The 144,179-nt window shown below is 44.7% G+C and overlaps 2 protein-coding genes across 2 annotated transcripts; both read left to right on the forward strand.

Moving 5' to 3' along the window:
- Nucleotides 1–53,826: 53,826 nt before the first annotated feature.
- HK2 (hexokinase 2) lies at nucleotides 53,827–115,649 on the forward strand. Its single transcript, XM_042932812.1, has 18 exons — nucleotides 53,827–54,319; nucleotides 73,118–73,280; nucleotides 88,842–88,990; nucleotides 93,815–93,934; nucleotides 94,544–94,639; nucleotides 95,454–95,553; nucleotides 95,841–96,024; nucleotides 98,834–98,989; nucleotides 100,261–100,494; nucleotides 101,482–101,786; nucleotides 103,124–103,272; nucleotides 103,504–103,623; nucleotides 107,152–107,247; nucleotides 107,702–107,801; nucleotides 107,899–108,082; nucleotides 109,336–109,491; nucleotides 110,731–110,964; nucleotides 113,336–115,649. The coding sequence occupies exons 1-18, from the start codon at nucleotides 54,257–54,259 to the stop codon at nucleotides 113,478–113,480; spliced, it is 2,754 nt and encodes a 917-aa protein (XP_042788746.1). The 5' UTR covers nucleotides 53,827–54,256; the 3' UTR covers nucleotides 113,481–115,649.
- Nucleotides 115,650–138,272: 22,623 nt separating this feature from the next.
- On the forward strand, nucleotides 138,273–138,839 carry LOC122215066 (60S ribosomal protein L12-like). Its single transcript, XM_042930236.1, has one exon. It carries the CDS (start codon nucleotides 138,342–138,344, stop codon nucleotides 138,837–138,839), a length of 498 nt encoding a protein of 165 aa, XP_042786170.1. The 5' UTR covers nucleotides 138,273–138,341.
- Nucleotides 138,840–144,179: the final 5,340 nt, after the last annotated feature.

Here is a 144,179-nt window from a genome sequence, read left to right on the forward strand (position 1 = left end):
GAGTGTTTTTGATGTCTGGGTTGAGAGGCCAGGTTCTGTGCCAGTGCCCCTCATAGCTTTTTGACACTGGCTCATTGATTATGTTTTTCTGTTACCTGTGGAAGGAATAGGTTGTATCCTAAGTGTGTGGTCTGGGACTTGAAGCACATTTTCCATCACAGAAATGATGTTGCAAGTTAGTGATTTTCAAGTTAAAAATAACACTAACAAGTCATGAAGCTCTCCTCAAAAGAAATTGTTCCTCATTTACTCTCTTGCTTACCCTACCCTCTTCTCCTGCCTTACCCCCCACACCTAGCAGATCCTCAAGGGCCCCTAGAAGCTCAGATTTGAAATCATAGGTGAGCATTGGGCCCTTGTCCACCCTAGGAAGCCCAGTGAGCACCCAAAATAAAGGGCTCCTGTCATTGTAAACTGCCCAAAACTTGTCGGCGTAAGAAGTGCCTCTCAAGTCCTACCCTGCATGCATGGTGGGAACACGGCCAGAGGCAGCACAAGGGATCTTCAGGAATGAATTTCCATTTCTTCAGTGCTTCCTTTAGATGCATTCTTTTGTTTAATTCTCACAACAGCTCTAGAAATTAGTGCTACCTTTCACTGCCATTCTATAGATGAGGAAACTGAGCTCAGAGAGGCTATGGGATGTGCTGGGGTCCCACAGGCTGTAAATGGCAAAACCAGGACTCAACACTCACACTGTGAGGCCACACCACACTGTGAGGCCGAGGTAATTCAGGGTGGCTGGGTGGGCGTGGATTGCTCGTTTATAGCCATCTTATCACAGGGCTGGGCAGGTGGGGGAAAGGAAGGTGGCCCAAGAGGGCCAGTGTGGTTCCAGTATCTCTGTGGGTAGCACGTGGTGCTGAATGCTTGAGTGGAACACCCAAGGCACCAAGGCATGATAATGCTTTAAATGCACTTACCCTTTCTGAGCTACACTTTCTTCATCTATAAAATAAGGAAAATGATAAAAATTTACCCTAGAGGATGTTGGAGATTAAAAATAATGCATGTAGGGGGTGCCTGGGTGGCTTAGTTGGTTAAGTGTCTGACTTTGGCTCAGTCTCTTGGGTTGAAGCCCTTTCTCTCCCTCTGCTTTTCTCTCTGCTCCTCCCTAACTTGCTCTCTCTTTCTTAAATAAATAAATAAATAAAATTTGAAAATGCATGTAAAATGCTTGTGGCATTGATTGTGTGGCTTTGTTCCCAATCTGCCAAACCATCCCACCCAGCCTGGGAGGGTTCTCCTCTGGACTGTCATGTGTTCATGGGGTCAGGACATCCAGGTCCAGGGCAGATGGTGGGTACCTGAGAAGTCACATTTATCAGTGGCCCCATGTGAATAACTGTGGATAAGGCATTGCTGAGAAGTTGTGGGGGAAAGACCATCCAACATCTACTCTAGTGAGGGATGGCCAAGTGGTCAGATGTTTCTCAGGAAGGTCTGTAGTGTGGAGAGAAGCATGTTACCATGGAAGTCAAAACTCTTGGGTCCAAATCTTGGCTTTTTAAATTATTCACTGTGTTCATCAGTGTCCTCATCTGTTAGAAGCAGATGATGATGATGGTGGTGCTGATAGTGGTGAGGACTATGCCAATACTCATCTCCTTGGCTTGATGGAAGATTAAATGAATTGATTCAGTAAAAAAAAGAGCACATTGGAACCACACCCACATGTTGGATGTTATTATCATGCTTTTCCCCTTTGCTCTTTGTGTAGCTAGTGATAGAAGCCACAGGCCCTCCCACAAGAGTGCCCCTCACCCTTTTCTTTCTGTTTCTTAGCCATCAGATTTTCTACATCCCAGACCTGCTGAAGCACAAAGGCTGGGAAGGGGGCCAGCAGTGAGACACCATATTAAAGATAGCATTATTTTAAATGTCTCTGGACCACCTTAAAAAGAACTTTGGGTCATATATCTAATTCCCTTATAAATTCTAAAACAGAAAGTACTTTCTTTTTTTTTTTTAATATATGAAATTTATTGTCAAATTGGTTTCCATACAACACTCAGTGCACATCCCAAAAGATGCCCTTTTCAGTACCCATCACCCACCCTCCACTCCCTCCCACCCCCCATCAACCCTCAGTTGAAAGTACTTTCTTATAGTTGCCATTTATTATATCTGTTAGTGCAGAGTACTGCTCACCCATTCACTTGCCGTTCATTCCAGTGTCACCATTCAGCTCTTTGAAGTATTGATTTGTCACCTACCAGTTTATAGCGGTCCTTTGTGCATTAGGAAAGAACGGATCTGATTTTATTTTCGTATTGTTTTTAAAGTAAGTTTTTTGATGACATTTGGAAGCTTATACTTTAAAGAATTTGAGTGAGGTGGGAGAAATTTTCTCTAGCACTTTAAACGTGTCTGGAGTCCCTGTGATCTTCTCCCATACTAGCACCAAGAGAAGGGAAGGGTTTCCAGCATTTTTCTACTCTCACCATGCTTTAGACTCTGGGTGCGCCTGGGTGGCTCAGTGGGTTAAGCGTCTGACTCTTGATTTCAGCTCAGGTCATGATCTCATAGTTGTGTGCTGGAGCCCATGTGGGGCTCTGTGCTGACAACTCAGAGCCTGCTTGGGATTCTCTCTCTCTCCCCTGCTCTTCTCTCCATTCACACGCTCTCTCAAAATAAATAAATAAACTTATAAAAAATAGTCTCTAAGTGTAAAGGAATTATATCCCAGTTCCTGGAAGGTTTGCAGGATAGAGGCATGGCCCCAGTGATGCTCTTTGACTCATTTTAGGGTAATGACAGAAGTCCAGAAGTCATTTGGATATTCAAGGGAGAAGAATGTGGTTTGCTCAAATACTCCTGGCCGGGTTTGGCTTCAGTCCTGGACAAGATTCTAGACTAGATTATTTAAAATAAATAGTAGAAGTAGTCGTAGTCGTGGTAGTAGTAAAGTTTGGGAGACTGGGAAAGCAACAATCACTGACATTCAGCCTGAGATTTTTAAAAATAAAATATGTCAGCCTGACCTTTCTAGTTCCTTAATATTGTATCTATAATAAAATATCTATTAAGGAAATAGACACAAGGCCTAAGCATAATAAAGACTTAATCCATATCTGTTGACTGAACAAATGGAAGCTTTTGCAAGGCTTTTGATAAGGTCTTTCTGACCTCGTTGATAAAGTGGTGGCACAATGCAGACTGGACGTAAGGGCTATTGGCTGGGTTAGAATAACGCAGAAAATGCTATTCAAGCCAGCCTGGAGGCAGCGTTCTAATCTAGGCCATCACCCCCCTTGAAAGCTCTCCAGGACATGGATGCAACATAGAGAACAGGCTCTTTGACCCACACCAGGCAGGGCAACAAATGTGCTGAGGGATGGAATCCAGAGCAACAGACCGTACTTAGCAATTTTTAAAACCTCCTTTGCCACCACCCCATCCTTGAATATAAGCAATGCCTGCTCACTGTAGGCAATCTGAAAAATATAGGAAAGACTAAGGAAGAATGAAAAAAAGATTCATGATCTGCCTTCACCTAAATATAACCACTGCTAACATGTTACTGTATTTCTTTGCAGTGCTTGTTTAATGCATACAGATTTTAATCTGGATGAGTTCATCTTATACCCCCTTTTTACTTAAACTAAACTCTTTTAAGGTAGAGTTTGTAATAATATATATATTCATTCCAACATATATATATGTGTTGGCTCTGCATGTGTTCATAGTGGAAACAAATAATAGTAGCAAATATTAATATACTATTTTGCTAAGGCCCAGGTACTGTTCCAAGGGCTTTATATTTATGAACCTTTTTAATCCTTGCAATAATTCTATGAGGTGTTCTTATTACCCCCATTTTACAGATGAAGAAACTGAGGTATAGAGAGTTTGAGTAAGTTGGCTCAAATCACCCAAATACTATGTAGTGGAGGTAGGAATTTCTCTCTCTCCTGAGGTCTGTTTTGGTAGATTACACTTATTAAATGGTATTGGGATAATTGAATCGTCAATCTAGAAAAAAAAAAATGAGGTTGACTTTAGCTTCACACTTTACCTTAGTATAAGTTCCAGATGAGTCTGGGGTGCCTGGCTGGCTTGGTGGGTAGAGCACATGACTCTTAATATCAGGGTCCTGAGTTCAAACCCCATGTTGAGCATGGAGCCTACTTTAAATAAATAAGTTAATTAAAAATTCCAGATGAGTCAAAGACTTAAATATAAAAGATAAAATTGTAAATATTCAAAAACAGTGGTTCTCAGTGCTGGCTGAGTTTTAGCATCACCTGGGGTATTTATTTAAGAATTGCCAGTGTTTGGGCTTCACTCTAACTTTACCTCTCTGGAGGTAAAACCTAGACACAGCATTTTTTTTTTTAATGTTTATTTATTTTTGAGAGAGAGAGAGAGAGAGAAAGAGAGTGACTGGGGGATGGGAAGAGAGAGAGAGACAGACAGACAGAGAGAATCCTAAGCAGGTTCCATGCTGTGTACACAGAGCCTGACACCAGGCTGGAACCCACAAACTGCCAGATCATGACCTGAGCGGAAATCAAGAGTCTGATGTTTAACCAACTGAACCATCCAGGTGTCCCTAGACAGTGTTTTGAAAGCTCCCCTGGTGGTTGGAATGCAGCCAGGGTTGAGAAGGTATGACTAAATGTATAGATTAAAAAAAAATAGGGGTGCCTAGGTGGCTCAGTTGGTTAAGCGTCTAACTTCAGCTCAGGTCATGATCCCATAGCTCATGAGTTTGAGCCCCACGTCAGGCTCTGTGCTGACTGCTCAGAGCCTGGAGGCTGCTTCAGATTCTGTGTTTCCCTCTCTCCCTGCCCCTCCCCAACTCCTGCTCTGTCTCTCTCTCTCAAAAATAAATAAACATTAAAAAAATTTAAAAAAAATCCGGGAAAAAAGAGAAACTAGAAAGTTCTGAAAGAAAAATCTGATAAATTCAATAGTGGGGTGTTATTGTTTAATAGGTATGGTGTTTCAGTTTGAGAAGATGTAAAGTTCTGGAGATAGACGGTTGCACAACAATGTGAATGAGCTTAATGCCATTGAACTGTATGCTTTAAAATGGTTAAAATAACAAAATTTATGTTATATATATTTTACCACAATATAAAAATTGCATTACAAAAAACATTATGGGCACAATCAAAATATAAACCACAGATTGATAAGAATAAGGTAACCTATCATAAAAAGGGATTTACATGTAAGGAGTTTCTGCAAATCAATAAGAAAAAGAGCAAACCACTGTAAAAATGGGTAAAAGATATGAACAGTTTACAAGAAAGAAAATATAAGTGACTCTTAAACACATGAAAAAAGACCATTCTTACTAATTGTAAGAGAAAATAAAATTAAAACTACACTAAAATATCATTATCACTCAGATTGTAGAAGACAAAAAAAAAAGTTGGATAACTCAGTTGTTGGTAAGGGTCTTAGGAAAAAGTCACTCTTATTCCTTGCTGGTGGGAATAATATTATATAAAGTGGTATATCTACTATGGTGGGCCTGTTTTACAATATCAATCAAAATTCCCAGTGTGCACACACTTTGATCCCATAATTGCACACCTAGGAATTTATTCTATAGTAATATTCATATACCAGATGGCATGTGTACAATATAAACCACAATATTAGTTGAAAATAGCAGAAGATAGATCTAAACATCTGTCAATAGAAGACTTGTCAAATAAATTTTGATGTGTCCATTATGTGTACTTTGGAGTACTCTGTGGGGTATTAAAATAAGGCCAATCTATATATGCTAATATGGAATGATTGTTTCTGTGGAAACATCAAGTGTAAAACAAGAGAAGGGATATAAAACAGACATAATTCTATGCATGTAAGAGAATGGTAAGAAAGGTGGCTTCTAGGAAGAGGACTGGGATAGAAAGAAGATATTTTTCAGTGTGCTTTTTATTTTTTCAAGTTTATTTGTTTATTTTTAGAGAGAGAGAGAGAGAGAGGAAGAGCACTCCTTTAGAGAGGAGGCAGTGGGGTTGGGTAGAGAATTCCAAGCAGGATCTGCTGTCAGTGCAGAGCCCCATGCAGGGCTCGAACCCACAAACTAGGAGATCATGACCCGAACAGAGCCAAGATCAAGAGTTGGATGCTGATTGAGCCACCCAGGCACCCCTGTGTGCTTTTTAAATATTGATTTTAAAAACCTGTGAATGTTTAAACTCCCCGAAAGAATTTCTTCTTTTTTACATAAAGTTTAGTTTTCCTGGGGAGGGAAAGAGCAATACAAAATGGCATCTGGAAGGTTCAGAGGGTCAAGGATTTGTTATTATCTGCCCTGTGTTTTTATTTATTTTTATTTATTTATTTAAACAAAATTTTTTTACATTTATTTATTTTTGATAGAGAGAGACAGAGCACAAGTGGGGGAGGGGCAGAGAGAGAAGGACACACAGAATCTGAAGCAGGCTCCAGGCTCTGAGCTGTCAACACAAAGCCAGATGCAAGGCTCAAACTCACAAACCGTGAGATCATGACCTGAGCCAAAGTCAGATGCTTAACAGACTGAGCCACCCAGGCGCCCCTATTTATTTATTTTTAAATGGTTATTTATTTATTTTGAGAGAGAGAGAGAGAGAGAGTAAGCGAGAGAGGGAGAGGCAGAGAGGGGGCGGGAGAGAGAATCCCAAGCAGGTTCCGTGCTGTCCTTACAGAGCCCTGTGCAGGGCTCAATCTCAGAAACGGTGAGATCATGACCTGAGCCGAAATCAAGAGTTGGATGCTTAATTGACTGAACCACCCAGGCACCCCTACCCTGTGTTTTTAAATAGCTGAGGGAAGGCTTGACATGTTCATGTGACCAAGATAACATTGGCAGAAAAGAAACACTGCAAGGGACAGTTATCTAAGGAGTGAAATTGGGATCACGAGGGAGGCCCCCCACTTTGGGCAGGAGAAACGTATTGCACCTCCTTCCCAGAGATGGACAAGATAATGGGAGGATTGGTCCCTAAAGAGATGAAACCAGGGGCGTGGGGGTGGGGCTAGAGAGTTCTAGCCTCAGGGCCTCTATTTTCTCTGGAAAATATGAGATAAGTTATCTCCTGCTTCTGAGGGGCCCAGGGGCCTGAGGACAGTGATTAAAACTCAAAGTAGCTTTTGTGTGAAATCAAGTGAACATTGAGGAGGTGCAGGGGCTAACAGTGGGCAGATTTGAGGGCCCCATAGGCCACCAGTGATGGCAGTCTGAGTTTTCTCCAGCATTTTTCAGTGACCTGGGACACTGAGCAGAGGGCCAGTGGCAAATAAAGAAGGCAGATTGCGGGTGTCGGAGCAGATGAGGTCCGAGGCCCTGTGAGGAGAGGGTGAGCAATTGTATCTTGTGGCTGCCTCTTTGTCTTCCCAGTGACTGGGACCCCTTTCTGTCTCAGGGCAGGAGTCCCATCCCATCCAGTGCTCCTGGTCCCCAGGGCCCTAGAGGGTGCCCAATCATGGACACACCCACGGAATGTTTCCTTAATTATTCATTGGCCTTGCAGAAACCAAAACAAACAAATCCAGAGTCGTCATCACTTTCTTAAAGCTGTAAGGAGTCTTTTATCCTGAAAGGCATTATCCAGCTTATTTACCTCTCTTGTTTGCCAGACTCGTTTGCTGTTGTCAAATATGAAAACTACTCTCAAAGGAAGATATTTAATATATGAGTTTTTCAATATGCTCCAGGTTATGATTATGATGACAAATCATTTGCAGGACTCCAAGTATTTCCTCCCCTTTCCTAAAAACATTTTCATCACTAGTGTTCCAAACTCCACTCTCAGTGATCCACTGCCACACACCTCTCTCCCAAAGTGTGTGTGTGTGTGCGCGCGCGCGCGCCCCTGTTTTGAGGAGGAGTGGTATGGGAAGACGTTTCTCCAGAAAGAGGGGAGCACATGCCCCGCCCCCCAGGGAAGGGTAACACTTTGTTTCTATCTCCTTAGTACTGGTGGCTTGCAGTTCAGAGGGACCAGCAGACACTCGATGTGTGAAGAGTGAAGAGGCGAGACTCTTAGAAGCCATTTTGGAGATCATTGTGTGCCCTCCATAACTGGGGAGGGTCTACCCTTCCTCTCTCTGGGCTCTGCTGCATGCCCTGCTCTGGTTTTTTCTAACCTCAAAGAGCACAAGAGGTTGTTGAAGCCTCAGAGAAACTCTCCTTTGTTCGGCCATTCATCCAACAGTGTTTAAGCACCTGCTGCGTGTCAAGACCTGTGGTAGGAGGAGGAACGTAAAGTTGTCCAAGTTCTGCACCCCTCCCTAGATGGTCTGCAGACAGCGTGCCTTCAGCTCCCACTCGTTCAAGGTCCCATAAATGTCTGGTATATTATTATCTGGATACCAGGATTGAAATCTCACTTCTGAACCCTGAGTGAGCAAGGGACAAAAGTGCCCTCCAGGAACCTGACAGAGTGCACATGCCAGACAGCACGTAGCTGTTAGGGCAGGGATGGAGGCATTGCTATGGAAACTGCCCAGGCAGTCTTTCCACTGACAACCTCTAGGTGCCCTTTGTTGTGCCATTCATTCTAAGGAAACACATGCATAGCTGTCTCTCCTCATTTTTCTTATATCTAGGAAGCTATGGAGTTGAGGAGGGGTTGTTGGCAAATAAGGTGGGGAAATGTTGAATAGAGCCTGGGGAGGAAAAGAGCTGGTGGGTGGTGGGGCTCCCAGCAGACCAGTGGGGTGGTGGTTCATGCAGGTGTTCACAGTCTGTCACCATGACTGTTGCTGGCAAAGCCCCTCATAGCTGATCACATTGCACCACACCCACTGCCTGTGCCTCCCTCTGCCCCCACAGGCTGCATGGCATTTAAGGATGGGCGAGGAATGGCAGGATTGCTGTAATTAAGCATGGCTCAGTTTCCCTGAAGCCTGGAGCAAGGGTCTGGGGACTCGGTGGCAGTGCTCTACAGTTGAGAGAGCACTGGAACAGGAGTCAGCGTGCCTGGATTCTGGTCTTAATTCTGTCACAGTATGACTGCAGACAAGTCATTTTTACTCTTCTGGTCCGTGTCTGCTCATCTGGGAAATGGGAGGACTGGAATACAGTGACGATTCCCAAGTGCTGCCTCAGAATGATCTGAGATCTTAATTTAAAAACGCAGATTTCTAGGCTCTGTCCATGGATGCCTATTAAATATGTCTGGGGTGGGTCCTGGGAATCTGTATTAAGGTGAATTAATTTCATTTGAAGAGTCTGTTGATGTACTTGAGACAGTTACAGGCACCTTGCGAGCAGTCACAACAGACTGTGAATCACTCGATTAGATGAAATGTCAAGTACACTCAAATATTGCAGAGAATATACTAAGAGTATGTTATTTGATTAGTCCCAGGCCTTTATGGCAGTGATACTAGCTACCTCATATGTATTGCCTTTTAGTGCAAAAAAACCCCCCAAAAAACAAAAAAAACACCCAAATGGCCCTCTCTGAAACCCTCTTAGGTAGGCATAACTTCAGTGCTGTACTTTAGCACCAGGAATGGACAGGCATTCATATAGCCCCTCATGGGTGCCTGTCACCTACCAGCTGCCACACCAATGTTGCAAGATGTGTAGAGAGAAGCAAAGAATGGGATTCCTAATGCTTTCCTGAAACTTTCCTTCCTTGACTTTAGTAAATCCTGGTCTTCTCTGACTCTTCAATTTTTCATTTATTTATTCAACAAATATTGATTGAATGCATATATGCAGCCAGACTCTGTGTTGGGCACTGGGGCTACAATAAAGAAGAGTGTTATAGGCGAACTACAGTATGGTGTCATGAGTGCTATGAGGGTGCTATAGGAGTACTTAGGAGGGGTTCTCAACCCAGGCTGGCTCCATATATCTTCTTGCCCTTCTCCTGCTTCTAAGTATGGGCACCTCCAAATCTCAGTTATATGCAAACAGAATGGCATTTATTGGCCGAAGGATGGAGCAAAACAAAGTTGGCCACGACCAGCAGACTGGATGGATTGAGGAAAAGAAGATTTTCTTGACAGGAATAATCTCACAAGTTAGTGATGAGATGCTCAGAGTAGCAATCAATCAGCATCAAGAAGATCTGAATAGATCAGTTGAGATTATATCCTGGTAGGCAGGTGAAAATTAAACAGGTAGGTATGTATTCCATAAACTTGGCAGTGGTTGTGTGGACTCACTTTTAGGGTTCTAAGGCATACCTGTGGAGGTGACTTGTCCAGAGGAAGTGGGAAACTGAGCAGGGCACCCAGGCATGGACAAAGACATGGGGAGTGATTATGGGGGGAGGAGAAGCAGGGAGGTCAGTGAGAAATTGCCTGAAGATATTATATCTGTGTTGATATCTGAAGAATGAGTAAGAATCAACTACACAAAGAGAGGAGGAAATTATTCCAAGAGGATGGCATATATATTTTAATTCAAGTTAGTTAACATACAGTGTCTTGGTTTCAGGGTAGAACCCAGTGATTCATCTCTTGGATACGACACCTAGTGCTCATCCCACAAAGTGCCCTCCTTAATGCCCATCATCCATTTAACCCATGCCCCCAGTGACCACCCCTCTAGCAACGCTCAGTTTGTTCTCTGTATTCAAGAGTCTCTTATGGTTTGCTTCCCTCTCTGTTTTTGTCTTATGTAATTATATATTTTACTTCCACAAAGGTATATACCTAATAATGGATTATTTTTGCTTTAAACAGTCAATTGTCTTTTAAAAATTTAACAGATGATAGAAAAGTAGACTAAAAACATTTCCCCATTTAGTTACCATCTTTTATGCTCTTTATAACTTTCTGTAGACTTGAATTTTATTATGGTATAATATCCCTTCATCCTGAAGAACTTTCTTTAACATTCCTTATACGTGGATACAAATCAAAATCACAATGTGATACCACCTCACACCTATCAAAATGGCTAAAATTAACAATACAGGAAACAACAGACGTTTGCAAGGATGTGGAAAAAGAGGAACACTCTTACACAGTTGGTGGGAATGAAAACTGGTGAAGCCACACTGGAAAACAGTATGCAGCATTCCTCAAAAAGTTAAAAATAGAACCTCCCTATGACTCAGCAATTACACTACTAGGTATTTATCCAAAGGGCACAAAAATACTGATTTGAAAGGATACATGCACCCCAATGTTTATAACAGCTTTATCAACAATAAAAAAACTATGGAAAGAGCCCAAATGTCCATTGATGGATGAATGGATAAAGAAGTTGTGGTATATACACCTCACACCTGTCAGAATGGCTAAAATGAGAAACACAGGAAAAAGTAGATATTGGTGAGGATGTGGAGAAAGGGCAACTCTCTTACACTGTTAGTGGGAGTGCAAACTGGTGCAGCCACTCTGAAAAACAGTATGGAGGTTCCTCAAAAGTTAAAAATAGAACTACCCTATGACTCAGCAATTGCACTACTACATGTTTACCCAAAGGATACAAAAATACTGATTTGAAGGGACACATGCACCCTGATGATTATAGCAGCACTATCAACAACAGTCAAATCACGGAAAGAGCCCAAATGTCCATTGACAGATGAATGGATAAAGAAGATGTGATATATGCATTCAATGGAATATTACTCAGCCATCAAAAAGAATAAAATCTTGTCATATTGCAAGGACGTGGATGGAGCTGGAGTGTATTATGCTAAGTGAAATAAGTCAGTGAGAGAAAGACAAATACCATGATTTCAGTCATATGTGGAATTTAAGAAACAAAACAGATGAACATAGGGGAAGGGAAAAAGAAAGAGAGGGAAGCAAACATAAGAGACTTTTAACTATAGAGAACAAACTGAGGGTTGCTGGAGGGCAGGGGGTGGGGGATGGGCTAAATAGGTGGTGGGTATTAAGGAAGGCACTTGTGCTGAACACTGGGTGTTATATGTAAATGATGAATTACTAAATTCTACTCCTGAAACCAATATTACTCTATATGTTAATTAATTAGAATTTAAATAAAAATTTGAAAAAAATGAAGTAAAAAATATTTTCTCTTTCTTTGATTTTCAAAATTTAAATGGTAATGTACTTTTCTTTGTATTTGGCCTATGGAAGTGTTGCTGAACTTCTTAGATCTATAAATTCATATTTTCAATAATATTTGGAAACAATTTTGGTCTATATTTCTTTAAAGAACATTGTTTCTGCTCAATTCTCTCATCTCTTTCTGGGATTCCAGCCTTTGTGTTAGATTTCTTACCGTTTCACAAATCATTAAGGTTACTTTAACTTCTTTCAGTGTTTTTTCTCTTTGTGATTATTTAGTTTGGATAATTGTAATTGATCTATTGCTAAATTCACCAATATTTTCTTCTACATTGTCTAATCTCTTAATCTTATTCAATACATTTTTAAAACATTTAAGATATTACAGATTTTAGTTTTATAATCCCCACTTGTTTATTTTTTTTAGGATTTTTATACCTCTCATGAAACTTCCTATCCTTTCATTCATTTCATTCATCCAGAGGTGATTTAACATGTTTATGGTAGTTATTTTATTTTTATTTATTTTTAAAAAAATTTGTCTTAATGTTTTTATTTTTATTTTTGAGACAGAGAGAAAGCACAAGCTGGGGAGGGGAAGAGAGAGAGGGAGACAGGAACCTAAGTAGGCTCCATTCTGACAGCAGAGAGCCTGATGCGGGGCTCGAACTCACGAGCAATGAGATGATGACGCTTAGCTGACTGAGCCACCCAGGCACCCCTATGGTAGTTATTTTAAAATCTTGTCTGCTAATTTCAATATATGGATTGCCAATATGTCTGTTTTTATTGACTGTTTTCTCATTTTCTCTTGATTATGAGTTATAATTTCCTGCTTTTTCATAAGCCTAATAATTTTTTATTGTACATTCAATATTGTGGATGTTACATTGTGGAGACTCTGAGTTTAGCTATCTTACTCCAAACAGGGTTGAGTTTTGTTCTCGATGGCAATTAAATTGCTGGTGGATCATTTGGCTATAGCAGGGCTATTTTTCTCTTAATCCTAGGGTTTAGAATTCTTACTACTAAGATATGGCCTTTCTGGGGTTTCACTGGAAAACTAGGGACCTCTAAATTGGTGGTATTTAACTTCAGACTGTTGCCTCAGTATTAGACAGCTGTTGAAATCTCTGCATGGACTTTCAGGCTTTAAATTGTTGCTTTCTGTTGGATTTCTTGGATTCTTTCCCTGAACATGTCCAGTTCAGAGTCATCTAAGGGTTTGAGGGGGATTTGTACACAGATTTTGGGATTCCTCCTTTGTGACTCCTTCCTTTCCAAGATCTCCCTCCTTAAATGTCCAGCTGCTATGGTAGTCCCAAGCTCTGACCTCTGACTTTGCTAAGTAGGACTGATGCTTTCTGCTTGAGCTCTATTTCCATTCACCACACACACAATACTTAAGGAAAAGATTGAGTAAATACAGATCTAATCCTGTGTGTTTTCCTTCTTTGAAAGGTCAAATCCCCTCCAGTTTTTGCCTGTCAAAAACTGCTCTCTAGTGCCTTAAAACAATTAAAAAAATATTTTGTCTAGAGTCTTTATCAACAGGAGGATTAATCCCATATCCCAACATATCACTGGGATAGGGATTGATGGAAGGTAAGGTCATTCTCTGTATCTGTTTTAAAAAGTTTTGAATCCAGAGAAGATGTGATAAGAATGACTCAAATGACTTATTTGGGTCTGAGGGGAGTTTAAGAGCCAAATATAACATCTTCATAGAGCCAAGAATCAGCACTCAGAATTATACTAATGGAGACCAGTTAGGAGGCTGAGGTTTTTATGTGAGCATGTGTTGTTGAAGGCTCATTTTACAGGGGTGGCAATGGAAACAAGAGTGGAATAGGAAGGTTTAGCTGGGCAAGTGGACAGACTTGGGGTTTGATTGAATAAGGAGGATAAAGGAGGGGGAAGAGGCAGTGACGACCCCTCAGTGTTGATCTTGGAAGATAAAAGATGGCACAGCTCTTGAGAAAGGCAAGGAAATTGGGTGGAGGTGATGGTAGTACCTGTGAATAGTTCATATGGAAGAGACATTGTTGGGCTTAATAAGGGTAGAATGGTGGTCTCTTTGAGGGAGAAGTTGTAGAGAGAGACAAATGGAGATCCAGGGACTGGTCCTTGGAAAACACTGGCAAACACGGCAAACACATGGAAGGGTATTTCCATGAGAACTGGTTAAGTTCAAGAATAAAGGGGCTTAGACAGTGGTGAAGGCTCAGGAGCCCAAGTTGGAAGTGTGGCAAGGAAAAAGCACCATAGGCAAGCAGGTGGTCAGTGGTGACTTTGTAAGGATAGTTTCTGGAGGGTAGTGAGAACAGACAATATCACAGGAGGTTAAAGAGGGAGTGAACTTAATTACCTAACAACAACAACAACAACAACAACAACAACAACAACAACAAAAGTTCTTTGCCTTTAATACAGTCTTATTCCATCCTCCACTCTTCCAATCTCAGGTCAGACCCTTGGTTGCCTCTGGTTTTCCCAGAGACTGGTGGTTGCAGCTATTTTCGAGTGGCTTTTAATGGGAAGTTTCAGTCCTGTGGGGATTGACCACCCAGAAGAGGACTTGGCTCTAAGGAGGGAGGGATAAAGCACACTAGGTGAGGAGATTAGCCTTCTCCTGTTTGGAAGATAAATGCATCCTATCCCAGAATTTTAATTTGGGCTTTCCAAACATTTAGCTAAGATGTTGGATAACACATAATTGTACACCTGTCTTCCTTAAAGTGTTTGAACAAGTTTCTCCCAGGATCCAGATTGGCTGGAGACAAGGCAGAAGGGAGCCTTTGTTCCTTAAGCACCAATTTCCCTTTTACAGTCTTGGCACCAGCTTTTGGACCTGGTCTCAAGTGGGGTTAGCCTAGAGCTGGATGTGGACACAGCAGGCTCTGGACACTGCTTAGTGTACCCCTCTCAAACTGACAGACTAAAACATAAATTAACTGTGGAGGGAAGAAGAGTAGACAAGGATGAAGAGGAGGTGAGGGTGCTCCCTGGGGTCTAGTTTGATGAATGAGGAATCCATTAAGCAAGGTGGAGAATATAAGAGAAATAATGTGTTTGGGGGAGAAGATTTTGACCTCAGTTCTGAATTGTTTTTTGAAAGTCCTGTGAGATATCCAAGTGTTGTCCAATAGTCAGCAAGCTCAATGAGTCTAGGGTTCAGAAGAGAGTTCAACAATGGGGACAAAGAGTGAAGAGTATCTGGGGTATGGGACTTTGGGCATGGCACCACTGGATGCTTGGTGGATTTGTTCTAGTCTTTCCAAAGTTCTTCCCATGGATTAAGGTATGCTGCCCTAAAGAGACCTAGGTGGAGAACTATTCAGAACAAGACTTTCTAGCAGAGAATCAGGATACCTGGCTTCCAATTCCAGCTGCATTTTAACTCACTGTGTGACCTGAGGCAAAGAACTTGTTTCTGGGACTCAGTTTTCTCCGTGTAAGCTGAGGGGATTAGTTCTTGCCGTCTTCCTCCACTGGCACCTATGTTTCTATAGCAGTGTCTTAAAGTGGTTCTCCAGATGAGATAGGCTAGGAGGATTGGGGACACCTTGACAAGATACAGTCAGACCTCAGAGTCCTAGAAAGAAATTTGGAGCAGTATCCTTGAGGATCATAGAAGGGATAATCATTTTAATCAATTCACTGAGCATGCGCAAGGCACCAGGCACAGAGGAAAGCACTCTGTTTCCTTTGGGTTGTTTGATGCTCACAGTGCTCTCCTTCCAATTTTCAGATGAGAGGCTGAAGTCTTGAGAGGTGAGACTGTTCCCTGAGCTTATATGACTTACAGAGTGGAGGAGTCAGAACTCAAATCCGGGGCTCCCTAATTCCCTACTGATGTTCCTCAACAACAGGTGCAAATGAGTGCAAGGCTAAGAGAGGTAGTAGGGCAAAAGGGGGAATATGAGATAAAACCTTTCTTTTACTCTGAGGTCTGCAAGCATGTTTTGATGTTGTGCAGGTAACTAGTGATAACACTAACAAGATTTTTAAAAGTCTCCTCAAAGAAGTGCTCAGCAAATATTTAAAACAAAAATCCTTCTTAAAAAATATTCCAGTCTTTTTTAAGATAAAGGGAAGGGTCACTCAACCTAATTCCAGTATAATGACAGCTTCCAACTTCTAGGACCAATAGGGGTCCTGCCCCAATCCCTGTCCTTCCTCCAAACCAAGCACAAGACCGAGCACAGAAATTAGGGTGGGTCTGAGCTGGACCTGGGCAGGAAGGTGGTTAAATGCTCCAGCGGTGGGGTGTGGAGGGTTGGCTGAAGCATGGCAGGGTGGGGTGGTTGGTTTTACTGCATGAGGAACTAGGCAGGTCCTTGCAGAAATAAACACAAGATCCAGCACATAGAATGCACTTCATAAATGGTAGTTATTATTGCTACTTGCACGCTGTTATTTTTCAAAGCATTCTGCAGGCTGGAAATCCCAGACAATACAAAGGCTAGTGGGTGAGGATACAAATGGGTCTAGGACGGCAGGGACCACATCCATGGTGGCAGGGTAGGTGGGGGCGAGCGGGTACATTCACCACCATATCCATAGGGCCTAGCAAACTACCTAGCACATAGTAGGTGCTCAATAAATATTTATGGACTAAATGAATGAATAAATAAAATAAAGCCAAATCCATTTATCTCTGCAAAGATACAATACAGCGTGCTGGTTAATACACAGACCCAGAGCCAGACTGTTGGGGTTCCTGTCCTGGTACTGACAGGAGAGCTGGGAGAGCTTGGGCAAGCTACTTAACCACTCTGTACCTCAATTTTTTTTATCTGAAAAAAGGGGGATGATTATAAAACTAACTCCTTCAAATAGTTGTTGCGTAGCTTAGGTGAGTTAGCATCTGTGATGTGTCTAGAACAATCTCTGGTACATAGTGAGAGCTCGATGATGGCTTCCTATTATTATCATCTCTATGAGAAGCATTTGTCTTTTTTTGTTGTTGTTAGCATGTAATGGTTTCTATTTTATTTTATTTTTTTAAATTTACATCCAAATTAGCATATAGTGAAACAATGATTTCAGGAGTAGATCCTTAATTCCCCTTACCCATTTATCCCATGCCCCCTCCCACAACCCCTCCAGTAACCCTCAGTTTGTTCTCCATATTTATGAGTCTCTTCTGTTTTGTCCCCCTCCCTGTTTTTATATTATTTTGTTTCCCTTCCCTTATGTTCATCTGTTTTGTCTCTTAAAGTCCTTATATGAGTGAAGTCATATGATTTTTGTCTTTCTCTGACTAGTTTCAGTTAGCATAATACCCTCCAGTTCCATCCATGTAGTTGCAAAAGGCAAGATTTCATTCTTTTTGATTGCCGACTAATACTCCATTGTATATATATACCACATCTTTATCCATTCATCCATCGATGGACGTTTGGGTTTTTCCATACTTTGGCTATTGTTGATATTGCTGCTAAAACATTGGGGTGCATGCATCCCTTCGAAACAACACACCTGTATCCATTGATATCCAGTAGTGCAATTGCTGGGTTGTAGGGTAGTTCTATTTTTAGTTTTTTGAGGAACCTCCATACTGTTTTCCAGAGTGGCTGCACCAGTTTGCATTTCCACCAACCATGCAAAAGAGATCCTCTTTCTCCGCATCCTCGCCAACATCTGTTGTTGCCTGAATTGTTCATGTTAGCCATTCTGACAGGTGTAAGGGCGTATCTCATTGTGATTTTGATTTGTATTTCCCTGATGATGAGTGATGTTGAGCATTTTTTTAATGTGTTCTTGGCCATCTGGATGTCTTCTTTGGAGAAGTGTCTATTCATGTCTTTTGCCCATTTCTTCACTGGATTTTTGTTTTTTGGGTGTTGAGTTCGATAAGTTCTTTATAGATTTTGGATTCTAACTCTTTATCTGATATGTCGTTTGCAAATACTTTCTCCCATTCTGTCGGTTGCCTTTTAGTTTTGCTGATTGTTTCCTTCACTGTGCAGAAGCTTTTTATTTTGATGAGGTCCCAGTAGTTCATTTTTGCTTTTGTTTCCCTTGCCTCTGATGTGTTGAGTAAGAAGTTGCTGGGGCCAAGATCAAAGAGGTTTTTGCCTGCTTTCTCCTCAAGGATTTTGATGGCTTCCTGTCTTACATTGAGGTCTTTCATCCATTTTGAGTTTATTTTTGTGTATGGTGTAGGAAAGTGGTCCAGGTTCATTCTTCTGTATGTCACTGTCCAGTTTTTCCAGCACCACTTGCTGAAGAGACTATCTTTATTCCATTGGATATTCTTTCCTGCTTTGTCAAAGATTAGTTGGCCATATGTTTGTGGGCCCATTTCTGGTTTCTCTATTCTGTTCCATTGATCTGAGTGTCTGTTCTTGTGCCAGTACCATACTGTCTTGATGATTACAGCTTTGTAGTACAGCTTGAAGTCCGGGATTGTGATGCCTCCTGCTTTGGTTTTCTTTTTCAAGATTTCTTTGGATATTCGGGGTCTTTTCTGGTTCCATACAAATTTTAGAATTATTTGTTCTAGCTCTGTGAGGAATGCTGGTGTTTTGATATGGATTGCACTGACTATGTAGATTGCTTTGGGTACTGTTGACATTTTAACAATATTTGTTCTTCCTATCCAGGAGCATGGAATCTTTTTCCATTTTTTGGTGTCTTCTTCAATTTCTTTCATGAGATTTCTATAGTTTTCAGTGTATAGAATTTTCACCTCTTTGGTTAGATTTATTCCTAGGTATTTTATGGTTTTTGGTGCAATTGTAAATGGGATCGATTCCTTGATTTCCCTTTCTGTTGCTTCATTGGTGGTTTATAGGAATGCAACTGATTTCTGTGCATTGATTTTATATCCTGCAACTTTGCTGAATTCATGAGTGAGTTCTAGCAGGTTTTTGGTGGAATCTTTTGGGATTCCCATATAGAGTATCATGTCATGTGCGAAGAGTGAAAGTTTGACCTCCTCCTGGCCGATTGGGATGCTTTATTTCTTTGTGTTGTCTGATTGCAGAGGCTAAGACTTCCAATACTATGTTGAGTAACAGTGGCGAGAGTGGACATCCCTGTCTTGTTTCTAACCTTAGGGGGAAAGCTCTCAGTTTTCCCCCATTGAGGATGATATTAGTGTTGGGTCGTTCATATCTGGCTTTTATGATCTCGATGTATGCTCCTTCTATCCCTACTTTCCTGAGGGTTTTGATCAAGAAAGGATGCTGTATTTTGTCAAATGCTTTCTCTGCATCTGTTGAGAGGATCATATGGTGCTTGTCCTTTCCTTTACTGATGTGATGAATCACGTGAATTGTTTTGCAGATATTGAACCAGGCTTGCATCCCAGGTATAAGTCCCCTTGATGGTGGTGAATAATTTTTTTAATGTATTGCTGGATCTTGTTAGCTCATATCTTGTTGAGGATTTTTCCATCCATGTTAACCGGGGAAATTTGTCTATAGTTCTCCTTTTTAGTGGTGTCTCTGTCTGGTTTTGGAATCCAGGTAACGCTGGGTTCCTAGAAAGAGTGAAGTTTTCCTTCCATTTATATTTTGTGGAACAGCTTCAAGATTTTAGGTGTTAACTCTTCCTTCAATGTTTGGTAGAATTCCCCTGGAAAGCCATCTGGCCCTGGACTCTTGTTTTTTGGGGGAGATTTTTGTTTACTAATTTGATTTCCTTACTGGTTATAGGTCTGTTCAAATTTTCTATTTGTTCCTCTTTCAGTTTTGGTAATTTATATGTTTCTAGGAATTTGTCCATTTCCTCCAGATTGCCCATTTTATTGGCGTATAATTGCTCAGAATATTCTCTTATTGCTGTTTGTACTTATGCAGTGTTGGTTGTGATCTCTCCTCTTTTATTCTTGATTTTATTTGTTTGGGTCCTTTCCTCTTTCTTTTTGATAAAACTGGCTAGGGGTTTATCAATTTTGTTAATTCTTTCAAAGAACCAGCTTCTGGTTTCATTGATCTGTTCTACTGTTTTTTGTTGTTGTTGTTGTTTGTTTGTTTGTTTGTTTGTTTTGTTTTTGGTTTTGATAGCATTGATTTCTGCCCTAATCTTTATTATTTCCTGTTTTCTGCTGTTTTTCCATTTTATTTACTGTTCTCTTTCCACCTCTTTAAGGTGTAAGGTTAGGTTGTGTATCTGAGGTCTTTCTTCCTTCTTTAGGAAGGCCTAGATTGCTATATACTTCCCTCTTATGACTGCCTTTGCTATGTCCCAGAGGTTTTGGGTTGTGGTGTTATCATTTTCATTGCCTTCCATGTACTTTTTAATTTCCCCTTTAACTTCTTGGTTAGCCCATTCATTCTTTAGTAGGATGGTGTTCAGTCTCCAAGTATTTGTTACCTTTCCAAATTTTTTCTTGTGGTTGATTTCGAGTTTTATAGCGTTATGGTCTGAAAATATGCACAGTATGATCTCAATCTTTTTGTACTCGCTGAGGGCTGATTTGTGTCCCAGTATATGGTCTATTCTGGAGAATGTTCCATGTGCACTGGAGAAGAATGTATATTCTGCTGCTTTAGTATGAAATGTTCTGAATATATCTGTTAAGTCCATCTGGTCCAGTGTGTCATTCAAAGCCATTGTTTCTTTGTTGATATTCTGTTTTTTTTTTTTTTTTTTTTTTTTTTTTTTTTTTTTTTTTTTTTTTTTTTTTATTTTTGGGACAGAGAGAGACAGAGCATGAACGGGGGAGGGGCACAGAGAGAGGGAGACACAGAATCGGAAACAGGCTTCAGGCTCCGAGCCATCAGCCCAGAGCCCAACGCGGGGCTCGAACCCACGGACCGCGAGATCGTGACCTGGCTGAAGTCGGACGCTTAACCGACTGCGCCACCCAGGCGCCCCTGTTGATATTCTGTTTTGATGATCTGTCCATTGTTGTAAGTGGCGTGTTGAAGTCTCCTACCATTATGGTAGTACTATCAATGAGTTTCTTTATGTTTGTGATTAATTGATTTATATATCTGGGTTCTCACACATTTGGAGCATAACTGTTTACAATTGTTAGGTCTTCTTGGTGGATAGACCCCTTGATTATGATATAATGCCCTTCTACATCTCTTGATACAGTCTTTATTGTCAAGTCTAGATTGTCTGATGTAAGTATGGCTACTCTGGCTTTCTTTTGTTGACCATTAGCATGATAGATGGTTCTCCATCCCCTTAGTTTCAATCTGAAGGTGTCTTTAGGTCTAAAGTGGGTCTCTTGTAAACAGCATATAGATGGATCTTGTTTTCTTATCCATTCTGTTAACGTATGTGTTTTGATTGGAGCATTGAGCCCATTGACGTTTAGAGTGCATACTGAAAGATATGAATTTATTGCCATTATGTTGCTTGTAGAGTTGGAGTTTCTGGTGGTGTTCTCTGGTCCTTTCTAATCTTTGTTGCTTTTGGTATTTATTTATTTATTTATTTATTTATTTATTTATTTATTTTTTCATCTTTTCTCCCCTCAGAGAGTCCCCCTTAAAATTTCTTGCAGGGCTGGTTTAGTGGTCACAAACTCCTTTAATTTTTGTTTGTCTGGGATACTTTTTATCTCTCCTTCTATTTTGAACAACAGACTTGCTGGATAAAGAATTCTTGACTGCATATTTTTCTGATTCCGGACATCAAATATATCCCGCTACTCCTTTCTGGCCTGCCAAGTTTCTGTGGATAGGTTTGCTGCAAACCTGATCTGTGTTTCCTTGTAGGTTAAGGACTTTTTTTTCCTTGCTGCTTTCATGATTCTCTCCTTGCCTGAGTATTTCATGAATTTGACTATGATATGCCTTGTTGATGGTTTGTCCTCAATATCACTGATTCTCTGTTCTGCCTTATCCATCCTTGCCGCCACGGCATCCATCTGTGATTGAAGCTCAGTTATAGCATTTTTTATTTCATCCTGACTAGTTTTTACTTCTCTTACCTCCACAGAAAGGGATTCTAATCTATTTTGGGCTCCAGCTAGTATTCTTATTGTCGTGATTCTAAATTCTGGTTCAGACATCTTGCTTGTATCTGTGTTGGTTAAATCCCTGGCTGTCATTTCTTCGTGCTCTTTCTTTTGGGGTTAGTTCCTTCAAGTCATCATTTTGAGGGGGGAAAAGGAATTAATGAGGTAGAGAAAATTAAAATTAAAAAAAATTAAAATTAAAAAATATTAAAATTAAAAAATTAAAAACACACACAGAAAAAAAAATCTAATAAATGGTGGTCGATCCTGGGTGTGTTTTGGTCTGGGTGTTGAAAGTTGCTTGGTAGATTAGAGAAAAAAGTGGGGAAAAAAAGACAAAAAAGGATATCATTTGAAAATTTGAAAAAATGCATACACTGTAGTAGACTAAAATGAAATGATGGAAGTAAAATAGAATTTGAAAAAATATACACACTAGTAAAGAATATAGTAGAAAAAACTTAAGGAAAATATTTTTAATATAAATTAAAAATAAAAATGAGCTTTTCTCCTTCTGTATTCAAGAAAAAGAAAAGAAACGAAAATGAGTAAAAGAAAAAAAAGGAAATCATTTGAAAATTTGAAAAAATGAATACACTGTAGTGGATGAAAATAAAATGATGGAATTAAAATAGAATTTGAAAAAATTTACACAAAAGTAAAAAATTTGGTAAAAAATATTAAAGAAAAATATTTTTAATAAAAATTGAAAATAAAAATGAATTTTTTCTCTTTCTGCTGAATTCTGTGGTTCAGGTTGTGCAGATTGCTGTGTTAATCCTCAGATCAGTTTTTTAGGTGTGCAGGATGGTTTAGTGTTGGTCTGGCCATATTTCATGGATGGGAGACACATAAAAAACTTCCATGCTGTTCCGCCATCTTGGCTCCCTCCGAGAAGCATTTGTCTTTTTAAAACACTCTGAAAGCAGATGTATTTATTACTATGAATAGTCCCAAAGAATTAATCACTAATGACTGAATTCCAATATCTTTCAAAATATACAATAAAGGCATTGTTACCGAAGACCCCATTCAGCTGCTGTTTGCTGGGACTGAGAGGAGATTTGGGAATATTGCATCAGCAGGGTGGTTTTTAGTCTGAAACAGCAAGTGAAATCACTAACTTCTGTTTCCTTGAAAGGAAAAACTTGGGGGCTGGGCACACTACCTGTCTTGTGGGGGGCGGGGAGAAGGAAGTGGCTCAAAGTGACACACAGCAGACCCATGTCTAACACAGTCCACGCCTCCTGTTTTCCCGAAGCTTGAAAACTTTTCTCAGCACTGGAAATTTGCATAATTAGAAATTCTTTTGCAGACTGGGTCTAGAAACGAAGACGTTTTCAATTAATAACGGTGTCGCATGCAGCCAAGATCAGAAATTAGGAGTTTGGATAGAGAAGTGTTCTTTACTAACAGTTCTACGTGTAATGAAACATGTTCCATCATTTGTACTGGTCCGGGCTCAATCAGGGAAGTTGAACAGGGTGAAGATTGTGGAGTAAGGACCTTGGAGAAAGTAGGTCTTTTCCAATTGTGGGAGATACTGGGAGAGCACGAGCCTGGAAAGGGGATTTGAGGTATCACAGAATAGTTCCTAACCAGCCCTAGTGCTGGTAGATGAGCTGAAACTTGCAGGGAAATCTGGAGGCAGGGCACACCCCGAAGCTGGAGTTACCCCATGGTGGGGGCTGGTGTAGGAGTGTGTGGAAGGTAGAGGGTTCAGCGTGGTTATTGCTGTGCGGGTTTGAAGCAAGGTGCCTGGTGGTGGGAGGTGGCATCACTACTGGTCCACAGGACTGGCAATAGGGACAGAGAGCTACAAGAGAAGCTGGTCGCGGAGTGGGAAAGCCGCCTGTACCTTTGTGGGTATCTCTCACCTCTTCTAAGAGATGAGGCAATGGCTGCTGCTTCTGCCCCTGAGACCCATGACCAGATCGTCAGGAAATTTTGTGATACAGAGTTCCCAGCACACCCAGATTGATGACAGAACAATCAAGTACATGTGTCACCAAATGTTATTATTCTTTAGAGTTCCTTTTTCTTTCAATCATTCAAATGTGTAAAAATTCTTAGCTTGCCTATAGCTGTACAAAAACAGGAAGCAGTTGGGGTTTGACTCATGTGCCATGGTTTGCCGACTTCTGCTTCAGATGATCCTCCATAAAGAGTAATTTTTAACTGATTAAGAAAGTGAAAGGTGAAGGGTTTGAGGTTAGTTTGGAGAACACTAGCTATAACTGCTATACTGCTAACTATGATTCCCATAACAGAAAGCCTTCAAAGTCTCCGGCTTACCAGAAGTGTCTTTCTGCTACTGTACTGTCCAAGCAGGTGTTCCTAACGAGTGGGCGGCTCTCCTCCAAAGGGTGACTCAGGGACTTGAGCTCTATCCACTTGGTGGCTCCACTCCCAGGCAGCAGATGGGGGAAGACAAGAAGATGGTGCACTTCCTTCTCAACCACAACAGCCCAGAAGGGGCACACACAACTGGGCCACATTTAGACACAAAGGGTTGTATAGGAGAATGCTGACAAAGACAGTGGCTTTGTCATTTGTCTGGCAATGACGCTCTGTTGTGGAAGAGTGTGAGAGTCTGTGTTGGATTATTAGCAGACCCTGCCACATGGATGTTCTTGGGCAATATCTTGAGTGTAGATAGGGAAGCTGATTAAGGGTGATTCTGTGAGCCAAGCTGAGGACAGAGAGGACATTCTTCTATGAAATTTAAAGCTACTAATCAGGCCATATGCCTGCCATACAGGGGGAGCCAAGATTCCCCTCTGAGAAGTACCCGCCCAGGACAGGCTCCACATGTAGGTGGAGTAAGCTTCAATGTTCTTCACACAGATGCATGACTGTAACATATTTTGTCTGGAAAAGCTTCAAAGAGATGTGACCAATTGCCTAATATAGCATTAAAAAAACATCAACAAAGAACTCAGGGAACTTATAATAAGTAATGAAACCTCCTGTTGAATCTCCCAAAATACAGTCATCTTAAAATGTATTTCCAGGTAAATCAAGGATTTTCCACATTGGCACTCTTTACGTTTTGGGCCAGATAATTCTTTGTTGTGGGGGCTGTCCTGCTCACTGTGGATGTTAGTAGCTTCCCTGGTCTCTACATACTAGATGCCAGTAGCATCCTCTGCCCCTTTCCCCAACTGTGACAGCTAAAAATGTCTGGACATTGTCAAATGTCTCGGGGGGGTGGGGGTGGGGGCAAAATTGCCCTGGATTGAGAATCACTGAGTAACTGAATGATAGAACTTACTGAATACAATTATTGAAAATGAGCCAACTAAGTGTAGGAGTGCACATAAATGACAATGTTGATTCTGTTTGGGTCATGCTTTCTGACAATAATTAGGAATTGGGCTGATTTGGTAAGACCTCTCTTGGTAAAAGATCAGCAGCATAGACAAGAATTTGTTGCCTTCAATTCTCAGTAGCAGGAGGGCATTCAGCTACACATCCCAAAGTGGTTTTGTGTCAATAATTTAAAGTAAATAAAATAAAGGGTATGGAATTGGGGCTAAAATATGCCAGAATTAACTTGCTTGAAACTATCTTATACTCTATGAATTTGTTCCTACCAACTCTGACCCTGGAGGTGGCTTTAAGTCGCAGGTTCCAAATATATGAATACTGTTCAGAGCCCCTGACCTTTATGATTTTCTGGCTGCAATCTCAAAGGCCAAGATATGATTAATAAAGGCTGAAAGCTGAATCCATTTCTGAGTGCATGTGCTATAGAATGATGGAGACTGCACTTAGCCTCATAGCTGAAACAAAATAAAAATGGTTAGTTATCATTGTCATTATTATTATTATCATTATTGTGATAACAATGGCCAGTCACAGAGTGGCTTTGCCAAAAGCTTGCATGATGGATGTGTAGACTATCTCCCTCGTCTCGCCCTGCTCTTTCCCTGGCTCACCGAACTCCACCCCCTGGGCTTTGTCAAGCTCCCTCCAGTTTTACTGATTTGGCTTCAGGAGGTTTGAGGTGGGTCCAGGAACAGATACTTTTTTAGGGTCCCCCCATTGGTTCTGATGGGACCGACAGATCTGCAAGTTGTAAACACGAGTTGTGCTCGGCTCACACCTCACCTGGCTCCAAAGCCAGGTAACTGCTAAGTAAGGTAAAAAGCAGGTGCCCTTTGAAGCCAGGACTTTCTGTCCACGGATGGGGAGGCTGGCGTTAAGTAGCAACATGGGCTAAGGTTGGAGTTGTTGAGTGAGGGAGGCAGACGGGACATGCCCCGGAAAGGCAGAGTCTCTACTGGGCAAAGTGAAAAATGCAGTTTCCCCTCAGGACATCCCTCTCCTAATTGTGAGGGATGGGGTGAGCTCAAGGCACTGGCTCAGAGCCAGACACTCGGAGTAGGGAGTGGAGTCTCATGGGTGGGGGGTGGTTAGCACTTAAAGTAAAACTTTCCTGCTGTGAAAACACCTTGATAAGGCTGTTGTAGGGATTAAAGAGAGAGTTAATATATGTGAGGCTCTAAAGCTGTACCTTACACATAGTCAACTCTTTATGTGTGTCTTTTGGATTAAAATCCTTTGACCCATTTGACTCCCTCATTCCTTCTATAACCTTCTGGCATCACTGGTCCCCATCACAAACTCTCTTTCAGTTCCCTTTGGGGTTGCTTCCATCCATCCCCTGTTTCTTCTACTTCAGAACCTCCAACATTTGCTTGTACTGGGCCCTGGGAAGGCGCTGCCCCATCAGCCTCCCTCCAGTCTCCTGCTGCTTTAGTGGGGCTGGGGTGGAACCCGCTGCTGCTACTTGAGACCAGTGCATCTTGCACTTGCTTTTGGGCTTGAACTAGCCACGGACCTGGAGAGCCCAGTGGGCGAATGCATGTTAGTAATGAAAGCAGGACTTTAGTGACTAAAAAGCCATAGGCAGGGGAAAGAAGAAGAAAAGAAGGAAGGGAAGAAGGGATGAATTAGAAGTGTAGCTGAGGCTGTGGAAAAGGCTGGTGACAGTGGCAGAGATGCAGCGCTCAGAGGGCCTGGGAGCCAGCTCAGCCAGAGACTAAAGCAGGTCATTGCCACCCGATGTCCTCTGGGACCTTCTAGGGCATGTCAAAGGAAGCTCAAATGGGGGTCTAAGGTGGGTGGGGAGGAAACCCATTCTGCAGGGAGAATGATGAAAGATGTCCTAAGCTAGAAGGAGACCAAACACATAGTCACTGCTGCTCAGTGGGACCAAGAACCGTGTCTCACTCCTGACCTGGACACTTGTACTGCAGTGTGGTCTTGGAATTGGCACCTGGGAAGCTGTCAGCAGTGCAGAACCTCAGGCCTTGCTCAGACCTGCGGAATCACAAACTCTGGGGTGGGGCTCAGGAACCTGTTTTAACACACCCTCCGGTGACTCTGATGCTGCTCCTGTCTGAGAGCTTCTCAAACAGCAAGTGAGGTGTATAGAAATGTAGGGCCATCTCTCGACTTCATGATTCTTAACCAGCGTCTGATAGCAAAATACAGAAAGAACAGTTGGGGAATGAATGAGCTGTTGAACAAAAATTACTGTATGATTTATTCATTTATTTAGCAAATGGTTATCGGGTCAGGCATTCTTTTAGCACTGTGCCAATAACTGTGAACAAAATAGACAAAAGTTTTTGCCTTAATAGAGCTTACATTCTTGTAGGGGGACTTAATCATTAAGATGAGAAATAAAATATGTAGTATTTAAAAGATGAAATATGCTAAAGAGAAATAGAGAGCAGGGAAGAGAAATGGGCAGTATGTGGTGGGGGCAGTGAGAGCCTTTGCTATTTTAGACAAACTGGCCAAAGAAGGCCTAAGTGCAAAGGAGCACTTGAATAAAATCTTCCAGGAAGCAAGTGAGGAGCCATGCGTATACCTAGAGGAGGATCATTTCTGGCAGCAAGGAAACAGCAGGTACTATGTGTGCATGCGGAGGCGCTATCTGTGTGTCTGTCTGCTGGGAGGAGGCTGGGGGAAGGGAGCAGGGACATTTTATAAGTAGAACAGGGAGAAGAATGTATGACATTGTGACACCTGGACCCAAATCGCCTCGGGAGTGTTAAGGGCCTGCTGATAATCGGTTATCTTTAGCTCTGACTACCTTCATGACCATTTTTCCCCTGTGACTCCAAAGCCTCTCCCCTGTCACAAGCTTATCCTTTCTCCTTGGTCTGTAAAAATACTAATGAGAGTTGCTTAAATCTATTGCATGCTTTCTCAATGTCACACCCTTAGGATTATCCACAGTGTACAGATAAAGAAACAGGTTTCTTGCCTCAGATTACTCACTGAGTGGGGGGATGGCTTCCAGGCCTCCAGCTCCAGGGTCCCTGGGGCCAGATGGTCCCCATAATTTCCCACCACCCCTTGCTACCTGGTAGTTTAATCGTGACGACCTATCAAGGTGAGGAGGAAAATGGTGGGAAGGAGAGAGGGACTGGCAACAGGGCACAGAGGTGACAAGGAGATAGTGTCTTGAAGGTGAGGATTTTGACCTCCCTGCAGTCTCTGCAGTGGGGACAGTGGGGACAGAGTGGGGGAGGGTGCACTTCTACCAGAGAAGAAACTTCTAGAAGTGGCAGAGAGTGTGTCTGTTGTTGCCAAGAGACCACCCCAGGAAATGGTCGACCATGCTGTGGTCACAACTGTGAGACCTTGGTAGGAAATGTCACCGTGGAAGAGCAGATTCTGGAGCCAGAAGACCAGAATTTGTCTTTTTTTTTTTTTTTAAGTTTATTTATTTTGAGAGGAAGCAGAGAGAGAAGGAGAGAGAATCCCAAGACTCCATGCTCAGTGCAGAGCTGGATGCGGGTCTTGATCCCATGATCATGAGATCATGACCTGTGCCAAGGCAGATGCTTAACTGATGGAGCCACCCAGGCACCCCAGAATTTCAGTCTTGACTTCTGTTTGTTAAACCTTGAGCAAGTCACGAACTGTCTCAGCAAATCTTTAACCCAAATAAGACAACATATGCTGAAGTGTTTTGTAAAATGCCACACAAGAACAAGACATTATTGCAAAAATTGGCAGACCTTCATTTAGGAGGGCAATCCTTGTGAAGTGAGAGAATGTCTTATACCACCTTTCCTGAGGCAATGGTGCTACTGCTTATGCTTGAGCATTTACAAGCAGGCACTTGAGAGATTTATTTGTAAGATTTGCTCCAAAGTAACTTGCTGGCAACTCAATTTTGTTTTCTTACCAGACATACCCAAAGGTCTGTGGCAGTTATCTCTGGGTACAGAATTAAGTTGATTCTTACTGTATTTTTATATGGTTCTGCATCTTTTAATGTTTATTTATTTATTGTGAGAGAGAGTGAGTGAGCAGGGGAGGGGAAGAGAGAGGAAGAGAGAGAGAATCCCAAGCAGGCTCCACACTCTCAGCCTAGAGTCCATTGCAGGACTTGATCCCACAAACTGTGGGATCATGACCTGAACTGAAATCAAGAGTTGGACACTTAACTGACTGAGTTACCCAGGCGCCCCTGTATGGTTCTGCATTTTATAAAACACAGGCATAGACATCTGACATAGTGAAGAGGGTTTGGGTAACCAAAAGATGTCAGGTGTGGCTGGAAGGCAGGGTGTGTGGGGAAGTCATAGATGGGGCAGGAGCCTGATGATAAGAGACTGTGTTTGTAGAATCATTTTGCCAAAGGCCCTATACTGTTTTGCTCCCAGTTTAAAGCTGTCAGTCTCAAAGTGTGCTCCCCAGACCAGCAGCATTGACCTCACTTGGGAACTTGTTAGAAATGCAAATTCTTAGTCCCATCCCCCAGATATATTACATCAGAAACCCTGGGGATAGAGCCCAGCTCTGTTTTATTAACATGCCAGGTGATTTTGGTGCATGTTGAAGCCTGAAAACCACTGGTTTAAAGTGGTCCCAAGTTGGGACAAAGCTTTCTGCCCCCAGTGATCTAGCAAAAAAGACCCAATTTCTTTGATTATCGATTAGCCTCTTGTGCGGGTCCCCTGGGTTGGTTGTCTAAGCCCTAGAGAGGTGCTTTTCCTTGGCATGGCAGCAGTGAGGTGAGGACTTGGCTCTGAGTGATTAGTTAAGGTCTTATTTACCGTCAGAGAAGCATCTGGGAGGAACAGGTTCACAGTGCTTGCTTAAATGAGTTGCTTCTCTCTTTGAGTTAAAAAGATCTAGAAGTTACCCAAAAGAAGTCCTCCGAAGGCACTGGGTCATCTGGTTCTGAGGTGTTACATTGTGTTTCCTGATGGTTCTCCAGACTCTGTGGCTGTTCTCTGCTTGTTCCCATTATCCAAGGACGTAGCCTCCCACCTGGCCTCCCACAGAACAAGGAGGCCAGCAGTGTTTTGAAGTGCTGACTCACTCAGGGACAGTCCCAAACTTTGGACTCTCAGATCCCTCACCTGGAAGGCATCTCTGCTTCACCTATACCTACTTTACTCCCAAACTACCTGGTATTATAACCATCTCTGTATGTCTTGTCTTCCTTATAGTCTGGAGTGCTTAGCAAATAATAAAAAGCTCATTAAATAATACTATTATTATTTTTGCTATTATTTTGTATTAAATAGGAGGAGAAGAGGGGAAAAGCATCCCAGACAGAGGGAACAGGGTTGTAGGCTATATAGTTTTCAGATCTTGGTGCAAAGTGAGAATGTGAGGTCTGGCTAGGGAGCTGGGAAATCAGTCTTTCCTTCCCATGGGCTCACTGGCCCACCCCATGTTGATGGTGACCCCCTCCCCCCACTCCCAAGAGACTGTGATCTCTGCACAGGGCCACGTTTGAATCCTGGATCAAGGATAGGTGAGAGACCCCCACTGAGTTACCTGCCAAAACCCAGCCCAGGGCAGGGATGGCTGCTTCCATGTCCTGAAGGGATTATGCACCTGGGCTCTGGCCGAGGATGGAGGGCAATGGAGGAATGACTCAGTTGTCACCAGGCAGAGGGCAGCAGCTGCCATGGAGTGGGAAGGGGGATATCAGACTCCAGGGGCAGAGAGCAGGTGGTCAGAGAGGTGGGATCACACATGAACTGAGGCTCTAAGCCCCTGGCGTACTTTTCATTGCCTCGTTTGGCTTCCCTTATAAATTCAGAGACAATTAAAAAATTTAAGGCAGCACTTATAGAGCATTACACTCCAAGCACAGGACCCTCTGAGTGTGGAAACTTGTGTGACGACACTGGTCCATGTGCTCATGAAGACAGCCCTGGGGGCCAGAACATGTAAAGACATGGCATGTTAGAAGAACTGCAAAATGACACTTTGCAAGAAAACAGTAAGAGTTAATTCTGAGGTGAGGAGAGGTGGGCAGATAAGAACACAAAATTTAACAGGTAGGCAAAAGGAGAACTATAAAACTTTTATTTTCAAGTTAAAAGAGTTATATATAATTGATACAGAAAAATTTGAAACATGGGACTGGATTAGTTTCCTAGGGCAGTCATTACAAATTACCACAAACTGGGGAGCCTAAAGCAATAGAAATTTATTCTCATAGTTCAGGAAAGCCAGAAGTCTGAATTCAAGGTGTGGGAAGGTTTGGCTCCTTCTGGAGTCGCTGAGGAAGAAACTGTCCGATGCCTTTCGCCAAGCCTTCCCAAGTCTCCTTGTTGCCTGCAAGGCTTGGCTTTTGTTGGCTTGTAGATGTGTCACTCCAATCTCTCTGCCTCTATTTGCATGACCTTTGACTTTGTGTCTCTGTCTCTATCTCTTTGGCCTACCCTAAACCCAGGATGATTTCATCTCAAGATCCTTAACTATTTACATCTGCCAAGACCTTTTTTCCAAATAAGGTCTCATTCTGAGGTTTTGGATAGACACAAATTGGGGAGGCAGGCATTATTCAACTCGCCAAAGAATAAAATCTCCCATGCTTCTGCTACCTAAAGCTAACATTGGTGACTACTTTAGAGTATATCCTTCCAGTGCATTCTGTGTATACATTTAGTTTGTATATTTGTTTTGTTTAATGATGATCCGGTGTGCAGACTTTGCTGAGAGGAATTTTTAAGCAAGGAAGGTGATCTGCTCAGGTACAGTGGTGTGTTGGAGCAATTCATCCTGGCTCCCAAGAAAAGAATATGCCCATCTCGTCTCAATTTCCTTTTCAGTGAACTCATGTGGGTAGCTTGCAATCAGCCATGGTGGGAGTATTTATACTACAGAAATCAGGAAAAGGTACAAGTCAGGCCTTATTTATTTTTAAGAGAGCCAATTTACCAGTACATCAGTAGATTCTCACCTGTCAGAGTAAAGAGAAGAACATTCTAGGCAGGAATTATGAGAGACAAAGCAGGTAGGTATGGAGGCACTGGCTTGTTTGGGAAAGCCAATCCTCTGCTGTCCTACAGGGCTGACTAGTCAGTGGCAGGCACTGAGGCTGATGGAAGGATGGGTGGCTGCATTGAGATGGGCCTTGTGAGTCATGCAAAGGTACTGGGGATTGTATTCCAGGAAAACAATAACTGGTAGGAAACTAGTTGGTGGATGAGCATGCAGTGGGACTGGTGGCAGGAAGACTGGTTAGAAGATACCTATGAGAGTTCACAGAGCCTCACCAAGTCTTTGCTTGTGTGGGTCAAGACTATGTCCAACAGCATGATTTCTCTTTGGACTCGAGCCTAACTAGTCCAATCAAGCTTCAGATGTCTGTTAGACTCAGAATTCAAGTCCCATTCCAACATATCTCTGGAACCCTTAGTTATGGTAAACAAACCTCCTTATGGCCCAAATCTCTTTAAAAACAAACAAAAACCTTCCCATGCTTCCCTGATATCTGGTTCTTTCTGGAGAGCACTGGGCTGTTCATTGATCAATTCCCATTTAGGCGGTGGAGGCAGGTTGTCAGAATTCTTCTAGTGTTTTGCTGCTTTTGCCCCCAAATTTTCCTCTACCTTGTCTGGAACTCTCTGTCATTTGGCGAAGTACCAACCTGTTTTTCCTGCGTGCTCTGTGGATCTTCTGCCTAGTCCTCGAGGTCCTAGAAACTCAGGTCAGTGTTTTTGCCCAGTTCAAGTTCTGTGTCATCCTGGAAAACTTTAACTATGCAGTTGATCTACCCTATATCTGGACTCAAAGTTTCCTGATCTCATTATTGATTTAATAGATCTGTTTTAAATTTTGTATCTTACAGAGAATGTACTGTATTATCTGGCATTCCTGGGGGTATTTACCAGGAAGCAGAAGTTATCACTGTTCTTCAAACTCTTTCCTAACATAGCACTCCTCCATTGTCTCCTTTGTTTTTCAGAAACCAACTCTTTATTTATTTATTTTTATTAAAATTTAAAAAAAAATTTTAATTTACATCCAAGTTAGTTACCATATAGTGCAATAACGATTTCAGGAGTAGATTCCAGTGATTCATCCCCTATGTATAATACCCAGTCCTCATCCCGACGAGTGTCTTCCTTAATGCCCCTTACCCATTTAGCCAAGTCACCCATCAACAACCCCTCCAGCAACCCTCAGTTTGTTCTCTATACTTAAGAGTCTCTTATGTTTTGTAAACTTTTTATGTTTATTTATTTTTGAGAGAGACAGAGACAGAGACAGCACAAGCAGGGGAGGGGCAGAGAGAGAGGGAGACAAAGGATCTGAAGCAGGCTCTGCACTGACAGCAGGGAGCCTGAGGTGGGGCTTGAACTCATAAAGTTCAACATCATGACCTGAACCAAAGTCGGACACTTAACCAACCGAGCCACCCAGATGTCACTAAAAATTATTTAAAAGTAATCTGTGTTTCTAATGTGGGGCTCAAACTCACATTCCCAAGATCAAGAGTTGTGTGCTTTTCTGACTGAGCCAGCCAGGGGCTCCAGAAACCAACTCTTTTGAGGATCATGCCATCTGATTCTGCCACTTTGTCTCATCACTGACATTGGTGTGACCTGGGTAGTCACCCAGGGCTCCACACTCAGAAGAGTCCCACAATTGGTTTAATGCTCTACTGTTGCTATCTTGAAGCTTTGGTTTTTGTTTTTGTTTTTGTTTTTGTTTTAAGCAGGCTTTACATCCAATGTGGGTCTTGAACTCCCAACCCCGAGATCAAGAGTCACATGCTCTACTGAATGAGCTAGCCAGGCACCCCATCTTGAAATTCTTAATAATTTTGTCTTTGAACTTGTGTTTAGCAAGTGAAGTCCAATATGTGAACATGCAACGTGTGGGTCTGCCATTCCTCACTGCCCCATGTGTATTGCACTCATGGTGCCGCATAAAAAAGGAATTTGGGGGACACATGATGTGTGGGAGTTCTGTGAGACTTAAAATGAATACTAGGTAAGTCTTATTTCTGTGTCTGAATAAGTGGGATTTTTATAGCCCCACAGGCCACACTTCCTGTTACACTAGAACTTGCTTCAAATGCAGGAAGAAGGTACTTTAGGGAGCAAAAACAGTCAAGGACCCCTAATCATATCCTTTCTTATTGTATCAGCCAGCCACTTATTCTGCAAATGATGACGCAGAAGGAAAGGGAAAGATCAGGAGACCCACAGTTCCTTTTCTTTCCAGTCCTTCCTTACTCCTTGGGAAGACTAAGGTAGAGAATGTTGGTAGATTGATATGTACATTAAGAAGTAAAATAAAAATGGGTAAGTTACTTTTATTCTGGTAAGAATGTGTTTGTGGGAGGGTTTGTGTCAGGAAGGACGCATGGCAGAACAGGGAGAGCAATGAATACAAACTTAAGTAGTTTGGACCAGATTTTGTGGGTAGTGAGTCTTGATCAGAACAATGGTATGGTTAAAGCAAGCAAGCAAGCAAACAAACAAACAACTTCAGGTGATATGGGTGTGGGAACAGTGGCTCACATTAGGACATCTGAGGGTGGGGGAGGATTGGAGTAGGGCACTATCATGAAGGGCTTTGAGTGATAAGCTAAAGGTTTTAAGTGTTATCTTTTCAGCTAGCATTTTTTTCAAAAGGTTGTAAAGCAGTAGAACCCTTTTTACTAAAATAATCTTAGCAGAAGTCCAACATATCAAGCAGCCACAAGCAGCCACCAGGTTTGCCTGTCTTGGAAGCCACTGGTGGAGGTGACGGGGATCCAGACTGGAGGGGGAGAAGGCGGAAGAGCTGGGGTCAGGGTTAGAAAGAGATGATGAGGGGTGCCTGGGTGGCTCAGTTGGTTGAGCATCCAACTCTCAATTTCGGCTCAGGTCATGATCCCAGGGTTGTGGGATCAAGTCCTGAGTCAGGCTCTGCACTGAGCATGGAGCTTGCTTGAGATTCTCTCCCTCTCTGCCCCTCTCCCCTGCTTGCATGCACTCACATGTGCATGCTCTCTCTCTAAAAGAAAGAAAGAAAGAAAGAGAAAGAAAGAGAGAGAGATACTGGCTTATGGAGGAGGCAGCAGAGATGAAGGGAACAAGGTGGACTTGAAGAACTTAGCAGGGAGAGGCAATAGGCAGGGGAGGGGAGAACCCAACCTCAGCAGGATGGAGGAAAGAGGGGTTTTGGTGTGGTGGGATGAAGCTCTTGGCTGCCACCAGGGAGCAAGACTTAGAAAATATCTGGTCCAGCTGTGTGACCACTGTCACAGATAGTCATTCCTGCCTGTACCCCTAACTTTGTTCAGTGCTGGGACTTTTTTGACGAATTTGTGGAATAAACTTTCAAATTTAGAGTCTTATGAGAATTGTAATACTATGTTCATGCAGTCTGACAATCTGCAGAAGTAAAAGGATCCCTCCACTTGGGCTGTTGGGGAGTTGGAAGATCCAACTGGCCTTGAGTCCTATTACTACACCATGGGTGCCTGACTGTCAAGAATTGTGAAGGGTTTGAGATTTTACTTTACCTGCAAGCTAATAAGCCTGCCTCATGGATGCTGGCAGAAGACACAAGATTCCTGTGTCAGAGATAAAGCACAGCTTATTACTTATAGCAAGAGCAGTAACTCAAGTAACATCACTTTTGCATTTGTTCCTCAAACCTCAGTTTCCATAGGGTAATACATGAAAGGACCAGGTAATGCTTGCGCAGGTAGGGGACTACATTATAAGAGAGGAATCCCAAGTTTGGGGAACTTGAATATTTTATAACGGACCCTAAGCCTACCTGAACTTTGCCCTGAAGGGAGATGCTATCTTTATTACACCAAACAGTAAACAAACTTGCCAGTGCTCTAGAGGGAGACATTATCTCTGTCTTCCAAGGTGGTTTGCTATACCAACATCCTTGAAAAGATAGTCTAAAATAAAGTCAGGTAGTCCTCTGACCCCAAGATATGCAGAAATGCCAGAAAACTGTGGAGAGTTATTTCCTAAAATGACAAGGCTCTGATAATGGTGACCTGGAGGGATGACAACATCCCTTCACTCCCTAACCCTTTCCTCCTGGACACTATTAGGCAGTTGAAGAGAATAACCTTCCTTTAGGAAGGTTTAGGTTTAAAAGGTCCTTTTTTTTTTTAATTTTTTTAATGTTTATTTATTTTTGAGACTGAGAGAGACAGAGCGTGAAGGGGGAAGGGTCAGAGAGAGAGGGAGACACAGAATCCGAAGCAGGCTCCAGGCTCTGAGCTGTCAGCACCGACGCAGGGCTCAAACTCACAGACCGTGAGATCATGACCTGAGCTGAAGTCGGAAGCTCAACCGACTGAGCAACCCAGGTGCCCCTAAAAGGTCCTTCTAACCACCAGTCTTGTTCCTTTATAACCTAGCCAGACTGAAGATTCATACTTTGGCACTTTCAGATGAGGATGAATTGTGGCAATAGCCTGCAAGATGGGACCTGGAACTGTAGTTACTTCAAGCCAGTTCTCTATAGGGTATATCCTCAGCTCCTTCAGAGGCTGGAAGACTCAAACAGAGGCTGCATTTGTTGTAGTGGTTCAGGCCTGTACACTGAGGGAAACTAACTAACCTCATTTCCATCACAGTGACTGGCTGCAATGGGGATCATTATCCATTACTATAGGCAACTAGGTATAGATTGGATGTCATGGAGCTCAACTTATGGCAGGTTGACTAGAGAAAAACTTAGCTCAGGACCCATATTGGGTGTGACAAACCAGCCCAAACAAATCCTCTCTATTGAAGAGTATGAGTGTCATATCCACAGACAGATGCTGGCATACCCTTGGTAAGCAAAGCTATGGGTCATCCAAGTCCAGGATTCACTGGAACCCAGGAAAACTAAAGAGTTAAGGATAAACAGATCTTGCATGCCCTCACATTCCCTTGTAACGTCATCTCTGTTTCTGATCTATCCTTAAAATTTTGTACTGTAATATCGTGTCCTAAGATAATTAAGAGGCCTTTTAATCAGTGTGTGACTAGACCCAGAATCAGAGGTAGGGAATAAATGAAGGATTCCTACATGTGAATGAGCAGAGATGCTGGGAATGAGGCATTATGCTCTAGCCAGGACACCACAAATACTGAGTTGATCAAGCATCTGCTGGTAAGGAGAGAAGTTAGCTTCACTGTCTGCACTGTTAGAGACAAAGGTGAAGACGTGTTGCTAGCTGCTCCTGAAAAACTACGTGGTGTGGTCCTCAATGTATGGGAGACCTTGAAAAATTTTCAAGCACATTAGAAAATAAAACTCCTTTGTGCATACTCCCTCACTAGGGGATCTCACCCTTTCCCAAGGCTTTAAATGCAACCTTATATTGGGGTACCTGAGTGGCTCAGTTGGTTAAGTGTCTGACTTTGGTTCAGGTCATGATCTCATGGTCTGTGAGTGCAGAGCCTGCTTCAGATCCTCTGTCTCCCTCTCTCTGCTCCTCCCCTACTAGCACTCTCTCTCACTCCTCTCTCTCTCTCAAAAATTAATAAACTTATTTAAAAAATAAAATAAATGCAACCTTATGCTAACAAATCCCAAATATATCTCCAACCACATTTCTGATATGAACACAAACTCATAAAACTGGCTACTTGCCATCTCTACTTAGATTACCATAATTATTTCAGCTTAGCGTGTCCAAAATGGAACTCGGGATCTACCCACTAATCCACTCTTCCCCATGTTCCCCTGTCTCAATAAGTGGTACTGCCCATTTGCTTAAGTGAGAAACCTGGAGTCATTCTTCGCCTCTCACATCCAGCCTACTAGCAAGTGTTCTCACTTCTATCTCTAAAACGTCTCTCTACTCCATCTATTTGTCTCTCTTTCTGCAGCTGTCATCTTTGACCAAGCCACTTTCATTGTTGGCCTGGTTGACTCAATGGCCCCCTAACTGGGTACCCACTTCTACTCTTTTCCAACCCATGCTCCAGATGGTAGCCAGAGTGGCTTACAAACCTTATACATTGAACCATGTCACTCATCTGCTTAGTATTCTTTAGAGTCTTCCCACTCAATTTAGAATAAAAATTCCACTTTCCTCTCATGGTCTCCCGTATTCTCCATGAATCTGAGGCTCATCTCATGCCTCCCTTCTTCTATGCTGCCCTCATCAGTACTTCTTGCAGTGGCTTGTGCTTGCCAAAATGTTTCCTATTCTCATGCCAGTGAGTATGCTTTCCCCTCTCCTGCAAGGCTTTTTGGTCCCAGTCTGCCTGGTTGATATCTGGGGATGCCAGTGTTTTCCATGTGCAATGTCCCCTAGAGCTGTACATCAAGGCAGCCCTCTTTCCTGACCACACAATTATATTGGGCTGCCAGCTTCTCACTCTCAGAGCACATTTTTTTACCCTCATAGCATATGTTATAATTTGTATCACATACTTATTTGGATTTTGCTTTTTAACTGTCCATTTCCTCCCCAAACTGTAAGCTCCATGAAGGTAGGGATCATGTTTGTCATGTTAACCACTATCTCTCTGGGCTTGATATAGGGCTTGGTGTTGAATGAATAAATGAATGAATGAATGAATGCAAGTCTATAGGGCAAGTGGCACAGGGTGATAGGGGGCTGGGTAAAGACAAATCAAGCAGCAGCACGGCACCAATACTGAGGGAAGCTTGAAGCTAGAGGGCACGGTATGCTGAGTGCTGCTCTGAGAGTCCTATCCCTGAAAGCTCTTAGAACTGTGTGCTGATCGTTTTCTAAGTGGGGATAAATATTAACATGCTATCATTACCCTGAATGTGAACTCAAGCTATGCAGTGCGAGTTGAAGGCTTTATCTCATGACATGATCATCAAACACACAAAATGAAGAGAGATCGGTAGTCTCTTGCCTCAGTCACATTGAACCCTTGCCTTTTCACCCACTCCTTACGCCCCCACTCCAAACCCTGATATTCTTTGCCTTCTCAAGCCACTGTGTTCTGCCTCTGCTTTTTATCTATCTTTTTTTTTTTTTTTTTTTTTTTTTTGGTGCTCCCTTCTCAATGCCCAGAAGGCTACCCTTTCTTTTCAGTAAACTATATTCCATAGGGGTCTCAGACATTCTGGACCTTGACTTGTTGTTGAGTCGACAGCCTCTATGCTCCCATCTTTCCCTTTGGTCTAGCCAATTATCTTGGCTAGAGAGCCCCTGCTGTCTGCCTGCCCCCACTAATCAGCACGGACTCTCACTGATCCCTGCGTCATGTTGGCAATCTGACACCTTCTCTCAGAGGCTACACATAGTGATCTCTCAGGAGGGAGGGAGAGCCACTCCTCATGCTCCTGTGGTTTCAGAACATTACTTCATTAGTAAATACCTAGAAAAACCAAATTTCTGGTTTAAAACAGACCCTTTCTCTACAGTTTTTTTCTACTTCCTTTTAAACTTCCTTTTTTATTTGTTTGTATATATAGTCAACAGATGTTAGAACCAAAACATTTCTGCTGAAAAAACGTAGCATTTGATATATTTATTTGTTATTGTTATTTAAAATTTTATTACATTTTATAATGATGCCCATGCTATAAAATTGAATTGGTATGAAAGGTAAACACAAATGTTAAGTTTCCCTCCCATGTCTGCACTACCCCACTTCCCTCTAAGTTTCTTTCTTAGCCTCCTGGAGATCTTACATGCACTTGCAAGCAGGCATGTGTTTCCACTCTCCTCCTACCCCCACTCTACATTGTTCTCTATCTTGCTCTCTTCTCTAAGTGCTGTATTCTGCATCAATAATCCAAAATCTCCACCACTTTTTATAGCTGTGTAGTATTCCATTACTTGGACAAATCATAATTTACATTAATAAAATACACATATGATGTCACATATATTCAAGTATATTTGTGAACACATTCCTAAAAGTCAAAGGACATTTTTAATTTGATAAAGGTTTTCAAATGATCCTCTGGAGAAATTGGTGAAGACACCTCTTTCCATACATCTTTGTCAGCTTAGTTTCTAAATCTTGCAATGTTGTCAGTCTGTGAGTTGAAGAATGCATTGCCATTGTGATTATCATTTTTCTTTTTGTAAGTGATCTCAAGTATTTTTTCATATATTTAGAGCACTTATGTATTTTTTTCTATGAACTCTTCAGATTCTTGCCCCCTCCTTTTTTTTTTCAAATAGGAGGATGGTCTTTTTCTTATTGATTTGTGATTTATTATTTATGTTCTAAGGTAGTTTATTTATGGTGGGTTTGTCTTGAGGAATTAAAATTTTTTTAATGTACCTAAATTCATCTTTCTTTTGAGGTATCTGGGTTTTTGTGTGATGCTTTTAAGCTTTAATTGGTGATTATCACAAAAATTTTCCCAAGATTTTTTTCTAATAATTTAATTTTTTAACATATAAATCTTTGCTTCATCTGGAATTTATTTTGTTATAAGCAGTAAGATAAGAATCCAAATTAATTTGTCTGCCCAGATGGTCACCCTGATGTTGAACATTTACTAGTTAATCCATCTTTTCCTTGCTAATTTGAAAAACCACCCTTAGCATATTCTAAACCCTTCGATGTCTCTGGGTCTGTTTCTGGGCTTTTTACTTTGCCCACTGGGGTCTGTCTGTCTAATCAAGTCTGGCTGCGTGTTTTAAGCCTTTTTACTTCTATCTTTATGTCAAAGGGGTTGCAACAATATTTTAGGCTAGTGTTAGGGGTGTTATTCATATCTGGCAAAACTAACTGGGCCATATGGAGACTGAATCCTTAATCCTGGCCTAAATCATTCTTTATTTAGTCCATTGCCAACTATAACAAAAGAGGTTCTGACATTAAGGGGCAATGGGCCTGGGAAGTCTAGATGCCACATTTTGTTCTCAGTTAAGCCTCACAACCACCCCATGAAGTAAGGTGTTCCTTAGGTTATTTTGGTTGCAAGAACTGGGGCTGGTTCAAATAATAAGGGATGCTTTATTTTCCTATATAAATAAGAGGGACATAAATGTCAGCCACCTCCTCAGGAGAAGCCACACCATAAGACCGTATAGGAAGCTCTTTTATTTTATTTTTTTCCTGTTTCTTTCTCTCTTTTTTTGATAAGTTGCTTATCATTTTTGTGATTTAAAAACATAAGCATTCAAGACTCATTTTACAAGGTTGAATGCATGCATATTTAAGGACCTATGTCAAACATATTAGAGTGCTGACTTATGACAAGGGTTGGGGAGGAAAAAGAAATCAGTATCAAGGTTGAAGGGTTACAAAAAATGAAAACAAAAAGAAATAAACCACGAGTAGAGGGGCGTTTAATGGGCTGATGAGAGTGTGCTATGCAGTGAAGATCAGTGAACCATTTGCATCTGAGATCCTTTAAAAACTTAAAAGTCAAAATGTAAGACTCCAGGCAGAACTCATAGTTGCGTGGACTCCCTGAGACAGGGCTCGGGTTGTTGGGTGGGTTCCGAGGGGACTGAAGAGAGCTCGGAGAGGCAGTGGCGGGCTCTTCTCAGAGGAAGATTAGGAAGCACAGGGCAGCCACATCTCATGGACACTTCACTCATGTGACTCACAGTGAGGTCCAGGGGCATGGCCATTGCCTGGCAGCTAGTCAGAAATGCAGAAACTCAGGTCTGACACCAGATCCGCTTAATCAGAGTCTGACTTTTCACAGGATCCCCAGGTGATTAGACTAAATCATTAAATTTTGAGAACCTCTGTTCTAGGACATTGTTTGGGAAGTGGAAGGTTGCTTCGGATCCAGTGCAGTTCAACCTCCTGAGCCACCTCACTGTCCCTCCACTGTGGCCATCACAGCTTTGACTGCAGAACGGAAGCAGTTCTCAGTGGTGACAAGGTTTAGGATGTAACCTCAGAGCACAAAGAGGGTGGAGACCACTGGACTTGGAAAAGTCAGGAAGCTGGTGAGGCTAGGGCATTTTGTAATTGTCCCTAGGGTCACTGAAGTCTCCCAGGATTCTGTAGGACTTGGAGAAGAGAGGAAAACTATGATCCAGGCACCCAAAAGGGCAGTGAAAGAGGAGGAGTGACCAGGATGTGAATTTCACAATGAAATGTGAAAAGGCCTGGGGTGATCCAGCTGGTGGCCATGAGTCTTACAGGAATGGACCTTTTGCTTAAGGATAAAAGCAGAATTGACACTGGGAATACCAATATCACCTCCCAACCCTCAGGTCTGAGGTGTGGGAGAAGAGAGGCCTCTAGAGGAGAGCCAGGGTTCAGGTAAGGCCCAGAGGTGAAGGGCACACTCTGTGGAGAAGCTAAGGATGCAGGGTAATTTGTTTGGTGCAAATCTGGGGCTCCAGAAGGCACGATGTGTTGGGATGTGAAAAGAGAAATAGAAAGTTTGGTTCGAGAAATACAGGGAGGAGATGGAGGACACAAATGACTGGACAGGGGTCAACATGTGGGGAATTGTATCAGTCAGTATACAATAGGCTATCCTGCTTCAACAAATGACCCCAAATCTAAGCGGCTGAAAGCTACAAAGGTTATTTCTTGCTTATACTACTTGTCCATTATAGGTTGATGTGGAATCTGCTCCATGTCATCCTCATTTAGGGATCCAGGATGACGGAGGCTGTGTGTCTGTGCTTCCATGATAGCCAAAGCTCAAATCTTTTGTGTGTGCGCTTGCTGGAGTTTTCATTGACCAAAGCAAGTCACGTGACCACATCTAAATTTAAAGGGACAGGATTGTGCAAGTCCATCCTACCATGGACTTAGAGGGAGAACTAGAAATATTGGGTGGCTAGACTTAATGATTACCACAGGTAGTGACTAACTTATAGGGATATGAGCCATAGGGTGAATTAACCTGACTTTAAATTTCAGAAGAGAACTCTGGGATAGTTATGTTCGCGTGCAGACCTGCTGCTGTCCACTGGAGGGTGGCTGAGTCCTGATGACACCAGAAGTCTGTGCCCATTCCATGGGCATGAGTTAGTTCTCAATATATTTCCAGAGGCTTAGTAATCAGAAATCTACACACATATATACGGTTCTTGGAATGGCATGTCAACCTTGTTCTTTGCTCTAAAAAGTTGGTCTTTGTAATTAATGGTTTTGTTTTCAGGCCAAAGAGATATTGGATAAATAATTGTTTCATCAAAAAACAAAGAACAGGGATATATTGTTCTTCTGGGTATTTTAGCTGATACTTTAATCTTGACTCCCTGAACTCCCATGTCTCCTTCAGATACCAACCAATGTTGTGAAAGGGAGCAGCCAGCCTCACATTTTTCCTGATTGCTAAAATCCATCTGAAAAGATTTAGAAAAGTTCATTTAGAATGTTCTTCCATTGGCCAGTGAGCAAGTATCCTGTGGCCATTTTGAGTGCCTAGCCTTCTAGTTCTGCAGAAACATGCATATTAAATTAAGAATGTTAGGGGTATATGGCAGTGGGTGAAATGGGTGAAGAAAGTCAAAAGGTACAGACTTCCAGTTATAAAATAAATATCGTGAGGATGTAATAAACAGCATGGTGAAATAGTTAATAATATTGTATTATATTTTGAAAGTTGCTAAGAGAGTGGATCTCATCACAAGGGAAGAAATTGTGTGTGGTGGTGGGTGTTAGCTAAACTTATTGTGATGATCATTTTTTTTTGCAATATACACAAATATTGAATCATTATGTTGTGCACCTGAAGCTAATATAATGCAGGAAATCTATGCTCGACCCCAATACCTATGAAGCAGCAATGTAAGGAAGATTGTTAGCTGCCTAGCACATCCTTTCTTCTCCCTAAAAAAAACCCTGATATTGTTTGTGAGCCATCAAATAACTAAGGGAAGGGGACCCCATCCTCAGCTCTAGGGCTGGGCCCTGATTAGTCTCAGCCAGGCTGTTTCAGTCCTGGCAATACTGACATTTGAGCCTGGTAATTCTTTGTTGTGAGGGCTGTCGTGCGTGTTATAGGATGTCGAGCAGCATTTCTGCCAGTAGCACCTTGACTACAGTTGATACAAGCAAAAGTGTCTCCAGACCTTGTCAAATATCTCCTGGGAGGAAAAACCACCCCTAAATGAGAACCACTGGTGTGAGCCAACCATGATAATCCTATTCTTCTTTCTAGATAACTAGTGTAAGAGTGGGTGTGTGACCAGGCGCCTGGATGGCTCATTTGGTTAAGCATCTGACTCTTGGTTTCGGCTCCAGTCACGATCTTAGTTTGTGGGATCAAGCCCCACTGTTAGCACAGAGCCTGCTTGAGATTCTCTCTCTCCTTCTTTCTGTCCCTCCTCTGCTTATGCTCTCTCTCCCCAAATAAATAAACTTAAAAAAAAAAATGGGTATGTGACCATTTGGCTAATGAGATTGGGGGAAGGAAAGCTGCTGAGGGTGGTGGGTTGAGGAAATGTTTTCTTCCTTACAAAAAAGACCCAAGAGGAGATAGTCCCTTTCCCTTTCTCTGGATCTTGTAGTTTGTGGCTGAAACCTGGACATGTTTGTAGCCGTCTTACTACCAGCATGAAGATGAAGCCAACTCAGGAAGCAAGGCAGAGCCAAGAGATTCTCAGAGAAGTATGGCCAGAGCCTTGATGCACCCAGCCAGGAGTCCAGTCCACCATTGGGGTGGCTTTTCATTTGACCAACAAATATGTTTTTGTTGGAGTCAGAGTGTTCTGTTCCTTGCACCTGAAACCATCCAACTGGCAGAGAGAGAGGTAGGGCCCTCACTCATTCCTGCTGGGACAAGGGCTCTCTTAAAAGTAATACATTTCCCATCACTGAAGTGACAGGAGGTTAGGAATTTAATTGGGTTTTGGCAAGTTGATAAGAAGAAAACTGAGCTCCTACTGTCTAGAGGGGAAGAAATGAGGCATCTATAAAGATAAGGACCAGATACCATGGGGCCAGGAAGGAACAGATAAAAAGATCAGAGAAGTAAGTGCAAAGAGATAGTGCTTAGTAGGTGGAGGAGTCAGATTTAGATGCAAAACTGATATAGGTTCAGGAGATGTTCCAAGCACTGAGACTAAAATACCCAGAGCCACGATGCAGTCATGGTTTTTGCGATTGGCTGCACATTGGAATCACCTGGGGAGCTTTAAAAAATACTGATGCCTGGGTGCCACCCCTGGACATCCTGATATAATTGGACTAGGGTGTGGCCTGGGCATTATTTTTTTAAGTTAAAATTTTTAATTTTTTGGTGGGTTCAGGTGTCTCACCCCATGTCATTTTTACTCTATTGTTCTGACTTTGATGCAGGCTGGTTGGGTCTGAGGACCTAGAGTGCAGTCTCACAGAACCAGCCAAGAGGGTCCTCGGCTTCATGCAGGATAGAAATCAAACTCAAGCCAAGAGGAAGTGAGAGCAGAGTTTATTGAATACATAGAGAGAGCTGATGCAGACAGGACATCTGGGAGACTCAGAAAGGAGAGTGAGTCTCATCTCTGCTTTGGGTCTGGGGTTTTTATTGAGGACTGTGGTCCAGTTCGTGTGTCTTCTCAGGCATCCAGGGACACAGATGAGTATTTAGGTGTCCTCCATAAGTCACTTATGCTCTGGAGCCAGGGGTCTTGGTGAGTCAGTGGTCTAGGAAAATGTTCCTGACAACCCTGCCTGGTCACTCCTTAGATGTTATCTATTGTGCTGGAAGCCTCCAAAGAAATCATTAACCCTTTGATGTTTACAAGGAGGACATACATTACCTGTTTCATAAGGTGTGTGTAAGGCAGGGGTGCAGGTCCTAGGAAGAACAGAATCAGGAAAAGGAGAAAAAAAAGCAGTTTTTCATGATGTCCCTTTATTTTATTTTTTTTTAAGGTTTATGTATTTATTTTGAGAGAGAGAGAGAGGCAGAGACAGAGAATCCCAAGCAGGCTCTACACTGTCAGCATAGAGGCTGATATGGGGCTCCATCCCACGAACCCAAGAGATCATGACCTGCACCGAGATCAAGAATAGGACATGCAACCAACTGAGCCACCCAGGTGCCCCTCATGGGGTCCCTTTAGTTTCCCAGTAGATTCTTTTCTTAACTTCATCCCATTTTTTTGTGAATACTTGTACCCGGTACAGATGACTACTACACAATACAGTCTTCTCCCATGCTTGTCTTCCAGTCATTCAGTTCCTCTACCTAGAGGATAGTTTAGAACTAACACAGATAATATGTTTATTTTATTTCCTATTCCTTTTTATCTGAAAGGACTTTGTATGCACACTTTTCTACATCTTCCATTTTGACTTAACTGTATCTTACAGATTATTCCATTTTAATACTTAGGGAGTATCTTTTTCTTTTCTTAATGTGCAGCCAAGTTATTCTATTATCTGGATGTGCTTTACTCTACTTAACCAGTCTTCAAATGATAGGATTTAAGTTGGTCCCAGTCTTGTTTTGACAAATGATGCCCCAGTGAATAACCTTACACAGCATGTGTAGGTATAGTTGTAAGAAAAATGGGCTCTCAGGGTCAATGGGCAGGTGTACTTGCAGTTGGAGAGTGTCAAGCAGACCTTATGGAGGCTGTGTTTTTCCATTAATAATATGCTGGGTGAAACAGCATCTCTTTCCTCATGGTAAGGTGTATTATCATTATTTGATTTTTGCCAGGCTGATGGGCGAAAAATGGTCTAGCAGTGTGTTTTAACTGTGTATTTTCACCATTTGGAGTGAAGTTTATACTTTTTTCATATGTCAAATAGCCATGTATTCCTTTCCTGTGAACTCTGTCTGTATTCTTTACCCAAAGGTTTTTTTTTTTTTAATTTTTATTTCTTTTTCTTATTAATTTGAAGAAGCTCTTTATACAGTAGAAAAATAAGCCTTTTGTATCTGATATGTATTTTTGTCTTGGTTGTCTTTTGACTTTACTCAATAGATACCCTTTTATGGGTCTTTTCGCTCATGACATTTAGATTTTCAGCCTTTCTCAGGAAGGACTTCACTACTCTGACATTAAAAAAGCAAATGAACAAGCTTCTTCCTGTGGTTTCCAGAATTTGGAGGATAGTTTTGTTTATGTTTCCATATGATGCTAGAATCAGCCTGTTTATTTTTTTAAAATCCATTACTTTCAGTTGGATCACATTTAAAGGCTACAAGTTTACCAGAGGAATTGAAATCCAGGGAAGCAACATTAAGCCTCCCTACCTGTTCTAGGCATCCTGAATTCCTTGTAATTTTAACTCCTAGACTTTTTGCCTTTTTGTTTACTATTACGACAGAGGAAAAGTTGCCATTAACATCTGTTGATTGTTTATATGGCATCAGGATTTGTAAAAGCTTTCCAGATGACTCCAATAGAGTGGATATATAAGGGCAGGAAGAGGGGTTGCAGGGAGGGCGGTTAGCTGTAATCAGGAAGGCATACTTTGTCACTGCCATTGTTTAGAATTGCCAGCCCATGGAGATAATAAAAACCCAGACAGGCTAAAGGTTTATTATTATTTATACACTCTCTACAGCAAGGTACCCCTTGTTGTCTGTCCCCAGGGCCAACGGCCCCCACCCCTCAGCATACCATTCTTCCAGAGAACAGCCAAGAGTGAGAATCGCCATTTTAGAGTCTTTCTTGTCCCCACCCCTTGCATTCAGTTATCTCTCATGTTCTATTTGAGCTACCTCTTACTTTTCTCACTTCTTTCACTTCCCCAACCTTTTGCCATAAACAGCGTAGAGGCTTTCAGCATCTTTCCTCAGGACTCTGGTCTCACTCCTCACCATCTGTCCTCCATGTTGCTTCTAGGCCAGGTGCTCTGACTTTGAGTGCCAACAGGATTCTAATATTTTCCTTTTTGTTGAACCCTCCTTGCCTACCTGCCCAACTTTCCTCCTGTCATTCCCCACTGAGATCAGCTCTTTAGACCAGAGTGCTACATACCATTTGGAACAAACCAATCTCTCCCATGTCCCAGAGACTCTGCATTCACTATTCTTGACGTCTGGATTTGTTTTTTTAATGTTTGTTTGTTTATTTTTAAAAATATTTACTTATTTACTTTAAAATACTTATTTACTTATTTACTTATTTATTTTGAGAGAGATAGAAAGAGAGAGAGAGGAGGGGTAGAGGGGCAGAGAGAGGGAGAGCGAGAATCCCACTGTCCAGGCAGAGCCTGATGTGGGGCTCGAACTCATAAAACATGAGATCATGACCTGAGCCGAAGTTGGATGCTTAACCAACTGAGCCACCCAGGTGCCTCTGGAATTTTTATTTATTTATTTATTTATTTATTTATTTATTTATTTTAACGTTTATTCATTTTTGAGAGACAGAGAGAGAGAGCGAGAGAGAGAGAGACAGAGCATGAGCGGGGTAGGAGCAGAGAGAGGGAGACACAGAATTCGAAGCAGGCTCCAGACTCTGAGCTGTCAGCACAGAGGCCAATGCGGGGCTTGAACTCACAAACTGTGAGATCATGACCTGAGCCAAAGTCAGACACTCAACTGACTGAGCCACCCTGGTGCCCCGCCCCTGGGATTTTTTTAATCATTGAACTCTTCTTGCGTAGAAGACTTGATTATTATGAGTGATGTGTTTAAGAAACTGGTATTCAGGATCTGCTGTGTATCAGTTTCTGAACTAGAGTCTTTGCATATTCTATCTCTTGATTTCCACTTTGCATATGAGGAAACTGGGACTCAGAAAGGTCCAAGGCCACATAGTGTTGTCATGCGAGCCTCAGCATGTCCCCATGCTCTTCTCAAACTGTTTGGGGGATATATAGCTCTATGGCTTTCAAGATGAGAGCATCAGACTCCATAGCTCTCATGTTTGGGATGGCACTGGAGGGGGGCCTCCTGGCAATATTTCCTATTTTCCTTATTTGCTGGGACACTGAATACATCTGTGGGCAGGGACTGAGTTGCAGAATGTGTGTGGAGAGGGTGAATTATCCAGCACATGTCAATTTATTTATAATTGTTTTCCTGGTGCCATTTGGCCTACTACCTATTTTCTGTCTAGTTTAACTCCCGTCCAGTACAGATGTTCCATTTTTTAATTGTTTTGATATATTTTGGACTTTTAGGAAGCCAATTTCTCGAAGGGGCCTCTAAACTCTATCATGTAGCATATTCAGTGACTGCTGGGTGTGGTGGATATTTATAAAGTTTTGGGCCCATCCAGCCCTTTTCTCAAAGTTAAGATTCCTGACCCTCAGGGCTGCTTTCCCAGCTTCCCTTGCAGCAAGCTCTGACAACCAGCTGCAAGATGTCAATTTGGATGCAAATTGCACCAGAAAGGAGGTGCTGTGCAGAATTCCTTCTAGCAAGGATGCTGAGGGACAGACATTCAATTGTCAAAGATGGCTGTGGCCTGTCCTGGCTAATCCTGTGCCCAGCATCAGGAGTGTGGGCAGAGATGCCTGAGCCCAGTGGCCAGAGCAAGAACATTTCCACTAGCAGAGTCTGATGATATAATTTGGGCATCACTCTTGAATGTTAAGAGCTTGATTCTCTGGCCCTCCAGAAGATCCTGAAAGGGGCTAAATATACATCAGTTAACTATTTTTCTGCTTAAACTAGCTTGACTAGGTTCTTTTTGTAAATCTGACGGATAAAATGAGGTAGTTGTGTATCTTGTGGCTTACATTTTTCTGTTTTAACTGCTTTCAATGCCTTTTTTCCCTAATCTCCCAAATTCATACATTATAACTACGAAACTATGAACTATGAAACACAAGCGATTATGGAAATAATTAGGGCCCAAAGTTAAAGACAACACAATGCAAGGTTCCAAGTATTTACATTCAGGGAAGGACCACCCTCAGTCTTAAAATCCTCTGCATAACCTCATCACTTATAACTTGCTGCAAACTTGGTAAATCCTAATAAGAAAAAGAAATATTTGGGAGATAGAGATCTTTTGGCAAAGAGGTCCCTTCCCAGGACGGCTCCCTAAAGGCTGATGGCCAGGCTCGGGTCAGTCCTATGTGAGGCCTGATATAAAAGCTGACATTTGTGTCCATCATACCACCCTTGGCTGACTCTGTCTCTGTATTGCAGCTCTGTCTCTTCCTCTTCTGAAACTCATATAGAAACACATACATGTTTAGCTCTCAGCAATCAACCTTTCCATTCTGCACTAATTGTTTTATGTGTTGGTTTTATATCTCTGATTAAACAATTAATCCCTCAGGGGCAAGGACCATGTCTTGTGTTTCTTTTATATTTATTACAGCATCAAACAGACTGTCCTGAACATTGTAAGGGTTTGCTTAATAAATATTTGCTGATTGATTTCTCTCTTGGAGCTGTGGAGTGTAAATTAATGGATATCTCATTATTCTAAAATGTCTGTGAGTGTATGTGTGTGTCTGTGGGCGTGAGAAGGGGAGAGAGAGAAAGAGAGAGAGGGGTCTGAGAGTCAATAAATCATAAACTCAAGGCATGGATTTTGGAGCTAGAAAAGTCAAAGACACAAGTCTTAGCCTTGTGAGAAAACCACCATTAGTTTGTCATGTATAAATTGTGGCTTATAACAATACCTACTCTAACTACCTCCTGGGATTGTGGGCTTCAGAAGAGATAGTTTGTATTTGAGACACCCTGTGATTATTACCTGGTCCACATGAAGTGGGACCAGAGAGGGGAGTTGAGAAGAGGCTCTAAAGTTAGTGTATAGAGAAGGGATCAGAGCTGACTTGACCCACTGGGTTTAGTCCCACTTGCCTGGGGCTAACAGGTTTTATAACACTGGACTATTGGGTTTCCAAGTATTTCCAGGTAGCAGGCATCCTCCTCTTTATCCTCCACTTCTAGCCAAAGGCATCAATTCTACCTCAGACTTTAAAACATCTAAACCTGTAGCCTGTTACCTTGTATCACTCCCACCTTGGTTCAGGCCCTGGTCCTACCTTACAGCTTAGGGCTCTTTCTGCCTCTGGTCTCTAACCTCCTCCCCCATGGCCCCCACATGGAGGACAGTTATTGGCCTAAAAAAGCAAATCTGATCACATCACTTCTCTATGAAGCTTTGTTGGATGTCTAAACCTATGTTGTTGGTTTTTTTTTTTTGTTTGTTTGTTTGTTTGTTTTGGTATTTCTATATCTAAAGAGGGAAGCCCAGTTATGAGGCTGTTTCAGTCAGGTGAGAGATGTTGGGTGTGTGAACTAGGAAAGATCTAGAGGTAGAAAAGATTAGACAAATAAATATTTAAAACTATAAATTCTTTCTGTGTATGCATGTGTGTACTGTTATATAAAACATGAACAATGGTTATTTCTAAAATTTCTTCTATTCATTTAGATATTCAACAAATATTTATTGTGTGCCCACCATGTGCTGGGAACCATTCTAGGCACTGCAGATATGAGGGAACAACATAGATACAGGTCTTGCCTTCTAACAGCTCACTGTCTAGTTAGGAAAGAAAGAACACACAGAAAATCAATAGGAAATCCATCAGGACCATGTGAGTGTGACTGGGGGAACCACTTGAGATAAACTGGTCAGGAGAAAGTCCTCTGAAGAGGTGATATTTAAGCTGAACTTCAATGAGGAGCAACAGTCAGCTAAACACAGATCTGGAGAAGGATATTCCAGATAGAAGAAAAACAAAGAGTAAAGGCCCTTGGATGGGAAAAGAGTTTGGCATTTTTGAGGACAACATGCCCGTGTGAATGCCAGGCAGTGTGCTGGGGAAAGTATCATGGGATGGGGTGAAAAGGGAGCCGGGGGCTATATCATACCATTGTCAGGATTTTGAATTTTATTCTAGGGTTAGAATCCATTAGATGGCTTTGAGCCAGGGAGGGAGAGACACAGAATGGTTTATCTTTTAAACAGGTCACTCTGGTCCCTGAGTAAGAAGACTGTGTAGGGGTCATGATGGAGGCAGGCATAAATGGAAGCTGCGACAAAATTGGCTGATGTAGTGTTGGCACTGGCTGGGTTGTTGATGGCTTGGCTAGGAGGTATCCAAGGACATGGAGAGAAGCGATCAATTACAGGGTTTATTTTATGGGTCAGACTGACTGCTTGCTGATGGACTGACTGGATATGAGGGTGAGTGGCAGGAAGGAATTAAGGATGACTTAGGGTGGATGGTGATGTCATTTGCTGAGACAACTGGGAAAGGCATAGATTAGGGGAAAATAGTTGCGTTTGGCTTTGGACATGTTAAGTGTGAGATGTAAGTCATTCAGTGGAGGTGACAAATGGTTGTTGGAGAAATGTCTGGAGCTCCTGGAGAGCTATAGATTTATATCTGTGAGTTACCAGCATGTAGATAATGTAACAGTCATGAGGCTGGGAGGGATCACCCCGGGAGAGAGCAAAACCAGATCAGAGGGTGGAGGACAGCCCTGGAATATTCCAGCATTCACCAGTAGAGAAAACAGGGTCTGAGGAGCTGGAGGAACACCAGGAGGGCGGAGCTTCCTGAACTCCCACAGAGGAAGGTGTGTCCAGATATCTGGAGGATGTGGTCAACTATGCACAGGTATCACAAGAAGTGCAGTAAGACAAGGGTAGAAGTGAGATAAGAACACAGGATTTGGCAACATGTAGGTCGTTATGATGAGAATGACAAAAGCAGTTTGGGACCCAGGCCTGAAGTTGGCAAGGGTACATAGCTTTTAAGAAGTTTTGCTGAGAGGATGGATCATGGATGTTTTTGTTATTTCTGTCTCTGTATTCCAACCATGAACATTTATTACCTACATAATACTACAATAATACATACTTTGCAGATAGCACCCCACTCTTTGGGAGAAGGAGAAACTCCTCAGTACAACACGGAAGCCCTTCATCTCCCCTCCCTTGCTACCTCTCCAACCCCAGGCTCGCTATTCTCCACAAGCACTAATCTGCTGTCTGCAGCAGTCTATATTTCATTCTCACTAGCTGCCACCGCGTATATGACCTCCCACTCCTCTCAGCATCTGTAAGCCACCCCATCCCGCCCCACACACGCATTCGGTTACACACGAATCACCCACCCAGTTTCACCCACACGTCCGTCCCACAGATGCAGATAAAGCTCCTTTCCTGCTTTCTCCTTCCCCAGGCCCCTTAGAGAGGTAGGATAGGAAACTAGGGAAGAGAATTGGGCCTCAAAGTCAGGCGGGTGTGGGTTCCTTCCTGCATCTGCCACTTACTAGCTGTCTGACTTTGGGCAAGTCTCTTAACGGCTCGTGCCTCAGTCTTCTCATCTGTAAAACGAGGTTAGTAAAAAACACACCCTATCCGTTTTGCGATGCCTGAGCAGCAGCCACGGTGCCTCATTTTGCTTCACCGTTGCTCCCTGTTGAGCCACAACAGGTGAGGACTGAGATGCTTCAGAAATGTGACCCGGCAATGGGGGCCCCTCACACGAGCCCGAGATACCAGAGGTGTCTCTCTCCCCGAACAAGGCACGTGCGGGCCGGGTGACCTGTCTTTCCAGTAGGCCCACACTCTGGATCTGTGATCACGCGCCCCCCACCCATAGCTGAGCCTGACGCGGCGGTGGCTCATGCGCCTTTCCGCCCCAGCCTCTAGCCACGGACCACACGTCCCATCCCTGCCGCCCGGCCCCGCCCCCTGCCCCGGGCGCGCCCCTCCAGTTTGCCGGCTCGGGTGTCGGAGGGGCCGCGCCCGCGGGCCGCGGGCGCGGATTGGCTGCGCCGCGGCGGCGGGCGGCCCGTGGGCGCACACACCCTCCCCGTGCAGCCAATGGGCGTGCGCGCGTCACTGACCGGGAGGCCCGCGAGCCGGCAGCCCCTCAATAAGCCACATTGTTGCACGAAACTCCGGAGCAGGAGTCCCGGGCCGCCGCTAGCGCCGCCGTGTCATCAAGCGAAGATCCGTGGGCAAGAGCAGCACGCGTGTTGAGCCGGAGAGGCCCGCTCGCCCAAGTGAGGCCGGACTGAGATTCTTCCCAAGTTGAGCCTTTGGTGATTCTGTGGTGAAGTTAGCGCCTTGGCGGCGGGGCCACCCCGACACGTCGCCAGGAGTGATTTTTGGGCGCCTTCTGGGAATTCGGACTCCCAAAACCTGTTTCTGGAGACCCTAGACTCTCCTGTCAGGCGTGCCATCGCCTTCTTTTTGTGCCGCCCGGATTCACTGCTCCCGGCCGGGCCGCCAAACCCGGATACAAAGCGGTCGGACCGCGCTGCCCTCCGCCCCCGCACGCGCTCCAGCCTCGGTTTCCCAACTCGGCGCCGACGGGCCGCGGCAGGATGATCGCCTCACATCTGCTCGCCTACTTCTTCACGGAGCTCAACCATGACCAAGTGCAGAAGGTAGGCAAGCGCGTGTAGGGGCGGCTGGCTCGCTTCTGACAAAGTTGTGCGGTCCCCGGCCGGCCGCGGGCTCTCCGTCTTGACCCTGCGGGGGACCGCTTCCTCCCCATTCGGGGCCGTGGGTGCGGAAAAAGTCAGGGCTGCCGGGAAACTCCAGGGCTCGAGGAGCCACGTCCGCTAGGCACCGGCAGGCGTGTGCGCGCGTGCGAGGCGCCTGGGCTCGCGCTCCGCGCGGCTCTCCGCCTTCCTGACACCCTGCGCGCGCTCGCGCTTTTTTCTTTTCTTTTCTTTTTTTTTTTTTTCCGCTGGAGGGGCGGGTCAGCCAGCACGTAGTCTGAGACTGCGGAGTCCACGTGGGTGGAGCCCCCCTTTGGCCGCCGGAGTTCCGGCGAGAGCACGTGTGGAGAATCTTGGCTGCGGTGGGGGAGGCTCCTCTGCCACGTGGGACTGCCAAGGGGCTCCCGCGCCGAACGAGCGCGTCTGGGGGACGTGCAGTTCCCCTCGGCGTTCCTCATGGCCTCGCGCAGGTGGGCTTGGGGAGAGGCCCCCTCCCCCGCCAGAGGGAGTTGGGACGGGGGCCAAGTAACTCCGCCCGCCGCACCCCCTCCCCGGAACTGAGGCGCCCGGAACTGAGGCCCCGCGAGGGGCGTACATCCCCCACCGATCGGCCTGTGGACCGCCAGGCCTGGAGTGGCCGGGGCCCGCCTCCAAGAAGGGGGCCAACTTTGGTTGATACTTCTGGTGCTCCTAAAACTTGCTCGAGGAGGATCTCTCCCCCCCCCCCCCCCCCCCCACACACACTTTACTGTCTTTTTAAGAAAAGTTTTTGTTATGTAAACGAGCTTATTCCTGCCTTAGGCTCCGACAGGTCTGCCTACCTAGTTCTCGGCAGGTTCATATTCTCTCTCTTTTCTCTCTCTCTCTCTCTCTCCCTCCCTCCCTCTCTCCCTCTCCCTCCCTCCCTCTCTCCCTCTCCCCCGCCCCCCCTGTCTCTCGCCAGGTCATTTCCATAAGAAAGAGCTTCTGGCCCCGCCGGGACCAAGCTCTAGGTGCTGCGGGATATGGGGTGGGGGTGGGGCCCGGCCCAAGGTGCAATCACTCTAGGGAGTATTGAGTTTCTGAAATCCTGGGGATTTCTGGAGTGGCACCTGACCATGCACCTCAGCTAGGACTTGAGAAGAGGGGATGGGCTGAGGCGGAGGTAGAGGTGTCCAGACCTGTGAGGCAATGACAGCGTTGCTCAATTGCATACTTGAAGCTTCTGTGTCTTACAGGGAACACAATTTTGGGAGAATGTCTTGACATAAATTCGGTGCGGGGACCTGCTCTTACACCCATTCTGGGGATTGTGAGAGCAAAGGTGGGCTGCCATTATGGTGCTTTCAGAGCAGAGACACATGAACCCCCATATAAAACATGGCCATACTCAGCCTCAGACTGGAGTAGCAAGCAGCGGGAGGCTGGTTTAGTTGAGTTTTACTCTGCTTATAAAACGGCTGTTGCTCTCTCATTCCTGGGATGTAGCTCTGCTCTGCACTTTAATGCAGTTTATTTAAGAATGTGTCTGTGAGCCGGCAGGATCTTGGCAACTTCTTTCGGCTTCTCTGCCCAAGAAGTGAGTTAACCCTTGGGGAAGACTCATCCCTTGGCAAATTCTAAAGCAGGAAGCTGGAGGATTATTAATCCAGGGGAGGTCTTCTCGGTTGCGTGAATATCAGACCAGGACATTTTAATTCTTTTACAAATTGTCTCCTACTCCAGGGGAGGGAGGCTAAGACCTAAACCGTGTCATGGAATGGTTTGGGGCCATCTCTTTGGTCCCAGAGTGGAGAGGTTATTAGCCAGGGTATCTGGAAATGAGTTCTAATCTCTGTTTTATGGTTTATTAACCTCAGGACCTGAGCAAGTCACTTTGCCTCTTTGGCCTGCTGATTTCTTTTTGTGTCTTCAGCAGGCTCCACGCTCAGTGCGGAGCCTGACATCATGACCTGAGCCAAGATAAAGAGTTGGAAGCTTTAACTGACTGAGCCATCCAGGTGCCCCTGGTTTCTCTTGGTAAAAGGGGAATGACAGCAGTGGTCCTGTCCACTTTATAGAGTTGTGATGATTAAGCACAGTAATGTAGAAATGTCTTTCTTGAAGATTACTCTTATCTACACTCACAACTTCCTTTTACCCTGTGAAGTATCAGGGGGGAGACAGGTGTATTTCCTCTAAATTACCAATGGGGGCAGAATAGAGTCAGGCCCTTAACTTACCAGGTGTCAGAACCTGGGGCTTGGCCTCCTGACTTAGGTGAGCAAAGCTGTTTGATTCCAGCTGCAATTAGATAGGAAGTAGGAAGAGAATCAGAATATTTTGGAAGCATCTTTTCAAGTTGCTGCTACAAGGATGACTTAGGAAAGAAGGATGAAGCTTGAGTTTAATTTTAGAGTCTTTTGAAAAGGTCTTGATTTGGACTCTTCTGAAATCCCCATTATCTTACATATTCTGGGTTGTGGTCTGAGGCATGGAAAACAGATTCACCTGCCCAGAACTGTCACCCGCCTCCCTTCCCCCACCCCCTGCCTCCAATTTGTATCCTGATGGACAAGCCCAATGTTTTGTACCATTAGGAGGAGAGTAAGCGTCGTTTGCTCACTTTTGCCGATTAATGCTTTGAAACTCAAGAGCAAATACTTACAGCATCTACTGTGTACCAGGCACTGGTTTAAGCTCTTTACATTTGTTAGCTTATTAACATTCATAACAACCTCACAAAGTAGATGCAATTATTGACAGCATTCCTGTTTTACTGGTGAGGAACGAAGGCACAGTAACTTGTCCAGGGTCACTAGCTTTTTTGTAAAACCTGGGAATTAAAGCCATGCAGTTGGGCTCCAGAGTCCCATGCTCTTGACCACATTCACCTGCTTCTGGGAACAATATTGGACTCCATCCTAGCCTGTGTCTGCATTCACTCTTGGATGCTGGCAGCACCCTCACTTAGCATGCCCAGAAATGCAACTAGCTCTTCTCTTGGTTGCATTAATGGCACCAGTACCCTCTGGCCATTCTGGCTGGGAGCTTTGGACTCATTTCATTGACTTTCCTTTCTGATTGCTACACATTTGTCAACCGGTGTCTGGCTTACTTCAGAGGCCTCCTAGGGTTTCTCTGTTTCCACTCTCTTTCTGGAGCCAGACTGGAACATTTCGAAGCCTTTTAACCGCATGCTGAATGCCCCCTGACTCCTTCATATTCTGTATCTTCACTCCCTGAGGACTTGCCTGGCCATTCCTTTGAATGCCACACTCTTCACACTAGGTGCTTTTGCCTTATCATGGCATTTTTATCATCCCACTATGCATCAGAGTTGGTAGTTTTCAGTTCCAGTTCCTTCCTCAGGACAGGGAGAATCCTGGCTGTTCATCTTTGTAGCCACAGTTTCTGGCTACCGATGTACTCAATGAGTGTGAGGATGAGGGAGGGGACCTTCCTGGAGACAGCAGCTCAGCAAGGGCTGTGGGAAGGGGAGGAGGGTGAGAGGCAGATTGGGGGATGGCTAGTTCTGAGCTGAAGGGATGGGTGGATGGGGAGACATTAAGAGAGAAAGGCAGTGGGCTCTTCCTTCGTCAAGGCCCAAGTTGATCCTGAGAAAAGGTGGGGGGGCTGGGGGGCACCGGGAAAAAGGCAGAGGGTAAGGGTCTTTCCTGTCTTCCAGCAATCAAGGCTTTATGCTCTGTCTGTGGAGAGATAGAGGATTCTTTTTATTAATTGAGGTATAATTAATATTCAAGATACAGGGTTTTTGCCGCTTGGGAATGAGAATCAGTTTTAACCATGGAAGTGAAATGAAGTGTGCATGCCTGCCTTTAGCCATTGGCCAAATTATTTAACATGCACAGACTGGTGACATATTTTCACTCCAGTTATGGAATATAGATAGCTCATTCGGGCTTCTTTCTGTGTGAGTGAAGGGTGGCTGTCAACTCTGGACTTAAGAGTGGGAGGAATATCTTGGAAGCAGAAAATTCAGCAGAGCCCCTAAGAGTCAAGATAGACAAGAGTTTTAATGTTTTCTGAGAACTTATTGTGGGTACCAAGCCCTCTGGCTACTACGTGGGAAACTGAAACTAAGACCCCTTTCACTTGTCTGGTGAGATAAGTTAGTAGTGAAGAGAGGGTGCCTTACCATGGGGTGAGGAGTTAGAGACCTCCAGAGAACCTTGATGGGTATGCCTTGAGCACCTGCTATGTGCCACTAATCACACAGGAGTCAGTACTGATCACAACCTTACTGAGATTAGTTTTGGCTGAGTTAACTAACATTGACAGGTACAGTTTTGCGTTTGTTCAGCTTGTATGTACCACTTAGCATCCTAATACTGTCTCTTCCCTGCTCAGGAGCAGTTGATGGTGGTAGGAATATTTTGTAACTTTTGCTAATCATCCATTTTTTTTGTATCACCAAATTTCTATTTCAGAGAGCTCCGGGAAGCACTTTTCTTTACCATTGAACTAATTAAAATTCCCTTTGAGGCTCCTCAGATAAAGCCAACTTTTTTTTTTTTTTTTAACATCACTTTTCAAAGTTGAACTTTTCCAGCACTGTGAGGAGGGTGAGGGCAGTTAGGGGCCCTTTTCCAAGGGGAATCAAAACAACACAAACTGCAACAGTTTTCTCAAAATCTGGCAGCCAGAGTAAGGAGATCTGATGTACTAAAAGACCTCAGGAACCCCAGAAAACTGGCTTCCTTTGTTCAGATACTTCTTTAAAAGACGACTCTAGATAATGGGTTCCTCATTATCATTGTTGAGTTTTGCAGTCAGCAAGTTTGGTTTGTTTTCCAACACTGTGTGTTGTCTGTCTTTTCCTTTCCAAAGCAGTGGGGGGCTGGGGGTTGAGCAGATCAGATCCCAGAGTTCATTGGCTGAGTCTTAATATCGCACACCACAGATCACAGGCTATGCTTTCTTGTACTGGAGTGGTTGTTTCTGCTTGCTTCTCAAGCAGGTCTTTCAACTGCAGGGCTGTTGGCATTTTGGGCCATGCAGTCTTTTGTGAGGGGTGATCCCAATCTATAGTAAAGAGCAAGGATTCCCACTGTACCCAAGTTGACAGGGGCAAAGCCTGTGTTTTATTAGTTTCTTTGTTTGGTTTTGTTTTTGTTACTGCTTCTTTTGAACCATAGTTTTCAACTATTGGTGATTTTGCCCTCCAGTGGACTTTGGTAATGTTTGGAGACATTTTTGTCTGTCACAGGTTAGGTAGGTGAGGATACGTTATTGCATCTAGTAGGTAGAAGCAAGGGAGGTGCTCAATCCTACAACACACAGGACAGCCCCCTTGCAACAAAGACTTTTTTGGCCCCAGATATCTGTAGGTTGAGAAGCTGTGTTAGAAGAGCATAGTTCATCCCCTCCTTCAGTTTTATAGCGCATTGTTCATGGTCATAGAGCTACTTAATAGCATCTGTAACTAGGACCTTGGCTGTCAGCTCTCAGGGTGCCAGGACATGGGACAGTCATGGTAGGAAGTGGTCTTTTACAAAAGTTGAATTTGAGGTGAAGTCTGCAGACCATGGCAGTCAGCAGATGTCCATGACCCCTGGATAATGGGTAGGTTACCTGGGTTACTGTTTTTCTGTATTTAACCAGAAGAATGTGGGCAATGTAAGCACTCCAGGAAGCCCATGGGAGAGAAGTCTGCTCAGTTATCCACAAGAGAATCTCACCCTGGTTGTTGCTGGGATTTTCATGGAGGCCAGGCATCCATCAGGCTTCTGAACAAAGCAGGCGGATGAGCTGACAGAACATGAGTAAAGGAGCTACTATAGCTGGGGGCAGAAGAGAGAGGCCAGTGATACCCACCAAGGGCCAGTCCAGCAGTCATATTGGGAGAAGCTGTGTGGTGAGTGATAGAGCCAGTCTCCTAGGGTTGAGTCCTGGCTTATGTAACCAGCTTTGTGAACTTGGGCCAGTTAATTTAACCTTTGTAGGGCACTGTTTCTTCCTCTTGTAAAATGGAGAGTTTTGGGATTAATGCCTTAATAGGGTTATTGTAGGGATTAAAGAGAGTTCATATATAGGAAGCTCTTGGAGCTGTGCCTGACACATAGTCAGTTCTTCATGTTTTAAATATTAGTACATAGAGAACTACAAGCATATAGTACTACACTCTTAGATATCCTACTGTGCTGTCATCTGGGCAGGAGCAAAAGAGGCCCTTTTTCTTTTTTCCCCGAGGGCTTTTAGGGCATATGGATTCTGGAACATTGGTGCTTTCTGTCAGATGTCGGGTTGGAGTAGAAGATAGGGAGGGCAGAAGGATACGAAGTTCCTAAATATGAGGACTAAGGAAGCATCCTCACCTGCCCTCTCTGCCATCTAAAACTGTGTCTTTCCTGGGCATAGGAGAACCATCCTTAAGTTCTTTGTCTAACTTGGTTTCCTCTGGGAAGTAGCATCTCCACTGGAGGGTCTCGGGGATGCCATGGCCACTGGTGTACCACAGCTTGAAGCATCCTCCGTGGAAGGCATGACTGATCACAGCATCAGTTCCACCCTTTTCACTGTAGAAACCTAGTCCCCTCCTCTTTAGTCCCTCCCCCAAAGGGCAGAGGCTCCCACAGCAGTTGCTGAGACCACTTATGCTGCAGTTGGCCAATGAGATGCTTGTTTACCCTTCCTTACATCTGCCCCAGACTCTGACTTCCCACTGGGAAGCCGCTTGGGGTGGGGGATGCCCTGGGCTGTTGAGTCATGGTAGGTTTTGGTCCCACTGATCCCTGGAGTTTCACTGAAAGGAACCATCAATCTCATGTTATTTTGGCACATCGGGTAGAGGATCTGTGGCCATCTTGGGTCTCAGCAGAGAGCTCTTTGCCCCTCATATACAGACTCTGGGCTGTCTAGTGTGGCCCTTCCTGACACTTGGGTACCCAGGGCCCTTTCTTGACAAAGCCCAAGGCAACCTTCTTTGTGGAACCCACACTTGCCTTCCCCGATCCCTGTATAGGCTTTGTCTTGTCCAAACCCAGTTGGGAGTCTTGGCCTTGTTGCCCTGAAATGCTGCTCTCTTTTAAGGGTGGTCATGCTTTTTGCACTTTTGTCTATGGGTCTCTAAGCATTTCCTTGATGTTCCTTCCTAGGAGTGACCTTGGTTAAAACTTACCTTGGAGTTAACCAAGAGAGTGAGTCAGGGCTGAGACCTTGGCCCTTGGTGCCCACCCATCCAGCCTTCCTGCCTCTTCTCACCTTAGCTCAGTGACTCCACCCTGGAGGTGGTTCATGTGCTTCAAAGGCCTTATTCCCAGACTCTTCCTTCTGGCATCTCATATTGTCTGATAGAGGAGTTAAGCCAGATAAGCCATCAGGGTTAAATGAGGGCATGTGAAGCTACACTTTTCCTTTTTCCCATTTGAGAGACTTCCTCCTCCTGCTTCCTCCCAAATTTTCCTGTCTCAACCCCTTCCAGGGAAGCTTTCTAGCCACGTCTCATCAGTTCCTCCATCAATACCTAAAGCTCCTAAAATAGCAAACATTTCTAAGTGCTGGGCTTTGTCTATGCACTCACACTCAGGCCATCCTGAAGCAGCCCTCTCAGGTAGACATTATTATTACCTATTGTTCAGATAAAGACAGCAGGGTACAGAAAGGGACAGCACCTTCCTTGTTCAAGGGCCAGCCAGAATTCAAACCCAGGCAGCCTGACCCCAGAACCCAGACCCTTAAGCCCAGCCTGGGGCTGCCTGGAACAACTGGAGATGGCCACTTGTGTTTCAGTTTCATGGGGCTGTGAGTCAGGTGTCATTTGGGACCTTTGGATCATCTAGTTCCAGTTCTTCATTTTATAGATGAGGAAACCAGGTGCTGTGTACCGAGTGACCAGCCCAAGTTTATATAGGACAAGCCCCAGAGCAAGAACCCACTTTCTTGGTCCCTGTTTCCCTTTTGGCACCAGTTGTGCAGCATGAGCTCTTCCCATCAGTCAGGCATGGGCTCCTCAAGAACAGAGGCAGGATTTGCCTTGCGGCCTGTACCTAGAGTAACCCTATAATTTATTGTCCAAACTGGGCCACTTTGGGTAAAAGGGGACACTGTTAATACTTACGCTGCTACCTCAGTGTAAACTGAGCTCGTTCTAGGCTAACTGGACATATGGTTGCCCTGTCCGTGGTGGCTGTGATTGTGGGGTGGGCGGGCAGACTGGGAAGGTCTGGGGCAGGACATGGTGCGCAGGGACAGATCCACAGGGGCTCAGTGCAGCAGGTGGACACCTGGCAGCAGGCAGGAGTAGGTCGTTCAGACACGAAGCTCAGGGGTAGACTCAGGTCCCTGGCATGGGGCTATCCAGGGAAGGCAGAATCTGACACTTCGGGGACCTGGGGGACTGACCAGGGCAGCCAGGTAGCTGTAGAGGAAACCATGCTGCTGCCAGGGTCATGTGCCGTCAGGGCTCAGGTGAAAAACAGGGTTAGGCTCTGAGCCCCTAGGCATTCTAGAATGGCTAGCTCTCCCCTTTACCCAGGTTACTCTCCCACTGCTTCGGCACACTGTAGCCCCTTGTATGTGACTGTGACATATGATTTGAACACCTAGTGTATCTCAGTACTGAGATAACTGTTGGCATCACAAGTGTGAAGTTGGGAACGTGTGTGAGTGCCCTTAGTCCTCTGGGACCAGCGAGGGTGGAAAGACACAAGGTATCAAAAATGTGTTGGCAGCTGGGAATTTGGGGAGACGCCATTTGTTCTGGGCCCTGAAGGGCAAGTGGGAGTTTGTTAGACCAGAGGAGGAGAACATTCTAGGTGTGGGGTCAACATGTATACCTTTGTAACCTTTTTGAGGCACTCCTTAGAATTCTATTGATGTGTGCATGATTTAAGGGATTGTAAATCTGTATTTTATTACGGTGAAAGGAACTGCCTACTATCTGCCCTTACTTTCAGTTTGTAATTACTTGCTGACATATTTGCCTCCCACCAATCGACCGAACCCCTTGCGGGCAAATACTGGGGTCTCCTTTCCCCTGGCGTCCTCTGCCCCTAGCACACTCCATTTAGCGCTCAATTAATGTGTGTAAATAACTGTGCCAGGGTCATGTACACCTGGGACATATCATCACCATGCTGCCCAACAGCTGGAACAGAATGTCTGAGTACAGGAAGGTCCCGAGACCCATCCATGTCCCAAATCCCATCTCCTGGACCCCTGATGGGTGCTGTTGCCTGAGGTCTGTCTGGCTGTAACTCCAGGCAGCTGAGGCAAGAACTGGAAGAACAGGAAACCCTGTGACTCACACGGAGGTGCAGCAGGATCCCGGAGGAGTGGCCTATAAGCCTCTAGGTCAGCTCCACACTTAGCCTGGCGCCCCAGGCTTGTGAGTGCGTGGTGCGTCAGCTGGAATCTCCCTGAGGTGGCATGGTGGCCCCAGTGAGGTTCTGCCTTGTCCCATCCTGAAGAAAGTGTTTTGGCAGATCTGTTACTTTTGGTTGGCTGCCTTTCAGAGGAAGGAGCCTTAAAGAATCCAGGATCTGCTGTGTCTTTGCCTCCTCAGTTTATCTTTTTTTCTTTTCTTTTCTTTTCTTTTCTTTTCTTTTCTTTTCTTTTCTTTTCTTTTCTTTTCTTTTCTTTTCCTTTCCTTTCCTTTCCTTTCCTTTTCTTTTCTTTTCTTTTCTTTTCTTTTCTTTTCTTTTCTTATCAGAAACATCTGGCCTTGGCTTGGCAACATTACAGGATAAACTTGCTGCTCTTTGCACAGCCTTGGTCCTCCCAGGAGAAGTCTGTGAAGGCATTATTATTAATGAGGTCACTGACAGTAGTTACCTGGGTTTCCCAGGATGGGCACACCTGTGCCCTAGGTTAGGGCACTCAGCTGACCACTGGATGTTGTGGGGCCTGCCAGGGACTTGGCCTGTGGTTTGGGGAAGCTTCTCCAAGCCTTGGTTTCCTTGTCAAAGATTTGAGGTAACACTGGCAAAGGAATAATGCAAAAATAAATTCTTTTGAAACTAAGTTGCAAGCCTGTGTCAGCATGTAGAGTCACTGGAAGGCTGTGTGTGGCTGCATTTAGATTATGGCTCCCCTCTCTGGTCTGACCTCTTACAGACTTCTTTGATCTTCTTGGGCCCTCTTGACCATGAGTAGGGGGTAGACCAGGGCCTTGACCTTTATTCGTCCTGTATTTTAAAATTGTAGTATAATATACACAAGAAACTGAAAACAGCAGGTAACCACCACCCAGATACAGTAACCGATCATTACCAGCACTAAGTATAATCACTGTCCTACCTTCTGTCAGCATGGATCTGTTTCTGTACTTCATATAAATGGACTCATAAGGTATGTCCTTTTCAGTGTCTAGCTTCTTTTGCCCAACTTTATTATTTTTTTATTTCTTATTACAAAAAATTTTTTAAATGTTTATTTTTGAGAAAGAGAGAGAGAGAGAGAGAGCTCGAGTTGGGGAGGGGCAGAGAGAGAGAGGGAGACACAGAATCTGAAGCAGGCTCCAGGCTCTGAGCAGTCAGCACAGAGCCTGACACAGGCCCAAACCCGAGAACCGAGAGATGATGACATAAGCTGATGTTGGATGCTTAACCGACTGAACCACCCAGGCACCCCTCTTTCACCCAACCTTATATTGTGAGATTCATCTATGTATGTTGCTATATGTGTAGTAGGTGGTGTTTTTTGTTTTTGATTTTTTAATTTAAATCCAAGTTAGTTAATATATAGTGTGATAATGATGTCAGGAATAGAATTTAGTGATTCATCACTTACGTATAACACCCAGTGGGTAGGTGGTGGTTCTTAACAATTGCTGTATAGTATCCCTTCTCCTCTACCCCCAACCCTGTTTCAACTGTCTGATTTAAAGCAGATGAGACCAGTCAGAGCCCTTCAAGAGGGTGCAGACTTTCTGAAATTTCTTTTCAGAAACTTGTATATATACAAATATACAGGTCATCTGTGTAGATGGCCTGATTATATCTTTGGGACAAGAACGTGAGTGCTAGGAAAGTTAAAATTCAATCAGTTGGTCTGCTTGGGGTCTGGAAGAGGCTAAAGAGTAGCAGTCAGCTGCTGTCCCTCCAGCACCTCCTGGAGCCTGGGGACAGAATGTCCAGCAGTGCTTCCGGGTGGCCCTGACGTTACATGCCTGTGGAGTTGCTTTCTTATCCATTTTGTTCATTTGAATTCACACTTCTGTTGAAGAGGATGTGTCCTGTAGGGATGGCTGATGAGCATTTGCTTGATCATGTATTACTTATTATTTCTGCTTACTAAAAGGATTAGGTGATCTAGTTCAGCTTTCAGTAAAAGGAATAGACAAGGGTGACTACCAACACGCATGGAACTAGGGACGGTTCACTGGAGTGGAGAGCAGAGCTCTGAGTTTCCTGGCAGTCTGGGCAAAAAGGACAGCTGTCCTTGAGGCAGTTGTTTTCATTTCATGGCCTGTGGCAGGAAGCAGTGACTCTGGGCAGCCAGACTTTCTCCTGGCACCAAACCCTACAGAAATGTAAATGGTCAGTAAATAACACAGCAACTTTACACAGTGGGGTGACCTTTATCCTTCCTTCTCGTGATCCCATGACTAAAAGTGGTAGGTTTAAATCATACTAATATGAAGACATTGTAGTAGGGAGTTAATGTAATACAGTGAGGTGAGTAGTTTTCTGGTCCTAGAATTCATAATGTCTTTCCAAGATCTTGGCCCACACCTTCTGAGCCTTTTCACATAATATCCCTACTCTCCAGGTCAACATCTATCCACTGAAACGTATGTTGGATATGTGTTCTTAGCCCAGAACAGTCTCCCCTGCATGCCAGTCTCACCGGCCACTTACTCACACCTGTGACACTTCTGGGGCTGCCTTGCATTGTGCTCCCTTTGTTATCTACTGGGATCCATCCTCCATTCATTTCAGAGACATTCATTTGTTGGGTCTAAAATACGATTTGAGTTCTGTGCTATCTTGTAAAGTCTTAGAGAATAGGAATCTTGAGTTCTTTTAAAAAAATTTTGTTTGTGTGTGTATATATGTAATGTACCATTCAGTGGCATTCAGTACATTCACGTTGTCAAACAACCATCATTACTATTCATTTCCAGAATTGATTTCTTCTATTAATTTATTTATTTTTTAAAATTTTTTATTCATTTTTGAGAAAGAACGTTAGTTGGGGAGGGGCAGAGAGAGAGGGAGACACAGAATCCAAAGCAAGCTCCAGTCTCTGAGCTGGCAGCACAGACCCTGACGTGGGGCTCGAACTCAGCGAACTGTGAGATCATGACCTGAGCTGAAGTCGGACGCTTAACCGACCAAGCCACCCAGGCGCCCCTGATTTCTTTTAAAATCATGTTCCTGTACACTGTAGTGCTTTGCATGTAACTGGGTTTCATCACAGGCTATACAATGGGAGAAACTGGGGTTGAAGCAATGGCCAGAGTTCTGGGGTTGAATGATACAAATCTTACAGAGACAGATGTTGAAATTTAAGGTTTCTTCCACACTTCCCTTTGAAACCTCTTAAGGTATTCAACTTAGGATTTGTAATACTTTGTATAATCAACTGTCAAAATTAGAATATTGTTGTCTTCTGGATCTGACCAGTTTGGTCAGGACTGTTTTTCCCACTGGGATCAGACAGGGCGGCTTTAGGATGTAGGCAGTGGCCACCAGCCATTCAGTTGGAATTGGCCTGCAAGATGACATGGGCCCTTGTGGACCAGCAACAGGATTGTCATTTATTGTTTTTGACAATAGAAGAAAGTATCTGGGTGATTCAGATCGTAGTCTCGGCTGTGTGACCTTGGTCAAGTCTGCCCCCTTGGCCTCAGTCTTTCCAAGGTCCCTTTCTGGCTTCCACCTGTAGGCCTTTCCTTTCAGGACTTCCCCATGCCTGACCGGGGCTGTGTCTCCTCCACCCAGGACACCGCACACTTTTTGGTGGATCTTTTGTGAGGGTGACCTGCTCTCTCCATTCTCTGCATCATTGCTGTGCCATAACTTCCCCTCCTTTTAGGGCTAGTCTGGAGGAAAATGTGGACACTGAAGGAGACAGGCTTCTCATTTAGAGTGTTACTCATTTCATAAAGAGTATGGTATTAATTTCTCTTTAGAACTTCTCCTGCCTCTACTCACAATCCTCTAGAGGAAACAGGGATGTTGGACTGGTGTGTTAGTGGAAGAAACTGACCAAAATTGCCCAATGAGGAAGTTCTAGTCTCAAGATTGCTAAAGAGATGTCATTTAAAACTGCTATCAGGGCGCCTGGGTGGCTCAGTTGGTTAAGCATCTGACTTCTGCTCGGGTCACGATCTTGCGGTTTGTGGGTTCAAGTCCCACATTGGGCTCTGTGCTGCCAGCTCAGAGCCTGGAGCCTGCTAAGGATTCTGTGTCTCCCTCTCTCTCTGCCCCTCCCCTGCCCGTGCTCTGTCTCTGTCTCTGTCTCTGTCTCTGTCTCTCTCTCTCTCAAAAATAAATAGACATTAAAAAAATTTTTAAACTGTTACCACTTTTTCTTTAACACACGTGCTTGCCTCCAGGCAGGGAGGTGGCCTTCTAATACCTCAGCCAGGCTTTGCTTTCAGCCTGCCTCTGTTTCCCCAGTTTCTCCTTTCCCTCTTTCTCCCTGCTAGAGTTTTAAAGAGAAGCAGCCCAGTGTGATAGGTCACACATCCACCACAGAAAGAGAAAGAACAGTTTGGGGAAACAGCCTCTCCTTTTGTTAATCCTGAATGTGACTAAGGTAGGGTTAAGAAGTGTCACTGATTCGCTGACAGTGCCACTGGCCAGTGGGGAGTCTAGGAGAAAAAGAGAACGGTTAGATAGAGCTTTAAGTCCATCATAAAGCCATTTATGCCAGTGACTGCTGTGTGGCACATTCATCCCGTTTTACAGGGAGGAAACTGGGTCTCAGAGAGTGACTCATCCAGTGTTACATACCTGTACATATGCTACAGCCAGGATTTGAATGATTTTTCTGATGCCACAGCTTGGCTAGACCATTTCTAACCATGAAATGAGGGTTGGCCTGAGTGATTCTGCTTTGATAGTTTCCAACCACCTGAATGTTTCCAACAAGTATACAGGGTTTAATCTTTCCAATTCCCAGCACCCAGGATCAACACAGGATTATTTCACACTTGGCCTAATGTTCTTACTAACTACTGACTTCCAAAGACTACAGGTAGAAAAATGGTAGAAATGACCTTAGGCAGTATTGACCAGAATATAGTCCACCATTCTCACATTATTGGCATGGTGGTACCAGCCTAAGGAGAGGGGAAGATGTTTGAACTTCTAAAGGTATCAGTCAGTTTGGTCAGTCTGGAATGAATCTCTGGAATTCTTAATGTTTTTAAAAAGCTCCTCATGTCAGTCATGCTGATGTGTCACCAAGTTTGGGAACTCTTATCCCACGTGGTAGAATGGAGACTAGACAGAAGTTCTCAGAAAGTAGATTTCTCTCAAATTGAGGAAACATTTTTTAACACCTAGAGCTGACCAATAGTAGCAGCTAACCACCTTAGAGTACTGAGCCTGTCATGCTTGGAAGCATTCAAACCTAGGCCTGATGGTTGTTGGGGTAAGAGAGACAAACCTGACAAACTAGACAAAACAACAACAACAACAACAACAACAAAAACCGCGTGATGCCCCAAGGGCATTTTTAAGGGTACTTTTTAGTTGCAGTCCTACTGCCCTGCGTCCATCTGATACCTCTTAAATGACTTTGTCCGTGATTCTGGGCCTGGTGCTCCCTCCCTTTGGCTGCACAGTGGGAGAGGTTGGCAGGATCTTGCAAAGTTGCATTCACTTTCTTCCCAATCTAGGAAAATCGTCTTTGTATGGAAGCTGTTTCTTGTTTCTGGCTCTTAGCTTCCCTTGGCCACCCTTCACCCAACCCAGCAGTGCCAGCCAAGGCTGGGTGGGTCCCGCAGAGTGTTTAGGAAACTGTAACTTTAGGCGATTAAGCATTCCTTCCTACTAAACTCAGGGTGGCCATATCATCGTGCTGTGAAGAAGAGGAAGTTCGGGCCAAGGTGCTCTTGTTGCATTTTTCAGAGCTGTCCCATTTCCTTTCTTTGGTCTCATGTGTTAGAGAGGAAATCAAGACCCCAGGGTCATCCAAGAAACCACAGGACAGGTGAAGTAAAGGTGGTGGTCCCAAGTGCCTGGCTTTAGAGCCAGATGCACCTCAGTTTGAATCCTAGCTCTGCCCCTCACCATCAAGTGGCTTGTAAAACAGGGGTGTAGAAGTTTTACAAAAGGGCAATGGCAGTCAAGTCAGTAAAGTCGTAGGATGGTGTCTGGTAGGTAAGAAATATTCGGTACGTGTTTAGCTACTGTAACAATCATCGTCATTGTTTTCATCTGTCACCGGACACTAAAAGATGACTATACTCTTAGGTAAAAGGCAGTGTGACTTGAATTAAGGCTGTTTACTTGTTAGTCTTTGAGGGTTAAGGATGAGAAGTATAGACTGGATTTCCAAGCAGCCTGTCACAGCTGAAGCATCAAAGTTAAATGAACAATGGCTGCTGTAGAACTGTGGCCAGTCCACCTTTGCTCTTTCGTGTACATGACCTCGCCCTCCGAGGTCGTGGCCATGCAGCCTCTTAATAAAGCAGTACAGGCTTTGCTTTCCTGGCTGGCTTCCTTTGTAACACCCAGAGCCATCCGTGCTGGCGGTGGGGCCAGCTGGGGCGGGATGGGGAGTAGGGGAGTGGGTCGCAGTGAAGCTTCTGGCACTCTACTTCTCTCTTTGCAAAAGTAGTAATATGGGAGCTCCAGTTTTATCATGTGGCAAACTCATGACAATGTCCAGAGACATGTCTGCTGCCTCTACTGCCCTCTGATCTGCCAGACCATTCCCCTGGGCCATGCTCTTTGCTGTTTGACCTTTGTATCTGCATCAGGGGATGACTGAATAGAAGATGGCCTTTTTAGTGGGCATGGCACTGTAGTGCCATTCGGCCTGTATAGTCTAGTCCCAGCCTGGCCCTTTGCATCTCTGTGACTGGGCACGTTGCTATCCCTTTCTGGTAGAGTGGAGGTGATAACATTGCCTACCTCACAGGGTTGCTGTGAGGGTTACATGAATTCATGGATGTAAAACCTTGAGAACAGTGTCTGTGCCACATATGGGTTTACTGTTATTACTCAGGCTGCTCTTGGACATGGCCCGGTGTTGGTCCCTGGTCTGGTGGCCCTGGGTTATGTACATTAGCTTTATCAGCCAGGAGGCAGTGTTCTGGGCCAGCCCAGGTATCCCCGTATCTGGAGCAGGAGGCCTCTGGGGTGATTAAAGTTGTCCTGGGCCCAGGGTCACCGGGGATTTGCCTCCCACCAACAGGGAGGGGACTTGAATGGTGTAGGGCTGAGGTTGTGCCCTTTTACCTCCTGGGGAGCCTCAAACATTGTGAGGGAGGCCAGGTATCTCAGGAGCACTCTGGCTGTCCAGTGTTATAGGATACCCAGATCAGTGGTGGGGCTGGTGTCCACACAGCCCTGAGAGGCTGAGGCTGATGGTGGGCTCATGGCAAATGACGTGCCAGGGGCCTGAGGTCAGCAAACAGAATGGGCGATTGGGTTCTTCCTGATATAGACCGATACACTTGGATAGTCTGTGGTGGCTTTTCAATAAATGCTGGCCACAAGCATGTTCTGGGAAATCCTCATTTCTGCAAATTTGAAACCCAGCCTGACAAGCTCAGTTCCTCTCTGTTGCCCGGGGAGGGAGAGAAGTGGCTGACTGCTTTTCTCTACTCCTACCTTGCTCTTGCCCACCCTGTGTAGGCAAGGGTCGCGTCTCAGTGTTGTGTTTTAACCACATGGTGGTTGTGGAGCAAGGTGGGCTGACTCACCAGAGACTCTTGGCCTGGCTTGTGGCTGTTTTTAGTGTTTTACTCCACACTCTGATCTTTCACCTTTGGGGATTTTATTTATTTTTAATTTTTCACCTTTTGGGATTTTTGAAGAATGATCAAAGATGAGTCTTGAGCAGGATATTTGAAATGATCCAAGGAGGGCCAATCTTTTTGTTCTACAGGGGCAGAAAGAGGCCCAAAGGGGAGGATGTGCCCCAGACCCCATAGGGAGTTAGGATACAGCCTGGAATAGAGAAGACGTGAGTAGGGGGACTGTCTCTGCTGAACAGACTGAGTTCTTTTCTCAAAGGATTAAGCACCTTTTGCTGTTCCTCTGGAAATCTTAGGCTGCAAGTTTGGTTAAAAAAGAAATTCTAGACGGCCCAACAAAAAAGGCTGGAAACTGTAACAGGCTATAACGCTAACAAGCACATTTGTCTAGAAACTCTAATTATAAAAATGTGTGCTTCTTTGTCAAAGTTGAGCAAGGGCAGGGGCAGGCAGGTGCTTACTTGTCTCCCACAGGAATAACAGGGGCAGTGGTCATCAGCCAAGCTTTGCCCTTGGGGACCCTGACATTTCAGAGCAGGGAATAGCAGGGTTGCTTGAAGTCTCTCAGTTTGCTGATGATGCTGAGAGGACTGTAACCTTCACCCCTTGAGGGGGCAGCTGGGGCTTGACCCGAGGTCCCTGATTGTGTGTGGTCTACCCTTCCATGGACAGCAGTGTCACCTGTCCTGGACACTGCTGCTGAGGATAAGGGTATTGCGGAAACTTGTGTGCCTCCTTGGATGGAAGTCTATCAGACCTTTTCCTGATAGGAGAAAACTGGGACCAACCATGGCCAAGGCAGACTAGAACTTCCAAGGAGGAAACTGTGAGAGGGACTCCTAATGCCTCTTTGAGTAGTAAATCAAGTACATGTAACTTTATGTTGGGAATAAGATCAATGACATAAATAGGGAGAGCTGTCTCTGCCTCTGAGGACAGGAGAGCTTGTGTTGCTATTTATGTAGAGGCTCTATTCTGTGTCAGCCACATGCCAGGGATGCAGGGGTGAACACACAGATGTGGTTCTTCTTGGCCTTGGTGCTTATGGTTTGGACACCAAGAAATTCATATTATGGATGGTGTTGTGAAGGGAAAAGTCTGAGTTTTTGGAATAATGGGAGGCCTGACTGTTTCATTAGAAGGATGGGAGGCCTCCATGGAGAGAGGTCTGGAGGGGGCTGAAGAAATGGGATGGAACAAAGAGCTGTGAGGGCCCCTGTGCATGGGTTCCGAGGCAGGGAAGGACTGAACCAAGGGTAGGGTTTGCACAAGGAGTGCAGAGACATGCAGTGAGCTTAGGAGGTGGCGAGAGGCCAGATCATGTGGGGCCTTGGAAGGATTTCAGGTTTGGTTCTCATCGGAAGCCACTGGAAGGTTTAAGCAGGGGAATGGTTAGAGTCTGGCTAGGGGTAGAAAATAGACGAAAGAGGTAAAGGCAGAATTGGGGATTGTGTAAGTGAGGCAAGAGGAGCCGGCTGCTCGGCCTAGGGTGGGGGATAATAGGATTGCCATGACTGGCCTCGAGGTGTGTGGGGAGCAAGGAGGGTTAGTAAAGAACCCCAGCTCCCAGGATATTGTCACAGACCCTTAAACTCAGCCTTTCTGGAAAGAACTCTTCCTCTTCTCCACTGTGCCTTTCCCCTCAACTTCACCACTCTCCAGAAATAAAGTTAAACCTATTTTTTTCATTTGAGAAATTTGAGTTTAGTATTTTTTTTAACAGTGTTGTCAAATAGATTCCAAGTAAATGGTCTTTAATAATAATTTTCTGTACATAATAGACTTTATTCTTTTGAAGGGCTGAGTGATGTTCTACCACATAGATGGCAGTACCAACTGATTTAAACTACAGGTCTGTACTCTTGTTTCCCCCTTTGCAGGTGGACCAGTATCTCTACCACATGCGTCTTTCTGATGAGAACCTTCTGGAGATCTCTCAGCGGTTCCGCAAGGAGATGGAGAAAGGGCTTGGAGCCACCACCCACCCCACTGCTTCAGTGAAAATGCTGCCCACCTTTGTGAGGTCTACTCCAGATGGGACAGGTACTGCCCTGGGGCAGGGGGTGTTGGCTCTGGGTGCTCCATTGCTTGGGGAAGGTTTGGGTGGCCTGGCTCAGGGTCCCAAAGAGCGATGTGTCAGTGAAGGTTCTTTGGTTTCACGCATCAGAAACCAGCCCTGGCTAGGTTAAGCATACAGGAAATTTAGTGAAGTCTAGGGTGGGGTAGACAGGAAAATGGGGCAAGCAGGCAACCATTTGTTTCCTGTCCATGTGCTGAGACAGGCTGATTGGCACACTCTGTCCTCAGGGTGATGGAGGACAAACACATTTAAGGGGGTCACAGCCATGGGCCAGGGCAGTCACTCTACGTGGCACATTCCACAGCCTTGCTGGAGAAACAGTACAGTACAGATTGTCCTAGATTGTTTCTTGAACTCTGTGAGAAAAGAATACTTGAGGTCCACATACACTTGGGACAACGTGAAGAGCCACGGTGCAGCTTAAGGTATTAAGGGCTCTGAAGGTGTGCGCATGACCCTGCCAGGCTTTGTTTAATCCCCTTATTTGGATATAGACCCTAGCTTTCATGATGCAGCATCCAGGAAACCAGAGTAAAAGGTCATGGTGAAGGTAGAAGTTGGAAGGTAGGTTGGGCTAGATCACAGAAAGCCTTGCGTGCACACCTGAAACCATGTTTTTCTTCAGGGAGTAACCCAAGTTCTCGAGGGGTGTGGGCAGAACGGCAGCAGCAGCAGTAGATGACGGGCAGCTGGTAGAAACAGAGCGTGGCCCTGGTGGGATGTGCTGGGCAGACACAGAGGACTCAGAGGTGATGCTGGGATGTCGAACCCTGCTGTCTAGGGGCGGCAACATCCTCAGAGAGGGGACGCAACTCAGTTGTGTCAGCACATTCACACTGCTTGTTTCACTTACTGCTCACAGTATCCGTTCGTTTTAGGGATGAGGTACCTGTGGGGGCCGTGAGGGGTGAGCAGTGTGGGATAACTACCCACATGTGGAGGGTTGGGAGAAAGAGCCCCAGGGGCAGCTGCCAGGGCAGTGGAGGAGCCAGCAAGCACAGATTCCCGAGAGCCTGAGGGAGGAGAGGCTTATCCATGCACCATATGCCTTCAGATTTTCTATCCCATGTGGGCCGTTGAGGCTAACCTGCCTGAGAGCCTCTGGGGGCCTGGTTTGTCTGACAAGACTTTGTACCTTCCTACGATTTGTAAAACAAGTATGTTTACCCTGGGACTCAGCCTGGACCCGGCACTGAGGGTGTGACCTTGTTCAGGGTTGTTCTGAGTATATGTCTCAGCCCTTCCATGAGTTCCTTGAGGTGAGTGGCCTCCTCCAGTTCTTGGGTATCCCTCGTATACCCTCCAGATTGGCACTGTTTACTGTACCTGCCACTCCCTCTGACCCGCAGCCACACCCGCTTCTATTGTTTTATTTGACATTCTGATAAATTTACTAGCTCCTTCAGGCCAGGGACATTGTTTTATTTCAGATACAACCACAAGGCAAGTACCCTGAATATTTACTAAATTTTTGTGGGCTAAGACCTTTTCTGAGCACCTACATGCAGTAACTCATTTACTTTTGATAAAACCCTATAAGGTAAGTCCAAATTTTGTCTACTTTTTTTTTTTTTTTTTTTTTTTAAGAGGAGGAATTTGATGCTTGGATGGTCAAATAACTTGCCTAAGGTCACACAGCTAATGAGAGGCTGAGTCAGGATTCAAACTCATATATGCCAAAGGTCAGGCATCAAGACTGCACCCAGCCCATTGTGTGTGTGCGTGCACGCGTGAGCCTGTGCACTCAGCACCAGAGAACACAAGCGCAGCTGAAATTGTTTGAAATGTGGTTGGGGCTGGATGTCTGGCTTAAGTATAAGTAGGTGAATAAATTTGCTGAGGAGAACTAGGTTTGGGACCGGCGTTTAAAACTCTCACTGCTTTCCTGAGCTTGGAGGCCTGGACACCTCCCTCTGCCTCAGAGTTTGCATCGATTACTGTGCTATGTGGTCAGTGACTCTTCTTCCTGACCTCAGGCTGGAGTCCTGGGAGTCCCGTCTGCGTGCCAGGCTGAAGCAGCAAGCATGTACTTAGCCTCCGTGAACGTGAGGTGCCTGGACTGAGGATAAGAGTCAGAGGCTGACTCTCGCAGCCTTCTGGAGCAGAAGGATCTAGGGCAAGATCCGTTTTGCCTGACCTCCTTTCCACACGGAAACAGAGATTTTACATGACTTTTGTGATACACAGAGTGCCTCTTGATGTCAAACTCTACAGGGTAAATGGGGATGACGTGTATTGGAATGTTTTATTCACTTAAGCAGAAGCAAGTTCTGCCTGAGAGTGCTGGAGACCAGACTGTAGGAACCCCAGCCCTCAGCCCCTTCGTTTCTCACTTGCTGGGGTCCTTGGGCCAGCTCCTCACCTTAGCTCTCCAGGACTCGGCTTTTTCTCCTTTGTAAAATTAAGTGGTGGATCTGGCAATCCCAATCTGTTCTACATTTGTACTAGAACCAGTGTGCTAGTTATCGATGTGCAAAAAAAGTTCTCTGAAATACTGTGATTGGGGAAAACCCCTTAGTGTCCATCAGTTGGGCTCTGGTCAATTCATGCAGAAAATAGTCCTTTGCACCCATTGTAAAGCATGAGATAGACTTACCTATATTCATACTCTGTAAACTCACATATATTTATGTGTGTGTGTACAGGTACATAAAGTCCCAAGGACGCACACTGAACTATTAATAGTAGTTTTCCTGGTACACGAGGTTGGCAATAACTAGTCAAGTTGAAGGTATGTGTATTTGATAACTCAGTAATACTATGTCCAACTATATTGTCACTTGAACAGACTTCCATATGAACCCAAGGAGGCATGTTCAAGAATGTTCATAACACTGTTGCTTATAATGACAGCATATTGGAAACAGTTTATGGAATATCCCTGTGGATGGAATAACTATGTGGCATGTTACATAAATGAACATATATTAATACAGATACTTCTAAAAAACAGTGAGTGAAACATTGGGGAAGGACACATATCTCCTCCTAGTTAGATGTAACTTGAAAAAAATCCCTCAATGTCGTGCATTGCTTATGGACAGACACACATCATGAAATTATTAGGCTGTAATATGGAATATATACACAAGATGAATGATAGGGGTTGCTTTTGGAAATCAAGAAAGGAAAATGAAATTGGGGAGGAGAACATGAGGGAATGCAATTTAAAATGGTCAACATCAAGGTTTTATGCTTTGTTAGTGCTGGCTCAGAGTTATGGAATGTGGCATTAAGGACTGACTTCTTCAGTATGTAAAGCCTATGAAAAATGAAATTTCTGGGGGTGCCTGGGTGGCTCAGTTGGTTAAGCGTCGACTTCAGCTCACATGATCTCATGGTTCGTGAGTTTGAGCCCCATGTCGGGCTCTGTGCTGACAGCTCAGAGCCTGGAGCCTGCTTCAGATTCTGTGTCTTCCTCTCTCTCTGCCTCTCCCCCACTCATGCTTTCTCTTTCTCTCTCTTAGAAATAAATAAACATTAAAAAAATATTTAAACAATGAAATTTCTGCTTTGTTATTGGCACCCCAGTGAAGGGCTGAGAGGGGAGACCTTGGGGTCAGTTGTTTATAGGGATCTCTGCCTCTCCCCTAGATTGGTCACACAGCCCATGGGGCCTTGCTGCTGTGTTTGCTTCCTGGCCCAGGACACAGCCTGGGTTCTGTTGCTGCTACTGGTGGTTATGTGTCTCTCCCACAGAAGGCTAGGGGCTTTACTCAGGTGATGACTTTTCCACAATGTCCTTCCACAGCCTGTTCCTTGCCAGTATTATTTTTTGAATCTGGGTGATTAAACCTGGGATCTAAATCTCTGATCTAGAAGGACCTAATCTTTAAGTCAGTGGCTGTCTAACTTTTCTGGACTACAGGCTCATACCAAGAAACACATATGTATAATTATTTATGTATAGCTGGAACAAGTTTCAGGGGCCAATGTCTACTGTTAAGTGTGATGTAGTCAAATACATTGCAGTCCATTCTTTAAAAAAAGCTGCTAGTCAGGAGCTGCTGAGTTTTTTCCAGCTTGCAGTTTGAAAGCTACTGCCTTAAAGGCTCCTCACCCAGTCTTGTCCTAGACTGGCATTTGTAAAATTGACTACTTGGTGGGGAGGGAGGTGGTTTCAGGGGAGTGTGTCATGAGGGGTGAGGATAGAATTCTAGTTTAAATGGGGTTGAATTCAAGCTGTGTGCTTTAGAGCAGCTTAGAACAGGTTAGAGCAGTGTGTGCCCTGGTGCTCCATTTTCTCACTTGTAAAAAGAACCATCAGGGGGTTGGTGATCCATGAATTAAGGGGGATTGGATATGTGACCGTCTCATGTTCTGTAAACACGATTCTGTGTGGCCACAACCCACCTCTGCGAGGCATGGCCAGCACCAAGTTCACTGAGAGAGGGCCCTGCATTTTGGAGCGAGGACCAGGTTCCAACTCTTGTTTGTACAGGCCCCAGCTGTCTAATGGTAGTGAAACTCATGGTAGAAAATGTGGGAGAGACTTCAGGAAGTTTCAGGCCATCCATTTATGATGGAGGCCTCCATTAACACTGAAGAAAAATGAACCTCCAAGTCATGGTTTGAATTCTGTGTGAGAAGGAAGGGAATGCTAGTGGCCAATGAGCCCGTGGGGACCGATACTAAAACATCTACACTTCATAGATTGTGTGGACCATGCAATGCAAAGAAACATAGTTGGCACAGATAAAGATGAAATATATGTAGATGGGCCAAGAATATCTTATTCACATGACTGTCAGTCAGAGTATATAAAAAAAATTCTCCCTCTTCCTCTGCCTCTCCTTCCCCCTCCCCACCCCCACCTCCCATAAATAGTTGAAAGATTTCTATAACAGACATCTATATACGGACTATCTAGATTCTTCTATGTTGGTATTTTACTAGATTTGCCTTACCACACTCCTCAGTCCTAACCCATCAGTCCCTCTTGTTTTATTTGATGCATTTGCAAAGTAAATGACAGAAATCAGTTTATTTCAACCCTAAAACTTCAATATGCACATTACTAACTAGATTTCAATATTTGTTGTTTTTAATGTAAAATTTACATACAATGAAATGACAAATTGTAAGTATCATCTGATGAGTTGACAAATACATAATACTTGTAATACAGTGTATATATCTAATACAACCTCCACTGAGATAGTGGACATTAGCATCAGCCCAGAAAGTTCCCTCGTGTTCCTTCCCAGGCAATCCCTGTCCTTGACCCCAGAAGCAATAACGTTAAAATTTTCCATGTGTATTAGTTTTGCCTGTTGTACAACTCTCCATAAATATAGCCATTTGGTATTTACTCTTTGTGCAAGGCTTCATTTATCCATTATAATGTCGGCTTTATCCATGTTGTGTAAATCAGTATTTCATTCCTTTTGGTTGCTGATTTCATGGTATGATTGGAATCCTATATGACATGCATACTGATGGACACCTGGGCTGTTTCCAGGTTTCGCCTATTAGAACTAAAGCAGCTGTGGACATTTTTGCACGAGCCTCTTTGTGGACTCACGTTTTCATTTTCTTAGGTCAAAAACTAGCAGTGGGATTTCTGGGTCGTAAAGTTTGGTGTATATTTAAGAAACTGCAAGACCTTCCCCAAAGTGGTTGAACCCCATTCCATTTTATATTTTACACTCCTACCAACAATGTGAGAGTTCTGCTTTTCCCTTATCCTTACCAATATTTGTTTTTTATACCCTTCCCCTCCCTTTTGTTTTTTGCAGTACAGCATTGAATAAAGAAAGCATTCATTTGTATCTGCCAGGGACCTCATCATCTCTGACCTCTCTGGAGGCAGCTCTAACCTAAACTACGGCTGTGCTTGTGTTGTGGTGCAGCCCCACCCGCAGTCCTGTCGGGGGCCTACTGCATACATCACAGGGATGTGGCTTTCAGAGGACAGTTCCATCTTAAGAGTTAACGTAAGAATAATTGATACCATTTAATGAGTATCCACAATGTCTGTGATACGCTATTCACATAAATAATCAGTTTTATTCTCCATGCAAACTCTGTCAGAGAGACATTCCAATTTAAAAATAAGGCAACTGAGGCTAAAAGAAGGTTGGTGATTGCCAAGGTCACACATGGCCAGTGAATGGCAGAGGTGAAGAGTTTGGGTTTAAAGATTTAAGCAGATGTAGTCCTCACTCCGTGCCCATTAGGTTCATAATTTACATCAGCTCATGTTGCTGAACAAAAGTTTCTAGAGCAAATTGGACTAGCATCTTTGTAAATACATCATAAATACGGGTTGGCTTTGTACCGTCAAAATGAGAAGCTCAAGTACAACCCACACGAGAATCTACGAATTTTTCAGATGCAAGTCCCAATTTAGAAATAAAATATCTTTGTAGTGTTTTTATCACCCTCTTGTTAGGCAAGATTGTTTAGATATAAAAATGCCTTGTAAGGCAGAGTGAGTTGAAGGCTTTGCTGTATTGATCATCTGATACTTCCCCACTTCCCTAAATTGTTAATTATTTTCACAGGTGACTACATCTTTACTATCTAGCCAGATTGAACTCCTTGGAGAGTAGGGGATGATGATGATGATGATGATGATGATGATGATGATGATGGTGATATTATAACTGTAGGCTTATTAAATGCCAACTACTGTGCTAAGCACTGTATTTGAGCAATCCCATTGATTCTGACAGTGACCCAGTGGGAGGCACTATGAACCCCATTAAATGGAAAAAGAAACCAGATTTGTTTGATTAGCCAGCTTGCCCAAAGTCACATAGGGAGCAAATGGAAGCGTTTGATTTTAAGCCAGCCAGCTGTGTGCCAATGCTTGGGTACTTAGGCACATCCCAAGCGGTGCATTTTATGCTTATCTGCCACCTTCACCCTCCACCCCCTGCTAGCACAGTGCATTCATTCTCCTAGTAACTCAGATCTATCTCTTCAGTTTGGCTCCAAAGAGTCCCCACCGAGTCTGGTCCTCTGTGAGGCAGCACTGTGCTAAGCTGCCTTGTGCCCTGCTTCTGAAGAGTGAAAATCGTCCTTGGAGAGGTAAGGCTTACACAGATGAAATGATTATAGAATGATACTCAGTCATGTAATGCAAGCACATGATATGATAAAAACTAGGCTGCTGATAGGTTGCACAGAGGCTGTTAAAACCCGAAAGGAGCCCTTATCTTGGTTGCTCAGCATTATATCACCAGGCGTGCAGTGGAGTCAGATCAACCAGCACACAACACAAGTTAGTGGATTTTTATGGTAATAAGCCAAAGATTGTACTGATAAGAGGCCTTCATATAATATAGTAGCTAGAGTTTATTGAACATTTACATGTGGCCGGCATTGTGCCAAACACCTCACACGTTCATTGCATTGAATCTTGGCCCAGAACTGTGTGTGTGTGTGTGTGTGTGTGTGTGTGTGTGTGTGTGTGTGCATGTGCACACCCCTGTGCCTTGGGGAGTGGAGAGGTGGTGCTGGCTAGAGAGAAGGTTATTGCTATTCCATTTTAACAGATGATGAAACTCGAGTGTCAGGTTTCTAATAATTTACTTGGAATTGTATGACTAATATATGTTAAAACCGGATTTGAACCCCTGGTCTGCCTGCCTGAAAATCTTAACACACTCAGAGCCTACAAAGTATTGAAACATATTTTAATCCTTTGAAGGGTGGTTTCACATCTATGGAGTGAATGTAACACTTCTGTGACTGGAACATATTTCGAGCTTAAGAAACGTTTCCTGAGTATCAAAACACCAGGATGGTGCTTTCCGGTGGTGTTCTGGGAGGTTTGGGGGGCACCTAATGTGTTTATGTCCTCCAGCCCCTTTCCTTCAATTGGTGCAGCTCTGTTTTTCTCCAGTTTTACATTTTGGCATTTGGCATCTTATTGCTTAAATGATCAGAAGACCAATGGCGTAGAAGATCAGATTACCCCATTCCTTGATTGCTGTAGACCCAGCATTGACTGTGTCATTTGATACCTTTAATAACATGGAGTTACTTTATTTCTGAGCTATTGAGTGGGGTCCAGCATTGTATGGTAATGGGGTAGCAGGGATCTTGGGGCTTAAAAAAAGGCTGCCAGATGTGGTAGTGGCTGTGGTGGTTCCAGGTACATGGGAAATAACATGCCTCAAAACCTGTGTCTGCCAAAGATAGTTTTGCTGGATTACCTATCCAGGACCTGGGTTGGAGACCATGCCATACATTCTTAGAGCAGTCTATTGCAGTATGCTAGCAGGCCCTTGAAAACTAAAGAATAAACAGGATCTCCAACCCAGGGCTACTCCATGGAAGAAGATTGAATGTTCAGTGCAGTCATCTGGGGCCCCTGGAGGTGTTCTTGCTATGGCAGGGCAGGCAGGAGCTACTCCCTTTTGGGGCATTGAATTATGAAAGGGCCATTTCAGGGACTGGATGTGAAAGTGTGGATATGTGTCTTTGATCTACCTCATGGTTCAAGGCTGCATGTGTCTGGCATTAGATGACAAGAGGGGATGACCTTATGGTTGGATATAACATGGCCCTGGGGTGACCAGCCATCCTGGTGTGCTTGGCACACTCCCAGTTTTAGCACTGAAAGTCCCATGTCAATCTTGAGCAAACAGAGGTGGTTGACTACTGTACATAGTCCTGGAAACCAGGGCTTCATCATTGCTTGGCCCAAGAGTCTTGTGGCATCCTCCTCACCAGCTCTGGTTCTAGACCCGTCGTCCACAGTGCTACTGAAGACCTTTTGAAAACAAAGCTAACCCTGTGCTTAAAATCCGGCGTTCTTGGCATTGGCATTTGCTACATGTATGTAGCCACACTGTAGGATCCCTACGTTGCAACCACTCCTGATGTGCCATTCCCTGAACACACCATCAACTTCCGCACCCTTATGTATGTCACCCTTTCCATGTCTGGCAACTTCATCCCATCCTCTCAGACCTGGCTGTCTTGTGTTGCTTCCCAAGAAGCCATCCTTGTCCAAGCAACCAATCATTCCTTCTTATTGGTGCTCCTACCATGTACTAGCCACAGTGCATCTAACTACTTCCTTTCTCCCCGTCCGGTCAGGTGCTGGGTTGCACACAGCACCAGGTAGCCGAGAAGCGGTGAGTGTTGTGTTCAGTGCCCAGTGTTGAAATAGCTAATTGCAGACTGGGAGGCACTTTGTTGGCAGGGCCTAGAATAGATTTTCAGTGTTTGACTCTCAACATAGTGATTTTTAAAATGTTGGTTTTAGTAGTGGACCCCGTTCCCAACCTTAAACAAAATGAAATCTTTTGTAGAACCCCATATCTAAGACAGTGAAAGTAGAGGAAAGAGATATAATTGGAAGTGAGGAGGTGGGGGGTGAGGTTGTACCTTGATTGGCCTTCCTTGACCCACCGAGGCCAGACTTCACCACCTTCAAGGATCCCAGAACTCTGGGAACGCTGTGTAAAAGCCGCTTGTTCAGAAAGAGGCTTCTGGAGCTTGTGGTTCTGAAAAAGCTCTGGGGTGAGGGGACTGGGCTCTGGCTCCAACCGTAACCCTGCAGGGCACTGCCCCTTCTAAACGAATGTGGTTGCCTTTGACGAAGGTCACTGTTGCTTCAAAAGACAAAACCAAACCAAAGCTGTTTGCAAGTCACTGTTAGAGCACTGGTGGGCGCAGTGCTGCAAGTGCTGCTGGGAGGAACAGGCGGTGGAGCTATTTTAATTAGTGGCAAGTACTTAATGATTGAAAATAGATCCTGTTGGAAAATTCAGTTGGCCCTTGCCTTTCGTTCCTCACAAATTGTGTGGACATTGCCAGGTACAGGCCACGTATTTGTGTGTTGTTAACAATGAGGGAGTTATGGCCTGCTTCGACGCATTCTGGTGTCTGATCCACCAACCTGATGGGGACTGTCACGTTCAGGTGGCCAGTCTAATGCCATTTTAGTTTTCCTTAGCCTTTCCCTGAGACAGGTGAGTTCCCAGGAGAAATTGAAACCCTTTTATCTTGCTGACCTTATGTATTTGATAAGAGCCTCACTGCAAGTGGGTAGAATGGTAGTCCAGGATGGGAAATGAGTCAGCAAACACACTCTGCCAGACAGAACACCTCGGATCTTAACTGTTGGGCAATTTGACGGGGATTGGAGGGTGGTGTGACTTAATGCCCCTGTTGCCAGTTCCTCTTCACTGTGTGCCAGCAGCGCTTCTTTGAGTCCTTGTTTTCTTTCAGAAGAGGGTTGGTATCTCTTCTCTTGTCTGGTTTTGGAGGGGAATGCTTTTAATTAGAAGGACCTTCAGCAGAGAGGGCCTGGTGGGAACAGAGTTTCTATGTGATTGTCTGAGATGGCAGCAATTTGTGGCTACAAAAATGCCTGCATCAACAAGCTTTGGAAGGTTCTGGGCTCCTGGGGGAGAAGGACGCTTCACCTCTGGCCAGAGGATGTGTCTGCCAGCTCCCATTCAAGTCTGAGAGCACTTGGCCATCCAGTAGGCCTGGGGGTGGGGGGTGGAGATGGACTGCAGTCACTGATAAAAGATTAGGGTGTCTTTGCTTTCTTTTTCAGGCTTTCTGAGGCTTATTTGCCTCATCCTGGATTCTGTGCCAGGTCCTCCTCGGCTTCCAGGAACGAGAGACATGGGTATGGTGCAGTGGGATAGGCACGGGCTCTGAGGTCAGATGGACCCAGCAGTCATTTATCCCTGCGTGACCTTAATCAAATGACTCAATTTATGAACTACAGTATCACTTCCTCTGACACCCAGGCCAGCTTGGAGGTTGCTGGTGACCTCTGGCATTATATACTTTTGGCATTATTAAAGAAGAATTCCTTATTTGAGGATTGACAACTTTCCCATGAAGGAACCTCCTTGCTCATCGCAATAGAAACTTTGCTAGAGAACCAGACCTGAATTATATGAATCTTGGTTTCAGTTACTTGACCTGAGTCTTGGTTTTTTCATCAGGAAAACTGGGATTTTAATGCCCCATAGGGTTGCTGAGGTAATTAATGAGCTAATGCTTATAAACAAAGTGACCATCACTTAACAAATGTTAGTTTATCTTCCATTAAAAACACCTACGTGTTGGGCTCTCAGTCAACTCAATCTCCCTTATACCTGCCTCTGCCTTTCCATTGTTTCATTACCACAGTCATCCAGATGCCAATGATGAAGTCTGAACTCTGTCCCAGGGACGAGAGAGATGAAGACGGGGTTCTGTCTTCATTTTGCTATAAAATCACCTTAAAAAAAATAGAGCGGGAGCTGAGAAATTAGCTCAAATGGTAGAGTGCTTGCTTAGCATGTGAGAAGTAGCGGGATCAATGCCCACATTCTCCACAGCTGAATTTTATGAAGGGGGGTCTCCCACCTGGTCCAATTTACATGAAAATGGTGGCCAAGGGAAAATGGTGGCCATGTGGCGAGCAGCTGGGTGCCCCTAGCAATGTGCCTAATGTGAGTGATGGATGGGGTGGGGGAGCTTCAACAACAACAACAACAACAACAACAACAACAACAACAACAAAGAAATACAGAAGATTAATTTGATCTTTCAAATAAACCTCAAGTGGAACTTCACTTCCTTTATTTTAGCAGCGGTGGTGGCCACATTTAGGAGGAGTTGGGGGGTGTTAGAAAGGATGGGCCACTACTGTAATCTTCAGAATTTCTATGGACAAAACCTAAAACCCAGAAACCACAAATACTTTGACAACATAAAAATTAAAAAGTTTCTGCATGCCAAAAATGCCACAAATAAAATGAAAAGACAGATATCCAACTGGAAAAAATAATTATAAATATACAACCAAAAAACTATTTTCTTTAATATACAAAGAGCTCTTTTAGGCTATTAAGAAAATAATGAATGTATTTTAAAAAAAGGCAAAAGATGTGACTAGAAAGTTCACAGAACAAGGAATTCCAAAGGCCAGTTAACAATTCAAAAAGTGTAACCTTACACAAAAGAAGGAAACCAAGTTTAAAAAAGGAGATACCACTTAGACCAAAGAAGTTGGCAAAGATTAATTGCCACATAACATGAGACCCTGGTGAGAACAAAACTTAGCTGTTGGTTTGTGTGGAAATTGTTGAGAACTTTTAGGCATGAACTTGTAGGCAATGTCTTCCAAATTAAAAACACAACATCCTTAGAACCAGCAATTCCAACCCCTTTGAATGTGTCTGTTAACAGCCTCCACTGTCTTTATAAAATAAATGTACCTAAGGACACCCAAGAAACATTAATAGTGATTATTTGGAGAAGAAAAGAGATTTGCTTTTTGTTTTTCCCACTTTTGTACTGTTTGAGCTTTTTTAGAAAAAAAATCAGATGTTCATATTTTATTATTTTTGGAAAGTTAAATTGCTTTCTAGACATAACAGCATGCTCAACAATGATAGAAACCTTACCTCTGACCTGATGGTCTCATTTATAAACCGGTTGGTATTCAGACATTTTGTTTAACAAATGAACCATCAACGAGTAAATGCAATAGGAGATGTTTTCTTAATATGTTGCCTCAAATATGTTACCAGCTATAATTCAGCAGAATGATTTCTCTGGACTTTATTGGGTCCTCTGTCACATGGCTGTGCACTTTAAGAAACCTACTGTGGGCATGTTTTCTGGCCCTAGAGCCTTGCTCCCACCCCCACCCTGTCTAGTCTGACGGTCCCAGGCCCATAGATGTGATGCTCCTTCATGCTCCATCATACACTCCTCTGTCTGCTCTCGGCTTCTGGAATGTCCTAGAAGGTTCACGGTGGAGGTGGGACTTGAGCCACTTGAGTAGGTGTAGGTAGGGATTGGAGGGCCTGAGAAGAACTACATAATCAACGAAAGAATAGAACAGTAGTTTTATTGATGAAAATAAATAGTAGGTTTTACTATTTCATGTCCGCCTCACGACCCCTGGGAGAAGTCAGCATTAGGGGCCATGTTCTGTAGGTGAGGTGACATGCTCAGAGGCCACATAGGTAGTGAGGAAGCTGAGCTGGAATTCAAAACAAAGCCTGTCTGCCCATCTCTGAAGGCCCAGCCCTTCACCACTGCTCTGTGGGGGCCTCTCATGTATGGTGTGGGGTGAGCACTAGGAAGGGTCTATCCACTGTCCCACGAGGTCACCTTAGGATTTAGCTCCAGGAGTCCTGGTGCTGGGTCTGCCTCAGAGACATTAGACCCTGGAAGGAGTACAGTCCTTGGCTGTGGTAGTTGTGATCCCATGTGTTTGCAGAAGGGGTGCCGGGGAGGAGGGATGCAGAGGAATGTCTGTTCCGGCAGAGTCTGAAAAGAAAGCAAGGGATGACATTCCTTCCTGGGAACGGAGGCTGGGCTGGCCTTGAATCATGACCCCCGTGGTCGCCGATTCAGCGCATTGCATGCATCCTAGGCTACAGAGTGCTGATGCAGGCAGTTCATCTTTGATTTTCCTTTTCATCCCCCATGACAACCACCACATAGCTTTTCCTGCAGTCTGGCTGGGTTCCCACTACCAGGGGAGGCTCAGAACTGGAGTGCCTGGAAAAGTCGCCCATGGCCACGAGAGGGGCAGAGTCACCCCAGGTGGGGTTGATGTTGCCCCAGCTATTTAACAGCTGTAGCTGGTGGGGTTGGGAGGCTCTCCAGATGCCAGAGAGGGGACTGAAAAGTAGCGCCCCAGAGGAGGAATGCTGAAGTCACTGGGGCAGGTTCCAATGGCTTTTCTTGGACAGGTTCCTTCTTGTCCCCGCTGGTGAGGGTGATTCTGCTTTTCAGTCTGAGAGGCAGCCCTAACAGTGGGCCTGGGGGACGCCAGTGTGGGGGTTGGGCAGTGTGTGGAGGCCTGGATGGAAAGTTTCTAGTACTTATGGAGTATGTCCTAAGTTCTCGGCACTGTGCTGGGTGTTTAAGGCACAGTGTCTAGTTTTTCCCCTCATAACAACCACCTGAACTATGATGTTCCCATTTCAGAGATGAGGCAGTTGAAGCTCAGGGACTTGCCATGGCCAACATGGCCAGAGTTCTAACACAGGTAACATGGGCTCCAGAGCCAGGCTCTGTATGTTGCTACTCCCAGACCACAGTTGTGTGCTCTTAGGCTGTGGGTTGTGCCCTCAGGGAGCCGGGCAGAAGTAGCTTTTCTCAGGGCCAAACAGTTATTGCTGCTGAGAGGGCCTGGGCACAGAATGGATCCATGTTGGCTCATTCAGTCAGAGCTTTTCCCTGCCCCTCCCAATCCATTCTGCTGTACTTAAGTGGCTGTCACCCACCTGGAAATGGGCTGAGTGTTGACAAACATGCCAATAAGTGAATTCCCCAGGAAATAATTCTGTTTCCTTCGAGAAGGTGTGGGGCAGGGCAGTGGAAGACTGGTGGAGCCACTGCTTGTGGGGGAGGCTGCTGAGGGAGTGAGCCCACCTCCCCCAGCCCTTGCCTGCCCCGCCAGCCCCCAGCCCTGGCTCTGGCCTCCGCGCCTCTTCAGCACTTTTGTTCTGTGCCATACAATGGAGCGTGTCCCTGCAACCAGCTGTATTATTGTCTGGAATCTGGATGTTTCCTGTCGACACTGCTTGTTTCCTGGGGAGGAGGGACTGTGCCTTCCTGGTGACACCTGAAGATCTTGACCCACTTGTGTTTGTGGAGTCTCCCTGTCCCCCCTTTATCCCCGCTCTGTAGCCTGCCTGCGTGGATCAGCTGAGTGGCCTGACTCTTGTCTTACATATCCTTGGGTCAGCATTCTCTCACATTCTAATAAGCCTGGGATCTTTTTGGGGGGCACCTGATTGGCTGGTTTGCTAGGCCTCTTAATTTATAGCCATTGGATCTCATTCGCGTCATCACATGACCCTCTTATCCTGCCATAGGATATTGCTATCATTGTATTCAAACATTAAAAAGTAAATTTTGTATGGGGACCACAATTTGGCTGAAGACCCAGGGGCCCATAGGCCTATAGCAGTGTGCTGGGTGTCCTGGGGCACGAAGAGCAAAACTGAGGCGTGGACTCCTGGTACAGAGCTTGATGGGCCCCTTGAGCTTGATGGGGACTTGGCTGAAAGTCCCTGGGAAATAGTTAGCTCTTGTGAGGGAGTGGGTACCCTATCATTGGATGTGAGGCTGTGTCATTGTGTGAATTTTTATTTTTTATTTTTTAATGTTTATTTTATTTTTGAGAGAGAGAGAGAGAGAGAGACAGAGCGCAAGTGGAGGAGGCTCAGAGAGAAAGGGAGACACAGAATCCAAGCAGGGTCCAGGCTCTGAGCTGTCAACATGGAGCCTGATGCGGGGCTTGAACTCTAACTCTCGAACCTCGAGATCCCAACTTGAGCCGAAGTCAGACACCTAACCGACTGATCCACCCAGGCACCCCTCATTGTGTGAATTCTAAAAATAATATAAAGGTGCATTAAGAAAACAGAATCAGATCATCATAATTGTTTATGGAAAAAAGTAAGACCCCTTGGCCACTCCATCACTGGGAGATGACCAGTGTTTATGGAGGGACTCATGGGTTTTGAGTCTTGGTCTCTGTGAAGATCTTGTCTTTCCTAAACTAATAGTGGCCGTTCCTCTCTCTATAGAACATGGAGAGTTTCTGGCTCTGGACCTTGGGGGGACCAACTTCCGTGTGCTTCGTGTAAGAGTAACAGACAATGGGCTCCAGAAGGTCGAGATGGAGAACCAGATCTATGCCATCCCTGAGGACCTCATGCGAGGCAGCGGCACCCAGGTATGACCCTTCTCTCAGAGCAGCCACTGGGACTCTGGGCCCCACGGGAGCAGACCCTATTCTTCCTCTGTCTGGGGGAAGGAGACCCTGACTAAGGTTCAGGTTTCCTGGCGTATGTCTGCCTGGTGATCCCTTTCTATGCCTGGAGGTTGAGTGGGGCGCCTCCATCAGGAGAGGTGCATGTGGGCCAGAGAGCAGGGAACATGTGAATGAGGCCCCGGGGTCCAGATGTACTATAGCAGGTGGTGTTTTGATTTGCCATGTCTTTTGAGGTCTGCTTGCGTGGGCTGGTTACCGATGAAAGTCTGCTGTCAGGACGCTGGGCCCACGCTGCCGGACGCCTGTGATTGGCAGTGGTGCTGCTGAATAGCAAGTCAGAAGACACAGTTGTGGTTTGACACCGCCACCTGCCACTGTGGTCATTCTGCAGCCCTCTTTGGTGTATACTTGCTACCATAGCATCACATGAAAATGGAAGTTGGCCCTTTACCTTTGTGGTTATTTGCTCTTTCTCTTCTTGACTGTCTAAAACAGAAGAGGTTTTGCACACAGGGATGGAAGCCTATTGAGAAAGCATCAAAATCTAGCTTTAGGGTGTCTGTCCCACCTAGCACTGCAGTGGACACCGTGTGCTTCCATATTGCCCCAAATCCTGCTTGGTCATCCCCATAACTTTGTGGCTTCTAGAGCATCTAAACAATCAAAGGAGTGAATGCAGAAGAAATGTGAAATCCAAGAAAGAATCCTCTCAGTAACAGCCAGAAAAAAAGGAGCAAGGATGGAATTGCCACTGTGATAGTCTCCAAACATATATTGAGCTTCTACTATGCATTGGGCAGTGATCCTTGCTGGGAATTAAAGTCCTGGCCTCTCCCCTCCGGGGCTTACAGCACAGCTGGACCACCAGGTCACACACCCACCCCTCACAGAAGGTCATAAGTGGGTTGAAGTGGATGAGTGACTGTCAGGAGGAGGAGGAGCTGACACATGATGACCCATTGTGTGTCAGGCTGAGCAAAAGCTTTTTGTATGCATTTTCTCCTTTTGTCCTCATGCTGGCCCTGTGAGGCCGAGTGTTCATGTTATCTGCTTTATAGATGTGGAATTGCGTTTTAAAAGATTGAGTGAATGACTTGGCTTTAGATCATAGGGTGGTTGGGGCCAGAGGCACAACACAAAGCCCGATTGATGACATTAGAACCTGCATCTGCACAACTCTAGGGGGCTCCGTCCACTTGGTAGGCCACACGATGTGGTCCATGTGAGTGGTGCTTCCTGGAATTAGGCAACATGGTGGTCCTAGATCCCGACTACCTGCCCTGCTTCCAGAGTAGGAGGTGCCCCCTGGAGGGGCTGGTGATCCTACAGACAAGAAATCTTGTGGGGCAGGCCCTTTGGGGGCTGTCCCTCCCAAGAGTTCCCCCAGGGGATCCCTTCTATGGAGGGGACTCTCACTGCCACCACACCAGAAGTATCTGGCCAGGTGGTGGGTATCAGCCACGGGTCCAGCATTATTCTCTGCTCTTGGGTGTCCAGGGAACCTGATCTCCCCTTTCAGCTGCTCTGCAAGAACCTTCCTTGGGGTGTTCTTCCTGCTCCTTCTTCAGCTTCTCTCAGTCCAATCACTGAAGACATTCTTGGATGATAGCACTGCTATAGGGATCACTCTCAGCTTGAGCGGTGGTTATTCCTGTTGTATTTTCTACCCAGCGTGTACGCAATAAAAGAGTGAATGGAGGAAATGAAATCCAATAAGATGCCCTTCCAGTGTGGTCACCTTTTCTTAGGCCTTAGAGTTTAGAAGAGGTGGGGCCTAGTGTATGGTTCTCACCACACTGGGCCACCTCCTCAGAAGGAAATTTCAGACCACAAGTAGATCATGTGGGGGAGATACTTTTAGACTCTTTATTTGTCCCTGGGTACAGCTCTGAGGGTAAATCTGCTTTCCTTGTTTTAATGCTGGGGTTGGACTAGGGAGGCAAAGTCCTTGAGACTGAGATTTGAGCTCTCACATAGCTCCAGGACATACAGACAATGTCTATTAAACATTTGAAAAAATTTGAAAAAAAAAATTTGAAAAAAAAATTTTTTTTTGAAAAAAAATTTTTTTGAAAAAAAATAAAAAATCTGAGATCCACTGGGCAGAAACATAAAGCTATTGTGATATTTTAAAAGTTTTGAATAAATGGAAAAGTGCTAAATAAAAATGAAACCTAAGAAAATTAGAAGAAAATATAGGTGTTTATTTCACCCTAAGGAAGGGAAAGAATACTATATGCCTAAAGCAGAAACCAGTTGGTAAGAAGATTGGAATGAAATTTATAGTGGATATTTTAGTGGTGGAATTGCTGGTGCTTTTTTTCCTCCCTATATTTTCCTTTTCCTTTTTTTTTTTTTTGGATGGTAGGTATCAGTCTTTTAATTGGGAGGAGAGCAAATGGATTTTAAACATAAAGTTTCATTAAAATCAAGACCAAATCACCAAACCCTAAACTTGCAAAGGTTTCTGAGGATCTGTGAACCTGGACAGGGCGGGTTCCTGGATAAAATCTGTCTTCAGGCACATGAACTTGCACTTGAGAGCAGTGAATTGCAAATTGTAATAGTGGTCACTTTAGATTTTTAAAGTGTATCTTATAGGAAGGGGAGTGAACAGATTCTCAGACCAATAAGGAAAAGGAAACCATTCTAACCTTATGAAATGATGCCCTTTGAGACTTTTTATGGCAGGAAGGTATTAGCTCTTTCTCCCAGTATCTTATCCTTAGATCATCAGCTAATAGAAAAGGAGATAGTCTTCCAATTAAGGAAGCCGATGGTCTGCTCTTTCTTGCTTAACCAAGTACTGTCTAGTAGAACTTTTTGCAATGGTACAACTGTTCTGTATCTGCCCTGTGCAATATCGCAGCCACTAGCTAGTTACCAGTGGCATTGAGCACTTGAAATATGGCTAGTGTTGTGACTCAAGAAGTAACTATTAAATTTTTTAACATTTTAAGTGATTAAGATAACAGGTGGCTAGTGGCTACTGTATCAGGCAGCATATAATTTAGTGCCTCTTCACTGCCTTTCCTTGTTGGCAACACAGTTGGAAAGGGAGCAGTGGATCGGGGCTGGATGAGGGAAACCATTTTGCTTTTCCCCCCTTCTAAAGCTCCCCCTCCCTTCATTTCTGATGACTAGAGTACCAGGAAGAAGGTGCTGGGAGTTGGTGATTTGTAAATTTTGTCTCTGATCAACTTCCCAACAGAAAATCAGAACTTGTTGAGTATCTATCTAAAAACCCTATGTCATATTAAAATACTTGGCTTCTGCTCAAGGTAATTAGCACTTGTGCATTGGTGATCCTCTTCATGAGAGAGCTTTGTCATTGCCCAATCTTTTTGCTCTTGAGAATGTTTCGGTTTGGAGATTGAGAGTTTCAGCATCAGCTGAGGTTAATTTTGCATGTGATTAGACAGAGGGGCAGGATCAATGCAGGACATTGTTAGAGCTGGCCACCTTCTAGATGGGGTTGGCCTTGTCTTCCTGGATCACTCCCACTGAGCATACCCCAGACATCTGGGGAGCCAGTGGGCCTCTCAGCCTACCCTGCCACCTGCAACCTCTTAATTCCTTTGTAAATGCAAATACTTTTTGGGGTTTAGGGCAGTGGTTCTCAAACCTGCTTCAGGATTACCTGGAGGGCCTCACCCCTGCAGTTTTTGATTCAGTAGGTTTAGGTTTGGGCTTCAGAATTTACATTTATAGTATGATGGTGGTGTTGTTGCTGGTCTAGGACCACATTTTGGGAACCTCTGGTTTAGTGGGATCTTCCTTGCTTCTGTCTAGAAAGGAAAAGGTATATTTTCATCCACCCCCCTTGGCTTTTAGATTTTGCCATCTGGTCAGCCTGGCCCGTGGCACCTATTTAGTCTCTTTGGCCTCTGCTTACTTTTTGTACCAGAGTGCCCCTGGCCTCAGCCTCTAAGCATCTGGAGGGAGTCACTGCCTCTCTTTGAGGATGCTGAGTGGGCAAGAAGGAAGCTATGGGGCTATGGGCCTTGGGACTGAGTGAAAGCCTGGATAATTGTAAATACAGCTTTTTCTTAGAAGCTGTGGGTCCTGCTTGGCATGGTCACAGTTGTGAGGCTGTCCATCCATAAAACCCTATACATTCTTCAGTGCTCTTCGTGGACTTACTGGGTTTTTCATTTTGAAGTTAAAAAACAAAGATGCTTCTTTGAAATGTTCCTAGGAAATTACTTTTCTAGAATGGAAGAAAAATATGGGTTATTGTTATTATTATTATTATTATTATTATTATTATTATTTTGTTAATATGAATGCCAACCAGAGAATGTCCCATTCCCTCCCCAGTCACAAGAGACAGGGATGCTAGAATACTTCTTGGCAGTGGGATGGGCTGTCCTTTCTGAGACAGTCAGCTGTGCACCCATGACAAGGAGTGTTCTGGCAGAGCCACCAAAGGATGTTCTGTTCCCAGGGTATGTGATGACTTTCTGACTAGCTTTAGCTATGATTTCCCCTGCCTCACAGGGTTATTTTGACAGTGGTTTGGATAAATTGAGTGGAAGACAGTATTTAATCAGCACTAACTGCTGTGAAGTCCTTATATGTGTGACTCATTTAATCCCTGTGGTAACTCTGAGGGCAGGTACAGTTGTCACCCTCATTCTATAGGTGAGCAAATTAAGACTTCAGAAGGGATACGTATCTTGAACACATTCAGCTAGTTCCTTGCCGAGCCCAATGTGTATGTATGCTTTTAATCTCCATGTTATTCTCCCTCCCTTCTCATCTTCTTGTGTTGTGTGCCCTTAGCTGTTTGACCACATTGCTGAATGCCTGGCTAACTTCATGGATAAGCTACAAATCAAAGACAAGAAGCTCCCCTTGGGTTTTACTTTCTCATTCCCCTGTGTCCAAACGAAGCTAGATGAGGTAAGATGAGTTCTTTAGACCCTTGTTGCTTCATTCATTGGGCTGGGAGGTCTGGGATGAACTTTGAGCCAGTTGCTGCTGTGGTTTTAGAGGCGGCTCTGATGGTTGTTTGGATGAGGTTTGAGTATTAAGAGTTCTGTCCTTCTGGGTGAGTGTATGTAGGTCTGGGGGGGATGGTGAAGTATCAGAAGTGCGGGAGGGGGAGGGTCTTTATCGCTCTTCCCTCAAAGAACAATATGAAATACATTATCTTTATCCCTTGTAGGGAAACAGAATGAGAAATTAGGAACTCCTTTGATCGAGAGTATCATAATAAAGATCCTTGGAAGAAAGATGCCTGGGGAATTAATGATGAGAGTATCTTATTTTGGCATTTCTATAGCCTGTTCTTTTCAGTTCTTGGGGGCAGTAGGTCATGAAGGAATCATTCATTTAATCTTCTTTCTGGGTCTTTGATGAGGCCCCAGTTTCTTTTTCCTAGGCTAGTCAGGAAGCAGTACAAATATTTAAGCACGGTTGTAGTTTAGCTTAGCTCCATGGCAGAGGTCTCCACTCACCAATGGCTGTTTGAGTAGAGTGGTCAGTGTTCATTCCTTGGTCCTTTTCCAGAGTTTCCTGGTCTCCTGGACCAAGGGGTTCAAGTCCAGTGGCGTGGAAGGCAAAGACGTGGTTACTCTGATCCGGAAGGCCATCCAGAGGAGAGGGGTGAGTTGGGGAGGCAGGAGCTTGGTGTCTGGAGGCTCTTTACATTCTTATGGGTCCACTCTGAAATCTTTCCTAGTCTGTTCCCAAATCAGCATGAGAACCTTTTTGTGGTTCTTAAGGAGAGGTTTCCTCTTCCTTCTCTGCTAGGTTTACCTAATAAGATTTAATTTTTTTCCAGTTTTATTGAGATATAGTTTACATACAGCTAAATTTAAGACATGCCTCATAATGATTTGGCATCCATATACTGCAAAATGATTGCCACACTGATAATCTTACATATAATCAGATGCTTCTGGGTCTTCAGATTATCACGATAGATAAATAATCTTAGCCTCAGTACAGGAAAAACCCTTCAGTCTTTAACCTGAAGAAGACTTGAATATCATTTTCAAGTAAGAAGGTTGGGATGATGTTGGCATTAGGATGGAATGGGGCAGGGAGAGAACAAGATAAAGGCCTGGTCACAGAAGTTAGGAGGGAGGGAGGGAGGGAGAGAGAGAAAAGAAGAAAGAGAAGGGGAAGGGGACAACAATGACAAAGTGGGCTCTTGTGAGTGCAGTGGTGTCTGTAAACTAGACTGCAGGGCGGTGGCTTCCATGGTGAGGACATGCAGGGTGGGGAGTAAGTTGCTGCTGTCAGACTGCATCTGAGCCCAATTCCCAGCTCCAACCTTCTTTGGCTTCAAGTAGGGTCAGTGAGGAGGCAGCCCTAATGCACTTGAGCTCTGTGCCTTGCTGCTCTTTATCTCCATCTTCACAATTGTAACCTTTCTGTGGTGGTGAAGGTCAGAGCTCCGCTTTTATCCCTGTAGGACTTTGATATTGATATTGTGGCCGTGGTGAATGACACAGTTGGGACCATGATGACCTGTGGTTATGATGACCAGAATTGTGAGATTGGTCTCATTGTGGGTGAGTGAACAATGGGTGTGGGGGCTGGAAAGGGAGGAGGGCTCCATGGCCTGCATGACTCTTTGTAATTCATATTAGAAGAGAATGGTACAGTCACTTTGGAGGGCTGAGCCAGGATTTGTGGGTTGGAGGTGGTTGTGGACTGGACCATGTTGGGATACTCCAGGAGCCTGCACTGGGGAATCCCAACCACCCTAGGTGGTCTCAAGATGGGGGAGTAAGAGGGAGCTGGGGGCTGGAGAGAGGCTGGTGTAGGTGGGTGCTGAGCAGTCCCTTGTTTTGGCCAGGCACGGGCAGCAACGCCTGCTACATGGAAGAGATGCGCCACATTGACATGGTGGAGGGCGACGAGGGGCGGATGTGTATCAACATGGAGTGGGGGGCCTTTGGGGACGACGGCACACTTGATGACTTCCGCACTGAGTTTGATCAGGAGATCGACATGGGCTCCCTGAACCCTGGGAAACAACTGTGAGCAGCACCCCTTGTGTGTGGCGGGCTTGTGGGGGGTGTGTGGGCCCAGGAGCTGAGGTGGGAGCCGGCCAGGGCTGGGGTGGGGGTGGTTCTCACTTTTGCTTTAGTCTTATATCCCCAAAAGGTTGCCGGGGCAGCCACTGGTTATGGGAATGGTGTGCTCATCACAAGCATTGTGACTATAAATTGCTGAGAGGGCTCTAAAACAGATAAAACAAGCAGACAAACCAGAGTGTAGGTAATAATTTGTCTACATCCTTTAGAGCTTTCATTTTAGAAGGTCCTTTTCTAAGTGTTGGCCCTGCTCTTCTTTCTGCCACCTTAAATTTGTAAGTTGTCCATAGAAATAGTCTGTGAGTCACAGAAGAAAAGTCATGTTGAGGTGGCCAGGGGGAGGGTCTCTGAATGCTGTTGTTGTAGCTTCCACCTCTGCCATTGCCCAGAGTAAGAGGCCAGACGGTCGTCTCCTCAATACTGGCTGACGCTCTGAACTCAGACATATGATAGAGTTGCCTGCGGGCTGAGCTGGGGCCCACGGAGACCTAGGGTCTCCGGTCCCAGCTCTAGGCAAACCCAAGGCCTGTGGAAAAGCCAGCTAAGGAGACTCCTTGGCCACTTCCTAGACCTGTGGCCCAGCAGGCATTCTTGGGTGGACAGGACCAGGAGGGCCTCCAACATTTTGCACCCTGAGTGTTATACTCTCCAGCCTGGCTAGACTTGATTTTTAGTTTCTTTTGACTGTTACGAAATATTTCACTCTCATTATTACACCAACATTGGCCCAATGTCCCCTATTAGCAATCTTGAAACAGGGATTGCTGTAAACTCCGAAGGCAATTACAAAATGTTTTGAGCAATTCAGGCCCCCTCTGGTCTATGCTATGTTGCTATGACTATTGCAGGAAAGCCGCTGGCATAGATCTCTGCTTGGGGAGGAAAGCCCAATTCTATAAGCCAGCTCGGCAATGGGGACCCTTTTTCTTTACAGGGAGAGTCCTTACTTCTTCAAAGTGTGGTTTATTTAACTCATAAGCTTCTCCCATGTATCCAAGCATGAGTCCACTTACTTGCAATTTTCATAGGCACACACTGGCTGTGACTGCCATGGCCGGTGAAAATTTATGGACCCAAAAGTCATTTATTCAATGTCTGCCTCTAAGAACAAGGCACACCCAAGCCATTCTGAGGAGCCATATGCCCTTTAAAGTGTCAGAAGACAGAATTGCCAGCCCGGCCTTGGGAGCACACCACTGGCTCAGACTTAGACAAATCAAAGGTTGGGCTAAGATACCAGAATGTCAGCTAAGGTAGCCCTGAGGTCATTATTGGGCTCCAGTAGGAACTTTTCTCACTCTTTATGTGTTTCTAAACAAATCTTTTTCTTTTTTTTTAAAGTTTATTTATTTTTGAGAGAGAGAGTGCGTGTGCACGCACAAGTGAGGGAGGGGCAGAGAGAGAGGGAGACACAGAATCCGAAGCAGGCTCCAGGGTCCGAGCTGTCAGCACAGAGCCGACCTGGGGTTCAAACCCACAAATCGTGAGATCATGACCGGAGCTGAAGTCGGGTGTTTAACCGACTGAGCCACCCTGGCACCCCTAAACAAATATTTTTCTAAATGTTGACTGAAACAAAGTGTTTTTAAAAAGCTGGAGTGAAAGCTTTTATAAATCACTCACACTTCGGAGCCCCACTGGACCCCTCCCATATCTCTATCTCCTAGCTATTTTGGAAAAGGTGTCGAGGCAGACAGACACACGAGGTCCTTAGTGTTAGAGCCAGGCTGCCTCCCCAGGCAGTGTGCCTGTGCTGGTGCTTGAACCCTCTGCTCAAACAATGTTGTGAGCTCTGCACTTAGATCCAGTTCTGCTGTAGTACCTTGTCCTGGGTCTTCAGCCAGTCACTTCCTGAGGGCCGGGCTCCCTCTCTTGTGGGTTGTACCAGGTGACTTCAGAGTCCCTTCCACACTCTTGCTCTGTGTTTCCTCACTAGAGCCCAGCTTAGTTAGTGTCCGCTGGCCCTGGGGGCCACCTCTCTGGGCTCCGGATCATTAGATGCCAAGGAAGGGCCTTCTTTGCCACAAAGAATGGTGAAGCTTCAGTTTCTCTGACACAATTTGAGCTGGAAAGACTGGCTTCTAAAGAAAACAGCATCACCTAGTGTTGAAAAAATGTTAGCCGATTGCTTGGGGGCGGGCCTCTGCCTTTCTAAAACATGTGTTTATCTGGTCCCCTCCCTGCTCAGAAACTTCCAAAATGTCCCACTCCCAGATTCCCAGACCATCTGACATTTAAAGCTCCTAATCTGGCTCAACCTGCCCATCACCCCACCCCTGGAGTTGTGGGTTGTTTTCCAGAAATCCACAAATGATCTTGCAAAAGGAGGACAGTATGAGATGTTGAGTTGCTGGGCCTGCACCCCTGATTTAATCTATTGACCTTTTTTTCCTCTTGTATATAAATATTGAGGTTCTATATAAAGTTTCATCTTAGAAAAGTATTTCCTGGCTAGAGAAAAAAAAAAATGTAAAGTCCCTTTTACTGCATGTAACTTACTTTATCTAAAATTCAGTCTGTCCCAGAATATGTCGCACATCCCCTGGATGTTTAGTTTGGCTGCTAAAGGCCTTTTTCCTCCATAGTTCAAGGCCCCCCTGGCCTATAGAGATGGCCCAGATGTCCCAGATCCTGCAGCCTCCCCTGAGCTGTCACCTGTCTGCACATCTTACTTCTAGCAGCGCCATCAAGTTAACATGTCATTGTGCCTCTGCTTACATGTACTTATTGTTTGGTCTGTATCTCCCTGCAGATTTGAGAAGATGATCAGTGGGATGTATATGGGTGAACTGGTGAGACTTATCCTGGTGAAGATGGCCAAGGAGGAGCTGCTTTTTGGGGGGAAGCTCAGCCCAGGGCTCCTCGCCACTGGCCACTTTGAGACCAAAGACGTTTCAGATATTGAAGGGTAAGCTTCCTGGTCCTTCTCTCTCTGTTCACTGGATCCCCAGAAGAGTGGATAGGCTGTTGGGGAATGAGGAAGGGGCACTGACCCTTGACCCTTCAGATTTGGACAGCAGGAGGGCCTTGCTCAACATGGGCCATGGCGGGCCTATAGCTTGACTTCACTTTCCAGATAGTCTCCACTCTTGTGCACTACCTAAGTGGCTCATGGTGTTGCATGGGTGGGGGTTGGGCCGGGCTGAATGCTGGAGGCTCCCAGGGAGCCCCCTGATGACTCATATGCATCTACTTTCTTTCCCTTCAGAAGCTCTGACATTTATTTCTCTGTTGGTGATTCTCCAAAAAAGCTCTCTCTTGACACCTTCTTCATAACAGAAGGAGAGGTCCCTGTTTAGAGCCCTGCATGGCTCTAAAATTTACCCATTTAGTTCCAATAGGTAGATCTGAGGCCTGCATTTCCCAGAGCAACATGGGTGGGAGTGAGGGTGGCCTGATTTTTGTTTTTTCAGTTAACAGTATCCAAAGAGTTGGGTCTACTTTCCTGTTCTAGAGACTTCCACTTGTTGCTTGAGCTGGCCCTGTCGTTTCAGGGACCAAATGATGGAGAGGTGAGGATTTGGGTGCTAAAGGGAGCAGTGAAACAGTTTCCTATACCTTCAGATGGAAACTCTTGAGCGGATTGTGCCTGCTTGTTAAGCCCTGAGGGGATGGAAGGATGTATACTGGTGAGGCACTTAGTTTCCCTGAGGAGAGTGCTGCTCACTGCAGCAGACTCTAGCACAGTCTCTTGCATAGATTAGAGCAGTGCCTGCTCCCTCGTGAAAGGCAATGAGCTGAGTGCTTCACAGAGAGAAAATGGGGTGGGCTCCACCGCGGGACACTGTTCCGTCTACCCCTAGATAAGCAAACACAGCATGCACTCACACACACACACACACACACACACACACACACACACACCCCTTGATGTGTGAAGCCATGAGAGCAAGGCCTTGTCCTTACATCATATACCCATAAAAAATATTAGTTTTTCTCAGTGGGAAAAAGGGGCACTTGAGCAGTGTGTGTGGTGTGTGTGTGTGTGTGTGTGTGTGTGTGTGTGTGTGTGTGTGAGATGAGCCTCATGTTGGCTCTGTTGTGTTTTCCCCTTTCTCTACCCTCACTGGGAGATGGTATTGGCTGGAGCTGAACGGTTTTCTTGTCAGCTGACATACCCCCTCCCCCTGGCCACAGTGGGTTGGACACATGCCCACACACTGTCCTTCTGTTTCCTAGGGAGAAGGACGGCATCCGGAAGGCCCGTGAGGTGCTAGTGCGGCTGGGCATAGACCCGACGCAGGAGGACTGCGTGGCCACTCACCGGGTGTGCCAGATCGTGTCCACACGCTCAGCCAGCCTGTGTGCAGCCACCCTGGCAGCCGTGCTGCGGCGCATCAAGGAGAACAAGGGCGAGGAGAGGCTGCGCTCCACCATTGGGGTTGATGGTTCTGTCTACAAGAAGCACCCTCAGTGAGTCAGCGTGCTGGGACCCATAGTGACAGGGCCCCCAGAGCACTTGGAGACCACTGACAGGCCTGAGAGAGACCCTAGTGACTGCCCAGCCAACTCTGGTTTGCATTCTGGCACAGTGGGGAGGGACGCGGAGTTGAGGAGCTCTGTAGAATTAGCTCCCAGCTGGGCATGTGAGGATCAGGAAGGTGTGTCCCTGGCAGGGGTTCAAGCCATGTCTGAAGGCTCTTGATGACTACAGCTCTATCCAGGGCCCCCCTGGCTGGCGGTGGGGGGCGGGGGAGGGGGAGTGCTCTTTCTGCCACCCTCCTGTTTAGGAGTTAGGGTTTCTCTGTACTTGTTTCTTTGACTCTCTCATGATTCTGGGTGGGCTCTGCGGGTACTGTGTCTTCTGCCAGGGGACACCCTAGTTCAGCCTCTCTGGCTGATCTGGGTATTGAATTCATCCTGCCTTTCCCTCCATGTTTGGATCCCTTGGGTCCAAGATATTCAAATTGCAGTTGGGACCTGGCCATCTCTCTATTGTACTTACTCATTATCTAATCATTTTTATCTAATAGGAGCGCCAGGTCAACGGGCCTTCATTAACTGAATGGTTGATGCAGAAGGTCTCAGGCCTAGCATTCCCTGGTTTTCTAGTCTAGTGCACATGAATCACCTGAGGATCTTGTTAAGAGGCAGATTCTGATTCGGAAGGGTTCAGCCTGAGATACAGGGTCTTACTACATTACTTACTGTGATTGTGTGCAGTGGGTAGTGACTTCCTACAACAGTCCTTCCCTTCACCCAGCCAGGGCGGTCACAGTTGCATAGCTGAGCTTTAATTAACACGGTGATGACCCTGACTTGGGAGAGTGGGGAGAAGATGATCAGGGTGGCATCTGCTCCTGCAGATGCCTCCCGGCCTTTGAGCTGAGGCGGTGAGCCCTTTGCACCATTGACCCTAACCGCGGACACCCATGTCTTACCCTGTCTTGGTGACTGCAGTTTCGCCAAGCGTCTTCACAAGACGGTTCGGCGCCTGGTGCCCGACTGCGACGTCCGTTTCCTGCGTTCCGAGGATGGCAGTGGCAAGGGGGCAGCCATGGTGACGGCAGTGGCCTACCGGCTGGCTGACCAACACAGAGCCCGCCAGAATACCCTGGAGTCTCTGAAGCTGAACCGTGAGCAGCTGCTGGAGGTTAAGAAGAGGATGAAGGTAGAAATGGAGCGAGGTCTGAGCAAGGAGACCCACGCCATTGCCCCCGTCAAGATGCTGCCCACCTACGTGTGTGCCACCCCTGATGGCACAGGTATGCGGCAGGCTGCCTCCCAGCTCGCGGTGCTGGGCCTGTTTCATGGTGTTGATGCCCAGGAGGACTCCCTTAGCCATGGCGTTGGATATTTGGACCAGAACATGTTTCTTCAGCTCTAGCACTAGGCAATCCTAGTGTTCAGTAAGCTCAGGCAAGGCATTCCCCTGCTACAAACTGAATAGTAATAATGATAAACACTTACTGAATGCTTACTATGTGTCAGACACTTCTGTAAGCGCTTTACACATATAAACTTAATTTTTAACGGTTAACAGCAATTAGTAATTAATTTTGTTAACAAACTAATATGCTTGGCACAAAACTGAGACACTGAAAAATTGAGAAACCTGCCCAAGTTCACACAGCTAGAAAATGGCAGAGCTGGGATTCAAACCCAGGAGTTTTTGGTTCCAGGGCCAGTTCTTATAAATCCTAGGTCAGGGGTTGGCAAACTAACGCCCATGAGCTACATCTGGCCCACTGCCTATTTTTTTAAATAAAGTTTTCCTAATACACAGCCATGCCCATTTGTCCACATATTATTTATGGCTGCTCTGCACCACCATGACAAAGTTGTGTGGTTGCAGCAGGACTGTGGCTCACAAGACCTGAAATGTTTACTGCCCAACCCTTTGTAGAAAAAGATTGCTGACCTGTGGTTTAGGTCTTACAAATTAAGAAATGGAGATCTTTTCCCAATTCGGAGAGAACTGACGTTGAGTAAGCCAGCATAGCAGTTGGGCCAAGACTGGACCTTGGTCCCTGCTCTACCCTCTTCTGGCTCTGTGGGCCTGAGCGAGTGACTCAGCCTAGGTCAGCCAGGTCTCCCTCCTCCATCAGAGGGAAATGCGGTGCCTCTTTCTCATGGCTGCCTGAGGGCTGCGTGAGGAGTATGTTTGAGGCACGTAGCACCTTATGATTGCCCAACAAAGGAGGGTTTTCTCATGTGAAAAGATTTCCCTTCAATTTCCTTTAAAGAGTTGAACTCTGCTATTTTTTACTCTATTCTAGAAGCTAACATAAGGTAGCCTTTGATTTAGCACAAATGACAAGTTTAGATATTTTTGAGTATACTGTATCACAATTTCTGGTTTCCTGCAGAGCTCATTGTGACCTCTGGGACCCACCTGAACTCATCTGAGGACTGCTAAGGAGACAGCATGGCTCTGGCCCTCAGGGGTCTTACTTTTCTTTCCTGTTAGGTGGAGCACACAGTCCATCATCCCTGAGGGTGTTGAGGGGCTGCCAGGAGAGCTCCCCATTAGGGGAAAGTGCTTTAGACTGTCACCCTCTGCTGTGCCCCAGTGCATCATCTTCCCGGGTTTATTTTGCAGAGAAAGGTGACTTCCTGGCCTTGGACCTTGGGGGTACCAATTTCCGGGTCCTGCTGGTACGTGTGAGGAATGGGAAGAGGCGCGGAGTGGAGATGCACAACAAGATCTACTCTATCCCACAGGAGGTCATGCATGGCACAGGGGATGAGGTGAGTCAAGGTGGCTTCTGGGAGGGGACCCCAGCAGACATCCACTTCTCACCCTGGAGGACAGTGCTTTCTCTGCTCAGCCATGGTCCCAGGGAAGGCTAGGTGGGCCAGGGCCCTGGCCTTGTCTTCACTCATGTTAGTGCCTGAGCTTGCATTTCTCCTGAGAGGAGCTGCTGGGGGCAGCCTGCCCTGGCCAGGGCCCCTCCCTCAGAGCCTGTCTTCTCCCTGCAGCTCTTTGACCACATCGTCCAGTGCATCGCCGACTTCCTTGAGTACATGGGCATGAAGGGCGTGTCCCTGCCTCTGGGTTTCACCTTCTCCTTCCCCTGCCAGCAGAACAGCCTGGATGAGGTAACCGCCTTCCCAGAGGGCTTGCCTGTGGGCTTTATGGACTCTCCACCAGCCAGAGTTTGGAGCGGGGCAGAAAGTTGAGCTGAGAGGAGGAAAAGAAGGGCATGAGTAAGCAGTTATGATGAGGGGCCTGTTGATGGGAATGATTCAGTTGGAACTGGTAGAGGTAAAGTAGGTAAGAATCTTAGGGATGATGATGATGCTAACCAAATATTAGCAACGAACATTTTTAAAGTACTATCTGCCAGGCACTGTGCTAGGCTGCCTATGTGCATTATCTTACTTAACGCTCACAGCAACTGTGTAAGATAGGTGTTCGTTCATATGCTCATTTTGCAGAAAGGAAAACAAAATCTATAGAGATGCCAAGTATTTTGCTTCAGATCAGAAGGCTTGGGAATAGCCAAGACAAGATTTGAATTCTGGTTTCCCGATACCCAAAGCCATGTTTTCAGTGATGCTCACCTGTCCCTGAGGCCTGTTTTGGGCTTGGGGCATTTTCATTAATCTTCTGTTGTTTAGATGCTCTGGTGCTTCTCTAGTCTTAGCTTTGCTTTTCATTCCCTTTCAACTTGCCACGTAGGAATGAAGCAGGTGGGCAAAGAGCTGGTGCTCTCACATATCCCAGACATGGTGTGTTGAGAATGTAGGAGAGCTGAGTAGGTCATGCTTGGGCTTATTCTGCATTGATTATCAGCATATTAGATGTTAGAATACTGTTGTCTAAGCAGTTGTTCCTCTGTCTCCATTGGTCTTCTAGAAGCTCACATGCGTGTTTACAACTGGTCAGTATGTGGTAGACAGAGTGGCCAGGGTACAAAAGGCATGATTCCTACTTGAGGTGCTTACAAACAAACTGTGATGTAAGCAAGCTCAGGAAGGCATGAGCTGCTGTTTGGAACGTGGTACTGATGGGGTTCTGAGGCCCTGAGGATGCGCAGTGTGATATTACCCGAGCACATACCTGGAAGGCATGAAAAATACTTGGATCATCTTCCAAGTCCAAAGCATGAGTTGATGGGGAAGAAAGGCAGGCAGGCCTGGCAGTGTGGAGGAGGGCATGTAGGTGGGAAATGTCACAGGTGTAGGGAGGTTGGTCCAGTAGGGAAGAAAGGCCAGCATTTCCCACAGGATCCCCGGAATAGCAACCCTCCTGTTGCTCAGCTGAGTTTTGTAAATGCTTCCTCCTCCTCCCCTCTGAGTTAAATTCATGTGCACTAGTACAGTGAAAGTTTTAGGATGTCGTGCAATAAAAACCCTTACCTAATCCAGTATTTCCCAACATGTGTCACCATTTGTCCAGTGTTAAGGGTACAGTGTTGCTTTTCACTTTTCTGTTCCTTTCCAGTTTTATTGAGATATTAACATGCACACTGTATAAGTTTAAGGTGTACAGCACAGTGATTTGACTTACATATGTTGTGAAATGATCACCACAAATAAGTTTACATCTGTCATCTCCTACAGATACAAAAAAAGAAAAAGAATAAAAGTGGTTCGTTTTCCTTGTGATGAGAACTCTTAGGATCTACTCTTAACTTTCTAATATACCCTATGGCAGTGCTTGCTGTTGCCATCATGATGTTCATTCCATCCTGAGTACTCACTTACCCTGTCACTGGAAGCTTATACCAATTCCCTCTCCCCAGTTTTTCTGATTCCTTTGTCTTTTCACATTATGTTTCTCAGTGTCAATGCACCGGGTTTTCAAAGGCTACTCCATTTACATCAATTTACCAAAGGGAATTACCAAACGTGCAGAAAAATATTTACATGTTTCTTAATGAAACATTGCTTATTATAATGAAAACATTAGAAACTAACCCAATTGTTCAACAGTTGGGAAATAGTTAATAAGTTCTGAGCCATTCACTGCCGGGTATCAGCAACGAATGTTTTTGGAAGAAATTTCAATGATGTGGGAAAAAACTGGTGGTAAGACTAACAAAAATGTTTTTAAGAAAAAGATAATCTCTATAGTATAGAAACCCACAAAAAATACCTTCATCATCAGAAGATGAGAACATAGGACTCCAGTGTGTTTGCTTCTAGGATTTTCCTGCTGAAATATTTTTAAATAGACATGCCTTACTTTTCATGCCAGCATGTATCTATCTTTAAGAGTTTATCAGGTAACCCAACAACATATTCACTGTTTCTTCCTGCATGGTAAGATTCCAGGTCATTGTGTTAGATTTCATTCTTTATGTTCTAAGTTTCTGTAGGGAGTACGTGTTCCGTCTAGCACTGTGAAAATTAAGAGCAGATCAAACAGAGGCTGCGTTCTCTCTGTTGTTCAATCGGTCTGTGAGCCGGGATCTGCTCTGGTAAGATTGTCTTATTGAGTGGAAAATCAGCAGGTGCTGAGGCCCAGAAGCCCCAAGCTGCCTTGACCACCTCGTGGCCCTGGGCAAGTCTCCCCAGCTTCACGGGCCTCTCTGCGTGTCTTATTATTAAGGACCACCTGAAATAATGTTATTTGATCATTCTGTAAACTTGAAAGTGCTAATTATAAAATTTCATTAGAGATGTGAAACTAATTTGTAGGCAAGACAGCTAGAGATGAGCACACAGTTGTTTGGATGTAGGTATGTAAGCCAAGACACTGCTGGGATCATGTCTTATTTTTCCAAATCTCCTGGGATCTGAACACAGCGTGACACATCCAGGTTGACTTGTGACTCTAAACTCCTGGGCCATGAAATGCCAAGCAGGGGTGAGGCTGAGCAAGGCCTGGAGAAACCATGAAAGAGGGTGGGTAGTGAGCACACAGTCCATTTATGGATTCTGGCCTTGCAGGGAGGTGGCCCAATAGTTCTTGATGCTGTTTTCCGATGGGTTCCAGCAGCAAAGAGGAAACCAGGGGACAATAACCGAAACACTTCTCCCACATGTAAAATCTCCATGTGTGTATTCCCCAGGGGGCCCTGTGACACGGCAGACGGCCACATTAAAGACGAGTGGCTTATGGGTGACTCTGAAGAGCCTAGAGTGCTTCCCTCACTGGGATGATGTGAAGCCTAGCTGTCACCCAACTGTCACCCAAGCAAGGCACTTGTTCACACCATCCTGGAATTCGACAATGAAGAGACAGACTCTGACCCTTCTGATGTGAATATAGGACAGGGCAGAGCAAACTGCTTTTCCCAGCAAAAGAAACACTTGTATAGAACTTAGCTCCCTGCAGGGGACAGTGATGTGGTACTTAGGGGCCCATGGAGTCAGCTGGCCTGGGGGTGAGTCCCGCTCCTCTCCCCTAAGCTTCAGGCCTTGGGCAAGTTACTCCAGAGCCACAGTTACCTAGAAAATGGGCACAATAATGATAACTATGTCACCAGTTTGCTGTGAGGATTAAACAATGGAACACACGCATAGGGGGTATGCAATCATTTGTGGGAGGGATGATTGGTCATTAAAGGGAATCTGTACTACCTGGTGAGGTTGAGAACGAGAGGCATAGCCGGGCCCCGGGAATGACACAGGAACCCTCCTCTGCTGTCCTCATCTGTGCTCTTATGTGACTTTTAGAGCATCCTCCTCAAGTGGACTAAAGGCTTCAAGGCATCGGGCTGCGAGGGAGAGGATGTGGTCACCCTGCTGAAGGAAGCCATTCACCGGCGAGAGGTGGGAGAGGCATGCCACGAGGCCCAGAATGACCCGTGTTCGGAAAGCGGGGAAGTGTTGGGTGTGGTTGCGTGGGTTAGGGGGAGAATTAGCGTGGTCCTTCGGTGGTGACCGAGTGTCCGCTGCGTGTCGAGCCCTTCTCTTGGCACTGGGGATTCAGGAATGACCACAACAAACTCTGGTACTATAAACAAACCCGTGAGCTAATGTCAGGTGCCTTAGAGCTGTGAAGAGACATGAAGTCAGGTGAGGACAGAGTGAGTGGGCTGGAGAAGGGCATTCCTAAATAGCACAACCGGGAAAGGTCTCTGAGGAGGTGACATTTGAACAAAAAGTGAGAATGAGCCAGGCTGTATCAAATACACTTTCTATACATATCAGTCTCCCTTGCAAGGGTCTGAAAGAACATGTTGTGGTTCTTTGGTGGACTGGGGATCTGCTTTTGCCCTCTTAGGAGTTTGACCTGGATGTGGTCGCCGTGGTGAATGACACAGTTGGGACGATGATGACCTGTGGCTATGAAGACCCTCACTGTGAAATCGGCCTCATTGTTGGTAAAGCCCCAGCAGTCCTTCCTGCGCTGTGACCCATGGCCTCAGACGGGTGTGGGGACGGTGCAGAGTGAGGCCCTGACGCGTTTGTGATTGGCAGGCACGGGCAGCAACGCCTGCTACATGGAGGAGATGCGGAACGTGGAGCTGGTGGAAGGGGAGGAGGGCCGGATGTGTGTCAACATGGAGTGGGGGGCCTTCGGGGACAACGGGTGCCTGGACGACTTCCGCACGGAATTTGATGTGGCTGTGGATGAGCTTTCTCTCAACCCTGGCAAACAGAGGTAGTTACCCCAGTGCCTGCGAGTCCTGGTACATGTACCCCAACTGCACTGTAGCAAGTGGTCAGATCCTCTGCAACAGCAAGTCCCAGGACACCTGTTTCTGAGACGTCAATAGAAGAAATTTCCTTGGCAAGGGTTTTCAAATAACATCTGGGAAGTACTACTGCTTGGACTATGACACCTTCAGAATCCAGTTGGGAAAACAAGAGTTGTGTTTTGAGGAGCATTTCTTAAAGGGAACTGGTGACACAGGTTTTAGAAGGATGAAAAGATGTAAAGGGGACACTGAGGAACACAGAGCTAGGAAATGTCAGAGGCAGCCTTCCTACCACTGCCTGTGAGAACAGGAAGGGATGGTGTTAAAACCTAGGTCTGGGACTGTGAGGAAAGACAGTTGAGTCATCTGCTGATAGTAGGGTAAAGAAGCTGGTGTAACAGAGAGGAACAGGAAGCAAACAGGAGTCTCTTCCTCCTCCTCATCCATTCATTATGTAGCATCCTCTATAGTCAGGACTGGACAAGGGCCAGCCCTAGCCTCACAAAGCATGATGGGGAGGTGCTCTGAGCTGCGAGCACACTTCCCATTGGGGAGATGTTGTGTGTAGTGTTTCCTAATTGGATTAATCAGGGACCATAGTTCTGCAGAATATACTTTGGTCAAGAGTACAAGTCACAGACGAAAATGCCTCTAGGGGCCAGATAAGTGTCATTAATGAAAGAAAGGGTGGGACAAGATGGAGTGGGGATGGGGGTCTTGGTTGCAACTGGGGGCCTCAGCTTTTTTAAAGGCACTATTGAGGGCCAAAAGGCCCTCAAGCCACCGAGCTGTCACATCAGTTCTGGTGGCCAAGACCGGGCTTCTCCAGTTGGCACTCAAGTAAAGTGATAATGATTAGTTTGGAGAGAAAACATGCTGAATGTCTGATGAAGTTAAGGATTAAGACTCAGCATCCTGCCGTTTTCTTGGAGATGGGGTTTGAGTGTGTTTTCCTTCTTGGAATTGGGAGTAAGCACCAGAAGGGAGATGAGCCCAGAAGATGGAGATGATCCCAGGGAACCCCATGGGCCTCAGGCACTGTAGTCAGTTTTGCCGAAGGCTGTGGGTCAATGTATGCAGATACCAGGAATCCTGCCCAAGTGAATCAAATAGCACTTCCTTTCCCACCAGGGGGAACCTGCATGCCCTCTACTTTCTAATGTGCTGGGCATCTCACCTTCCTGCTTAACCTCCATGCACATTATCTGCATTGCAGGTTTGAGAAAATGATCAGTGGCATGTATTTGGGCGAGATTGTCCGTAACATCCTCATCGATTTCACCAAGCGTGGGCTGCTCTTCCGTGGCCGCATCTCAGAACGACTCAAGACAAGAGGAATCTTTGAAACTAAGTTCCTGTCTCAGATTGAGAGGTGAGAATTTAGGGCCCGAGGAAGGGTGGGACCGTATCCTCCTTCTCATGGACAGACAAGCTGAAGGATTTCCGTAGCTCAAGTAAGGTCGGGGCACGGCTTACATAAAGGTCAGTTTAGTAGCAAACACATTTGTTGTCTATAGTGTTTATTTAAAGTTATGGATAGTTGGCATTTTAAGAGCAAATATATAACATTCTCATGAAAAATCCTGCTGAGCTGGCACAAGGCACCCCCTCACCCCCCATGCAAAGTAATGTGGGTGGGTTTTAGATCAACTATCAAAGGTAGAAAGATACCTGCTCATAGGATATAAACTGGAATGCACAAAGGAAACTAGCCTATTAAAGTGCTTGCACCTGGCGGGAGGGTGCTTCTTAACTGCTGCTGTGGTAATAAGGCAGCCAGGATCGAGTGAAGATTGGCATGCCAGGCAATGGCAATGCAGAAGAAATCAGGCCATGTGGTGGCTCATTAAAGCAAAACCCCCCTCCTCCAGTCTAATGGGAGCAAAGACCGTTCCAAATTACCATAGTGAATTTCGGAGCCCTTTAATAATTAATGCTATGCATTACTGTCAGGTGTATGGGAAAACAGGAACTGGATGACTGGCATGAGTGGGGCTCCAGGACATCTGCACCAGTGAATAGAAAGAATATGTTCTAGTGTGCATGTCTGTCTGTGTGCAGGAAGCTGATTCCAGGGTTCTAAAACAGCTCCCTTTATATAATATTTATTTTTTTACCATTGTATTTACATTTGTTTCCTGAGCCGCGAGTAGTTATCAGACCACCCCGGGTGGGGGAGCAGAGACAGAACAGGGTCTCTGCTGGCAGGTGATGCTTGTCCTGCTGACCTGTGAACAGCAATAAGAAAATGGATAAGAAAGCTGAAAATGCCAACTACAAGCATTGTCACTGTCTTTATTCTTTCCAAATGAGTGGAATACATAGATGGTGAATTTCCTTTTTTCTTGAGTGCCAGTTGTATGGTAGCAGTGCCCTGCCTCGCCTGGGCAAACTGGAATAGGAGCCCGTTTCTTTACGTTCCCGTCACACTCAGGTGGGCTCCGTGTGGTCCAGTGGGATGAGCATGGGTCCCTGAACTGAGTTCAAGAACAGGATCCACCTCTCAGGAAGCTCCTACGTGACCAGTCCCCTGGAGTGGTGGGTGGGCCACCAGCCCCTAGTGTATGTGACTGACCACTCCCTGTCTGTCCCCTTCCCCCCACCCCCCCAGTGACTGCCTAGCCCTGCTGCAGGTACGTGCCATCCTGCACCACCTGGGGCTCGAGAGCACCTGTGACGACAGCATCATCGTCAAAGAGGTGTGCACGGTGGTGGCACGGCGGGCGGCCCAGCTCTGTGGTGCGGGCATGGCCGCCGTGGTGGACAAAATACGAGAAAACCGTGGGCTGGACACCCTCAAAGTGACAGTAGGCGTGGATGGGACCCTCTACAAGCTACATCCTCAGTGAGTGCCTGACCTCCACTCTCCTTGTCCAGCTTTCTTTCTCCATCTGTTCTTTCCTTGCTTTTCCTTCCTTCCTTTCTCTTCTTAGTTTATAGCAAAGCACCTGACATTCCAAATGAGTGTCTATAATATATATGCTTTACTTTAAAGGTTAAGAACCAGAAGTAGGTCTGTGTTTTACCACCCAGCTTGGAAGACCCAGGCGCTACGCCCCTGTCCCCTGCCAGGGAAGGTACTCTGGTGACTTAGTCCCTTGCTTCCTTTCCCTGCTTATCTGTGTATGCATCGCTATGGTTCCGTTTTACTTAATTTTGAGCCTGCCATAAGGGGAGTCCTATGGCATCTCCTCTTTTGTGACTGGCTTTCTGCACACAGCATTTATAGCTTTGAGACACATCCACATGGAAGAATGCAATTGCAGTTCATTAATTTTCAGGGCTGCATAGCATACCTTTGAATGAGTATACTATAGTTTACTGTTCTGCTAATGGATATTGGGTTATTTCTAGATTTTGTCTGTTACAAACACTGCTCCTGTGAACATTCGAGGAAATGTAGGGGAACTCTGGAGCGAGATATTTTCTGCAGTTTGGTATGGGGGCTGGTAGATTATAGCCATGACTGTTTTTGTAAACATGAGCCATGCCCACTCATGTATATGTTGTCTCTGGCTGCTTTCACTCTACAATGGCAGACTAGTTGCCACAAAGCTGAAAGTGGATCTACTGTCTTGCCCTTAAATTTTTTTTTTTTTTTTTTTTTTTTTTAGAGAGAGAGAGAGAGAGAGAGAGTGCACAAGCATAGCATTGGGGAGGGGCAGAAGGAGAGAGAGAGAATCTCAAAACAGGCTCCGCACTCAGTGCAGAGCTCTTGGCAGGGCTCGATCTCAGGACCCTGGGATCATGACCTGAGCTGAAATCAAGAGTCTGGATGTTCAACTGACTGAGCTACCCAGCCTCCCCTGTCTGGCCCTTTTTATAAAGCGTGTCCTTCAAACTTCCCCAATGTGGAAGCACTGAATTTTCTTTTCTTTCTACACTTTTTCCTGTTTCTCCATCTCTCTTCTTCTCTCATCAGCCATTGTTCCTCTCCCTTCTTCACTCATTTGCATTTGTTTTGAATGAATCATTTTTAATTTAGGAAGTACCCCAATCCCTTCCCCCCGCCCCTCCCCCCTACAAGCTTTTCAGCTCAAAGTTAAAAGAACAGAGCTGTTACCCTGGTCTGGGCAGTAGGTGAGGCAGAGTGAGGAAAGAGAGACTCCTCTATTGAAATGTTGCCTGCTCGCAGCATGACTGTTTCTCGAGGAGTTGAGAGACTTGCCCAGAGTTTACACAGATAGTTAAAAGAGGGAAACTTGAGAAGTCACAAGTCCCTTGTCTTGATGGTCAATGTCACTGAAGAGTAGGAATCTTGGTCCCAGAGGAGAGTTGGGAGGGGGACAGAAGCCAAGCCACTGGCACTGAGGCTTGCTTCATAGATGAGGAGGCCTTCCTGACCCTGCTATGTTGGGGTACATGGTGACCATCTCTTTCTCTAGTCCCATATTGAAAGGCTCTGTGATCACCGTAATGGGCCTACAGCCACCCATGAACCTGCTCCTTTTATCTTTAGTGGCATTTTGGATTAGATGTGGATCTGATGTGAGTCCATACCCCTGGAAAATGAAGTTTCAAGTGCATGGGGCTTTATCTTCCAGAATCTAGGGACAAGATATGCTCTTCTGCAGGGTATACTTGTGATGCCTGTGACTGTTGAACTTCTCTTCCACTGATTACTTTTTTTTTAATTTAAATTTATTTTTATTTATTGTTTTTTAATTTAATTTTTTATTTTTAAAAATTTACATCCAAATTAGCATATAAAATCTTTTTAATGTTTATTTTTTGAAGGAGGGAGAGAGACAGTATGTGAGCAGGGGAGGGGCAGAGAGAGAGACACACACACAGAATTCAAAGCAGGCTTCAGGCTCTGAGCTGTCAGCACGGAGCCCGATGCGGGGCTTGAGCTCACGAACCGCGAAATCATGACCTGAGCTGAAGTCGGATGCTTAACCGACTGAGCCACCCAGGCGCCCCTGATTACTTTCAAGAACACAGCTTCCAGAATCTCCGATGATTGTCTTACAAGGATCTCTGCTCCCCACTTGCCTGCTATGACATAGAATTTGGGCATGTTGCCAGCCTTCACAAGCCTTGGTTTTCAGATACACGATACAGAGTGTTTAATACATGGTAGCTGTCGTCCTCTTGGTCATCTTAATAATTTTTGGGTTTCCAGCATAACTTCTTAGGGTCTCATCTCTGAGGACACAAATCAATCATGACTAAGGAAGTTTTTTTTTCCTGTGTCTTCCTCCCCACGTTTACAGCTTTGCCAAAGTCATGCATGAGACGGTGAAAGACCTGGCTCCGAAATGTGATGTGTCCTTCCTGGAGTCAGAGGATGGCAGCGGGAAGGGGGCAGCTCTCATCACTGCTGTGGCCTGCCGCATCCGTGAGGCTGGACAGCGATAGAGTCCTGAAATTGGAAGGGACTTCCTGGAGTTCCCTCTCTTCCCTCCTTTAAATTATAAGATGTCATCCCCTGTGTCAGAGACAGACCCCTTGGGTTTTCTTTGGCAGAGGAAGACCCGTCGGACTGGGTGTTGTCTCTATGTGTACTCACTGCAGAGTTCAGAGCCCAAGACTTAGCCCTCCTGAGATAAATAGGTTTTGAAGTAAGGACTTGTTCATACTTGTCACAACTCTTCCTATTGGTTCTCTGAAAACTTAAGAAGGCAAATTTTAACCTTTAGTAATCCCCCTGGCCAAATTCCATGTCCCTGTATAATCTCACAGAATGGGGACACTAATGAAAAGATACGGTTGCTTCACCATGGACCCTGAACGTGACATTTCTAGGTAAAGAGCATTCCCCAGTATGGAGGTGGATGTCGTTTCTGCTCTGAGATCTGTGGGGATCTCCAATAACTTGAGCCTGATCCTCCACAGGCAGAAGTGGCGGGGTGGGAGAAGAGGCAGCGATGGAGGGAAATCCATGGATAGCCATATGACGGCCCCTCTTTAACCTCACTTTTCAAGCATGATGGGTTCCAGCGATGCTCTTCCTGGAATTAAAGCATCCCGAATCTGAGCAAGCAAAATCAAAGCCATGAGTTGACACATCCTGCAAGTGGGCTTGTCATATCTCCTTGTGGGTTCCTGAGTCATCCATGAGCAATGGACCTTCGGGGGGATGGGGAGACTTTTTTGGTCTGTTTTTAAAATTTTTCCTGCAGAAGTGGAAACAACCCTACTTTCATTTTAATTTATGTTTGAAATTTATTTACTTCATGAAGTACATCTACTCCTTTATCTTGACACTGTATGTAACGATGGGCTGTATGTAATGTATTTATATGTCAATTTGTTATGTGTATAAATACACAGGGTGTCTTCAGACTTGGCCTCTGTAGTAGATGAGCGTAATTTCAGGATGGAAGGTGAAGATACTGACAGGTTACTAGAAATACCTCATTCGCCTGCGGGAAGAGAAGGGAAGCCTCTTCAAGGTGAGTGAATGGCCAAGTAGCTCCTTCCCGGCTCCTTTTTAACTTGCAGACTCAGAAACGTGGAAGGCAGGGAACAGTGAGGGAAGCTGGGTCTATGGACTAAAAAAAACCATAGCGACTGGCTGCTCTGTCTAGACCTTCCTGGGGCAATATTACCCAGGCTCTTAACCAAAGGAAACAGGAATCATTTCAGACAGACTCACTGCTTAGGAATTATCATTCTTAGGGCAGTCAGTAGTATTTTTTAAGCTCTCCAAGAAGATAAAGGAAGCCACCAAAAACATTTAAAAAAAAAAAATCTGTTAATAGCAAACCAAAACTGAACAATGAAACAATCAAACAAAGAAAACCTCAGGGACAACACTTTTGGTGGATTTGTGCCCTCCGAGCAAAATCGGTTTGTTTCATAAATGTTTTATGAGAAGCATCGTCCAAGGGCTTCTCTAGGCTGAGCTGTTTTTATACACAGTATTTATTTCAAACTGTTGGTGCGGTTGGGGGGAGTGGGGTGGCATAAAATCTTGTATACTCTTACTTTTCAGGAGTGCAGTTAATTCTGAGTCCAAAAGCCCATTTCTTCCCTAAAATATGCACCCACACACACTGCAACTACATGGTAAAGAGGGAATGGCCCCATAACACTATTGAGTAGGAATCAAGGATGAAAACAAGGAAGGAAAGACACGACTCAGTAGCACCCAGTTTTTGCACATCTCTCACACTTGTACTGAGAACAATGTTTAAGTTTGTGTATCACTAAAGAATGCCCAAGAAGTAGAGATGATTTTTAACTTTTAAACTTGAAAATTAGGCACTGTGTATGAAATTGCACCTTTTTTAAAGGTAGTGCTGTGTGTGTGGCTATTACACATGTGTTGTTGGTTTCCAAAAAGGAATGCTGGAATATGCATTTTGAATGTTTGTGTTCCCACAGTTAGGTGACAGTTCCTTGCTGATGCTGCTTTGCCTGATGTAAATATGGTGAATCTCAATCTTTGACCGGGATGTGTTGAATCTCAAATTATTGAGCACTCAGTCTAGTAAAGATGTTGTCATGTATAATAAGGAACTAGTTGAATTAACTATGTGATGTTAACTATTAATAAATTTTAACATTTTTCAAAATATTCAGTGTGTGATTCCTGAGAATTTTGAAGAATGTACTCATCTTTTGAGCATATGAGGATGTTCTAACTGGTGTGAGTAATTAATGAGTATCTTGATTTTGACTGTATGTGCTTGCTTGACAGGCATGTGGCCAAGACTTGGTCTTGACCCCAGATATTTCTCTTCTCAGAAACTCTGTTCCAATGGAACTGGAAGATAGATGACCTTTCCTAGGCCATTTTTGAGCCTGTAACTTTCAAGCATCGGTGAAGAACCATGACTGGTGCAGCAGAATACTGTTTAGGGAGTTTGGCCGAGATATTAGCAGAGCCTTCAGGGGCCTGTGGCTGGTCTCTGTAGGCATGTGATTCACATTCAGGATATAAAGCCCTTACTTACATGAACATCTAAAAAACATGCGCGTCTATTCTCTCCTTACCTTTCCTCTCTCTCCAGTAAACAAAATACAGACCTGGGCAATCCATTCCTCACAAGACCCTGCTGACATCCACTGACATGGCCCTCCCTGATTGACAGTGAAATTATGGAAGCATCCCATACACTCTTGTTGCAAGCGCTAACTGGCACAACCATTTAGGGGGAAACAGGCAACATACAACAAAAGCATGTTTTGTGTAATTTTCTAGAAATTTGTGCAGAGGAAATGGATAGTTAGAGACCAAGATTTCACTTCGAGGGTATTGGCTACTGTGTGATTTATAATAAAAAAACGTTCACTCCATACAGTGGGTCTGCCCACCCTGTGTGAGGGTCTGGTCAGGAAGACAATCTATTCCAGTTGGTTATACAGGTGATGAAAGAGCTGAGGAGCCAGAGTATGGAGAAGCAACCCAGAGATTAGCAATGTCCAAAAGATCCATTTCCATCCCACTGGCTGGACCAAGTCCAAAAGCTGGGGGGAGGGGTGCGGGGGGGGGGGCGGCGGTACAGGAGCTGGAACCACAGACTAGGGAGGAAGTCAGTTAGAAATACCCTGGCTTCTCCCTCCCATCTTCTACTTTTTTGCAGTGTCTCCATTGGCTGAACCCGGCAAGGAGCCAGCTGGAAAGGGAGACTGTGACCCGTGGAGGGTGGGGCCTGGACCTGAGCAATAAGTAACTTGCATGGACCCCATAAAACCATGACAGTGTTGTAGAAGGGTATTTAATATCATAGAAAATGTTGACAACATGCCGTTTCATGATGCAAGTGTGTTACACAATATATTATGATCCTGTTTTTGTTAGGAAATTATTATCTACAACAGGATTAATGTGTTACCCTGAATGTCCCCTCTGCCTCGCTGGACAGTGGACACAAATGAGGCCTCCACCTCTGTGGTAACAGCTGTAGCACCCCCTCAGCTGGCCCTCCACCCCTCTGGGATTTGGGCACCTCCACTTGGAGACCTCAGCAGTCCCCACCCCCATGCTCACGCTGCTTCTCTGCCCAGCTCCTGCCTCTCCTCCAGAGGGTCCCTTTCAGCCGCCCGGGAAAACCATTTCCTTCAAACAATGGACAGTCTGCACCTAAGTCGCTTGAAGCTGGGAAATAGCTTTTCCAGCTTCTGTCAAGCCCATTGCACCTTTTTTTTTTTTTCTTTCTTTGCTGCTTTGTTTTCTGTAGGCCCCAGGTGCAGAAGGCTAAATTACTCATACTCCTCCTCAGTTCAGCACATTTATTTTCTAGGCTTTGCAAGGACTTAGCTTTTTAAAAAATCTACTTAGTCCCCTTTATCCTCATGTCTCTTTCCCATTCTCCACTCATGACCAGCGATCGTGTTATTGTGTTGATGTGCACCTTACTTGTGTGTCTTTATGAAGCATCTATTGCTTTGTGAGCATGCTTTTTAATTTAAAAATGTTGGTTATAAGTCTTTTTTTGCTTTCCACTAGGCATCACGCTTTTAAAGACCCATAGATGCTGCTGTGCATACAGCTAATCCATTACTTACAGTTACTGCACCACCTCCCATGTGCGCATGCACCGTTTTCCCACCTGGGCTCCCAGTGCTGGGCGTGTGGCTCGACCCCGCTCTGGCAGCACAATCATCACTGCGGGGATCATCTTTACACATGTCCCCTTAATCATCTTTGGATGATCTCTTTGGGCACATCTGCAGGAGCAGGCTAGCGGGATCCCAGGTGGTGCATTTGCTTAATCTGATCCCATATTGCCAGGCTCCTCTCCTGAAAGGCTGCCTCAGCTTCCAATCCCTCAACAGTGAATCTCCCGCAACCCTTGGCATTATCCAGCTTCCTAATTTTTATTAATGTGCTGAATGTAAAGTGAGATTGTAAGGTTTTAATTTACATTTCTCTACGATAAGGGTGAGCATCTCTTTATATCTTTCTTGGCATTTTATGGTCTTTTTCAGTTAACTGCCTGTTCATTCTCTGCTGATTTTTTAACCAGGGTTTTTTTTTTTTTCCTTGCCGATTTACCAGAGTCCCTTGTTTAATGTAGATATTAGTCTGTTGTTGCTTTAGGTGTTACATATATCTTCTCCCAGTATGTTATGTTTGTTCACAGCATCCTTTGGTGATAGGAGTCCCTCTCTTTTGGTGTAAGCAAATCCACCCATCCGTTTTGCTGTATGGCTGGTACTTCTGACCTTTCTCACCCTTAGCCCACTAACATTGTCTTCTGTTAATTTTATGTATAGTTTTACTTTTTACTTAAAAGGGTTAATGTAAAAAAAACCCTGTGGTCATCCATCTTCCCTGTGGTATCAGGTAGGTTCCAGTTTTGTTTGGGTTTGGTTTTTCATGCCGTTAGTGTTCGTCTGCCCTTCCCCACTGATTTGTGGCAGCTTTTCTGAAGTGCGTGAAGTTTGCAAGGGTCAGTCTCTGAGTGCTCCTTTCTGCCCCGTCGATCTCTTTTGTTTGTTCTGGAGCCAGTAACACTTTTTACTACCATGACTTTCTAGAGTGTCTTAATATCTAGCAAACCAGTCTCTCCCTCTTTTCTTTTTCAGACTCGACTGTGCTAGTCATGGTCCTTTATTCCTCCACGTAAATTTTAGAATAAGCTTATCAAATCTCTGAAGAAAAATCGGCTCAAAGTTTGATTAGGGTTACAATGAATTTAGCGATTTTCAGAGTGGAACTGGCCTTTTTGCATGTTCACAGGAGCATAGAATGTCTCTGCGTATTCATCTAATCTTTTCTGCCTTTTCTAAGAGTTTCAAAGTTTTCTGTATAGTAGTTTTGTGAATTCTTTGTGAAATTAATCCCCAGACAGTTTATACTTGCTGGACATGGTCCTTGATTTTCATTATATTTTCTGGCTGGTTATCGCAGAGTGTCTCAGCCTCAGCACTATGACATTTGGGGCTGGATGATCCTTCGTGGTGAAGACGGTCCTGTGTCTTGTAGGATGCTAGCAGCATTCCTGCCTTTCACTCATCAGGTGCCAGCAGCACCCCTTCCCCAGTTGTGCCAAAATGTCCTCAGACATTGCCAAATGTCCTCTGGGGATGGGGCTGTCACATAAATAACTGACACCCAGTATTTTATCCCCAATATTGCACGGGCATGTCTTACTACGTAATTATTTATTGCTTATCTGAAACTCAAATTTAACTGAGTGTCCTTTTAAATTTTACTTGGTAAATTTGTCAACCCTACCTGAGAGGCACAATCGCTCCTCATTGAGAACCACTGGTGTAGATAAGCATTAGAAATTTGTGTAGGTTGATCTTGTTTCCGATAACCTTGCTCAGTTTTATTAGTTATGATAGGTTCTTTATTCTTTTGGTTTTTCTATGTAGATGACCATATATTTTATAAATAATTGAAATTTTATCTTTCCTTTCAAATTGCTCTACCTCTCTTTTTCTCTTCTTACCACATTAGTTAGGACCTCCAGCACTGTTTGTTAAACAGTAGCAGTAATAGTATATATTTGTCTCGTTTCTAGTCTTCAAAGGAACATGCCTAAATTTTCTCCATTAAGAAAAATGTTTGGGGTGCCTGGGTGGCTCAGTCGGTTGAGTGTCAGACTTTGGCTCAGGTCATGATCTCACTATTCATGGGTTCGAGCCCCACTTGGGCTCTGTGCTGACAGCTCAGAGCCTGGAGCCTGCTTTGGATTCTGTGTCTCCCTCTCCCTCTGTCCCTCACCCACTTGTGCTGTCTCTCTCTCTCTCTCTCAAAAATAAATAAACATTAAAACATGTAATTAAAAAAAAAGGAAAAATGTTTGATGTAGGTGTTGGGTATCGATTTAAGGAACTTTTTCTATTCCTAGTTTGTAAGATTTTTAATTATGAAATCTTAAATAGATGTTGTATATACTAAATGCTTTTTCTGTATCTATTGAAAAAGATGCATGGTTTTTCTCCTTTGGTCTTTACTGTGATGAATAACATCAATGCATTTGCTGGCAAATCTTTTACTGCTGGGATAAAGTATATCTTTTTCCATCATTGTTGGATCAGTGCAGTTGGTATCTTATTTTTTGCATTCTCATTCATAAGTGAAAGAGGTCTGTCATTTTTTACCCTTTGTATCATCCTGATCTGGTTTTGGCTCGAGGTTACATTAATTTCGCAAAAAAAGCTGGGCGGTCTTCTCTCTTTTCATTTACTGGAACAATCTGTGATGGGATAAAGATTATCTGTCTCTGGAAAGTTGAGTGGAACACATTACTTATAGGTCTAGTCAAGTATTCTATATCTTGATGTTCATATTTCCCAAGAAATTTATCAATAACGTCTAGATTGTTACACTGTTTAGAGAACACATGTCCATAATGCTTTAAAGACTTTTAAAAAATATTTTTAAAGATTTTATTTTTAAGCAATTTCTACACTCAACATGGGGCTTGAACTCACAACCCTGAGATCAAGAATTGCAAGCTCCACAGACTGAGCCAGGCACCCCTATTTTTGAAACTTTCAAACATATTCAAAAGTAGAAGGATTACTGGATCCTTTGTGCTTCAATACTTATCAACTCCTGGCCAACCTTTTTTCGCCTATAACCCCCCACTCAGCCCCTCATATTAATGGGAGGCCAACATCTGACACTGTATCATGAAAACTGCAGATGCTCCTGTATAAATCTTCAAAAGACAATGACTCTTTTTTCAACCAACCCATGATGCCATCACCTCCTCTCAGAAATTAATAAATAATTTCTCAACATCAAGAAATTGCCAGTGTTTAAACTTCCAGTTGTTTCATAAATGTCATTTAAAAAATTTAAATCAGGGGGCACCTGGGTGACTCAGTTGGTTTATCGTCTGACTTCAGCTCAAGTTGTGATCTCAGGGCTCAGGTTGTGATCTCATGGTTCGTGAGTTCCAGCCCTGCGTTGGGGCTCTGTGCTGACAGCTCAAAGCCTGGAGCCTGCTTCAGATTTTGTGTCTCCTCTCTCTGCTCCTCCCCTGCTTGCGCTCTGTCTCTCTGTCTCTCTGTCTCTCTGTCTCTCTCAAAAACAAAAAGAAACATTAAAAAAATTAAATCAGAATCAAAGCAAAGTCTATGTATTGCACTTGATTGACCTGTCTTCTAATCTCTCCATAACAGGCTGCTCCCTCTGCTCTCTGTTTTCCTCTCATCTGAAAAAATCATGTCATTTGTCTAGTTTCCCATGATTGCCTCTCTGGTCTGTCATGTTTTCCTGTCCTCTGCATTCCTGTAAATTGGTGATGTAATCTCAACTCTTGATTAGATGTACATATGACATGTTAGCAAGCCTACTTCAAAGAGGTCATTGCATTATTCTTTACCTTTGTTGTATCTGGACTTATGCCTTCCCTTCCTTGCATATTTGTTTATTTCAGTGGATAATTTCTCTTTCTCATCCCTTTTCTTGACCAGTCTTGCCAGAATGTTATTTCATTAATCTTTTCAAAGAATTAGCTTATGAAAAAAAAAAAAGAATCAGGTTATGAGTTCTGTTAATTTTTTTTTCTTTCTCCCCTTCATTAATGTTTGCCCTTTTGTATTTCTTCCTTGTTACTTGAGCTTGCTTTGCTGCTCCTGTTCCAGCTTTTTAAGTGAGTTGTGTAGTTTGTCTTTGAAGTTAAGTTTCCCTCTGTCTACATACTGCATTGAAATTTCTTTTTTTAATTTTTTAAAATGTTTATTTATTCTTGAGAGAGAGGGAGAAACAGAGTATGAGTGGGGGAGCACAGAGCCTGAGTGGGGCTCGAACTCATGAACCGTGACATCATGACATGAGCCAGTTGGATGCTTAACCAACTGAGCACCCAACCCAGGCACCCCTACTGCATTGGAATTTCTAAGTAATTAGTAATTTGGCAAATGGGGTTTTTTAGAATTATTAAATCATCATTATTAAATTAAATCATTATTAAATTATTTTTTAGAATTATTAAATCATCCTTTGTGGTGTACTATATGGGCAATGCCATAAGCTTTCTAGATGTGTCTAAGAAGTTTTCATTCTCTGGTGCTGGGCCAGAATTAGTGAGAGGGAGTTATAAATATGGATATATTCTACAGCATTAACAGAAGTCATTTTTGAGCTTCTTGGTGGAAGTACAGCGTTATTTTCTTCCTCTTGGACAGCAGTTGTTTTTGTTTGCCTGTGTTTCCAAATGTTCTTGAAATCGATGTCAAAGATTTCACACACTCCCCCCCCACCCTCAGGTAAGGGCACTGATAGGGACAAAGGGTGACATTTGCCCCCTACATCATGTGGGTGGCTCACGTATCCTTCCTGGCCTGCCATCTTGGTCTGTAAAATGAAAGGATTTAAGCTCCCACCCAGCTTGAACATTTATGCTGTGTTGTTTGTAAGCTCCATCTGCTGCTGGCGTGGTTACCTGAAAATCCTGGCACCATGGTCCAGGCTCAGATGCCAGCATGGCTGGAAACCTCACGAACCTGGCCCTCGAGGGAGAGCATGATCCCACCCACAGGCGAGGGATGAGGCCTTCCTCACTGCAATATCAGGAGATGATGTGGCCTTTTCCCTTTTTTCACTTAGTGATAAATGTGTTTCTTTCTTCATCATGTTCTTTGTTTTCCAGGCTGCAAGCCCGTTTTCAGGAAAAGGAGGCACGAAAGATGCCATTCAGAATGCTGAAATAAATAGCTATCAGCACCCTTGGCAGTGCTAGGACTTCAGGCCTGCTGAGGGACAAGTGTGTGCTCTCTGTTTTATTAAATGTATTCCTTCTTAATAAGCAGTGGGAAATGTCAGAATGATCCGCAGCCGTCTGCTGACCCTGGGGACTGAGGAGGGTGTTCTAGTAGGCCTCTGAGCTTCTATTTTTCTATTTAACTCAGTCAGGCCAGGCAGAAATGTCCTCACCTTGGGATTCCAGAATTGCCCCAGGGGTCAGCTCCTCCTTCTATCAGCAAAACCAAGCCACCCTTCCTGGGAAAATTTCTACACATCTCCAAGCCCCAAATGCTGCCCTAAGTCCATTTTCTCATGCTCCATAGAGTGAATGTGTGTGTGTGTGTGGGGGGGGGGCAGTTTGTGTGCATGGGTATTATTCAGTTTATATACATTATACATGAAGAGCGTATGACTTTGCTTCACAACACTTGGATGCAAGAAATGTCACAGCACTGAAATTAGCTCTGAGCCTTCCCTCACCGAGAGGATGATAAGTCTGATATTGGGTATTATTGGGGTGCCCTTCCCCCCTGTGAGGATGGAGAGGGAGTCCCTGGAGACGACACAGTCCAGAAACACCTGAGAAAGGGGCTTCAGTTTTGAGCACATAGAGCACCCTGCTTTCCAAGCCCAGGTGACCTGTTGGAGAAGCCTTAGTGCCTGCCATCCTGCCAGGGAACCTGCAGGAGTATCCACCTCACTTGGCACCAGAGGCTGGCCCAGAGCCTGCTGAGGGGATGGTACCTCTGGAGGCAGCACCCATGTGCCATTTAGCAAATACCCATCATTGGGCTGTCAGCAGCTCTGCCTCAGAGGCGCCCTCGTGTGGTCATGAAGGGGAACATTTCCCCGCCCCCAAGGGACCACCAGAGAGTCTGTGTCCTGGTTGTCCTGGTCCCCAGACTCCTCTCTGGGTCTGCTACTCACCTTAAAGACTGAAGGTTGCTCCAGCCTTAGACACTGGATGAGTATTTAGATTCCCTCCCAAACCAGCAGATTATTTTATTTTTTATTTTGTTTTTAAGTTTGTTTATTTTGAGAGGGGGGGGGGGGCAAGCAAGCATGGGGGAAGGGGGAGAGAGAGGGGGGTACAGAGGATCCCAAGCAAGCTCTGCACAGTCAGCGCAGAGCCCAACGTGGGGCTCAAACTCACAAACCATGAGATCATGATCTGAGCAAAAACCAAGGGTCAGACACTCAATGGACTGAGCCACCCAGGTGCTCCCAAGCAGATTATTTTAAAATCATGCATGTTTCGTTTGTGTCCATATAGACAATATTTCAAAGGAGGAGAGGAAAGGAAAAGGAGGAGGATGGAAAAATCGGTAAGAAGGCTTGAACACTCCAGAAGATGGACTGGTAGGTAGGGATGAGGGTGGTGAGGTCTGAGGAGAACAGGCATTCAGAGCCCTGTCCATCCCCACCTCGCTCCACCGTTACCCCAGTACTTCTGGGTCCCTGTCTTGCAGGTTCTCATCCTGCACAGCTGGCCTTTACAGCACGAGTCCATGACTAGAGAGAGCTGATTGTCTTAAAGAGATAGACTTCCCAATGCAAGTGGTCTACCTTGGACAGTCTAAAAAGTCAGTTATTTACTGTAAATCAACAATGTAGTAAATTCATATTCAGTTAGGTTTATTGTAAATCAATACTTTAAATTTCCCACCTGAATGCTGTGGTGGGAGTTGAGAGCAGACTGGCTATGGAGAAGTGCGCTCAGAGAAATTCGCATCTGCACGGCCCTGGGCCTCTCACTGGGATGCTTCCAAGGGCCTCGCCAGCTTTGTTTGACATCTAGCCAACACGGACACTTCTGGGCTCTCTTGCTCTCTGGTGTTTATGGAAATTCAGGAGTGTTTATTTTTTCTCTGGCTCACACTGTTTCTGTTGTCTTTGTAGCATTGTTTCTTCCAGCTCTCTGGAATAAATTTTTTTTCTTATGGTTCAGTGCTGAATCCTGACTTGTCTGTAGTTTGGATGAGGGATACTTTCGTAGAAGACCATGAAGGGACATTTTAATCAGAGAGTCTGGGACAGTGGAGAGCTCTGTGTTCTTTCCCGTTAGCAACACCTCACCAAGTAGAGTGAGATCAGGAACGACACCACAGCCACCAAAGGCTAAAGCAGAGGTCTCCAGGCCCCTCCCTGCACAAGTTCACTGTCAGTGGGCAGAGACACCCGATAGAGGCGAGAGTCAAATCTTCTGTCCATTAGCTCCAGCATCTTCCCTGCTTAGGGGCAGTGGGAAAGTGGACCCCACACTGGAGGCCTTCCCTCTCCTACATCCCCAACATCCTCAGATCTGCAGTTTCATTCTCTGGCCTAACCCTTCATTCCTTTCACTTCTCAACCAGCAAATTACCCCAGATGCCCAACCTTATCCCCAGATGTTCCCTCTCTCCTGCCTTAATTCACTCATTCAAAAATATTGACTGAACAATTATTAGGACCATTGTTTTTGATACTGAGGATACAGCCATGGACAAAATACATAAACTCCTGCCTTACATCCTTGTAGCAAGAGAGTGAGCACCTTACATATATTATGTCACATGTGGTTCGTGCTATGAAGAAAAATACAGCAGGGTTAGTGGATAGAGAATGATGGTGCGGGGCAGTGTGACTATTCTATACAGAGGAGAGAAGAAAGCCTTTTAAATAAAGGGGGAGCCATGTGCATATGTGGGGAAAGAGCTTCCCACACAGAGCCAATGGCAAGAGCTGTTGAGGAGCATCGGAAGGGCCAGTGTGGCTGGCAGAGTGCATGGACGGGCGAGTGGCAGGGGACACGGTAAGATGGTAACTGGAAGCCAGGTCAGGTGAGGCCTTAAAACCATTGTAAGCCTTTTGGAGTTTGTTCCAAGTGAAAGAAGAAGTCATTGGAATGGTTTTGAGCAAAGCAATGCCAAAATCTGAGTTATGTTTTTTCTTTTCTTTTTTTTTAATTTTTTAATCTTTATTTTTGAGAGAGAGAGACAGAGACAGAGTGTGAGCAGGGGAGGGGGCAGAGAGAGAGGGAGACAGAATCCAAAGCAGGCTCCAGGCTCTGAGCTGTCAGCACAGAGCCCAATGCGGGGTTTGAACTCACGAACCATGAGATCATGACCTGAGCCAAAGTCAGACGCTTAACTGACTGAGCCACCCAGGCGCCCCAAGAGTTGTTTTCAAAAAGAGCACATTAGCTGTCATGCGGAGAATAGGCAGACATGGAAAAACCAGCTATAAGTCTACTGCAGTAAACCAGGTGAGAGATGATGGACCAGGCAGGCAGCAGCACCAGTGGTGACAGCTGTCAAGCCGGATATGTTCTTTTTTTAAAAAAAATATTTTTAATGTTTATTTATTTTTGAGAGAGAGAGAGAGACACAGAGCTCAAGAGGGGAAGGGCCAGAGAGAGAGGGAGACACAGAATCTGAAGCAGGCTCCAGGCTGTCAGCACAGAGCCCAATGGGGGCTCGAACTCACGAACAGTGACATCATGACCTGAGCCGAAGTCGGACGCTTAACCAACTGAGCCACCCAGGTGCCCCAAGCTGGATATGTTCTGAAGATAAAGTCAATAAACTTGTTAACAGAATGGATAAGGGGTGTGAAGGGAAGAGAAGAAGAGAAGATCAAAGCTGACTCCAAGGTTTTTGGCTTGAGTAACTCAAAGAATGGAGTTGTCATCCACAACCCCTGGGACAGGGGTTGGTTTTGAAGACCAAAATCAAGAGGTCTATTTTAAATCAACTCAGGAGCAACAGACTGTGGTCTTGAAATACCATGTTCCAGGTTTGCTGGTCCCAGATCTGGGGCAGGAAATTCACCACATGATTCCAGAGCATCTTAAAATACCAGAAAGGAAGGAATAGCAAAGATAATTCAGGGCCTGTCAAAAGGACTAAGCCACGTGCTAAAGGTGGAATAATGTGAGCACCAATAAAGATAAAACCAATGGACTGAAACATCCTCAAAAATGTTTAAATCCAAAAGTTTATGGTGACAGTAAATTTGGTCACTTCATTGGTCTCTGGTGGAGAATGGTAAGGAGCCAACTCATTATTTTGAAAACTGGTTCATACAGGAAAAAAGTCAAGCATTTATACTGCCTTTCCTATGCAAACGATACCTTGGAATAACCAAATAGTAGATGAGGGGACATTTCTGTCTACAGAAGTATTCCAGCTAATGAGCAAAGAATTATAGAACTTAAAATTCACCATTTGGCAATCCTAATGAAGTAATAGACCCAGACAGTGAGCATAAACTTTGAATATGACAAAAAGAGAGAGAAACAGACATTATGTGCCTTCTGATGGAAAACTATACCACCACATATAGAATCTCAGTACCAATTTGTAGGTAATACACAGGTGGGACATTCAGCCAAATCCTAAATTAAGGAAACTCTGTAGGACAAATGGTCTTATTTTAATAAGTACATTGAAAAGGAAAAAGAGAGAGGGAGGGAGAAACTATAGATTAAAAGAGACTTAAAAGGTATATCAAACAATCACACTGTAGATCTTTTTGGGATCCTGATTCAAACAAGCAATCTTACAAAAAATTGAGACCATTGAAAATTGGAACAGTGACTGGGTATTAGATGATATTAAGGAGTTGTTATTTTCTGTGATTGCAATAATGATATGATGGTCATGTTTAAAAATGGGGTCTTATCAGGGCGCCTGGGTGGCTCAGTCAGTTAAGCATTTGACTCTTGATTTCGGCTTGTCATGATATCACGGGTTCTCAGACTGAACCCCACATTGGGCTCTGTGCTGACAATACAGAGCCTGCTTGGATTCTCTCTCCTCTCTCTGCCCCTCCCCTGCTCCTGTGGGCACTTTCTGTCTCTGTGTCTCTTTCTCTCTCTGTCTCTCTCTCAAAATGAATAAACATTTAAAAAAAATTAAAATGATGTATTATCTTTTAGAGACACACACTGAAATATGCACAGATAAAATGATGCAGCCTGTATGTCTGGGACTAGCTTCAAAATAATGCAAGCTTCAAGGGGAAGAGAAGCAAGATTGACCATGAGTTAGTCATGTTGAATCTGTGTGATGGGTATATGGGAATTCATTAGACCAATCTGTCTATCGATTTTGTAGGTGTTTGAAATTTCCCATTATAAGTAAAAGAGAGAGCATATTTAAAAGTAATGAACAGAGGAAGGTAAGGGAGAAGGGAAGGAGAGAGGGAGAAAGGAGAGGAAGGAGACAGTTGTGTTTTGGGCATGTGAAGTTGGAGCTGCTAATCTGATGTCCTGACAGAAACATCAAGTTGGTAGTTGGGTATGTGGGCCTGAAGTTCAGGAGAATATTAAAGTTTGAGACAAAAAAAAAAAAAAAATCAAGGAGTCCTAAACTTATATATGTGTGAAAATCATGGAACTGGGTGGGATCACCTTAAAAATGAATATGAATAAGAGAAAAGAGATGTTACAGACTAAATCTTGAGGATTTCCGAAATTGAGGGTCTGGAAGAGGAGGCAGAAAAGGAGGTGCTCTGCTGAACGTTGCATTTGGCAGAGGGTGGCCATCACTGACCTGGACCAGAGCAGTTTGGGGAAAGTTGCGGTGATTTCTGGAAGGCAGAGAAGGAGACCAGAGGCAGTGAGCATGGTTGAATCTTTAGAGGAATTTTGCAAGAGAGCAGCAGAAAAATTACACAGATATGTGAGCAGGGGTACAGGGATGACAGGTTAGTTTTCAAGGTGGGAGGAGTTACAGTATGTTTTTATTCTGATGGGAATCATGAGTAGAGAGAATAAATAATGATGAAGGGAGGGGGCAGTTACCAGCAGGATGTCCTGAATCACCCCTGTGGGTCTGAAACAGGTTCATGATCAGGTTAACTACAATGCATTTGGTGTTATGCACACACACTTCACTGTCTGAAGCCTGAATATCAGCCCATGGCCTTCTCAGGGGCTCTGTAAAAGTGCTGATGTAGCTTTGATGCTCATATAGCCATTCTGGAGCTGAGTCCACAGTGGGGGCATGAAGTTGGGGGCCCCCCAAGCGTAGGACTCAAGGATCAGCACAGGGTGCTTTGTGAGGTTCTGCATCAGCCCAGGTTGAGTACATTTGGAAATACTTTCTTGGGCAACCTGTACACATTCTTAGCAAAGTCCTTTACTCCTGCAAACTGGGTGGAACTGCGAAGGAATTGATGACTTTTGATTCCAATTAGGCTGTGTCCTTGCTGTGCTGCTCCTTGTGGCTGTCTGTGATGCAGGACACTGTGATGAGGCATGGCCAGGCCATGTGCTGCAGAAAGACCTGGGGAGAGTCAGCTGGTCAGCACTACAGTCCATGCTGAGGCCAGGCTCTGCTGGCACAGGAAGTCGAGATCCTGCTTCTGGGTCTGAGGAGGAAGCCAGAGATAAGGCTGGGGTTTACCTCTGAAAGCTGAGCTGAGACCAGAGCAGGTGCTGGGGATGAAGTCACTGGAGGAGCTCTAGCCCTTGTGGATTTTTTGGCAACACACCTTTCCCCCATAAACACTTGTATTAAGTCCTCTTTTATTAGACTTATTTATTACTTACCTTACTGGAAGGGTCTGAGAAGAGAGGGGGCGTGTTTAAAAGAATCACTCAGGTGATTCTCTGTGCTGAGAATAGACCAAGGGGAACAAGGGCAGAAGCAGGAAGTTCAGTAAAGAAGCTATTGCAATGATCCAGGTGAAGGATGTGGGTGCCTTGGCGGAGGTGTTGGAAGAGGTCAGACTGGATTATTTTGAAAGTAAGGCCAGGACTACCGGTGGATTGCAAGTGCAGTGCTGGGGAGGAGAGGGCTGGAGGAGAGTGGGGCTGTGCATGGTATTTGGGCTGTTTTCTTTTTTTGGCACATAGATTTGCATTTTCACCCGTTGCATTTTCAAGCCACACGACTTGCTTTGGACAACAAGATATGAGCAGAAGAGATGTGTATGGCATTGAAGTGTGAGAGGGAGACCTTGCAACATGCCTTCTCCTGCCTCAAAGACTGTGGAAATATTTGGTCGGGTCCCTAAGTGAACATGAGGTGTAGAGCTCTGACAAACTTAGGCTAGACATGAGTAACAAAATAAACATTTGTTGTGTTTGCCCCTGAGATTTGGGGGTCTTTGTTATTGCAGCATAACCGAATGTATCCTGACAAGTTCAAATAACAGGATGTGTTCTGAGCAACCGCAAGATGAGTTTTTCATTTCTTGAGATAAGAGGGAGTGTGGGAGGAGTGGGTTTTGAGGGGAGAGTTCTGAGCTTGCTTTTGGACACACTGAGTTTGAACTTCATATCCTGCATCAGGCATCCAAGTGCAGACGTTGAATCAGCAGTTGGATACACAGATCTGATTTCTGGGGAAAAGTCAGGCTGGACATTTAATACACTCGGGAGTTGTGAGCAGGAGGCCAGGTAAGATCACTAGGAAGTGAGCGCAGGTAGAGAAAAGTGTAGACAGCTTTAAGGCACCAAAGGAAGACTCACAACTGTGTTGGATGCTGCTGACAGGTCACCAAGGTAAGAACTCTCAACTGACTTGAGATTGCAATGTGGAGTGATTAGTAACCTCAACAAGAGCAATTCTGGTGGCATCAGGAGAATGAAACTGATTGAAGTGGGTTCAAGAAAGATTAGGAGGAGGGAAAGTGCAGTCTGAGTATAAACTCTTTTGAAGAGAATTGATGTAATAGAATGATGGTTGTGGGAGAAGTTTCGGGTCAAAGGAATTTTTAAATTAAAAACTTTTTTTCAGATGGAAAAAATTATAGTACATACACATGTTTTGGGAACACGTGCATGTTTCCTTCAGTAGAAAAAGAGAGAGAGAAAATTGTTCACGTAGTGCGAGAGGAGCCAATGGATGAAGTGGTGTCGCATAAGGCTGCTGATCCTGCAGACGCTTGCACTTCGTAAGGTTCAGGGCCCCTGCCTTCTGGGTGGGGGGGGGGGGGGGGGGGGCTAGGGTGGAGGGGTGGAGGGGTGGAGGGGAAGGAGGAGGTGGCTCAGACTCCCGTGCATTGATTCAGTGCCCGAACGGAAGGCAGAACAGGGGGTTGTTCTGGATGAGCAATAAGGTTTTTTGCAGGTCTAACAACTTATTATCTCAAAAGCGAACTTTTCCTAATAATCTAGCCATCAGCTCTTTGCTGTTCTTCATCTTGCAGACTGGACAGTCGTTACGTAGTGTTGATTGCCCCCACTGGGCGGGAATTGGCTCTAGCCCTCCGCCCCCTGGCGCCGCTGACTCTGCTCATAGCCCGTAGAAGAGTTCAGGCCCCGCAGCTGGCCCATGAGCTTGAACCTAGCTTCAGGGCAGCCGGCACTTGATGGATACCTGTTTTTTCCCATTGGTAAAATTGGAATAATAATAGTACTTACCCCATTGGTGCATTTAGAGGGTGCCAAGTGCTCAGCTGTTTCTCGGCACCTGAGAGTTTGAGCTGCTAGTACCCTCACCTGCCCTCACTTCTGCGTTTCGCGCTGAGCTTTCCACAGCGCAGGTCTCTGCTGTAGAACCTTGGGTGGTCCCTGTTGTCCTCTGGCTCTGATCCAAACTTCTTCACTCATCAAATGGAGCCCTTCACGATCTGGTTCCAAACTCCTTTTCTAGTTCCGTGTCTCAGCACCTCCCTTCCACGCTCCTTGTAGTTCAGACACAGAAACTTGCCACTCTCCAACCCATGTCTTTTCTTTTTGCTTCCACAATTTCACAAAAGATACGCCGCCTTCACCTCCCTGAGAAATTCTGAGAAATTCTGCCCATTCTTTAAAATTCAAGTTAAGTAATACGTTTTCCTGGAGGATGTCCCTGACCTCACTCTGCACACCTCTGATCCTGGGCCGGCTCATTCTTTTTTACTTTGTTAAAAAAATTTTTTTCAGAGTTTACTTATTTTTGAGATAGAGCACAAGCAGGAGAGGGGCAGAAAGACAGGGAGACACAGAATCCAAAGCAGGCTCCAGGCTCTGAGCTGTCAGCACAGCTCATTCTTAGGTCTGTCCCCTACCTCTAAGTTTGCCTGTCTGTCCCTCCCGCGATGAGCTCCTCATGAGCAGGAGCTTGTTTTGTTCCTTTATTTTTAGTGCCTTGAACGGCCTCTGGCACTAATAAACACTTTGGGGATGGCCACTTATGTTATTCCCTCCTTTGTATCTATCTCTTTCCCAGCCCTTAGTGATGCACATTGAATTATTTGTTGGGGGTCTGTCTTCTCCATTAAGCCACAAATGTCGTGGGAGATGAGACGTTAGCTTTTTACTACCCATGTTATCACAGTCTAACACACAGCAGTGGCTCAACTAAAAAAAAAAAAAAAATAAATAAATAAATAAATAAAATTGAAGGCATGGACTCTGCCACCTTCCCAAGTGCCTGAAGCATCCCCGCATTTCTTGAGACGGCCTCCAGGTGGCGCCCGCCGCCCAGAGGAGCGGGCACTTGGGGCGAGGCCAGGTCCCCGCCTCTGGGTGGCCACGCTGCCTTTTCTCCACAAAAGTGCAGCCTGTGTCAGAGGTGCATGGCCTCCCTGTGCCTTTGGGTCTCCTTGCAGATATTTTAGGAATGTTAACTAGGGAGGGAGGAAGGGGCTGCTGCCTTCCGGTGCCTCTTGGGTGTTATCTAAGCCTCCGGTGTAAGCAAGTGAAGGAGGCACATCTCTGCCCGTGGCTAACAGCTGCAACATGCACACACGCAAAATGTTATTTATTGGTCAAAATAATGACAAGTGCATGACTTGTCCAGCACACTTGCCAGGTGTCAAGCACTGTTCTAAGTACTTTACATACATTAATTCAAAGGCTCATTGTAAGATTTAAAAAGTTAAAATTTACATTTTATAGTGAGGAAACTCAGGTATAAGAGGTTAAATAACTTGGCCAAGATTGCTCATTTAACAAGTAGCCCAGGTAGGGTTAGAACCCCGGCCGACTGGTACCAGAATATGCAGGCTTTTCACTCTGCAAGCCGGCTTCTCTCTCACTATTGAGCTGAGTGGCCATCTAGCTGTCCAACTATCTAATGCCCAGCCAACCAGACTGCATTTATTCAGCACCTACCATGTGCCAAGTACTTCCTTTGCCTTAGGGCTAAGCGGGTGAATGAAACAGAGCATCTGCCTTTCAGGAGCCTCCTGCTGTCAAGGGAGACCAAAGTGTTGGGACGGGGATGTGCCAAGTAGGTGCCCAGGGACAAGTAGCGGAAATGGAGATGCCAGCCTTTTCCCTGTCTTCCCAAGCAGCTTGCCTGGCTTTTTTCTGGTGTCCCATTCCTATTATTGGTCTTTTTTTTTTTTTTTTTTTTTTTTTGGTCCATCAATCTTGGCACTGGAAACCTGTTGGGGCTCAGGCATTCCCCTCTCCAGTTTTGTCCCAGAACAATTGCATAGTGCTGGGCCCCCCGTGCTTACTGATTAACTTCCCCAGAGCTGCCTGCTGCCTAGACTTCTGGATATCAAGGACTCTGCTGCACTTGATTATTATACAACCAACTGACACACTGCCCCCATTCTCCCCACACTTTCCCATCACCATCCTGACCCCATCATCTACAGCTGCAGCTTGCCTGGTCCTCCACTAAGCTCTGCTTTCTGAGGCGGCAGCCCAGCCATACCATCTGCTCCACCTCTGAAATCTTTAAGCCCCAGCTTGAGTGCTGGGTAGGTTTTATTATCAGTAAATAATAAAATCACTCGTTCTGGCTCAGTCACACTTCTACTTCACTCCAATTGGTGGTGTCTATAAGACCTGCAGACTCTAGACTCTTTCCTTTTCTTCTTCCTTTTTTTAAAAAACAATTTTAATGTTTATTCATTTTTGAGAGACGGAGAGAGACAGAGCACGAGCAGGGGAGGGGCAGAGAGAGAGAGGGAGACACAGAATCCATAGCAGACTCCAGGCTCTGAGCTGTCAGCACAGAGCCTGACGTGGGGCTCGAACTCACAAACCGTGAGATCATGACCTGAGCCAAAGTCATACGCTCAACTGACTGAACCACCCTGGCGCCCCACTTTCCTTTTCTTCTAATACATCAGTCCCCTGCTGGCTTTGCTTCCTTCCCCACCCATCCTAGATGTCATGGGTGATCACTGGAACCCTGTGATGGTCCCTCAACTTTTCTGTCTCCTCGTCAACACCTGCTCTCCAAGTCTGCCAGGCTGGATCAGCTGGAGTCTGCTTTCTCTCTTCCCTGGGGATGCTGCAGGAGTTCACACAGCTGGAAGGTTGGTGGCAGGTAGGACTGGCCACCTGATTTGTGCAAAATGAACATGTGGGGTCCCTGTTAAGATTTTTAACAATTCCAAGATGGTGACAGCAAAGCATTGAATCAAGTGCAGGCCCTTCCAAGCACAGGACTGGGTGAGACTGTACAGGTCACACTCCCTTGAAGCTCTGTGCTAGGTCTTAAACACAGCTCCCCGCTTTGCAGAGCTTCCAGGGCTATCCGATCACCCTGATGCCTCAGATCTGCTGCCTCTGCTGCCCTCTCCATTGGCCAGCCACCATTGCTGTCCTCGGCTCTCCCATAACATCCCAGTCCCAGACGACGTTTCTCCAGCCTCGCTTGCATTCTGGAAGGTTTTCTTGAGTGGAGGAGAAAGGCCGGAGTTCCCACCCGTGTGAAAGCCATCTGGACCACACGGCCTGGTAGACAAAGACATGAGAATCTCTGTCATAGTGAGCCCTCTCAGAGCCTGGCCTCCTTAGCTACCTGTGTGACTGCATCTAGACATCAACGGAAAAAAGACAGAGGATGGGGAAGAACTGACAGGTGGCTGTGCTCTCCCCGGCTAAGGGTTGATGAGGCATTTCACATGTGTTCCTGGATCTATTCCTTTACGGGCCTTTTATGTTCTAAGATGAGGGAATAGCCTCAGAAAGGTTAAGTAGTTGCTCCAGGTCACACAGCTGGTAACTGGCACACCTCTAAGCCTAGGCTGGTGCGAGGACAAAGTCTACCTGCTTTTCCCTTTATGTCTCCCTCTCCAAAGGGGCAGTGTTAGGTCTCGACACTTATTCACTAACCAAATCCAACACTTCTTTCTGCCCTGTCTCCTCCCCAGCACATTGGTTACCTCCTGAGGAAATTCAGTTTTATCCTCCGAACCTGCCAAGATGACACTTACACACTTCTCTTCACTGATAATAAAAACTACCCAGCGTTCAAGGAGAAAAGTTCACTTGGTTATTCTCTCACAACCCTTTTTTCCTCGAGTCCCCCACCACCCCCCTGTCCATTGGGCTGGGGAGGAATGGGGGAGAATTCCATCTCCCTCTGCTCGATACTCGCCTATGGTCCTCATGCGACATCTCTCACCATTTCCTCCCCCATTCAAACCTTTGGCACCCACGTGGTCTGGGCCACGGCCAGGTCCACTGCTGTCCTGTCACAGATTGTGCTTCTGCCAGTGCCCTTCCCAAAGCACCATGAGTGGTACTTAGTAGATATGGAAATGAGAACACTGGCTGCATATTTGATGATGTTAAGGTGTTTTCTAAAATCTAGATGTGGTAAGAGCATCGAGGTCATATTTTTTTAAAGGATCATTTTTAAGAGACATACACTGAAATATTTATTGATGAAATCAAACTTGGGCTTGCCTCAATATAGGAGGGGAGATATAGGTGGGAGTTTGGCCAGAATAAGATTGACTCTCAGCTGATGGTACTGAGCTTTGATGAAGGGCACATGGCGGGGGTGGGGTGGGGGGAGGGAGGGCGTTCACTGTACTCTTCCATCTGCTTCTACATTTATCTGAATTTCTCCATAGGAAAAGGTTTAAATAAAGAAATGTATTAGGTATTAAAATGAAGGGTAGTAAACTCAAGACGTCTGAGTATAGGAGAGGGGATGGTGGTGGGCAGAGCTGGGAAGAAGCCTAAAATTAGCGAGTGCAACAAGGTGAAGAAACATCACATTTGGGCTTTTCTAGAATTAATATGTAACCAGCTGTCTCTTCACCTGCCCCCCTCCTGCCCCTATCATCAGCCAAGACAGGGCAGGGGGCCCAATGTTCATCTCTGGAAGCCTGCCTCCTTCACATGTGTTGCTGGAACACTGGGGGCCTGTGCAAGTCTGAGCGGAGCTCCCCCAGGCTTCTGTCTAAGCAAATGTGCCCCGGCCAGCCTGCAAGCTGCAGCCATTCTTGCCCTCTCCGCCGCAGGATGCTGCTATAGAGCACTGGCCCCATACCCTGACTTCTGTTGCTTCTCGAACTGGCTAAGGAGTGCTTATTTGGGTGGGGACTCCAGAAGGCTGGCTGTATGGTGACCCCCAAAAAGGAATGGACATTCCTTATGTGAACGAGACTGTTTTTCTTGTTCTTTCCATGTCTCCCTGCCTTTCCTCCCTGTTGGTAGTGGTACCTGGAAGCAGGAGTACAGGCAACCCTGGCTTCTAAACATGCAGTGATTATGGTCTGAGGAATTAAAGAGAATACGTGGTTTGAAGACACATTGTTCTATGCTAATACTGTAAAATTCCAATCAGAAAATTTAACATAATCAGAAAATGGATTATCATTCATATTTTCCTGCATTTTCTGGGTAAGGCTTGCAATACTTGGTCTTCATCAATGAAGCACAGAAATAGCCTTTGATAGAGTGGTTGGAAGCCAGCATGCACAGCTGCCATGATGGATGATGCAACGTCATAAGTAATGAGGCAATCAGCATTAAATAAATGGTATCAGAGAACTGCAGAGGCACAAAAGAAAAACAAACAGCCCAAATCCCAAACCATCTTGTTTCAATACAAACAAGTTTCAAAGCATGACACTGTGAGCAGTAACAGTGTTGCTGTCTTTTTCTTGCTGGTAGAGATAGAACATTAGCCAAAAGAGCACAAAGAGATGTTTCCTGCATCTGAACAGAACCACTTGGTGCCTGGACTCTATGAAGAATCTTCACATGTAGTGATAGAACAGTAAACAAATATGTAAATGCCTCTTTGCTACTGATGATTCTAAATCTTCATTGATTGATGTCAACATCTCACATGAGCCAATAAATTTTGAAATACATTTTAAAGTCAAATTGTTTAGGTAGACAAGGACCCCGACAAAATGCTTTTCCAGGGCTCTGCACAGCAGGGGTGCCCTTGGTCACTGGTGGTCTTGAAAATTCTTGCAGTGGACTGGTGGCAATAAATACCTCATTGGAGTAAGTGCAAGAGGGACTGAGAAGACAAAAATTGGAGACAATGAATATAGACTAAGTTTTAAAAAGACTTTTGCTGTAAATAAGAGCAAAGAAACGAGGCAGAAGTTGGAGGGGTGTGTGGGGTGAAGAGTTGCCTTTTTTTAAGTGTATGCTGAAAGGAATGGTTCAGCAGAGGGAGGAAAAGTTGATGTTGTAGGAGCGAGAGCAGTTTCCTTGAGTAGGAAAGAAGGGATGGGAATCTAATAGAGAGAGGTTGTGGGGCTGGCCATGGAGAGGGGCATGGGCATCTCAGCCTGGTAGCAGGTAGGAAGGCAGAGTATGTGGGTACAGGTGCTGCCCGGTGTGTAGGTGTGGTGGTGAGTTGGCAGAATCTCTCTTCTCAGTATTTCTATTTTCTCCATGAAACAGGAAGTGAGGTCAGTGGCACAGTGAGTGTATGGTGAGAAGGTGATACAAGTTTGAGGAGATGAGAGTGAGGAATCACCATCTGGCTGAGGAGGCGAGGGAGCAGGCCAGGGAAATGTGGTAGGATTGCTGGCTGCCCTGACACCCACTTGAGACTGACAAGACTAGTGAGACCAGTCAGTTTGGTTTTTGTTATTGATACTGTTTTCTCTGTTCACACACAACTGCATGAGTGTCAGCGTAGCATAGGCATGGGATTCGATCTAACCAGGGTTAATGTGCTCTTATTAGTCTGTTGCCTCTCAGCTCCAAATCCAACTTCACTACTTGATGGTGATGTTGGCACGTTCCTCCTTAGCCAGATGATATGATGTTATGCTTCATCAGTAGAGGGAACTAGAGGAAAAAGGGGGCATTTCCTGGTTCCTATGAGCTTTTTTTGGAGGAGGCTTTTGTAGCACACAGTGGCGGGGCAGTGTGCAACACTTCTTCAAAGGCATCTTCCCAAAGCACCCAAAAGGTGAATTGCCAGCAAGTCTTTCCAGCAGACACGTCAATGACTTCACTGCTCATTGAGTCATAGGTCTGCACCCTGTCCAACAAGGTTTCAATTTCAGGTCCAGTGGTAAGGGTGGTGTCCCATGTTCGTTCCACCCTTGGGTTTTTTTTATCTAGCCCTGGGGGTAGTGACTCCTCCCTATACATGCAATTCGTCTATTCTTTACACTTTCCTTTTTTTTTTTTTTTCTTTTTTTAAAGTAGGCTTCATGCCCAGTGCAGAGCCCAGTGTGGGGCTTGAACTTGCGATCCTGAGATCAAGACCTGAGCTGAGATCAAGAATTGGAGGCTTAACCGACAAAGCCACCCAGGCACCCCTAGATTTCTCTTTACTCCTTAATAGTCAATCCCCATTAGAGTTAGTAATTTTTTATAGTAAGCTTTCCTTTCCATTCTTCCCTGGTACTATCTTAGTTTCAGAAACAAAGAAAAGCACTTTTGACTTTTGGCTCAGAGGAGGTGAGGGTGCAACAGTCTTTGCTTGTCCTGAATCTAGGTGTATCCTACACCAGTGGCTTCCACCATGCTGCCTAAGTTCAACCCCAATGCAATCAAAGTTGTATACCTGAGGTGCACCAATGGCAAAGTGGGTGCCACATCTGTCCTGGCCCCAAAGATTGTCCCATTGCGTCTGTCTCCAAAAAAGATTGGTGATGATATTGCCAAAGCAACTGGTGATTGGCAGGGTCTGAGGATTACAGTGAAACTGATCGTTCGGAACAGACAGCTCCAGACTGAAGTGGTATCTCCTGCTTCTGCCCTGATTATCAAAGTCCTCAAGGAACTTCCAAGAGACAGAAAGAAGCAGAAAAACATTAAACACAGTGGAAATATTACTTTTGATGAGATTGTCAACATTGCCTGGCAGATGCGGCACCGATTTTTAGCCAGAGAACTCTCTGGAAACATTAAAGAGATTCTGGGGACCACCCAGTCTGTGGGCTATAATGTTGATGTCTGCCACCCTCATGACATCATAGATGACATCAATAGTGGTTCAGTGGAATGCCTAGCTAGTTAAGAACTACAAAGGAGAATATTTCAATACAGGATCATTTGACAACAACAAAACAAGAAAAAAAAAGGAAATAAAAGCAAGAAAAAAATCCAAGATTTCATTATATTTTCAAAACTTTGAGTCTCACTCATTTAATCCCTAGTTGCCAAGGAGATGGTAGTCATATGGACAGTAAGGGGAGTGCATTAACAACGAAGGGACAGCCATGGTGGAGAGAAAGGCTGATCCACATGAGGACTTTGAGAGTCCTGGTATATCAGGGCAGGCCTTAAGGAGTGTTGTTTACTTGAGTAAATTGATGGAGAGGATATTGATACTAAGGTTGGACCCTAGAACACTAGTGTATTCGTTTGCTAGGGCTGCCATAACAAAGTGCCATAGACTGGGTCTGGAGGCTAGACATCTGAAATCAAGGTGTAGCTGCAGTGGATTCAGTTGGTATTAATAATGTGTGTCCTCCCAAATTTATATGTTGAAGTCCTAACCCCTAGTATCTCAAAATATGACCTTATTTGGATATAGAATCTTTATAGAGGTGACTATATTTGGAGACGGGGTCTTTAACAGAAGTAATTAAGGTGAAAGGAAGTCATAAGAGTGGGGCCCTGATCCAATAGGATTCGTGTCCTTATAAGACTAAACACCAAAGAGCTCTCCCTCTCTGTGCATGCACAAATAAGAGGTAATGTGCACACACAGCGAAAAGGTTGCTGTCTATAGGCCCAGAAGAGAGCTCTCAGTAGGAAACAAATCAACCAACATCTTGATTTTGGACTTCACAGCCTCCAGAACTGTGAGAAATAAATTTCTGTTGTTTAAGCCACCTAATCTATGGTATTTTGTTATGGCAGCCTAATCAGACCAACACAACTGATTTAAATTATGTCTGCCCTGTCAGAAGCCAATTTCCCCAGTTCCATCTCTATTTCCCCAATATCACCAGTGCCTGGCATGGTGCCTCTCACATAGTGGGCACTCAATAAATATTTGTTGAATGAATGATTAGTAAATCAATAAGAAGTGTTATTATCCTCATTTTATAGTGGAGAAAATTGACAGATATGAAAAGATACTTAATAATTACAACCCAGAGATACAAATGGCATTTTGTTGATCAAAATTAACTAAAAAATCAAATAACATGTTCAGGCACCAATTACATTAGGAGTTGCTTTAGCTGGTTAGTGAAAAAGGGTCGTTTTTGCTCTGAATTCACTCTAGTATCCTTTCTCTAATCAGGATCAGAGATCTGCCAATCCACATCTGGTTCCTTCCCTATAAATCAATGCTCTCAGAGTCACCAGACAGATACAAATCTTAGAGGAATTTCATTGCAAAGGCAATGCAGGGATATAAGAGGGTGAGTATTTGGTCATCTCCCAAGATACCTCACAGGGTGGCATTCCCTCTGTCAAGGGTCTGGTCCACACCCCACTGGTTTAGAAACTGGATCTGTCAACACACTGAGTGTGGATCCACCTCATTGTTCTCTTTTTAATTAAGCTCAGAGCTGATGCATGAAACCAGAATGTCTACTTATCAATTCACAAGAGGATTAGAACCACTTCTGTGTCTGGAATATTTGTCTCCACATGGCTGGCAGGTTCTTTCACTGAAGACAGACCTCTGAGGAAGGCAAATTATCAGCAGGTTGCTTCGTGAGCATGGAATCCAAATGAGGGGAACAAGTTAGATGATTGAAATTTATAGTGGCATTAAGCCGAGAAAGCCTGACACGGTCATTTTTTACTGTAGGTATGGCCATACCTATGGCACCAGAATATTTACAACCATTAGCTGAGAGGCCATCTCTAATGGGCATTTCTTAAAAGAGCTCTGCTGATGTTTGCCATCATGATGCCCCCTTTTCTATGCTTTCATTGCCAACCAGTCCTGCTTTGATGACCCTTTAAATCTTTTTCTTTGCTTAAACTTTTAGACTTATTCTTTTTCCTTAAGATGACTTTATATCTGTTCTGATCTGTTTTGTGTAGTTGTAGGGTTTAATTCTCTACAAATAAAGGATAACTTTATTTCTTTAACTTACACGTACTTGAGGGAGGCCTCACCTCACCAAATTCCTCAATAACCAAATAGGTATTTTCTGTTCTTGTATTTTTACCTTATCTTACTTCATTCAAAATATATATTTGGGGGAACTTCTTATCAGACACTGTTTGTCCCATCTTTGTACTAGGTCAAATTACTTATTTTCTCATTTGTAGATAATTTTCATCTTAATTACTACTTATTGATTTATTAATTGGGTCACTGATTATTTCTTCCTGGTCACATGATTACACAAGAATAGTGTAAATGGCAGTAAGAGCAATCCTGAGACATAGTGCTTTTCTTTCCATAATGATAAATCTTTGCTAGAGTCACCTTTAAGTTACATAGAAAATACATAAACACATGGCCTTATTCACAAAAGAGGTGGCAGGCTGGACTTGGCCCACAGACCACAGATTGCTGGGCTCTGATGTGTATTATCATCTTGGCCCAGGAAGGCACATGGGTTCACAATGTTTAGTATAGTGGAGGCAAACCTTATAGATGCAGGTTGCAAGCTTAGCATAGTTGTGTAAGGTGCTGCTTGTATGGATTTTCAACTGCACAGGGGGATCGGTGCCTCTAACCCCCGTGCTGTTTGAGAGTCAATAGTACTACTACCCTTGGTAGACATTTCCAAATAACAATTCTTTCCCCGCGTTCTGACATGCTTTCTTAGGGGCTGGCAATTCCAGATGAGCCACAGTTAATGATTCATTCATTCACTAAATATTTATTAAGCACCCACTAAGTGCTAGGTACTGTACCACAGACTCAATGAACAAAAGTAGACAGAGACACTCCCTTAAAGGAGCTTATTGTGGAGGATGGGGGGAAGAGAGAAGTCAAATGTTGATCAAATAATCACATAGGTAAATGCAGAATTGCAACCTGTGATCAATACTATGAAGGACAGGTGTTCAGTGGTATGTGTAACTTAACCTCTTCTGTGGGAAGATGAGTTGATGGGGAAGACTTTTGCAATTTGAAGGAAGATGAGAAAAACTTTTATGGCAGAATTGCTATAGACTGGAAACAAAATCTGTATGGCTTGAGCACACAGATGAAATGGGACTAGAAAGGTTAGAAGAACCTAAATATGGAAAGTTTTGTAGACAGCATTGAGTTTTTATCATTTCCTTGTTTTGTTTTGTTTTGTTTTTGTTTTCATTTTTTTAATGTTAATTTATTTTTGAGAGAGAGAAAGAGTGTGAGTGGGGGAGGAGCAGAGAGAGAGGGAGACACAGAATCCGAAGCAGCTCCAGGCTCCGAACTTTCAGCACAGAGCCTGACGTGGGGCTCGAACTCATGGACTGCGAGATCATGACCTGAGCTGAAGTTGGACGCTTAACTGACTGAGCCACCCAGGTGCCCCAATGTTCATCTGTTTTGTATCTTGAATTCCACATATGAATGAAATCATATAATATTTGTCTTTCTCTGACTGACTTACCTGGCTTAGCATTATGCACTCTAGTTCCATCCACGTTGTTGTAAATGACAAGATTTCATTCTTTTTCATCGCCGAGTAATATTCCATTGTGTATTTATGTGTGTGTGTGTGTGTGTGTGTGTGTGTGTGTGTACACATACATCACATCTTCTTTATCCATTCATAAGTTGATGGACATTTGGGCTCTTTCCATACTCTTTCCAAGCTGTTGTTAATAGTGCTACTATAAATATTGGTGCGCATGTGCCTCTTCAAATCAGCACTCCTGTATCCTTTGGATAAATACCTAGTGGTGCAATTGCTGGGTCATAGGGTAGGGTTTTAATTTTTTGAGGAACCTCCATACTGTTTTCCAGAGTGGCTACACCAGTTTGCATTCCCACCAGCAATGCAAAAGGGTTCTTCTTTCACTGCTTCCTTGCCAACATCTGTTGTTGCCTGAATTGTTAAGTTTAGCCATTCTGACAGGTGTGAGGTGGTATCTCATTGTGGTTTTGATTTGTATTTCCCTGATGATGACCAATGTTGAACACTTTTTCATGTGTCTGTTTGCCATCTGGATGTCTTTGGAAAAATGTCTGTTCATGTCTTTTGCCCATTTTTTCACTGGATTATTTGTTTACTGGGTGTTGAGTTTGATAAGTTCATAGATTTTGGATACTAACCCTTTATATGATATGTTGTTTGCAAATATCTTCTCCCATTCTGTCAATTGCCTTTAGTTTTGCTGATTGTTTCCTTCTCTGTGCAGAAGTTTTTTATTTTGATGAGGACCCAATAGTTCATTTTTGCTTTTGTTTCCCTTGCCTCCAGAGACATGTTGAGTAAGAAATTGCTGCAGCCAAGGTCAAAGAGGTTTTTGCCTGCTTTCTGCTCAAGGATTTTGATGGCTTCCTGTCTTACATTGAGGTCTTTCATCCATTTTGAGTTTATTTTTGTGTGTGGTGTAAGAAAGTGGTCCAGGTTCATTTTTCTGCATGTTGCTGTCCAGTTTTCCCAGCACCACCTGCTGAAGAGACTGTCTTTATTCCATTGGATATTCTTTCCTGCTTTGTCAAAGATTAGTTGGCCATACATTTGTGGGTCCATTTCTGGATTCTCTATTCTGTTCCATTGATCTGAGTGGTTTTTTTTTTTTGTGTGTGTGTGTGTGCCAGTACCCTACTGTCTTGATGATTACAGCTTTGTAATACAGCTTGAGGTCTGGGATTGTGATGCCTCCAGATTTGGTTTTCTTTTTCAAGATTGCTTTGGGTATTCAGGGTCTTTTCTGGTTCCATACAAATTTCAGGAACTCTGTGAAGAATGCTTGTGTTATTTTGATAGGGATTGCATTGACTATGTAGTTTGCTTTGGGTAGTATTGACATTTTAATAATATTTGTTCTTCCTATCCAGGAGCATGGAATATTTTTCCAGGTTTTGTGTGTGTGTGTGTGTGTGTGTGTGTGTGTGTGTGTGAGTGTCTTCTTCAATTTCTTTCATAACCTTTCTATAGTTTTCAGCGTATAGACTTTTCACCTCTTTGGTTAGATTTATTCCTAGGTATTTTATGGGTTTTGGTGCAATTGTAAATGGGATCAATTCCTTGATTTCTCTTTCTGTTGCTTCATTATTGGTATATAGGAATGTAACTGATTTCTGTGCATTGGTTTTATATCCTGTGACTGCTGAATTCATGGATCAGTTCTAGCTGTTTTTTGGTGGACTCTTTTGGGTTTTTCATGTAGAGTATCATGTCACCTGTGAAGAGTGAAAGTTTGACTTCCTCCTGGTCGATTTGGATGCTTTTTGTTCCTTTGTGTTGTCTGATTGCTGAGGCTAAGACTTTCAGTACTA

The sequence above is a fragment of the Panthera leo genome, chromosome A3, assembly GCF_018350215.1.
Source record: "Panthera leo isolate Ple1 chromosome A3, P.leo_Ple1_pat1.1, whole genome shotgun sequence".
NCBI classification, from domain to species: domain Eukaryota; kingdom Metazoa; phylum Chordata; class Mammalia; order Carnivora; family Felidae; genus Panthera; species Panthera leo.

What these genes read in the sequence shown, in the direction of transcription:
- HK2 (XM_042932812.1), top strand. Translation starts at nt 54,257, where the DNA reads ATGATCGCCTCACATCTGCTCGCCTACTTCTTCACGGAGCTCAACCAT. An exon ending in GTCTACTCCAGATGGGACAG is followed by an intron (nt 73,281 to 88,841) that starts GTACTGCCCTGG and finishes CTCTCTCTATAG; the next exon opens with AACATGGAGAGTTTCTGGCT. An exon ending in TGCATGGCACAGGGGATGAG is followed by an intron (nt 103,273 to 103,503) that starts GTGAGTCAAGGT and finishes TTCTCCCTGCAG; the next exon opens with CTCTTTGACCACATCGTCCA.
- LOC122215066 (XM_042930236.1), top strand. Translation starts at nt 138,342, where the DNA reads ATGCTGCCTAAGTTCAACCCCAATGCAATCAAAGTTGTATACCTGAGG.